General features: G+C 38.9%; 2 protein-coding genes across 5 annotated transcripts; one reads left to right on the plus strand and one right to left on the minus strand.

Moving 5' to 3' along the window:
* Positions 1-16,137: 16,137 nt before the first annotated feature.
* Positions 16,138-100,039, minus strand: JPH1 (junctophilin 1). Of its 4 annotated transcripts, none has more exons than XM_082283466.1 (6): positions 99,496-100,039; positions 92,349-93,105; positions 44,505-44,623; positions 26,922-27,583; positions 18,896-18,991; positions 16,138-17,039 (listed from the first exon to the last, which is right to left on the minus strand). In XM_082283466.1, exons 1-5 carry the CDS (start codon positions 99,872-99,874, stop codon positions 18,911-18,913), a joined length of 1,998 nt encoding a protein of 665 aa, XP_082139592.1. In that variant the 5' UTR covers positions 99,875-100,039; the 3' UTR covers positions 16,138-17,039; positions 18,896-18,910. The 4 variants fall into 4 exon arrangements, with proteins under 4 accessions (XP_082139592.1, XP_082139593.1, XP_082139591.1 ...); XM_082283467.1 differs by having other exon boundaries at positions 16,138-18,340; XM_082283465.1 differs by having other exon boundaries at positions 16,138-18,645.
* A 20,205-nt stretch (positions 100,040-120,244) lies between these two features.
* GDAP1 (ganglioside induced differentiation associated protein 1) lies at positions 120,245-129,383 on the plus strand. Its single transcript, XM_082278792.1, has 5 exons — positions 120,245-120,431; positions 121,702-121,875; positions 124,209-124,303; positions 124,752-124,866; positions 128,978-129,383. Exons 1-5 carry the CDS (start codon positions 120,326-120,328, stop codon positions 129,358-129,360), a joined length of 873 nt encoding a protein of 290 aa, XP_082134918.1. The 5' UTR covers positions 120,245-120,325; the 3' UTR covers positions 129,361-129,383.
* Positions 129,384-144,179: the final 14,796 nt, after the last annotated feature.

Genomic DNA, 144,179 nt, shown 5'->3' on the forward strand with positions numbered 1-144,179 from the left:
GAAACAGTGTTGATAACACAGGGATGTTTTTGTTATTGCTGAGCAGGGCTTACACAGAGCCAAGGCCTTTTCTGCTCCTCACCCCATCCCACCAGCAAGGAGACTGGGGGTGCACAAGGAGCTGGGAGAGGGCACAGCCAGGACAGCTGACCCCTGACCAAAAGGATGTCCACACCATAGGGCATCATGTTCAGCATATAGAGATGGGGAAAGAAAGAAGGGAAGAGAGATATTGGGAATGATGGTGTTTGTCTTCCCAAGTCACCATTATGTGTGATGGAGCTCTGCTTTCCTGGAGGTGGTTGAACACCTGCCTGCCTGTGGGAAGATGTAAATTAATTCCTTGTTTTGCTTTGCTTGTGTGTGAGGCTTTTGCTTTACCTACTAAACTGTCTTTATCTCAACCCACAAGATTTTTGCTACTTTTACCCTTCTGATCCTCTCCCTCATCCTGCTGGTAGGGGTGTGAAGAAGTGGCAGTGTGAGGCTTAGTTGCTGGCTGGAGTTAAACAACAATGGTAGCAACGTGCTCCATTTTGTGGGAAGAGCATGATTTGGGGGCACAAAAAGACTCCCCACTGGGCATGCAGCACTGCCCAATTATGAGATGGATTTATTCAGATTTCTGCCTCTGTTTGTCTATCCCTTACACTTACCACTTAAATACACCCACTTCCAGAAAGTAATGCATCAACAGATTGAAAGCTCACAGCATCCTACGTAACAATTCTTGTCAGAAAGTACCAAATATCACATTAAGTCAAACCTGCTGCAAGAATAACACTACTGTTACGTGCAGAAAAATTTTGGCTAACATGTGTATTCTCCATTTTTGGGAGCAGCGTCATGAGATCTATATTGATGACAACTGCCAGACTTCAGCGTGGAGTGATTGAGATTTTTTATCTTCAGCATCTGTTCCCCTTTCTTCCTAAGCAGTACTTTCATTCAAAGTAAGACATGGAGATCTGAGATATTTTATTAAGTAGCTTGATTTTTGCATTACATAGGAGGAATATAGAAAGAAAATGTTCAGAAGTTGAACACCTTAGAGGAAAGTAAAATTCTCAAATCACAAGCCCAGAATAAAACTTGATCAATGGTTTGCAAGATTTCTTTATCAGATGCTCTGTCACAAGGTACAGAAGAGATAGTACAAGTGACCTTTCAACAAGAACCTCCTGCTTACTGGACCTGCTGAAAAACATCATCATAAGACAAGCCTTTTTAACCCATCCTTAGCACAGGCCTGCTTATGAGGATGTATTTAAACCATCTTTCATCTTGGACTGGTCATTTACTCTGCTTGAGTGCTCATTCCAGTGAATTTAAAGCAATCTCATCTAAAATGTGTGAACATTAATGAGTTTAGACATTACAAACACTTTTTTTTTTTCCATGTAGATTTTCTGCACAGCCTGCCAACTGAAGTAGGGGAATTTGCATCCCTGGGGAGGTTTGGGACCAGGCTGAGCAGATGCCCTGGAAGTAGCGTAGGTGCTGCTAGAGCAGTGGGGTTGTAGCTGCAAGAAATGGGGATGAGCCTCTTGAGCTTACCAGAGAGATCCTTTGCAAACTGGTTTTCTGTGAGGCACCCTGATGGCATCACTTTGATGAGCTTAGAGATAGTAGCTTTCAGCTGAACCTGTCCTGGGTTCCCAGCACTAATCTCCGTGTTTGTAAGTGGGAGCTGAGGGTAAAGGCACCTGTGCTGGCTGGAAGTCTAATTATGTTCCATCCTGGAGTGATTTGCAGGAGAGTTCAAACTACAAAACTCATAATTCTTTGTGACAATACCATCTGCCATGGGTGAGCCATATAATCAGGGAGAGTTCACTTAGGACCCAGTAATTTCTATAGCTAAAATTAAAATATTCTGTTTTATTCATATAGCAGTTCTTTTATTTACTTCACGGCAATACATATGGCTTCTAAAAGAATTAAATGTGTAGAGAGATTGTAGTTTTTGAGATGATACTGAGGAACTTTCTAAATTATGTTCAGATTGATTAGCTGACACTCATTTAGGAGGAGATCAAATAGATAGTAACTTAAATGTAAATATATGCTTGATGAAATGGTCAAAATTATAAGGGTTTTTAGATTCCTCTGGTCTTAGGATGTCAATGACTGTCCATACAAGAGGAATGATTTTTTAAGTCTTGAAGGGACTGAAAATGTATGTAGCTGTTGCAAAGAGGTTCCTTGCAATTATTGTTTTCATGGGAAACAATTTGCTAAATATTATATTTAAAATGGCCTGATATTCTTTCTCTCTTCTGCTAGCAGCATGAGCTATTCAGCTTCCTGCTGAATACATATGTGACATGGATTTTGCCTATCTCATTTTAAATCGTGTCAGAACCATTTAACTCAGAGACACACCAGAAAAGAGCCTGCACTTTAACAATTGTGTAGCCATTGGCAGGACTACTCAAACCTATTCAGGTATATTTAAAAATCCAGAATGTAGAATATATAATTTGGTCTTAGAATGATAAACTTGGGCCTTTTTTTTTTTGCATGATAAACTTTGTCCAAGTACTTACAGTGTTGTTATAGACTCTAAAGTTTTTATGGTTAATTTGCAGATCTCTTAGGATTTGCTTTTCATAGCTAAATGCAGACTTCCTATGAGGAGAAGAGACCGTGTCCAATCACATCATCCAGATCAGCTGATGATCCAATTTCTCATCTCAGTAATGGGAATGCCACTTCTCTGAAGTCCTTAATAGCCTTGAGATGAAAAACTGGCTTAACAGAGCTGCCTGTGGTTTGTTCATTTTCCTGAACAGTGCTACATTGTGCCTGACCCTCAGGATGCCTTGAAGTTAACAGAGAGTATCAATGAAGTAATGATAATTGAAATAGTGGTTTAAATTCACTAATTATTCCCAGTACTAGATAGCTATTTTGCTGAATATTTGCAAACCAGAATGCAAACAGACAGTGCCAATTATTTTTTTCCTTCCTACTATAGCTGTCTTGATGCTGATGTAACTCTGTACAATGATGATTCTGAACAAGCAGAACGAACAGTCTGAACTTACAAGCAGTGAACTTAGAGCTCTGGTATGGATATTGTGTCATCCTGTAGGGTCTCAGCCGGAAGATACTCTTCATGTTCCTTCTATGCCTGCAGAAATATTGAATTCAAATCAAACAAGTCCTCAAATGGGACCAGAGCCTGTTTCTGCATGTTCACTGTACAGCACCCTCACAGGGAACTGGGGAGCTGCAGGCAGGGGATCCACCAGGGACACATGTCTGGCCCCAGCTGGGAGCTCCTGTAGGGTGTTTGGTATATGCTAAGTATACTTTTTTCAGACAGATAAATCTAACGGCAAAAATACCCTCCTGACTCCATTATTTCTAAGAAGGGAAGTTGCGCTTCCAGATCCCTCAATGGGACCCCAGAGTGCAGTGATTTCAGGACACCAAAGAGCTTGGACACTAATTTCAATCTGCAATCTTTCCGGTAGAAGAGCTTCTTGGGTTTGGGAACAATGGTGCCCGTTTGCTTAGCTCACCAGATTTACACCCTCCCCTCTCCCTGTCTCAGGGCTCCATCTGTTTCCCTGATTTCCTGCTTGCGTGCTCTTCTAGGCTGGGCCTTAGCCCTGCCCCAGCCATCCCACTGGGGAGAGCTCCTTCAGATGTGTTTCCTCCAGCTCAGCCTTGCTTTGCAGTAGGAGAGGTTTTGGGCTGTTTCCTGACAGCTTCCCATCCTTCTAGATCTTGAGGCATTTTTACAAGTAGGGTGGACTGGCAGTCTGGTAACAAAAATATGAATCCGTTGTTTCTCAGCTGGAAAGGGATAAAGCAAAATTCTACTGGAGAGAAAAAAATCTGCATCTCCAAATAGATGCTAAGTGATGACAACAAAGAAACACACATTATTTATTTGTGAGCTCTACAAGTGAAGTATATGCTGTACAAAATACAAGTATTGAGTCAGCCCCATCTTGTCCCATCCCAGAGAACTTGCCTCTACTACTGCTCTGCACATATGGCTGCTTAGCAGGGCCTCCAGTAGCAACAAAATCGTCAGTGAGGTCTCCCCTTTGTCAAATATAACACACCAGCACTCTGTACTCAAAAATCCATTGTGTGTGTGCCAGCTTAGCAAGCACCCAGGTTTTTGTTGCTAGTTCTTAATACTTTTTTTTAATTGTGGTGCTGGCTGTGAGAATGTAGCCTGTCATATGTCACGGGAACTGCACCCTTTTATAAGTTATGCATGTTCTAGCAATCACTAGTTGGCATATGCATTTGTCCCATTCAAATAAATAAAAGTAACTACACTCCAAAAACATCAAAGGGAGTTAGAGTACAAACCAATGTGGATTTCTCTCTTTCAGTATTCATCCTTCTCTTTTAAAATTTTATTTTAGGGCACAAAGTGAAAAAATTTACTGTTGGTTAGCTGGTTGGTAACAGCTGGTGATACTTTATTTCAGTTGTCCTATCATTATTAACCCAGCGGATAGTCACCATAATAGCATTCATCAATAAATTCATTAAATGTTCTCATCTTATATGCTTCAACTGGAATTTCATTGTAATTTAGCACAAATGAAATGTTCATTTGAGACAAAGTACTGTTAATACCCAAGTTAAACAAAACAATTCTCTTTATGCCTAAGCTCTGGGATATTATTTGCACTGTTGCTTTAAAGTTGCATGTCCTGAACTAAATATTCCAAAATGCTGCAGAACTTCAAAGGGTTCATACTACTCAAGTAATCCAACAAGTATTAACAGTCTCTCCTCCCTAAAAAGAGAATAATTACATAACTAATTAATTTGCCATAGTAAGTAATCCGCTGACATTTACAGTTAGCACTCCTATTGGAGATTGAAGTAAATATTAAGTTGCACGTAAAACTATAAATAGTATGAATTCTGATGCCAGGCAGTTTCAAAATACTATGGAAAATACACGAGCACTGGCTACATGAAATAAACTTGAAGGTCTCAGCAACATGACCACAGAAGAGCATAGCTATCTGCAAGTGTAACCACGGAGCAGACCTGCCCAGAGCCCTCTAGCCATGCTGGCAGGGAGCACTGGTCAGGATGTCCTATGAGTGACTAAAGTGGAGGGTCTAAAGTTTGGTTTTGAAAGCTTTAGCTTGTCTTAGCTGGAGGGAGTCTCAGCATAAAGTGTCCATTTAAAGGCTGAACCACACTTGTGTGGGTGATGGGGTCTCCCCCTCGACTGCCATGGATGGCATGGACAGCCCCTTGCAGGATGGAGGCAGAGTAGCTGTGGTGTGAGACCTTCTGGGCAGGGGTTTCATGCAGTTTTGGTTGCTGTCACAGCTGCTGCTCTCAGCTGGCCTGAGGCTGCTGGCCAAAGCTGCCCATTGTGCCCCCTTCCCTCCATAGAGGTTATGGAACCCTTTGGTTCCATGGCTTGGATGGGCTTGTTCTGTTACTGTGCAGTGAGTGCTGGAAGCAGGAGCCTCTTGGCTCAGCTTCAGGGCAGGTGGCAGGGCTCACAAAGTGATTTAAAGTGCCAAGGATGGAAGCTGCAAGCAGAGAGTGGGATATGCTGTGCCAACTCCAGCGCTTTGAGGTGCTGGAGCAGTATTGCACCTTGACTACCAATTACTGCAGGTCTGGCACACGCCACATAAAAGTTGGCAGCTCTCTCCTTGCAGTGAAGTGCAGGTCCCTTTGCAAATGCTGTCTCAAATTTGTTAGCAGAAGGGCTTCAGTTTCTACGTCAAGGATGAGCACCCCAAAGTTTACCACAGCATATGGGCTCCTCAGTACAAGAAAGATAAGGAGCAATTGGAGAGGATCCAGCAGAGACCAAAGGGGGCTGGAGCATCTCTTTTATGAGGAGAGGCTGCAGGAGCTGGGTCTGCTTAGTCTGCAGAAGAGAAGACTGAGAGGGGATCTCATCAATATAAATACCTCAAAGGCAAGTGTCAACAGGATGGTGCCAGAGTGTTGTCAGTGGTGCCCAGTGACAGGACGAGTAGTAAACTAAAACACAAGAAGTTCCATCTCAACATGAGGATGAACTTCTTTACATTGGGGGTGGCAGAGCACTGGAACAAGCTGCCCAGGGACGTTGTGGAGCCTCCCTCTCTGGAGACATTCGAAACCCACCTGGATGAGTTCCTGTGTCACCTGCTCCAGGTGACCCTGCCTTGGCAGGGGGCTTGGACTAGACGATCCCCAGAGGTCCCTTCCAACCCTAAAATTCTGTGATATGCCCAGAGCCTTGGATTCTGCAAAGCTTTACTTGAATTTCACCAAATGTTAAGAAGCAGATATATTGAGGATTTATCTTACAAAGGTGCTAAAAACCATTTAATAAAAGATAGATTAATTTTGTTTCCTTGTTTCATCTTAATTGAGAAGTTGAAGATTGTCCTGCATGTGTCCCTTCCTCCTGAAAAGACAGTGTTCCTGATTTTGGATGAATGTTTATTTACTCACTTGTTGCAATAACTCTATAACTAAGCAGATGTTAATTACATCATTAATGCAATTAAATTATTGTAATAAATGATCACCTATCTTTTTATTAGATTCCAAGTAATTATTTATGTGCTTGTGATATTCTGTTCACATGGTGTAAGAGCTTAAATTTCCTATTCTTCCTGGTAAAAACAGTAAATTCGTCAGTGGGAGAAGGTAAATCACCTAATGTGTTGGTCTGCCTGAACTTTTCCAGTGGGTGGTATTGATTTTGAAGTCATACAATACTGACAAGAATCATGTTTGTGAAGCCAAAGAGAAATAACATGCAGCATCTCTCTGTCCTTAAGCAAACAGTACATTACAGTAAATATCAGAGATTTACTGGTGAGCCAGAGGGAGAAGAAGGAAAGGCTAAGGTTAAGACTACCATTTGCAAATTTCAAATCATTAATTTGAAACCAGGATGACAATTTGGACCTCTGAAGTCTCCTGGGTAGAATGGTGTGAATGTTCAACATTGAACCCTTCTGCTGCCTCTGTCTGGAGCTGTGACAGTGCAACACATTTTGCACCCATGTCCTGACTGAAATTTCCTTATCAGTGTTAAAAAGGAAAATCCATGTGGAGTGGAAACTATTACATATTCATTAATAAAATGTTACAATTCGGATTGCTGATTCACCTTTGTCTTAAAGACCAAAGGGCCAAATTGTGTGAATCTCTGAAGAATATGGAGATTCTTAGAAGAATAAAGAAAGCTCAGGTGAGACAGACAGACCTTAGCACGTCAGGAGGAAACAGGCAGCTCATGTTTCTGGCCTGGCTTTTCTACTTGCATCATTTATCCAGAGTTGCCAGTCAAGATTCTTTCAAGATCAAGTAATTTTTCTTGCAAGAAAGCAAATCAGCTTGTAAGAGCTCCTCTCCAGCTATACAGTAACTTTGTTTATTGCCATTGAATTTTCTACAGTTTATAAAAGGTATGGGTTAATCACCATGACCACTGAATAAGTATATTAACTATCTACCTTATGTGACTTGAGTAATGCAACAAAGGTAGGTTAAAATGGTCTCTCTGCTGTAGATGTGCCACAAGCAGCACCTGTGGCTTCCAGGAACAAAGTGTCTCATTTAAGACACACAGATCACTAAGGATTCAAAGGTTGTTCTGAAGCAATGTGTGACAGACTGCTCTATCAGATCTGCTCCTATGCTTGAGTTCGATTACCTCTGCTATGGGAAGTATTAAAGTTAGTTGGAGTGGCATTTAAAAAGAAAAACAAAACACAAAAAGGAAAAATTAAGGGTGGCAGAGAGCAGGGCTTACCCTATTCCTAGTTAAAGCAGGTCTATAAACAACAGTGGTAGCTCAGTTCTGCAAAATTTGTTCATCTTTTTCATCAGTTCTGGAAATAACAGTTATTTTCACATTTTCTTACCTTGACTTTTCCCAGATTTTCCCACTGTCTCCATAGCATGCATTCCAGATCCATTTCAGGTCTCCACTGCTGTTACTATTTGGGAAAATATCCTATATGCAATCCTACTCTAGTTAAATGTGTTAATAAAATTAATACACTGCAAATATATCTGTAACTACCCCCTTGGAATATTTGGTGTGCTCTGAAACAGGCTCCTGTTTGGTCCCCTGATACAATGGGAAGGTCTAGAAGAATAGGAAATAAAACACTGCCTGCAAACTCATGTCATGCCAGCTATTTCATGCCAAATGTTGTTCTCAAGCACCTGGCAAGCACAATTCATTCATTTTCCAAATGTCAGTGGCCAGCCAGCTCCTCAGAACGTTCCCTCCCAACACAGGGACACTCGATAGGCACAGTCGGGCAGTTTTGGCTGCCAGCCTTATTCCCGAGTCACGTGCGCAAACTGTAAGGACGGAAGCACCTCTTGTTTCTGTTTCTGTCTTGCAAGTGGCAACTTTTTCTGCTCTCCTTCCAATTTATTTTACTCTGCCATCAGTATTTTTGCAGTATTTCAACAGGGCTTTGACAAAGGCATATCTGGAATACTGAAAATACCCCCTAGGTGCCCAGATGCAACAGGTGGTTCCTGCTGTGACATTCAAACCATTAATGGCACGCTGCAAGCACCGAGCTCTGGGGGGCTGTGGGAGCCAGGCACGTGTGCAGGTGTCCTGTAGGCACCATCATTCACCACTGCCCTCTCCAGGATACAGGGAGTGCTCCAGACCCAGTGCTAGTGGGGCAAGTGGAGGTGTCAGGAGGCCTCCGGCTGAGCCCAGGGCGCTCCACCACCTCCAGCTTTCCAGCCATAGGTCACATTGCCAGTTCTCTGCCCTGAAGCTCGCAGCTACAGCTGGCTGGCAGCTGGAATTCTATCCGAAGAGTGAACTGAAAGAAGCCTTGTGCCCACACAGAGGGTGTCCTCAGTAGGGTGTTTGTGTGCAGCCCGTCTCGCCGGCCTCTGAGACACAGGCTTGGCCCCTGTGTACATAATACCCCTGTACACAAATGGGCTTTGAGGTTCTCTGACTCATAAATGTAACCAAAAAGCACTTTTCATTTCCATCCAAAATAAATTCAAATTATGCTTCTTCTTATGCCTGAAAATACATTTTCTTCAGTGTTTTCAATTTCTCTCATTTAGTGTGAAGAATGTGAGATGTGTGAACACAGGGTTTTGAAATGTCAGCCAATTAGCTACTAGTCATAAGGTGAATTGAAAATATTTTTCTTTCTGCTTTTTTTCTTCACAAGATGACATCTCACCTATCTGAACACTTAGCAGTCCCTATTTCTGGCAGCCAAAGCCAGTGATTGACATTTTTTATGTCAATCACTAAAGACCACTAAATTTATGCAACCAAAAAACCTACCCTAATGCTTAAAATAATTAAAAAAGAAGAAGTTTTTAGAAGTGGCCAGAAGCACTAATGATAGACTTTACAGCTGGCTATGTGCTCCATGCATCACATATTTTTATCTATCTGGCAGCAATGGACTATAGAAGTGCTCAGTCTCCTGGGTAGAGGATGAAGTTCACATGTCCACACTGAGTCTCTGAAATGTCTCTGCTACCTTCAGGCTGCTTGACAGAGAGAAATGACCAATTACTGGCAGAAAACAGTGAAACAGCTGTTTCTTGTTGCATGAGAAGGATGGACACCAGAAAACAAGTGCATGCACGTGCGTGTGTGTGCGCGAAAACCCCAGTGAACTCCAACCCCCTACCACCTGATACCACCTCCCAGGAAAGAAGTGGGTCTTGGATGAAGCCCTAAATCCTCAGAGGTGTGCAGGTGCCCACACAGCCTTTTAAAGACCTGGCATAAACTAATTAGCACTCAGGTATATCAGAGGAGATTGAGTGAAGTCTGGCTTACTGGAAGGGGTCTGTGGCTAAAAGTTGTCCTTGATCCTGCATTTGTTCACTTATAGGGAAAAGCCCATCTCTCCCCTCAGCGTGGCCAGGCAGGAGACAGGTCAAAAGCTGTGTGGCCAGAAGGCAACACTGGTGCTTTGGAGAACTGTTGCTTGTCTGGAAGGAGGGCTGCATTACTGATCGTGCCTTTCACTGGTTATGTTCTCACCCTGTTCCTGGTGACACTTGCACTATGGAACAGCACTCTGGATGCAATTAAACCCCAATGCAACAGATAGCTTTGTCAAGGAGGAAGGGATGGCAGCACCTGATTACCAGCACATATGGCCATTGGTGTCAATGGAGCATTATCGTTTACTCTCTGGCTGAGTCATCTCCCCTTGAGGAAGTTGCATGAAAATAACATTTAACAAGGGTGATAAAGACTGTTGAGATAAAAGAGAGTGAAGAATCTGTGAGCAGTACTTCTGTAGCAAGCAGATGACTGAATGTATTTCCAAATGTTATGTAATTTCTTGTGTGACTCACAACACCACAGTCTATAGAGCATATGCAACATTTGGTACAGCAGCGAATCACTGTAAATACCAACAACATTTCTGTGCTCTGAGGAGATGCTCAGGGACATAAACCTGCAAATCTTTAGGGTTCTTTTCAAATGGGGAGCCAATACGATTAAGCAGTGGTTAAATTTTTTGTTTGGTTGGTTTATCACATCTTTAGGAACAGCAGGAAACTCCCATCGTATGAAGTATTTTTCTTGGAGAAATTTTACACAAGTTGTTAATAAAATGTATTGGTACCATGTCTGCATAACTGACTCTTTTCAGTGGAACTCAAGCCAGCCTGCTGTAACAGCAAGCTGTTGTTTTCTGCAGGTTTTGGACACAGATGTTTCCCTGAACATTTAATTATTAAAAGGAGGCCTCCTGATAACTTCAATTATTCCCATGATTTAAAAATTGTATCAAAGTATACTGAGTATCTTCAACTGAGAAAATGATGGACACCTGCGGTGTTGCTGAACACCTGGTGCTTCCTTGGTCTTGCTTTGTCTTTGTCTCCTAAGCCATCTTTGCTGTGCTTCAGTGTGCTGTTCTTGCAGGACTGCCTAGGGCTTCCCAGCCCACTTCCTGCCTGTACTCCTTCCTGCATTGCGACCCTGCATTTGTGGGTTTTGTCCATTTATTCCCTTTGCTCTTGTGTGCCCTTTTTCAACCCCCTGACACTCTTCTTCACTCTCTATGGCTCATGTTTTCTTGTTCTTCTCATCTGCCTTATCCAAACATCCTCCTGCACTACACCCTCATTCAAGTTTCTTTTACAGGTAAAGAAGAACTCATTCTCTTGTCTCCCAGATCTTTCCCATCCCACCTAATTTTCACATTCCATAATAATTATCATAGAATCACAGAAAATAGGCCATTAAGGGACATTCAGCAATCTTGCACTGTAATCTTGTTCAGAGTAAACATATTAAATCCTCTCATTCCTGTGGTAATCTAATTCAAAGATATTATTCTTACAATTAGAGAATTTTTCTTTATGCCCAACCTGGATCTCAATTTTCATGCAATTTAAGTCCATCTGTTTTTTTCTTAATCCCCGTGGGCTTGGAACGCAGCTTTCTAGAGCAGCTGTTTGAGTACTGAGGATGGTTACTTCTCAGTCTTCTACCCCATTCATATTCCTATCTAACAAATGCCACTTTCTTCTGTACTCCTTAATATTTTTTCCCTATAAACAATCTCTTCCCCTCCCTTTTAACACATATAGGTTCCTTACGGCTTCTGCTTTCCCCTTCCTCCCTCTTCCCCATGCTTTCCTCTTTCTTCTGTTTTAGATTCCAACATGTCTGTACCTCCTTGTTCCTAAAGATTCATTTCCAATCCTTCTGACAATGCCTGTTCTGCTGAGTATCTCTGGTGCATGTGGAGGCCTGTTGCAGCCTATGCCAGGAATGTGTTGTCTTGGTATGGCAGGAATGCATGGAAGCCATCCACTGTGATGTAAATGTCTTTCAATTACCTTCTCTTTGCAGAATGTCTTTTTTAGTCCTAGCCCCTGTGAAACGCTGCTGGTGCTCTTCTGTCTTCACTGTTTCCATGGTAGCCGATCCCATCCCTTAGTGACTTTCTCATCAGTGGCCTAAACAAAATCTAGAACTGAGCTGTCGTAATGAAATGGAAGGCAGTTTACAGTATTTTTGAAGACTTGGTGGTATTACATGATAAAAGTACTTTGCAGCTAAAATTGAGTAAGTAATTAAGCACCATTACCTTGAATGATGATAGTTTCTGAGGTATTCTGTGGAACATGTCCCGAATATAGTAAAATTGCAATGTTAAATAAAGTTAATGACACTGTTCCAGAAGTACAGAATGTAACGGTTTAATTAACCCAGAGTTACAGCAGCCTGGTTTTAAGTAACTCCCTCTCCCCCCAGCCTCTTCCTTAACAGCACTCCTGGTTCAAGTATTTTACTTGTATGCCTTTGGAATCAGATCCAGATTTGGATTCTGACTGAAATCCCAAAATCAGAGCCCGTAGCTCCAATGACTTATTCAAAACCCAAATCTAAATGCTTCCAACCTTTGGCGTATTTATAGGCCAGATTTAACATTTTCATAGACCAGTTTTCAGTGTAGTATCTGATTTCCCCCCTCCCCTCCCACGTCTCTGAATAATAACCACTGGGTGTTCAGAAGTTAGAAAATTTTTAAATTTAGATCATTAAGTATAGATGAAGAAATGTAAATACAGGCAGCCATTCTCAAAACTCCTGGTCAAGATCTGTCTTTTGTGGTCTAATACAGTCTCTGTCAAGCTGCTATTCAGTGAACCAGTCTGTAAAGTTGAGAAAGACACGTCTCTCTCTCAAATTCAGGTACTGTCATGGATTAACATACCTATTGTTGTGAAAGACAACACCTGAAATTCTACTCTTTGACTATATTCTGTATTTTCTTCCAGGCTGGAAAAAACAGCATAAAAAAAGAGCAGAGTTCAAACTCCATGGCTTAAAGCCTATGATTCACCTCTCCATCATTTATTGCTCTTTACTTAACTAGTATTGAAGGCACTCATGAACATAAAATCTAGTCCTTGTCTAAATGTATGTGCCCCAGCTTCCACAGAGCTGCCTGATAAATCAGTACAAGACATGGAGGAAGACATACGAAAGCTCACGCAGAACAGCAGCCCCAAACTTCCAACACAGGATGTATTTTATTCAGTCCAAGAATCAGCATGTATCTGTATCAGGTCGAGAAATTATCATACTGCACCGTCCCAGTAAATCACAACCCTCAACAAGACTCCTTGCTCTTCTGATTTGAGAATCAGCTTCAGCTGCATGGCCAGTCTTTTTCACAGTCTTAATGTGGGCATTTGTAGAGCAGTTCCTAACCCAGTTGATACCAGATTTTGTTCTCAATAATGTCACCACTACCTTGGTTTCTATGAATTCCAAAGAACCATCAGAAATCTCTGTGTATGGCATCACTTTCAGTATTTTTCTTTTCAGTTCCCACACACTGTATTTAAATCACTGTCCTGACACTGGAGACAATGACAGTAGATTTGAAATTATAATACAGTTGCATAAACCAGCATCGACAGTGCACAGAGAATGGACCCAATGAAAACTGTGATATGACACGTGCAATTTGCTGTGGGGCAAACTGCAGGAGAGATGGGCTCCACAGCCACACAGAGTTAATACACTGAACAAGCGCCCCACAGAAAACACAACTTCCTGGAGTGAGTGGCTGAAGTCTTAGAGAAATGTCCAGATTCAGGGCAAAACTGATTATGTTGAATTTGTCAAAACTGGGAGGTGGGTGGGCAGCGAAGGACAGAAGATAATTAGAAAACCAGTGATGGCACAGCAGAAGTACCACCAAACCCATTTTCACTGGTGGTAAGGGAAATCCTGTTTTTTTCATTAATGAGAAGAATTCAAAATGTACTTGAAGAAATGACATAAAATATACTGCCAGTTTGCACCTAAAATCTCCTAGATAACCAGTCCTAATGGATTGTGAAAAGCATTAGCAGAAGCAAGCACATACTGACATGATGAAATTTAGATTACTGGGTTAAAAAAAGCTCTCTGTTCCCTGTTCTCCCCCCTACCCCCTCTTTGTAGCAAACAAAAGGAAGAAACATGAGAGATTGTTATCAAATTCTGCTACCAGCTTTATTTTTGTTATTGGTTTTAGGGGGGTGAAGGATTTGTTCTGCTGTTACAGTCATGGTCACAACATAAACTTTTCAGATAGATGAAGTGGCTTTTTTCCTTCTAGTTTATAGCCATTGACATTTTTTCTGAAAGATGTTGAGTATGGAAATTACATTTATCTCCTACAATGGTAGGAGGTGTAACGTCTCTTAGTTTGTAGTTTCTGTGTCCAGTAGAAAAAAGGCAGAGACAGATACTGTAGATGGCTCAGCTACAGCACGTTGGCATGCACAGCTTCTTGCTCAGATTTAGCCTAATTTCTATTTTCTGCTGTTTCTGTGAATATTAAATGAGAGAATGAGAAGACTACTTCATTTGAAACTTATTTAATCTCCCTTCTCTTAATTTGCTTTGTTTACTGAATTACATTTCCATATCAGAATGGCCAGTAGAACCCTCTCCCCTGACTAAATGGTTCAATTGAGCTATGAGTAAAACCATTTAGATACAATTCGTAACCATGTTTTATTAATTACAACTAAGGATGTTAGTGAGGCTCAGTATGTGCTGAGTTCTCCAGGCTTTTATCCTTGCATCTATGTTATTGTCAGAATCTTTTCATACTGTGTATTTTAACAGAGCACTTAATAAATATGTAATCACAGAATGTCATTAAAAGTTATGTAAATAACTATTTCAAGGTTTTTAATTTAACTCTCATAAAGAGGTGTTTTACTTCTTTTAAAGTCAGCACTAGGCTGTATTAATGATTTTTTAAACATATGTCTGTATCTGAAGGGCAAGCTGTAGCCATATGTCACAGAATTTCTACTTTCAAAGTGAACCCCTCCTTTCCGGAAGCAAATGCCAACAACTCCTCACTCTTCATGTTCCTTATTGCTTTTCTGATGGAAAGGCAAACTAAGATATATACTTAGATATATATATACTAGGTAAAGCAAGGCCTTAAAAGCTATGACAGATGATTCTTTTTTTCTTCAGCTGATGGCACCTCACCCTTGTTCACTTGCTGTCTTTCTGTGTACACTGTACATACAGTTTAACCAGATAAATGGAGCTGTCCAAGAAACCAAGCCTCACATGAGTGTGGTGAGAGAGCTCACTGTTTACCTGTGGGCAAACACACAGCTGTGCCAGGAGAAACTACTTTGCCTGAGAAGCTTTCCTTGCTGGAACTGGGGTAAAATTTTTCGTGCTGGAGCAAATCTCAAAGCATTAAGTTGCACTGTGTGTGCATGGGGTTCTGTTCCTTTAGGCACAGCAGAGGCACGGCCACGTAACACCATTTCTAATACAAACCACTGGTAAAAACATCTTGGATGGGAAATGACTTGAAAATTATGGGAACTTTTTTCTTCTATTTCCATGCAAATCTTCTGCTTGCTGCTGATCAGATTTTTACATGCCTGAGTACATTATCACATTCATATGCCTTAAGAAATACTTCATGGACACTACACTCCTTACTGAACGTATAGACTGTGGATCACAAATGTCAGAGAAGACTTATCTCACTGAAGTTGACTTTAAAATTTTCTGGCATTGAAGTTTTTTCTGTTTATTTTTCTTGAGAATGCATTTTTCTCTCCTTAAAGAGTCAAAGATTTTCTTTAGGAAGAAGGTATTGTGCAGAAAATAAAAATTCCTGAAGTTAAGCTTCACGCTGGTAGAATTATTTTAAAGAACAAGACAGTAATGACTGCTTCCTAAAAATATATTTCCATTAAATAATAACTACTAATAAAAATTGCTCTACTTTTCAACTAAACATTAGGATTTCAGTACAGCTGGCTACAAGTATGAACTGGAATAATGGAAAATAGTATTTTCAGCTGATTGAGTAGTTAAGCAAATGTAGTGGCTTTAAGACAGTTGTAATGGCAAATTTTCTCTGTGTAAATACTGGCTCACAAATGTAATGTTAGTTTTGAACCTATGAAGACCCTGAGGAGCAGTGAAGCCTAAAAAAATTAATTCCCTTACAAGAAGAGCTGTTAACTGACCAGTCACTCACCAATTAAAACAAAATTGATCAGACCATCTTGCAGTGGTGAATACAATTTGAGATATTAGATTGATAAAGTTACAAAATCCTGTATTGGAAGATAAAAGAAGACACAAAAGGAAGCTTGAATTTTTTTTAAAATTATTTATTTTTAATTGTTTCCCAGAATCACTTTTGTTGAAAACAGTAACTCACAATTATTTCAAAGGGACTAGAATTTCACCCATTTTCCTGCTTCACACCTTTTTATTTGATTAGTTGTTAGAAAAGTTGCTTCCAGAGAGTGAACAAAGTAATTCATAAACAGGAAAAAGTAGTCTGAAACTCTATTAATAACCAACTTATTTTTATTAGAGCAAATACAGTTGTGAAAACTGTACATTGTACATTTTGGGTCAAGAATTATAAATAGAGAAACTCATAGATAAAGAGTTCATTCTTTGACAGCAAGAAACTTTAAATAGACAAAATGACATTTTTAAGTACATTGGCAGGCTTCATTGTGCTGTCCAAAATGTAGTGTACAGTATAACAACCAATTATAAATAGCCTTTCATGTAAAATACAGCTGTGCACGTTTTAGAAAAATACCAACAATTTGTTTGAGCTTTGTTTTTAAAAAAGCTTATAAATCATACATATTTATAAATGGTACTAACATGCTTACTTAAATTTATAAACATTTTTCATAAGCTTTGTTACCCATTATTTCCAGAGCATAAAGTATTTTAAATAAACATTTAATAGGAATTAAATATGTCAGTTACAAAATTACCTCTCCATGTAAGGAGACAGGGGGTGACTGAACGGCGGGATGGAACATTTCATCCATTAATTCAAGGCTTACACAGTAACTTTTAAAATTTTGTTCTTAATTAAAAATCACTTTCCTAAATTTAAAACACAATTTAAACTTTGTAGGTTTTTTTTTTTTTTAAATAAATATACAAGTTTTATTTTCATTTGCTCTCTTTCTGCTTTCTTCTTTATCCACACTGGTCAATACACAGGATTCTCAACATATTTCTGTAAAAAACACCACGGTGTTACTTGCCCTGCTCGGAGCTGCTTCGCTGCACAATATTTAGTCCATACCTACGGTGCTTTACTATGCTGCATCAAAAAATAGCTAATATATTTTGTAAGAATGTTGCCCATTAAACCATGCAAAAACTTAGAAAGTTTACAAACAGGTTCAAAAACTATACTGTATGAAAAGTTTTCTAACAGAGATAAAATAAACCGTAATACAAGCCCTTTGCTTTTCGCAGCTTTAAATTAAAATGTTTGCTTGCCAAATGATCACACCACATACCTTCAATAAATAAGCATGCATTTGATTAATATAGGGTACAATAATTACAGTATAATGGCACAAAAAAAGAAACGTGATCACATCGTTTGAACAAAGGGCTATGAAACTACTTAAGACAAACTTTCCAAATGAAAAATTTTGAGGCTTTTTTAATGCTGAGGTAAAATTATAAATGGACTTTAAAGACACTGAAGGCAACAAGTTGATAAACAATCACTTAACATTTTAAAATGCTCTACCTGAATGTATTCAACAGAAATCTAGCATTTTAAAATTATGATTTATGAGCATTAGCTAGCTTAACTGTCCTTGGCATTAATGTGCACCCAGACAAGACTTTATTTTAACTGCTGTCAAAATACCTCAGTGTTGAAACATACTAATTCAAATCACCAATCACCACAGCACCAGAATTAAGAAAAAAATAAAAAAAAGTCAACATGCAAACCCTGTATCTCACCTTTCTTGGCTTATTTTGATATTCTATCTCCTGTTTAGAATGTGCTTATACCAATGTAAGATTCTTATTTTTTTATTATGAAAAATTTTCCTTGGTATTGGCATAAGTATTTGAGCATTTTAAGGAAGATACCAGTACCTTTAAGTTTTGCAGTAATGGTATATCATTTACTGAATCTTAATGCAAAATGACTCTTCAGGTTTAAGAAAATGAATTTAAGAATTTTATCCTTGGACTAGGAAAATATATTTGATTTTCTGCTTCTGCTGCTAGGCAGAACTGGTAGCTTTCTCCAGCTTGGACTAAACACTACTTATGGCTATACATCAAATTTCATAAACAACAAATGAACAGAATCATGCACAGGCAAATGAAATTCGATCTCCCAGAACACTGCAGGAGATGTTAAAAGCAGCAGGTAATGGAATAAGACTGGTGACTGATGTTGCTAACTATTTCTTCTAATGAGATAGGAGTGAACGCTGGAATCACTTCCACAGCAACAGAATCCTCTGACCACATTCCTCTGGCAGTCGTTTTCCCATCTCCCCACTAAAAACATCAGACGGTAAAATAGTAAGGCAGCTGTTAACTTCCATCAACAAAAAGTGCAGCTCCGTACATTTCCAGTTTAGTCACACTCTGCTGGAACAGATGGAGAAGCCAACGCACTTCACTGGCGGGGCTGCTTCAGCAGATTATTTTGTTTGTTTTCCAACATGGCTGCTTGCTTCAGCTTTCAGAGGACCCCAAAGCCACGAGCCACCAGCAGAGAAACTGATCTGGGCCCCTGGCTGAATTTTCCAAGTTTCATCTCTCTTGCGTCCCATCCTAATTCCAAGCCTCCTTCCCTGTGTCTGAGTATGACAGGTGCCATTTAAAAGGCTGATGACACAACTGCAGAGAACTGTGGGCTAACACCACTAGTTGTCATGACTTCACTGAAGGGTCAAAACAGTTACAATATTAAATAACTATGTTGAATCACATTCAGGCATAGCTAAAGTTAAAGTGGGGAACATTAAAAGTATGTGAAGAAATTAAATCTTTATCATTTAAGGTGGGATGGATATGGTGATTTTAATACGAAAACAAGACCTTTCTTACCTTTCCTAATTCCAGTCAAGTTAGAAAATGGACAAAAAGAATGGCTAAACCAATATTCAACAGCATTACCAGGGCGATCATGACTGAGTTAGGGCCCTGAAAATAAAATAAAGATAACAGAATTAATGCAACCTCCAACATATGCACAGCAACAAACAAGACCCAACTTCACAATTTCTATAGGTTTTGACCTTGTGCTGAAGGAAACAGACCCTGCTGCTGAAACACAGCCACTATCCTTGATATTCAGGTGAGATAAGTAACATCTGTGTGAAAATGAGCTGGATGAATACAGGAGAGAGTATATTATTCACTGTTCTTAATCACACTGAGATAAAGCCACCTGACAAATATGACTGCATAAACAAATGAAAACAAACCCATCAACACAAAAACAATGTCAGCCTAAAATAAAGCAAAACAAAGAATGTGAACTACTTTAGGGAAGCCAGAGTGCTGCTCTACATTCTTACAGTGGGTTCCTTCTCCAGTTCCAGCCCATTTCAAAACAAACATAACAAAGATGCTTAAGAATACACTTTTTTGATAACCCAAGTGGAAAAGAAAATTTACTTACCATTGCACTAACAAACCTGTTTCCATTACAGATTAAAATCCATTTTACAGCTGCAAAATTAAACTTGTTTTGATTTACTTGACACTTATCTTACAGACCTCTGTACTGAAGAAATGAAAAGCCAAAAATCTCCTTCCATTCCCAGCTAGAGCTAAAATTGGTCAGAAAATTTACATCATTACAAATTTAGTCTTTCTGTAAAGCCAGAGAAGAGTTTTTAATTCTTTTTAGCAATTTTGGATATATTTTTTTAAAAATGGATACTTTCTAATTATCAACTTGAAAAAATGTCCCAACAGATGAAAATTCTCAGTTCTGTTCTGCTCTTAATATACTTGATTTATTACAACATAATTTTACAAAGATTTGTATACTCTTTTATTTCAGGGTTGCACTGTAAGCAGAAACAGAGAAACTTTTCATTCAGACAATACTTTCCTAAATCAAAGATCACGAAACCCACCAGAAAATGTGTGCAGAAAACTATCTTCTGAGCTACACAAGAATCACTGGTTTGCATAAGATGGTATATATTTCATCAGAAATGATATATTGTTTTCCACATGAGGCATGCCTTGCAGAAGTTCATTATGCTTCATGACAACATAATGCTAACATTAGCTATAATTTCTGGAATGCAAAGGTGTAAGAACTTGCTATTAGTAATCTGCTGCAACAGTGTAACTGGGAAGCCATGGAATAGTACTTGTGTCATTATTATATCACATGCTTTCCTGAAACAGTCTCGTTAAACACCTTCTACCAGAACACACCTTTACAAAGGAGATCAGACGGCAAGCCAGAACAAAACACATTATGTCAGGTACTGCTTAAATCCCTGGTGAGTCTAAATCCCATCAGTGCCTCTATCCATAGCAGCCATCAAGCTCACTTAGCACCAACTCAGAGGTGTCTGTTCACATGCTGAGAACTAGGTGTTCAAGTTCAAACAATGATTGAGATTATCAGAATGCCAATTAAATGCTGCCACAGGGGTAATGGTATTGGCAGTAGCACCCACATTTTGCTTAATGGCAGAATGTCTAAAATATTCACTAGGAAATTGAAGACCAGGTTTAATGGCACCTTGGTCAAAGTGATTTTGAATAACAAGCTCCCACTTACCAGCGGTACATTTCAACCATCAGGTCACAGAACAGAAGTGGAACCATATTGCTTCCTCCTTAGTGGAAGTGACTCACCATGTGCCAAAGCATACCAGACACTCGGGGGCAGAGAACAGGCATAAAAGGAAAGCACAGCTCCAGATATGGTTACCACAGCATTGTGAGCAGCCTTGCTCTCTACAGGAAGTGTGATTTGATTACACTATTAATTTCCACTAAGATGTGGGTTTCTTTCTGGTGTTAGGCACTGGAACAGGTTGCACAGAGAAGCTGTGGATGCCCCATTGCTGGAAGTGTTGGATGGGGTTTTGAGCAACTCGGGTCTAGTGGAAGGTGTCTCTGCCCATGGCATGGGGATTGGAACTAGATGGTCTTTAAATGTGCCTTCAACTCCAAACATTCTATGGTTCCATAATCCTATGATTCTAATAGGGACTGCCCATGTGATTCAAATCAGGGTAATGGTTCCTTTACAGGCTGAAATCCCACCTGAAGATTTTGCAGTTATACTGCCCCAGGAATTGCAAGGAACTGTAAAAATCATTGCCAAGTACCATTAAAATTCTTTGGGATTTGGCCATCTAGTACTTTGCATATCTGAAAATAACATGTATGAAAATCACATTCATTTTTTCAACTAAAAAAAAAAAAGGAACCTATGGTGTCTTCACAGGAGCCAAGAACTTGTTCATTACCTGAAATACATCATGGAACAGCATCCTGGTAGCTGCAAGACAGATTTTTGCTGATTGCAGCTCTAACGGCAGCTTGGTATCATTAGTGCACAGTCTCATGGAATTAAGCTTGTTGGAGGGGAAGGGGACCTCTCTTTTGATGCATCTGTCAGTCAGGTTAGGTATAACAATCTCACCACAGCAACATTAGATAAATTAGGCTGAAAACCCCAGGGGCTACGCTCTGAAGCAAGTCTCATTTACAAAGACAGAAGCAAGTGACACCTTAAGAACTGGGCTGTTGATTTTACATCAAGATCATAGAAAAATATGTTATTTCTTTATGATAATGAGTCTGTGCTTTATAAAAAGAAGTAAAGCTCATATTCTTCGATCTGCTATTTGTATTGTGTTTCACATTCTGACAACTACACCTTTCAGCCCAAAGCAGGATTTCCTGATAAACTAAAAAATGATCAAACAACATTTATGAACACACAGTTATTATGCAATGAACTACTGCCTGTTTTGTAGACACCTACTAAATGAGCATTTAATGCTTTAAGGCAAATACCACAAGTAAGACTTTAGTGTCCTGCAAGGGCTTAAAATAGCAAAAGCCAAAATTAGTTTGAACAGTCCAAGAGTGATTAGAACAGGTGCACTAAAGAAGCTGTAGTAGAAAACCTTCAGTCCTGCTTAAATTTACCCTTTCAGCTTCTTGTAAGTTAGAAATTTATATAGTTGAAAATACAACCATATGATTAGCTTCCATTTGGGGAAGAAAGAAAGTTATTTTCCTAAAATGTACTGCCAGGAAGTAAAAAGACTAGGCTTGTAATTCCATTGCATTAGGAATGTCCATTAAATTTAGCATAAAGTTCTTGCTCAGAGGTTTTATTTAGGAACAGGCAAATACTGTTCTATTTTTCTAACATCATGGTATTTACAGCCCTTACTAAATGAATGTTAAGTGAACAAAGAGATGAGAATTGAACAAAAAGATGGGAGTAGAATCCCTGGGTAACATTCAGGTAAAAGCCAGGCTAAACACTGTGTGTTTAAAAATCTTTACCTGCCAAATGAAAAAAATTACAGTTTAGTAAAACACTTGTGCCTGAGCTTGTACTTGTTCTAGGGCAGCACATGGACACATATTAAGCAAAAAAAAAGGGTATTCATAAATGTACACTACTATAGTGTTTTGTGAAATTCAATCCTATTTTTCACTCAAATCCAAGAGAACCTCCAATCAGCTCATACTCAAGGTGGGACAGCAGCCTGCAAGCTGAGACTGGGGCTAGAGGCTGCTAATGACCAGTTAGAAACAACAGTACTGGTTTGTGGTCAAGTGTCTCTGAACACTTCACACTGTGGGAAATGTAAGGCAATGTAAAGGAGCGTGATTCTTGGTGAAAGAGGGGTGATTTATCTCTCATAAATGACAGGTAATGCCTGCAAACAGCTATTTTTGAGCAGCTGATGAACTCACAACTTTGTCATTGTGCTTTACATATGATTTAACCTTGAAAAAACTGTGACTCTTTCTTACGAGTTCTGGAATGATTTCAAACTTTGTTTTTTTGAACAACAGGGAATAAGTACGCAGAGAAACACACTTACATGTGTGGCATAAGAACTATGTGCTGATATTTTTCAAGTAAAATGCCAGAAATGGGGATATCTAGAGAATCAAGACTCTTTCTGTATCTTTTTGCACTCAAAAGACATTCTTAAGGATGTAACACATTCACAGAAAGTACAAAATATGAATTTGATTACTAAAACAGCTACTACAAGCTTTGCAAATAAAGCTGTTTAAAGTTCTTAATCCAAATTAAAGTTGGTGTTTCATTCAGGTATGAGAAATGGCTTTGATTTAGACACATGGAAGGAAGAATTAAAAATCTTCCCTTCGGGATCTGTGTTCTTAATGCTTTATCACTGAAAACCTGGAAAAAGTATAGCACAACTTTATACAGCACTGTTAGATAATCTAATGAAAAGTGCTCAATAAATGTTAATAGATTCATTTTTTGCATTCCAAAACCATGTTTTATCATTCTCTTTTCATGAAAATGAGAGTTCTTTTCTCTTTATATTCCTTAACAAATATATTTTAGAACTTTTATGGAGGATCTAAGGCGGACTTACTTTCAAGGCATAACAAAATCATTTGTCAGAATGACTAAAAAGCAATGGCAGTTTCTTACTAAAATAAAATAATTCCCCAATGCAACTCTAGAATTCTGAAGTCTCTCAACATTCAGAAGCACCTGGGATAAGGAGAAGTACATTAATTAGGAAAAGGGAGAATGGATTTAAACTAAAAGAGAGTAAGTTTAGATTGAATATTAGGAAGAAATTCTTTACTGTGATGGTGGTGAGGCACTCTGGTTGCCCAGAGAAGCTGTGAATGCCTCATCCCTGAAAATGTTCAAGACTATGCTGGATGGCTCTGAGCAACCTGGTCTAGTGGAAGGTGTCCCTGCCCATGGCAGGAGAGTTGAAACTAGATGATCTTTTAAGGTCCCTTCCAACCCAAACCATTCTATCATTCTATTAATCTGCTGCTCCCCACTAACTGCACTCTTATCTTAGTCACTCCAACACACTGTTGAGCTCAGTCCTCGAGCACTGCAGAACAGGCTACTGTTTTTCTGAAGCTGAAAGGTGATACTAAAAGTTAAAAGTCTCCAGGCAAAGTTAATAGTCATTCTGTACTGTTTCTCCCTCAGACTGCTAGGCCAATAAGCTTCTCTTTTTTGCTTTAATTAGTTTAGCATTTTTACTCTCAGCATTTCGAAGAAATAAGCATGTAGGAAATTTAGTCTATAAGGGCAAATTTATAGACACATAGAAGACATCTTTGAAAAACACCCACATACATTACATCCCTCTTAAGGTACTGTTATAGTAAAATGAATTCCTAAAATCTACCTTCCTTCCATATTGGAATGCTGGTAATAAGAATAATGCAATTAGGGTGCTCCAAATGAAGTAGATGGACCTGGAGTAGAGCTCCCAGATAACCTGCAATATCGGTGAACAAACAGTAGCTAATGCACAATATCTCATCACTTTTACACCTTTCGTGATAACAGGCTGTAGGTTCATGGTCCTTAGCCTGATTATTCTAGAAGGTCAATAAACTGCTGTTCAGGTACCCTACTTGTTAAGATGAAGCCTCCCTCAGCTCCAAAACATTATTTGGAATGAAGGAAAAATAAGGACTATTTCTAGTCACTTATTTTCACCAGAGATGAAAAACAATTCCAATTCAGCCTAAAATTTGTACATGCCCACTCAACATTTACAAGCCTGTCAGCTTTGTGCTACCCTACATAGGAGTCATATCTGTGAGATTTGAAAGGTTAAAGGGCTGATATCAGCTGTAATACAGATTTTCAGATTAAAAAACCTCTGTGAACATCTACTCTGATCCGCACTAAACAGAATAAAAGCTTCCTGCAGAACTAGAGAATATCATCTTGACAAAATGCTCATTATCCAACTTTTCAGTGATGGCTCCAAAACCCCAGCATCTGGAAACTGATGGCACATTTAATTAAGATCATTAAAATCAACTTGAAACAAGATTTTTATCTGAATCTTTCTAGCTGTTGGATCTTCTTACACATTTGCTTGTTAGCCTGGGAAACTGTTTTATAAAGCACACTTACAGAAAGTGATTTAATATGTCAGGGTTTTTTTACCTTGAATCTTTCATTGTAAGATATGCTTTAATCATTCTTGCAGCTCTTTGTGTGACTTCCCCTCAAGGTTTTTTTTTTTCATTTTAAATCCCTGATTTACGGACACTCTATTTTATCCTGGAAGTGGCTGCACCCGTGCCAAAAGCAGACAGAACAGACTCCCATGTACTCTTGCTTAATCTTTTCTGTTGATAAATCTAAGGATTATATTAACATCTCTGAACAACAGCAGCAGACTGGGAGCTCATGTTCAGTTGCCCCTCTTGCTCCTGATCCACCAACCTTTTCCAGTTATGATCCTGTGTGGCCAGGCTCTGTTAACTGTCTTTCACATACAATATTATATTTTGCTGTGCTGCCCATGGATAATTATACTTGCAGCCTTCTTAGCAGTTGATTTGTATCAGCTTGTATTTGCCTTCATTGTAGACCACTCTCCTGGTCTCTCTGTCTTCTATAAACTTCATGGGCAATATTCTTATGTTCTCTTGTATGTCATTAATAAGAATGTGAATAGAGTAACAGAATTAATGTAAGAATGACCTCACCAGAATAATATCAAATAACAAATGGTTTTCTAATTCTTGAGAACCATCAGTAAGTTTTAAAAAATTCTTGTAATGTGACATTTAGCCTTTGCATTACTCTGGTTTCCTTGTCAGAATACATCACCATGTAAAAGCAAATTAAGTGACCTTCTTGACTGAGGATGATTCTTCTGTCACACCTGAAGATGTCAAACTTGTTTGACAAGACCATTTACAATTCATGTTGGTTGGAAATTCCTCCCCCTCTTTATTTCTAAATTCTTTACTAATGAAGTCTGGTGTCAATTATTCAAGTGTTTTGCCTGCAATCTATACTAGGCTATCTGGATCTCTTTAAATAGGTCATTCTGTTTATCCCCTCAATAATAACAACACACTATTTGTTTTGTAAAGTACCACCAAAAATGACTCAAAGAACCAATGCTTATAAAAGAGAAATACTATGACAATTATCTCGACCTCTTCATTTACTAAAGATTAATTTTAGGATCTACAACTAATGCTTTCCTGAGTTTCTCTTGGCCCAAAAATCACAGAATTATCATCACAGATTCTGAATTTCATACCCTGGCTTTTTCTTCTATCATGGAATAGAAATCGTACTAGTCATCACTCCTTTTCTGCATAGCTATTGATAATTTTATTGTTTTTAAATAATAATGAAATTAAGATTCACACTGATCCGAAAGGGTAGTTTTAAAACTCCATTTCCTGATGAAAAGTAAAATTTTTCACATCACTGTAAAACTTAAGCATTTTTAGATGTATGCATTTTAAAACAGTATGCATTTTGGTTCAAATTGCCTGTTTGTAGAGGCCACAATCAACATGGAGAAGAAGCTGATAATGGGGAGGTTGTCTGGACTGGGTCAGACCACAGGCCAGCATCCTGTCTCCAACAGTAGTCAAAAGCAGACCTTTGGGGAAGAGCGTGTGTCTAACTCCAAGTACTGCCCAATTATCTACAGAAGTGCAACACTGTAGGACTTCTTTTTCTGAGTGGGAATATATACATATATATGTACATGTATAACTGCAGGTATGTATGTACACACATGCAAACCACACCTGTTTGTTTATACATACACACCCTAATACACACAGTAGCATGCTTTTGTGTTTATGGATAGGGTCTCATGGTCTCATGGTTCAGAAGTCTGTCAGGATCTGCCTGTCAGCTGTCCCCTCCCAGTTTACAAAAAAGATAATTTAAAGGACTGGAATATTTTTTCCTAACTCCAGTCTGGTGTAGTGGGTTCTAGCTAGCAGACTGCATCCAGATGAAGATTTGACAGAAGTGAGCTTTTCCTGTGCTTAGGTTGCAAAGCTCAGCACTTGGAGGCAAAAGGGCAGTGAAAGTGAAAAGGTTTCTTGCAGTACTTACCGAGCTGTTTCCTACTTCTTTCTCCATTGCTGAATGTGACTCATTATTAGCTGGGTTCTTTGGTGCAGCAAATTCTGGTTTCTTAATTTTTATTTCAGGTTTGTTTTCTTTGGCATCTGGCTTACCCCCAGATCTAGCAGGACTTGGCTTCTGAGAGGGTGGTACCCGTGCAAGTGTTGATGGTGAAGGGTTGGCATATTCATCTTCTTCCCTGAGCTCCTGTGGAAGCGCTGTTGGATTCGTTTTTACATAATAGCCATGGTAGTGACCATGCAGCTCCCCATTCTCTGTGCTGCTGGGATTGTGCTGGGCTGAAAACTTTGGCTGGTGTTTCCCAGCTAGCTCTTCCTTCACTGGTGCTTTTGAATATAAGGGCTTGTTAGTTGTGGGTGTTATATTCTCAGTGGCTAAAAGCTTTTGTTCTTGACTGAGTCTTGCCCCAGAAGTGGAGCTTTGCTTTTTCAGTTGTTTTGAAGGAGAAGTCTCAGAAGAAAGAGGAGGACTAATCCTTGGACTTGCTTCTGGGGTTCGGGGGGGTGTAGTACCTTTTCGATAAAAGTGAGGTGACTCTTTTGGGGTGGGTGGTTTCTCCTGACCTTTTTCTTCAGATTTTTCTTTTGCATCCATTCCTTCTTGAAATTTTTGTTTGATATAATCAGGACCTGAAAAATAGTGTGAGAAATATTAAGATCAAAACAAAATTCACAGTGAAACTATTACATTGGGATGTCAGACTGCACTGCCTTGCTGAAATGCAGGCAAGGGTGTATATTACCAAAAATTCATTGATATTCATAGTGATTTACTCCAAATTGCTCAGTCATTGGAGTTACTGTAGTTTTTTGGTAATTGTTGGGACTACTTATTAACTTGGCTCGGTTACTCTACATCTTCAGCTTTTCAAAGGGCCACAGGATGTAAACTGTTCCTGAGTGAAGTCTGAGTGACTGAAGACTGACTAAGCTTACCTCATCTATCATTCCTTTTCTGAGAGGAATATTTTGAGGTATGTTTTGCTTAATTACCCTAATTGATTTAACTTCTTATGATCAGAATACCTGTTTGATATGTAGGTAATTAACCATCAAAATGAAATGTCTCTTCTGTTCTTATAAGCTACAGGAAAAAGTGCTTGAATCGCTTTTTTTCCCTTTGGGTGAATGTCAGCTTGTCTGATATACACATTGAACAAGGTGATATGCACCTTGAACTCTCACATGCTGGCTTTGTCTTCCAGATCAAATAATTTCCATATGAAAACCCAGGTTAAGCACTCTAGTCAGTAATACAACTCCTACTTAGAAGGCAGAAATACAAATTCTCTTACAGTCGCCAGGAAAACACTCACAGAGCAGCAAGTATTTAGAACATCCTCTACCTAAATTGTACCTAAACACCCATGTGCACATTCACTACTAGGACTCACTTATCAGAGTGCATGTCTATACAGCTGTTAACATAAACACAAACTGGCCGACATGCTCTGCTCCAAGTTTTGGTTGTCAGATTTAATTGTTTAATGGTAAGACCCGAGCAAACACTGTTGAAGAAACAAAATTGCTGTAAATCTGTACGTATTGCAGGCAGGGTTTTCTGTTTTACTTCCTAGAGGTCACATTTCAGATTCCAGGATCAGTTTCCCAGAGAAGTCAGAAGCTGGAGAGCTCTGTGAACTCTGTGAACAAAGAACTGCAAACAAGCTTTCGGTATTTTCAAAAATGGCTTCTGAAAAATATATTGCAACTATTTCTCCACTTCTATCCTTGCTAGCACCACAACTTTCCTTTGATTTTTTTACTCTTCTCTAAGTGAGCCTTATCTGTGCTTTATGTCATAGAGAAATTCTGTGCCCAGGGAAGAATGTCTGCACACATTTTTCTGCTTCTGAGTTTAAAGGAGGCTGTAACTGTGCTAGGCAGATACAGTGTTTTTACAGATGCCAGAAGCATATGCATCACTACGCAGTGCAAAGATGAGAGGAAGGAAGAGCAGCATGAAGCTTTTGGAAGTTACTGAGTCATCTGGTAAGTAAGCACTGCTAAGAAGAAGAATTACTCGGCATGCAAGGTCTTTTGAGCAGGAAAATCACAACATTTTTGGCATCTCTGAAAACCAGGGGTGGAAACAGGGAGCTGTTAAGAAAGAAGGCTAGACACAGACAAGCCAGGATTTGTTCTCAAATGACATTTGAGGAGGAAGTTTTGAGGAGTTAAGCCTGCACAGAGGGAGAGAACTAGAGGCTTGATTCACAGCTTTTTATAATCTTCCTGGTAAAAGGGAAAGGCAGCACAACACAAATTAAGAGTTTCCATATATAAAGTTACAGGTATGATTGCCATTCAAAAAATTCTCCATCACGTCGGGGATTTCCTTCCATCTTTGCTGAGATACATAAGGTAATGCTGAGGGGTTTAACATGCATAAACTTTCACGCATAAACTTTCTTTTTCATATCCTTTCACATTAGATATAATTACAGATGTAAAGAGAAAAGGATAGCTAAAAGAGCTCTGACTAATCTTTAAGCCCAAGCACGGAGCTGTCAAATTGCAATGATTAATTATTATGGACAAATCCACATTCACATTAGCTTGCTCTTTACAACTGCTGTGGTTAAAACATCCAATTGGAATATTATCTCTTCAGTCTTAAAATGCTGCTTTAACTCTGAAAATTCACATACTGTGACAGCTCTGCACTGCCTTATATATTTAGAGATTTGACTTTTACTAATATCTGACAGCACTTGACAAACTGAAGACACTTTCAGAAGGAAAACATCAGAAAATTACATCAGAAATGACCTCAGCAATGTCATCCCTCTCCATCCTTTCCTACAATCAACTAAAAGCCTCCCAAATTTGGTCAGAGAAAATCCCGTCTTCTCAAGAGACCTCTAAACTCTGTTGGAATTTTTGAAAAAAGAAGGGAGCCCATGGTCTCAGCTGCCCATGTCTCCCCAAGAGACTGGGGGAGCGAAAAGTAAAAAACTTAAAGCAAAACAAAAATATAATCTGGAGCTTCCCAAAAAAGTTAAGTTTCAACAGGCTAACAATACCACATTTTTACTGGATATTTGGCAATATTGGAAGCTATGTGACACTGAGATCCACCAGAGAATGCTGCATCCAAGTAACATCTGAGGGTGTCTGACCAGACATTCAGTCACTGCCTTAACACAGCACAGCAGCCCTCCCTCCCACCCCCAGTACATCACATATGGATATTAGAGATACATCCCTTGCCTCAAATCTTGTCAGGCAAGTCTTTCCAACACTGAAATTCTTGGCTCTATGCTCAAGTTAGCTTTGGAGATTGTCCAAATACTTTTAAAACATCTGTTCGCTGTATCCAATACAATCGGATTATGCACTGACTCCAAGCAGCAAGCAGCAAGAACTCAACTCCCACTCCCTTCTGAGGACTAAGAGCTGCCAGGATTTACCTTGTCCCCCTTTGTTTAAGACACTATCTAACACTACAGACATATGTAATAGAGTCCTTCTTCAGAGCAATCTACAGCACAGGTTTAAAGAAACAAGGGCCAACGGAATTTGGAAAGAGAGTCACTAACATCTCTTCTTGTAAGATCTCTTAGCTGGCTGATCTTAATGAGGAAGACAATAGAACTTGAGGGTGGGAAGAAGGTAAAGGGGGATTATCTGACCAGGAAATAAACACAGAGCTCTGGTTTGCATCAGTTTGCAGTTCAATCAACCAGTAGATCTAGACAGGATACATCTGAGTGCCTATGGAGAATCTGGTCTGGAAAGCAGAACCAAGAAATGTTATCTAACCAAGTAAAGGTAAGATGAACCTGTGTGTTTCTTATGGTGACATGCTGGCTGTGCTACCATCGGTTCAAAATTGATGCACCTTTACTTGATAAAGGTCAGCCATGGGGTGGTTTTGGCTTGCACACCTGTTGCGATGCCAGCAACTGGATGGCACCATAAAAGTGTGAGTTAGGCAGTATTCAGAGGGAACAGCCTCTGGAAGCCAAAGGACTGTGTGGATGAGTGCAAGGTATGCACACAGAGTCTCATACAGTCCGATGGTTTGCTTGAACAGCATTTCACTGACGGCTGTGGGGTGAGGGAAGTTTTGATTTGGTTGAAGACACACACTCATGGTTGTTCTAAATCTACAACTTCTTGTGAAGTTCTTGTTTAATATGTCCTTCCTCCTGGAAGGGCTCCAGTTAGTGATGTGACAGCACAGCCAGCCCTGTAAATGAGAAGAGAAGGATGCCCTGGTTCTGCCACAGCATTTTTAAAGAGGTGACAGCCACATGCTTTCCCCCATGGCCTAGTGAGGCACACATATCGGTAGCACAGGGCTGTTGCAGGATTGTGGCTCAAGAAGCATCTGAAAATGTCATCTTGCAGGACACTGTAAATGCAGCCACTGTTTCCCAAGAAGACTAAGAAGAGACCTCACGCCTCATCAGATTAGAATGAAATGTGAAGCTTGAGAGGGATGGCAGAATATGTCTAGGATACTGAGGGACAAGGCATACATGCAATTTCATCAGTGATTTTATAAATATCTTACCATTCTTACAATTCAGGAAAAATAAGCATTTCATATTACAATTTTATTAGTCTGTTGAAAGCAAAAAAAAGATTGTAACACCACTAATGCAGGCTCCAGAAAATAATCTTTTAAGAATATAATATTTAAAGTACTGTTGATGCTGAGTGATGTGATTCAATTTCAAGGTGTATTAGAAGTACTTATTAGATAAACATATGCTAATTTCTGCTTTTTAAACTAAAGTACACTTTATGTGATGTAACCTATCTTTAGTACTACATAGAGAGTTAACAAATAGGGCTATAAAGAGTAATCCATAAGGAAAATAAGAAACAACATTATAATTCTGTCATTATGAGAAGATTTATGTTGTGCTTATAGATAAATTCCAAACGTGAAGCACATATTTCACTTCCTAATTTTGTTTACATGTATGAACTGTTAGTGGAAGCATGCTCCACTTTCACTGTACTGTTTAACAACTGTCTGTGGGGTAATGGAGACACAATCAAAGTTACTTGCTCAACCAGAACACTGCAGTCTATATGCAAACCTTCCAAGATTAGAGGCCTCTTTTTACTCAACTACTGAACACTTCTACAAAAACAGGAGAGAATTTCTGATTTGAAAAGTTCACAATCTATAAATAGAATACTAAAGGTCATACCAATAGCTCATTTTAGTGATGGGGAAGCTAACCCAAAAGGAAATTGTGACCCAAAGCACATGTTTCATCCAAATAACCTTTCTGAATTTAGTGCTCACCTGTCAATAAAGTACCAACATGCCTAAAGCTTTGGTAAATCTTTGGCAAAGCTAAACATGCAGAGAAAGCCTTTGTCAAAACTAGGAATGGAGTGTAAGTCTCCTGAATAATCAAAACCCCACACAGCACTTTGGCCACAAGTTTGTTGCCTACCATAAATGCCATCTTGCTGAAAAAGCCGAGAGCCGATCTAACAAATCAAAATTCAAAGAGGAAACAGTAAATGATGAGTAAGTTTCTTACTTCAGATTATACCCTAAGACAAATCCAGAGCATGATATGGTTGAAACAAAAGCTTAAGACTTTTGTATTTAAATGAACTGTACAAAAAAAGGAAAATGTATACTTTAGTGTTGGTAGAGCAGGTTGATATATGCTGTTCATGAAATAAGCCAGTGAAAACCATTTTGTTTATCTTCTGATGTTTTTCTAATGTGTCACTGTTAGCAACAATATGTATGCTCTCACAATAAGATTTCTTTGCTATTCTGATGAACTTAATAAAACTTTGGAAAGCCAAGCGATCGATCAGAAGGTAAATTAATATAGGATCTTTCTTCCTTATGTTAGGATTTTTCAGGACAGGACATCCAGTTTAGAAGAATTCCTCAGGATGGTTAACTGTAGGTGAAGGAAATATAAATAATCAATTATCAACCTCTTAAAATAAGTGATTCAGTGAGTCATTATGGAAGTGCAAATAAATATATTCAGTAAATTTTAGAAAGATATGGCTTATTATTATTTCTTCATTGTGGAGATGAGAAGGAATGGGGAAGAACTATAATTAATATCATTAGTACTTCCTCTGTTTTGTTCTTAATTTTCTGATGGTTCTACTGGTAACAGGGAACAAAAAATCCCTCTTAAGTGCTAGGCTGCTGGCTTGGAATTCAGCCCAACTGAATGGAGGGCTGTGCAATGCCACATGCAAAATGTGTTGATGAACTCGCTGGAGGCAGAGATATGGTTATGGTTTTAGTAATGTTTGGCACACTGAACTGGGACTGAACAGGACTGGAAATTAATGGCTAAGGATTATTTCTACAGAGAAATTGAAAGATAAAAGGCAAGGTACTTAAAGAGCCATAGGACTCTGAGAGAACACTTCTGCCTGACTTAGGTATGAGTAGAATAGAACAGGACATTTCAGTTGAAGGGGACTTAGAACAATCATCTCGTCCAAGTCACTGACTAATTTAGGTGTGAACAAAAGTTAAAGCCCGTTACTAAGGGCATTGTCCAAATGCCTCCAGAACACTGACAGGCCCGGGGCATCAACCACCTCTCTAGAAAAGCCTGTTCCAGTGTTTGACCACCCTCCTGGTAGAGAAAGACTTCCTAATGGTATTTTAAGAAGTTATCACCCCAGGTGTCTGCACTACCCTTCTGATGGATGCAGTGATCCAGCAATAGGGCGTGGAATAGTGCAGCTCCTTCATGGTTGGGTCAATGTGCAGCAAGGTAAGAAATATCTTATTCCTAGTGATGCATATGTAAGTTATTTAATAATTCCTTAATTCAGAAACACATATGTAGGCCTGTCTGCCCTGTTTCAGCTGCATCTGAAGTTGGATGTCAGCTGCAATAATGGCTTTCTTTAACTGTACTTGAGAACGCTTTACAGAAGAAAACCCCACATTATCTAAGGCTTAAAAATAAAGCATGTCACAAAAGAGAAAAAAGAATTGAAATGGAAGGGATTGTTGACACTGCTTTGTGAGATGTAGAAGAAACCCAAGTCTGGATGGCTGATTTAACTTTCAGCCTCTGATGGCAACTGCATTTTGGTGAGGTATGATCAGTATTTTAAATGTTATTAAGCAGCTTCCCTAGCTAGGAGCAAATAAAAACATTTCCTGGATAATTTTAAAAATTCTATTTGGTTGCCTTAAAATTCCTTTTTTCTTTTTTTTCCCAGACTTAGTACCACCAGCATGGAAGTACCATGGCTGCCTAGGAAAGAAAACTACAGTGTAAACAAGAGGGACAGGAGTGCATTTTTTTGCATAACCCAAAAACCACTCCAAAATATAATGTTTATTATTTAGAATCTTTTGTTAACTTTTAATTGCAAATCCTAATTTCCTATGTTCCCTCCTTGAAAAAACCTTCCCTCTGCTGAAGTTTTCTCCAGCTTGCACTTTCAGGGCTTCTCAATCTGTTAGCATTGCTGCTTCCTTAAGTAGTGTTCCTGGTAGTCTTCCTTCTCTTGCTGGACTGGAGGAAAGACTGAAGCTAGCATGTGCCAACAGCTACTCACTAAATCCACGAATGTCATGGAGATTGATGCCTACATGTGTATGGAACTGTTCTGACTTGATCTGGCAGCCTGCTGTCTTTGAAACCATGTACTACCAACATGACTGAAAAATATGACAGAGATAGAATATAATGTGGTATTTTACTATTGCCACAACCTGACAAAGCCACATCATCATTCAGCGATGCAAAAGTTAGAATACACCTATCTCCCTGAGGACTCCTAGTCCTCCTAGGACTGATTTTAAAAGGTAGCATCACTGGAAACAAGTGGGTTTCAAAGCAGCTTTAAATGCAACCTACCCTTCTTGCTAAGTAAAGACCTACAGAATCTTGCTAAGTAAAGACCTACAGAAAGTATTCACTGGTAGAAATTGCTTATTAAGTGTCTTGTTCAGAATGCATATCAAGGTTGCTACTGTCTTTATACCTGCTCAGGAAACAGTTTTGTGCAGTATCCTAAACAACTTCTGCATAGTTTTGCTAGAATATGTATCTACCATCTTTAAAATATCTGCCAATGCTTTATTTTCCTGACTTTGACATCAATGAAAGTGACTCAGCCTTCTCAAAACCCCCATCAAATGCTTCCTGGCAGAGACTAGACCGAGATCAAAAGGCTTGAGTTACTTATTTACTAGCCCCATATGCAGAGACACACACACACTTTGGCCAAATCCAAGGCTAGTTTTTATGCCTCTGTGTTTATTCTGCTGTGATATTTACACAGCACAACACAGGTCTTGGTGTGACCTGTGTGACTACTTTAGTGCTAGTGTCTCTGCATTTTGCACAGGTATTTGCAGAAAAGCGTATGACACCATGTTATCTCACAATGCTTTTTGAAAATATCAGAACATCTCCTCAAGCACACTCGAGTTGCCAGCAACAGCAATAGCAACAGAAAAGGAAATGGACTTCAGCCAAACAATTCACATCACAGGCAACGTCACAAACTTGGGAGTCTAGCAGCAGGATGATGAAACAGATATTAATGCAATTTCTACCAGCAAGAAAGCCAGACTGCCTCCTCTCTCCCTGTCAGTTCCTCCAAATCTGGAATTCATTTGAGTTATCCTACCATTAACACACCTGCATGCAGAACCTAAACAGTATTTTTATAATTTGCATTTCTGTATTATCCAATAACTAAAGAATCATTAAGGATAAAAGAATTCCTAAAAATAACATTTTCTTCCTCTAAAGGTCTATAAATACATCATTATAGAGCAGACATATACACACTGAAAGATCTGAAGTCAGGAAATACTACACCAATGAATCCCAAAAACTGCCTGGAGTCAGCACTAAGAACAATGAATTTATTCTGACTATAAATCCAACCTCTGCCCCATTTCTGTTACTGCTTTAGCAGGTGACTGAAGTAGCTGTGGTATTTCCAAAACAGGGCAACATTTCCTAACTGTATCTGCATAGTAGTATATAAGACTTTATACTTCTGGATTCAACACCACCATAAAAATCTAACAAATTTATCCTACATGGTAGAGGGCACTCTGAGCGCTGCATAACTACCTCTAACACCTCACTGGGACATCTGCTTATACACATAGAAATTGCTTGTGACCAGCAATCTTTATTATGGCTTGCCTTACTTACCCTACCTTTCTGTTGATGAATACTGACAGAACTTCAAAAAAATATCTGTCAAGATTACACGGTGATGCATATGACTCCTGTATCTAGGACAAGCTTCATTTTTCCAGGGTAGATAATATACACACATTGTATTTAATGTGAATGACCCCAGCTAAATAAAACATGCATTATAATCTACTTGAACACTTCTAAGCCTTCAGGCTGCTTAACAGGCGATAACTGAGAAGGTAAATTTTTAGCTTTTTCACAGAAAACCTAGAGACTACTGTACTTCATCCAAACTGCACTGGGGCAGCTGTTAACTGCGAAAGTAGTGTTCTTTAAGCTCCTAAAGCATGGGTAGAAGTGAAAGGCTGTAATCCAAGTCTCATTGCAACTGCATATTCTCTGAGAAGATGAATTTTAAATATACAGAGAGACTTTTAATGTGGCCTAATAGCTGTCTTTACTCAGTAGAATTCACACTTTTTTACATTTTTCCCAGTGTGTCCACATCTTTCTGACATGATTATCCCCAAAGTTCTGCACAGTATTTCAGACTCAGTGTCACTGGGATCATGCAGAGTAGGAACCATTCTCCATGACGTCCTTCTGTATATACAGCCTGGAAGGCTATGAGCTACTTCTCTTATCACATTTCAAGTGCATGGCTATCATCCTGCTCCATGGGAGTTTGGCACCTGACCTCAACAGGAGCAGGTTCATGTCTGCTCTCCAACTAGCCAAGTCTGTCTTAAGAACTGTTTTTTAGTAAATTCAATAACCAAGTGAAATTTTTCTCCAAGTCCTTCTAACTTTTGCCTCTGTTAAAATCCATATTTTGTAAAGAAACAGTGCCTGCTTTTCTCAGAACACCCTTCTGTTCTTCCACTACAGAAAAAAGAAGAGCCTAGGATATGCACTCAGGGCTTGGGTTGAAGATGTCAGCAGTTCTTATGCCTATGGAACATGTTCCAATAAGGCTCAATACTGGGAAGACAGAAAATGCATGTGTGTCACCAAACAACCAACACTACTTTTGAATATACAGGCATAGATATAGATAGGCAAAATAACATGGAAATAACTAGACAGTTTCAGACTCCACTGATTCTACAGATCTAGAGATGCATTACCACCTTTACTTAAAACTCCAGATATTTCTAAGGTATTAATGATTATATGATAATGTCAGATTATTTTTTTTAGAAGTCTCCTTTATCCCCCTGTATTTATAGAAAAAACAGTTGAAATTAGGAACTTTGAAAGATGCAAAATCAGGAATAAAATAAAGAGACTCGAAATTTACTGCTTTTGAAATATATGGCTTTATGAATTTTCTTGGAGGGTTGAGGGTTAATCGAGGATTTTTCAAAAACAGTACTCATTAAGCTGCACCACACTTTCAGCAAAATTAATTTCTTGTATCTAGCATTGAAATTAATTATAAAGTGTAAGAACCTGAAGTGACTGCTGCACTGCAAATGGCAGAACTGGAAAAATACAACAATCAATTTAATTCTGGAAAAACTAGGGTATGTGAGCTGCTTGGTCTTTCATCCATATATCTGGCCTCTTTCCAATATGCTCTTGATCTTTTGTATGTTAAGAGAAACCCCACTCATCATGCCACTTACCATTCTGACCTCCCACAGTGTCATTTCTGCCCTTTCACATCAGTGCTCTAAGTTATCATTTCTAAAGTCTAAATTTGCAATATCCATTTACTGGTCCTCTTCTCCAAATCTATCCAATACTCTTCAGTTTGGCAACTGCCTCTGACAAAATACTTTCTGCTCTTCATCTGATACGTTTTGAGGAGCTTCTGCAATTTTCTTAGTCACATTTCAGTATCAGTACTCCACTCTCACCCTCTGACACAGATGATCATTCTCCTCTTTTGGAACAATTCTCCTCTGTTAACACCTATGATTTATCCCTTTAATTCACCTGTATTTTATTTCCATTTTTAAATTATACTTTCAAGGAAAATAACCTCTGATTATTCTGTTCTTGGTCTCTCTACCTTTCTTTTACAATCTTCATCCTGTTTAATTTCACCATACAAAAACTATCAATTCCATGCCAGCTGTGTTTCAGTTCCAGGTTTTACTCCTGTTCAGACGATGATCTGAATGAAGAACTACTACTGAACTAATAGGCAGAAATCTTAATCTTCTCCAAATTCTCAGCATGGTCTTCTACATCATACTCTACATTACTTAGGTCTATAACATGAATTGCATTTTTCTTTTTTGGATATCTCCCTAGAGTCTCTCTACTTTTAAGTAAGTCTTAAATTTTGCAGCCTTTCTTGGAATAAAAGGCCATGTATATTAGCCATCTATTTATGTGGCCTTGACAAACACAGAATGCAACTGCAAAGATTATTTTTCTCTAATGGTCCACATCACATGTTAAAAGTGTAACAGGAGAAACCTAACCTTTTAAACATGATTTAAACCTCCACTAGTATAATAAAATCCTTTCAAAATGATCACCATACTCCACTGAAAATTAGCTCTGTAAGGCAAGTTCTCAGTTCTTTGTTAACTGAATTTCAACATGGAACAAATATTTATGACACAGTTATAAATAGGATTTATAATGGAAATTTTGACACTGTGATAATACTCCCATGTGATAGACCCTACTTCATCTTGTCCTTGGCTGGACACCATGACAGACCAATATAGAAATTCATTGGAACAGGCCAACAGTGTCCTGGAAGGCATGATTCTTTTTCGGAGCAAATGAATGATTTTTAACAGGAGAAAGGAAGCACTGACCTCCTTCTCTCAGACTATACCTGTAATTAACACTCCCATAGTGCCAGATTAGATACGTACACCTAGGCTAGAATTTGAGAAGTTACTTCAAGATAGCAACACAACTGAGACAGCACTGAAGTTAGTCCAGGCTTCTAACTAGTTTCATAGTAAGATCCTGCAGCCTTTACTAAGCAACCATGAATTTCATCTGGATGCAAATTAACTAGCTCACTACTTAATGCAAGTCTGTGAAAATTACAGTGATTGTAACAGCTTTATCACTCTGCAGGAAACTGGTTATCTGTTATTAGTTTTAAAAGTTAATTTGCTCAAAACTAATTAGGCATATTTTTTCCTAAGCATATCATTTGATTATGTGACTCAAAAGTATCTTGGAGAGATTGAGAAAGCATCCTGAAGAATCAAGGCTACGCCCTTGCACACTCTCTTTGCTTTGCTTTCTCCCAAGCATGCTCTCCTGTCCCAGATGCATTACAGGAACACTGTGGAGTGGGTTGAGTCAGCAGGTGTGTTGGGCAGGGTGGCAGGATGGATGCAGACTCCCAGCAAGCTGGATGGTCCTCACACTGGGCAAGAGGAAAGATGTGGAAGGGGGGGGGAATCTGTACCTAGGGCTTGGCGAGACAGGTCATAAATCTGGAAGTCAAGTTGTGAAGACTGGTATAACAAGAGCTCTAAAAAGAAAGGGGGGAACAAGAATAAAGCTTGAAACTGACACCTTTTCTTCTAATGCACCTTATTTCTTTGATTATTGGATATAACAAAAGTGCATTTGGGTAAGTCTGTAGGCTCTTGCTTCTCCAGAGTTCTGTAGAAAGAGGACAGAAGCAATAAACTGTAGAGAAAAAAATGGCATAGCAAGAAACCCAGTAACAGATCTGTGAGGCTGATGAAGTCCTATGTAGAATAAATTCAGAAAATGAACAGGCTCTTGTATCACTAAGAATAACGAGCGAGCTTCTGTATGCTTTAAGGCACAAACTGATGGCATGGTTGGTAACTCTAATCAGGCAAAATGCTCATTGTAATTGGCCTTTTATATAAAACTATCTGGTCTGGCCCACATGCATTTAGCCAGGACATTGCAGTTAATTAGCATCAGCCAGAAATCTCTCTTTCCTGTCCATATGGAGTTTGCATTTTGAGAACTCGAGGAGGTGGTGATGGCAGAGAGGAGAAAGATGGGAAGGATTTTTTTTTTTCTTAAGCTACAGACATCTACCACTGGTCAAAAGAGAATGTAAACCACAGTTGCTCTTTAATGCATTAGAGGCCATTACAAATTGCCTTGTAATAGACTTAAAATGCTTATTTATGAAACTAGTAATGTTCAGCATGTTAATACTGATACTTTAACAAATGTTATAATAAAAAATACTAGTAAAACCTGCCAAATTCTTATCACTAGAAAGTCTTTGCTCATATATTTCACCTAAAAAATTCTGCCCATCTCTAAATTTAGACAACTTTAATTTATAAACTGCTCCTTGATTTCTCTCACGCCTTGTTTAGGAGGTCAAGCCTGGATGAATGGTATTGGTGACCCATGTATGTTCATCTGGCAGCTGGCTGGCCTGACAAATAATCTGCCAGAAAACAAATCAGATCTGAATTTCCAGACCTTAACTGCTCTGTGGTAAAGCGCCCAGACTGCTCTTACCCTGCAGCAAAATAGTTTTACCGTTCTTTTATTTAATCAAATGTTATTCATTCAAACTGAATGAAAGAGCAGTATCCATTTGCTGCAGGATATATATGCACACAGACAATCATGGCTTAGCTGTCCAGTCTGTGCAAGTCCATACTTCGGTTTACCTCCGGACAGTGTGTTTACAAGGCCACATTCTAAAGATGGTCTGTGGAATTTAGAATGAATGTGTCAGTCAAAGCATCCACTAATCTTGTGCAAGACTAGAACAATATTCCCCCTTTTTACTGAGTGTCAAAAACCTTTCTTTTCTGTTACACCTTTGATACAGTATTCCCATCAGTCATTTGTTCTTCTCTAGGTTTTTACAAGAGACACAAAACAACACTTATTTTTTTCTCTAAGCAAAAACAAATCTCAAACTGTCCCTGGATGACTCCCTTGAATGAGGCTATGACTCAGGTTTCATTTGTTTCCTGTCCTGGTATGCTCTCTTTTGACACATCCACAAGTTTAGTGATGCCTGGAGGAAACAAACAGGTCAGAGATGGGATTTCTCAAAATTTGTTCTATTTGTTGATAAAAAGACCTGTAAAGTATGGCGGCTGTAAAGAGTACAACATTTGTTAAATCTACAAAATGTACAGCCTTGTGGGTAGGACCCTGCAAAGATACATATCCTCATAATTATTAATCACTAGCCAAGTATCTGCTACAGCAAAAATAGAGGCAGAGTCTTGCCTGCAAATAGCATGAACAAACTCAGGGAAAACAGCTCCCTGCAACCTTTCAGGTCCTTATACCATGGCTCTGGCCTGTTCAGTCATACTTGGCTTTCCTTATATGCAAATACTAAGGCAATCAATCAATGGGAGACCTCAATCTTAAGACTTCTACAGTACCTCATTATTATTCTTACCTGCTGGATGCTACTTTGCTTCCTAATGTTTTGTTCTCCTTTTAGCCTCCTTTTAAACTACATTACAAAGGAAGAACCTCTTGGCAGCTTCTGATGATTGCCTTAATGAACATAAATGTGAAACATAAGAGAAAGTATTTGGGAAGTATGAACTGCCACGGTACAATGAACGACGAATATTCACTGCAATTATAATTTGTGTGTAATACTAGGCTACATGGCCCAGAAATCTGATTTTTAAGAATCTGAAATTTAAGAGCTTTATCCAGAGGTTTTCAAATATTGAAATGGTTTTAGGCTACAGGTAATTCAGAGATCACTCCTTAAGACAGAAAAGAATGCTTCTCTTATTTACAGAGAGGTATTTGTATTTCACTTCTTTTTGTCTCTGTTGTTGATATGCTACATACATTTACTGCTGACAGCATGCTTGTCTACCATACTAAGCAGTTAAAGAAACAAGAGAAAAATTACACTTTCTCATCATAACCTATTTTCAAGACAATTTAGTACAATGGAAAGCTTTCACCTAACTATAGTTTCAGAGAATGAGACAACACTTATCGATACCTTTTAGCAGTACTTACAGATACTGTAAAAATAAAAAGCTCAAGCAACAGAAGAAAACCAAGAAGTTGCTATTAGCAAAGAATAAGTTACCTTGTTTTCATTCTAATACATGAAAAATGTTATTTGAAAAGAAGATGTTTACTGCTGTTTGTGTGAGTGAATGTAAATACTCAGAAATATTTATCTATTTCACTACCATAAATGACAAAAGCTAACAGTAATACTGTCCAGTTACTCTTGGCATCACTCTTGGGAAATGCTTAAACAAACAAGTATGTGTACAAGTGAGTGGGTTAACTGGTACCACACAGAAAAATTGTATCTGAAAAAGGCATCACGTACACTGAGCCTGGAAAACACCTCAGACATGATAGCACTTGAAATCATCACAATGATGTGTGAACCTGGTGGTTTGCAGGAGTTTATTTGGGATAACTGAAATTTAGTTAACATCTTGGGATTTAAAAGTTGTTTACTCAATGGGAATAGATTTTTTTTTCCAAATGTGTACAAATATGGTGTATTTGGCTATCTTGAGAACAATTAGAGAATTCAAAATTTAGACTCCAGAAAAGGTACTTATTTTTGCTAAGAGCTAGCTAACTGAGAGACGTTTCTACACAGAGAACAGAGTAAGTAAACTTGAGAAATGCTTTGCTATGTCATTCCACATGTATCCAGCTACACCTGGGGAAGGGATACAAAATCTCATCTTCTGTAAATGGAATAAAAGTTTCAAACGGGAGGAAAATAAGTTCCCACACTTTGTCTCCCATATCTCAGCTGATTTGTCAGCAATGCTACTTCAATTCCTGTGGCAGGGAGTAAAAAGACATCTGAGAAATTATTGATCTGGGTGATATCTTGGTGTCAAATTTCACAGTCAGATGTTGGCATTTTCACTTGAGTACTCAAGTAATTTCTTTATTTGAAGGGTTTGGCAGCTTTAAAATATTTTCTTTCCAAATGCTTCAATTCTTTGCATGGCTAAGGTTATGACTTCTTAACTTATGAATGGCAAGATAACCTGCTGCTGTAAATTGGGATTTGTTCAGCTGGTGGAGGATGAAATAATGAAAGAAGAAAAAGACTTGAGTACGACAGCAGTAAGTATGGGCCAAATATATAAATCCACAGGAGAGGTAGTAGTGAGGTAATTCTCAACAGTGAAAAGTACATATTTATCCTGTTTTAAAGCTAGTAAAGTCTTACTACCAGAAATAGTTGAGTTTTGCCTACAGTTCTGGACTGCCATGTTCAAGAAAGCTGAATTTACATCAGGACGTGTACAAAGAAAGTCTGCAAGACTGATGAAGGGAATGAAAATTCCAATCAGGTCAACAACCCTTGACTTAGGCACTAAATGAATACAAAAAGAGCTCCCCAATCCCCACAATCCCAAAACACATTCTCTACAACCAAACACTTAAGAATAAAGAAAAAAACAAGTATTCTATGAGATAAGTGACAGTAAAGATTTAGTAAAAAGTTACACATAGTGGCCACTTGAACTAAAAAATGAAGTAAATAGGTGCAATTTTAGAAAATATTGCAGAATGTTGTTCTTTGCTTTTGTAGGTCATCATAGCCTGCATTCACTATATGGGTACATTTAAGAATAAATAAGTTTGTGTCTGAAACAAGGATAAGCAGAAAACAACTGTAAGTGAAAATGAATCTCAGAGCTATAATCTGTATTAGCATACAAGTACAGGCAAATCCTTGAAAAGTAGTAACAAGATATGACTCAACTCAATTTGACAGGTGAAAGAAAGGGCAGACACGAAAAGACATTAAATTGGCAAATGGAGTTCCATTTTATCTATCCAATTTTAAGCTAAAGAGCAGTACACAGAAATATTAGCCTCATGGAAAGACAGAAGAAAAACAAAGTAAAACCAACTTTGCTTCTTCCTACAGCAATTTTCTAAACCCTGTGACAGATGAAAATGGGCTGCAATGCTGACATAAGTGAGACAGACTTAATTCTATGCTATCATGAATATGGAACTAATGTTCTACAGAGCACCCCAACCATAACAGAGATGATTCCTTTATAGGTTATGTATGCTTAATGGCAAAGCATTCTGCAAAATCCAGACCTTAGCTAACCAAGACTGTCAGGAATTTTACTGGACAGTGAAAAAGCTATAGATCTTCCCACTAATAAACACATTACAGAATTCATCCAAATTTCTGTTGATTTATGACGGCTGAAGTCTGTCTCTGACACTGTCCTGAATAAACTATTAATCTGAGGCAAAGTTATATGCTTTTCATCACTCAGCTGTTTTCATACAAAGAAACAGTCACCGAATTATTAAAAATTGAAAATAAAATCTTGAGCAATGTACACTCTTCATGACATACACGTGACTTATTTCTGTATAAATGATAACACTCAAGATGGAATCAACACTTAATAACTTAACACAGAATCTTTTCACTGCAATAAAACAAATAGTCACACAAAACCCCAATCTACAATTACCTGGTTGGTAGAAATTTGGTGAAAGTTCTCTGGCAACTGCTCTTGCAATATCACATTCCTGGCGAGCAGCCTGAGCAGCCTGATCCGCAGCATCAGCTTTAGCTCTTGCATGTGCGGTTCTGTACAAAGTAGAAAACAGTTTATATGCAGAGGAGTCTTTTATCAGTTGCACCAAGCATCTGAGAACACAGGACCTCAGCTACCATACACTATCCTGTACAGTGCACTCTTAGGACAACCTGTTGTGAGCAACTGCAAATCAGCAAAGTATTTCAGGATCAAATCACTATTCCTCTCAGCTCTTCAGTCCTGTTCATCCTTGGATCACAATTACTTGCAGGAACGCAATACACAGCCTCAGCTTATCATTAAAATTTCTAAATAGAAGGAAAGAATAGTATCTTGGGAATGGGATTTAGGATTTATTTACATGTTACCAGAATGTGAACAGAAGTGTACAGAAGGTCAGACTGGGCCACCACACTGATTCCTAAACAGGGTTCTGGGATTCCAGGACACATGGTATTCAAAGGGACTGAGGAATGCTACTACCTTTACCACATTTCAAAGTTAATGCTGGGTCAATGCTGAGTGCCATGTAAAAATTTTTGAAGGTCAAAATTCAAGTATATTGGCCCAAAAAATAGGAAATGTCTTCCACAATCAGATCACGTTGGTAAGGAATAGCCTGGAAAACGTGTTTAACACTTCAATAGGCATTTGTAGAAACAGGGACTTAACTGTACTAAATTCTTGTAACTCACTGAATTTCAAATCCAAAAACAATCTGAAAAGGCAACTTTTCTGAAGTCAAGACAACAGTATGGAATACTTTGGTAAAGTAATGTGCACTCTGCTTCCACTTTTTTCCTCTTGCTATTTCTCAAAAAGCCTCAAGAACAGCTTGTGCAAAGGCCTCTGCTTCCAGACTGCAAACTGATAGCTGTGTTGCTGCAGGTTTGCATCACTGTTTGTCCCATCTTCCCTCACCACTTCATTTTCCAAACAGTTATCTGTTTAAAAATTCCTGATGGCCATGATCTCTCTGTGCCTCTACAGCATTAGCACATAGCCTAGAGCTATGAAATGGCTTGTTAGAAAGGAGGGGAAGCTAAACATGGCAAACCAGCAGAATATTTTGAGACTCTAAAGAGATTAATAACATTTCTAAACCAAATAAATTAAATTTCATGATCTCATCACTTTTCTTGTAACATTCTAGTAGAAAACTGACACAGAAGTAAGAAAAGAATTAGTTAACAGGACAACAATAACACCAAACTTTATCCCATGTGCCTGGTAATAGTAATGAATAGCAATTAAATAAATGAAAACTTCTAACAACTTCACTGTAAAAATTCCGTTTTGTTTTCAAGAAATAAAGAAGGGTTCTATGTGTTTTAGACAAAGGAAGAATTAAATGTTAGCATTAACCAGAATGAGCATCAGGAGATTAACAGTATGGCAGACTTTGCATTTCTGTAAGGATGTTTAATCCCGTAGGGTACTAGTATAAACACAGACATAAAAAAACCACATAGACAGTTTCATCGGTGGTGCCTGGAGAAGATATATTTAAGTTACATCCTCCCTAAAATGTGTGTGGGGATAAATGTTGAATGTTCTTTCAAAGCTTAGCTTGTCATAATTTACTGGATAAATATTAGCTTCTGCTGCCTTCTTGCAGGTGTCCCTAGGTCTGTGAGAAAAAAGACAATGAGGAAATGAATTGTAACACCTTTGATTTGTACTCAGGATGGGGGAAAGAAACTGTTAATAAAAACAAATACACCGTATAATCCCATATGTGTTCTGTGCAGTTCATGAATGGGTGTATGGTACGTGCTTGCTTAGAAACAGTAATCAAACCCGTTCTTTCTCTATAATCATTATTTTCAATTAGATGAGCTATTCTTAGCTCCTGCATAATTATGTCTATGCAGCATAAACTTAATGAAGCAATCCCAGCACTGGGACATTGTTTTGCGAGACAATAATGTAGTCTGCTCATAGATAAACTAGACACTGGTCATCTTTTTGTGGTGAAAGAACAACCAGACTACTCTCATATAAAAATAGTCTAACACTATCGCTACTGCTACAACAGACATTTTAAAAGGTAATATACTAAATGACCAGCACCAGGAAAACATACTGCCAGGATAATGCATTTATTTATTGATGCCTATGAATTTTCTATATTATTATATCCAAGAAGCAAAACAGACATTCTGTAGAAACGTACAGTATCAATTAGTTAAGGAATTAAATGGTGACATGAGTAAGAAGCTGGTGTAACTCTGTCACATGAAGCGGGGCAGAGCAGGTCGCAACAGGAAGAAACCAAAGGAACAGAAGGTAAATGAGCACAGCTTTCCTTGGCTGCCTTATCTCACACCTCTTTTTTTCAACTCACACTTCCTGCTATTCTGCCCCTTTTGTACTCTCAGTGAGGAGTTCCAGCAGACCAGAACAGGAGGGAGCACTGCCAAGGCATGTCCTAGCAGTGACACACAGGAGCAGAGCCTCAGTGCTGAGAGACGATGCAGCAAGAGGAACTCACCAGCACAGGAGGGCAAGGCACAGGGACATGTTTATGCTCCTCTGCAGGCCTTCGACAGCCAGACAGAAGTGTGAGCACATGCCTCACTTTCTTGATACTTTCTTGACAGCCTCTTCAGCATTGATTAGCAGTGACAAAAGTGACAAGAATGGGATAAAGTGGCAGAGCTGATCCTTCTGCACAGAGGAGCAGCTCTGTGCCCTGCCTGGGAACGCAGGCTCTTCTCTATGTGCAATTACTTGCTATTTATCACCTTGGCATTTGGATGCTTTACTGGCTAACTTCAGCAACATGTACTTTATCACCTCCATTTGCAACTGTGTACTTTGATAATTTTTTAACTTCTTGCACACTTTTAAGCATCAGACTCAAATAATTTTTCTGTTGCTATTTATTTTCCTGTTTGGTTTTTTATTCTGATTTCCACATTTGATCTGCCTGTATGTTTTCCAAATGACTTGCTTCCAATTACTGCCAGTTTTATTTTGCCTTGAACTGACCCCCCACACTATCAGACTATTAGTATCAGAAACTATGAAGAAATACGTTAGTTTTGAATGATAATGTTTGTAAAGGAGAAGTATCAAAGCAGAAATAGAATCCATTTGCTCCATTTATGCTTCTTCACACAGTTTTGGAAAGCTTTCTTTACCTTTCATTTCTGGGGTACTACTTGGAGACCACTGTATGGTCTCCAAGTTTTGTTTGCTATCAGCAGTTATTCACAGAAATTGAAGTCTATGATATATCACATCAAAATGACCCACATCTGAATGACCACCATCTACTTGAGAGCTGTTTTGTTTCTCCAGGGAACTCTATGTCCTTTGCTATGACAAGAGATCTTTACGAGAACTCTTGAAAGAAAAACTTAGAAAAAAAAAGCCTCCTTTCCTCTTCCCAGCCAAGAAAAAGACTGCGGTAGGTTTTTTCCAGGAAGGATTGATCTCAAGTTTCAGCAGCAAAATAGAAATTATGCAGGAGAGAAGGCAGCAATCCACAGACTGCAAAACAGTACAATAAGATAAGTAACCTGCTTTGCAATGCTGCATTCAGGTTCTAATCCATAGCAAAGGACCTTTAATGATTTTTTCATTTTAGGTGAATAGGAGTTTCTTTGTAGAAATTAATTCTCAGCAACTAATACCTAATACACACTAGTAACTTTTGAATTGCTGTGTGGTTTTATGTGTATTTCTCCTGGAAAGTATCAACACTACCATTAATATTCCACATGATGTCTCAAACACATGCTTGAAAGGTTTCAAATGAATATAAAAATTGAAGTAATTACCAAAATCAATTCATATTTAGAGGGACAATCTACTCCTCCACTAATGAATGCACAGAGGTGGTAAATTCAATGAAGACAGGGGCTTCAGATTAAGTTGTATCTGTGGCAGGAATCAAACTGTACTTACATTAAAAAGGAATCTGTAGCTATAGCTCATGGAGAGTCTTGGTACCACATAGCAGCATGTGGAATCCCTATAGATACTGTGCAGATACCAGTCTCTGTTGTCAGTGAGTGAGGGCTGAGGGACCAGTGCCTGACTGAAAGCCTGGTACTGTGAGAAACTGCATATCAGGGTCTGATTTTTAAAGCAGCCTAAGCTTTCTAGACTGTGGGACAGCTGGTATCACTACTGATAGCTTTCTTTTCTGTGTTTTACTGGGTAGGTAAACAGGAACACATCATATTAACTACACTCAAAAATTATAAGCACAGAGCCAGAGGTTTCTTACAAGCAGCTCCCCTTTTGGCAATACTATGGTCAGGTTTCTATCTATTTATGTATGAAAAATAACTTGAAGGAGGAGTGCTTAGCCTTGAAGAGCTTAAAACAATATTATCTCCCTTTCTGCAGCAACAATGCTTATATATAATGCCATGTGCCTGGAATGCATTATGTAATGTTTATCTAAATTTAAAACCCATTTAGAACTGTCCATTACCCTCCAGATTATTTTGTATTTCCATGGTATCCTTCAATGCACTTGTAATGCTGCCTCATTCAGAGTCAACTAAAAATGTTAGCAGCATATGTTTACTTTGTTTCATTTTTCAAACTTTATTAAACACAGTGAATCCAGCATAAAGCTTTCTAGGAGCTTGCTTTCTATTTCCTAAAATTATAGACATAATTTTGCTTTCCATTTGCCAAATATATGACACAGAATTATGCTCCTATCCCATTATCCTAAACTATTAATATTTACAATGTTAAATTAACAGATTTCTATATTGTAAGAACAAAAATACTGGTAGTGGCCAAACCTACATGAAGTTCTCAGGAGATATTTTTTATTAATGACAGCTATCAGGTTTATCGTGTAACATTACATATTGTGGGTTACTACCCACTACCATTCTTCTTGAAACTGAAATTCTCTATAAACAATCCTACCTTCCTAAACTTTAAAATGCAGTGATTGTTCTAGAAAACAGAGAATGCTATGTTTTTTTCCAGGTATAAAAATTTCCAACATTTTCACATTTGTTTCTATCTGTCAGAAAAAAGCTTTGCAATCTGCAAAACCAAGTTCTGGTAAAATGAGCTGAAGAGAAAGAGAAAAACTTTAATCAAAGTTCTTTGGTAGACAAATATTTTCCTTGCTCCCATTTTATTTCCATATTCTTATGATAATTATATATCAGTAATGAATGCTCAATATATATAGAACATCTATGCATTTTTTAACACTGCAAGTGAGAGACTGGTATTTATCAAGTGTGCTACCCATCCTTCTCAGCTTCTCTCAGTGATAATACTGAGTGAAAAACAATATTCTGCTATGGTAGAATCAAAAATACATACATGCATGACTGTGTAGAGTACCTAAGAACTCTAGGCTTCATAACTCCTAGCAACTCATTGCTGTAACAGCTTAGAAGTGAGGGTAGGTCACTGAATACCAGCAAGAAATGGGAGTCTCTAAGAGAAACAGAAAGAGGAAAAAGACTGACTTATAGGTAATGCAATCCAAGAGCTTCATGTCAGTAAGAAACTTAAAGTGATCCTAAACTACAGACTGAATTAACAAAATGAGACATATGCCTTCAACTAAACTTTACTTTATCAATCTCCTTTGTGCTTTACTAAATTTTAATCTCAACCAGCCACTCCTTCTTTATGAACTGACTTCACTCAGTAATTGGGACTAGCTTGGTACTACCAGTGAAGGCTGAAGCAGTAAAGCATGAGCACATCTATCATGCAAACACTGCTGGCACATCAATCTGTATCATTTTGCCTAATGGATTTTGCTTCTGAAAACTCCTTCCCAGCCTAAATTAATTTCTCATGTTTTTCAGTCCTTACTCATATTAGAAGAACTTGAAAAATACTAACTTTTAGTTAATGACTCCTGAAAAACTGAGGAAATTCCTTACACTTGGTAAACAGCCAACTTGATTTCAGTACTTGAAAAAATAACCTGGAGCTAATGACTGGTAAGCCCGATGTCAGTTGTAGGCATAAATAATACTATAAATAAATTTGGTCTACTTCCACAGAGATTTGCAGGCTAACAGTGTATTGTGCCAGACATCATACTTTAACAAAGTATTTTGCCAAACACTTCATACACAAGTGAATATTATGGGTCCTGTACCTTATCTTGTTTGCCTTGATTTAACATACTTAGACTATTTTTTTAAGGCTTCTGATTTTGTACCCTATGGAAATATATTTAAACAACAGCATAAATTACATGGAATTAATAAAGTACATCAAAATGGACTGAAAGTAAACTCTGACACATTTCAAAGCTTAATGCAGAAGACACCAAAGAAAACAGCTGACAGGAGCGTTTTACCTTAAGAGTTAGTTTTTTGTTCCAGAGTTGTTTAATATTTCACTTTTAGAATGTCTCAATGCAAACTAAAACATACTGTGGTAGAGCTGGCAAGTCACACAACTTCTGAATTCTGAAAAACCCCAAGGACAATTTCCTGTAACCTAAAGTTACTGTCATCTACAGTTTACTGCAACATGAAGTTCAATCATAGCAACTCCAAATCCCACTGTGTTTAAGTGTACCAGAACAGAACACTGGGAAACAAAAATCCAGCCAGTATTGGAGATGGTCATGGAAAGTAGCACAAAGGCAGATGACATCCTGCTGGCTAGTCCCACACACTGCTGCAAAAGGAAGGGTTAACGTGCAATTAATACATGTAGAGACAGAAATCAAGTATGAACTAAGGAATCTGTTTTTGCTCTACTACATAATCCAGCATCCATAAAAACACTAAGGGAACAATATCCAGCACATCCATGTCCCAAGAACGAAAAAGAAATGTCAGGACCACAGAATAACTGAAGATCTAAAGACAAGCTTTTTGATTTACACTTCTTAAACCGTCTGTCTACTCATTTTTGAAAAAAAACACTGAGAAGCCACTTATCGAGGTGTATGCACAGGTATCTGACAGAGGAATATGGGGAAGACATAATGGGAAAGAGAAGTGTTTCAGATAAAGATGTAACTGGTTCAACGACTAGAAGATGAACTTGGGCATAGTCAACCTTGAAATGTTATGGGTGTATTTTACAGCAAAAAAGATGGACATTTCTAAGCCTTTGCAATGATATTAGGCACTGTAATAAAAGTGCTCTTTAATCCATTTTCTGAGTAAAGAACTACATAGTCTTTTGTTTACAGGAAGTGAGATTAGTTGATTTTGGGACTGTTTACATTTAGACAGCTGACATTAAGGGCTCTCATCATCTCACTGAAGACACCCATCTTACTCCATTAAAACGAGTTTTCAGTTTGGAACTCTGAAGTGTACAAATGTCAGACTCCTGATGAACATGCCCTGCTGTGCTCACAAATACGGCAAACACCAATCTCTGTGCTTGTTGGGGAATCAGCTGCCTTCTTATGCCAAGATTTAGAACCTGGTTGCATTCTCCTTTAGGATCCATGTCAATAAACCCAAGAACAGCTCAGCAACTCAGGAGTGCCAAGGTACTAATTTCTGTAACACCAGTCCCATACACACAGCAGTTCAGAAAGATTTTAGGTGAATGAAGGACATCATCCTCAACAGAGTATATTTCTGAAAATCCACTTTCAGCAATTGACATAAATTATTTCAATCTCCCTAGTCTGTCTTTCAGGCCCTCACTCTTGCTTACTTATTTGAAAAAAGACTCACATTCAGAGGTCTGAATTTACAAAGTTGTTTTGAATTGCTGTTAGCATCACTAGAGAGGCTGCTTTACGTGGTACTCTGCTTAACTTTAGGTGTCCCACTAGCCTAGCATTATTTATATGCACATCAGATACTCTGCCTCTGTATAAAGGAGCTGGCTTATCATGTGATGGTACTCAGTTTTAACTACCACTCTGTCAGTAGTTTGAATGAATTTTGCTTTCATATTGATTTACTTGACTACAGCACTGGCACAGAAATCATTGAAGCATTTAGGCTAGAAAAGACATTTAAGATCATCAACTCCAACCATTGACCAGGTACCTACTTCCACATCTGCCACTAAACCACATCCCTGAGTGCCACATCTACAAGGCTTTTAAATACCACCAGGGATGGTGACCCAACCACATCCCTGAGCAGCCTCTTCCAAAGGTTGGTAGCCTTTAGGTGAAGGAATTTTTCCTGATATCCAGTCTAAGTGCCCCCTGTCACAGTCTGAGGTTGTTTCCTCTTGTCCTACTGCTTGTTACCTTGTGAGAAAAGATCAACACCCACCTCGCTATCTGTTAAAGATGGCACAGTCTTCAATTTCTGCAAGATCATCACCATCACTTCAAGCAGAATGCAAGCTTTCCTGTGGGAAGATTTACACTGCACAAAATACACTTTTGTATACTACACTCATAGGTGGTTTTGCCCCATTTTTGTCAATGGTGATTCACTGACAGTTTTTCTGTCACATAAATCTTGATGTGTATTTATCTCTCCTACTTTATAGGACAAATCGTACTCTATTCTATTTTATTACCAACTCTCCTTGGTGAGCAGTATTTTCTTCCAGTTCCCTGACCCCACAGTATTAATTCCTGCAGACAGGAAGGGGCTTTTTTTTTGAAAGGGATAAGGGAATAGCTGCAAACAATTTGTTGTTTCCAATCACTAAAGCCAATTATACTGTTTGGCTGAAAAGAGCTTCTGAATCTAGCTGGAAGCATGAAAAAAGATACACACTTGAGCTTCAGCTGCTCCTGATGACATAGTTAAGTGAAGAAAAACAAAAAGGAGATAAATATGTTTCTCCTCCCTTCATTATAACGTACAAGCTTCATAAAAAGAAGAACTTCATCTAGTAATGATTCTGCACAGCGAAGGCATTCCTGCTCAAGGAAATGGGAATACATGGACCACTGTGATCATTTGCTTAGATAATTTGTAAGGTATGTTTAGTGCATTGCACTTCCCCCCACCACATATTTTTTTTAAAAAACTGCTCTCCATCTGGGACAAATAAAATAAAATGGTGGGTATGATGACTGTTATCATCAATGCCAATATTTGGAAGCTATTCTACACTCTCAAGTATAAGAAAGCAGCAACATTTCATCCCAGGGATACAGCTAGATGAAAAATAAGAAAACCTTACAAGAAGAGATTAGGAATTTTTTTTGGTATTTGAATGAACTGTCTTTTCCATTCAAAACATTACCTTTTTCAGTGTTCTACTGATTTTTACCACTTTAAATTACTTTAAAAAATAAAATAAATCAGAAAATATGATCTCAAATATAATTATTTAAATTTTTTTTTTTGTTAGAATAGTTCTAGTTAGAAAACTTTTGGAAGCTCTATTAATCAGTAAACTTATTCAGAAAAACTATGTCAAATGTCATCCAAGATAATGTCTGTATTTCTTAATCTCTCCTTTATACGGTTGGTGTGCTTTTTTAACATTTTTTAAAATTTCAAGGAAAAAGAAGTCCACAGTGTTAAAAGATATTTTAGCAAAGAATACCAGAGCTTTTGGAGAGTAGTATGTGTAATATAAGACCAGCATCTGATCTCTCTTAACATCAAAATACATGTAACTCACAACATATTTGTTGCATGAAAATTACATTCCTGGAAACCAGAGGGAAAATGTGAAAAATTAGTTAAAATTCTGTGGGTTTTACTGGCTTCAAAAAATGCAAGATAAACTCCCCAATCATAAGTACTTCTAGGAGCATACTTCATGCTTTTTCTAAGTGACTTTGGCAGTCTGTAACTTAGTATATTGCAGTTTTAGTACCTGAATCCAAAGCCTTCATTACTGTGCTTGATGGAGGAAAACATGCTAAGAAAGAAGTCCCTACTACACACTTAGTGTCTTGGTGCTTATTTGGCTTTCTCTATTATAAAAGCTGTAGCACACACATTTATTGCTTGTATTTTCTCAAAATAAAATAATATTATGAAATTAAAATCTTCATAATAAATGAGAACAGAAAGGATACACTGACCATAGAATAAAGCTTAATCATAGTAGAGCTTTGTGCATTGCAGAAAATTGTCTAGAAAATAATACAAAATGAAAATACTGGCTAGAACTTAGTGCCAACAAAATAAATTTTTTGTGAGATATAATAGTGGCATTTATGCACTTATTACTAAAAAAAAAAAAAAAGTGGTGTAATTAAACTATTTAAATGACAAACATATTGCCATGAATTCAAACACTCTGTGGCAATATTACGGTGTTTTTTAACAGTCCTTTTAAAACCTTTGGGCATTAAAATCTAGTTCAATACTTTCAGCATTTTAAAGGCATTAACTATGTGTGTTTAAATTTACTTTTTGTGTCTTTAGCAATCTTAGAGCCAAAACTAAACTGGGCTTATCTTTCTTTGCATGGTTCATTTCTGTTCCCTGATTAGGTGTCAGGTGTCTACAAAAAAAGTATTGATAGAAAAATGTCAAGCAAACCACACTGGAGTAAGTTCTTCCTCTTTTGGTTGTTTAAAGATAACTGTTACAAAATTCACAGAAATACCTGAATAACAGAAAACACTGACATATTACAATTGAGCAGCTTAATTAAAAAGGGCCTAAGCTCTCCACGAAAGACAAGTACTCAAGTGTAGGGATGGTTTAAGTAATTTACCTTTTCTCCACGCTGACTGATATGAATCAGGCTGTTCATATTATATATTAAACATCAAGAAACCAAACAGGTTAAACAAGCAGAGGAAAGACTTTGATGATCCTTCCATCTGTAAACATGTAATTGCTCTTAACTAAAGAGCACTGCAGATTGAAAATAACACCAGATCATTTCAGACATAGGGCAGCTGACAGCTATTTTACAGGTTTTGCTATCTCCAGCACGAAGGAAAGGCAAAACCTGAGTTTATGACAAATGCAGTTAACAGCTTTAAAATAATCTTCTCTCATATACATACTCCCCTCCAATGAACATCTATGCATATGTTTACCCTCTATAGCTATCTATAATGCTGCCAATAACACACACTTGGAATAAACAACCACCATGTCCTATCAGCTACCAGAAAAACTGAAAACCCAGGAATGTTGCTCTGTTCTGGTTTACACAGGGCTGATGACCTTGCCTAGATGCCCAGAAAGGCTTTTGTGGCATCCAGAGACTGCTGAGAGTTTACAGCAGCTTATTTGTTCCTGCTTAGAGCAGTCCTTGACTGCTTTGTTCAGCTGAAGTCATGCAGATCTGCACAGTAAAGTTGAGGATTGTTGTATTACATATTTAGCAGTAACCATTCATGAGAGCAACAACTTACTGCAGACTCATGAAAGTCTACTGTTTTAGACCCTCTGAACAGAGCTGGTCATGGTCTATTTGCTCCTTTTTTTTTCTTCTTACCACAGGCCTTGTCTGGAAGCCCTAATATTCTCTTCCAGTCTCCTCTAAAAAGCAAGCACTTTCTTTTCTGAGTCACTAATAGCAGAATTTTAGTGTAAACACTATGGCATGCCATTAAAAAGAAAGCAAATCCCAAAATAATCAGTCCTATATCTCCTTGCCCTCTCTTCACACAAACACAGATTTATCAGACTTTCCAAGAATCTAAAGGTTGATGGCTTTTAGTGACACTCATGACTGGAACAGCTGGTTAGACAAGAATCTTCTATTAGGCAATACCATGTGCTCCCTCTCCCACCAAAAAGCTATTCCTACTGAGGCCCAATCTTGAGATCTGGTGCTTGACATCAGGATGGGCAAGCAATTCCTGAGCCTCAAAAATGAGTCCCCTAGTAAAGTTACCTTTCTGAACTGCAGGTATTTGAGCTTTTAAGTGTACCAGAGAAGGGCCACATGTTGTTCCCTCTTGCACAGCAGCACTACCACAGCTTGCCAAAAGCACTGGATCTGCTCTACCTGCACTGAATAATGGTGCTGCATGCACACGGCAGTGTTTTCCAGAAGTGCTGGGTATGACTAAATACACACCCATCTAAGTCCTGCACTCATCATGTCTTCAATGAATAACACTACAAGTGTAAGTGCTGCTACCACAGCAATTCATGTTGCTGACAGCCAGTGGTAACTGCAAGGGTCTGAACACCAGGGAATGACAGGAAAATATTTGCACCTGCTATTTTTCTTGAGGACATTAAAGGAGCCTTACCATGTCAAGGGCATGCATCTTGGCAGGGAAAGCGCTGATAAATCCTGGGAAACCAGTGTCCTGGAATAACCCCGTGGGCTGGATGAATTATCCTAGGACCACAGAATCATAGAGTGGTTTGTGTTGGAAGGGACCTTAAAAATCATCCACCTTCAACCCCCCTGCCATGGCCAGGGGCACCTTCCACCAGACCAGGTTGCTGAAAGCCCCATCCAGCCTGGCCTTGGACACTTCCAGGGATGGGGCCTCCATAACTTCTCTGTACTACCTGTTCCATCATCTGACCACCCTCACAGTAAAGAATTTCTTTCTAATACCTAATCTATATCTACCCTAAAAATACCCTACATAAATCTCTTGAAACCCTCTGTCTTATCACTATACTCACTGACATAAGAGTTCCTCCCCACCTTTCCTGTATGCCCCTTTTGGGTACTGGAAAGCCCCTCCAAGATTTTCCTGGGGCCTTTTTTTTCCCTGGGCTAAATCACCCAAACAGCAACTTATTTTGTCAGGTTGTATAACAAGATGGTCCTTCCTACAATCTGTAATGATTCGCCTTCACCTGAATATGTGTCTTATTTTATGAATCCCATGGGGAAATAGGAAGGTCATCAACTGGGAAGGCTTCAGTCATGCCTCAGTTCTTCTGCTGAAGTCTGCATTGCTGGGGGCTTAAGGGAGGAATGGAGGACATACTTGAAGAGCCACTGGAAGGGAAGGGAAAATGAACACATGCTTTCTTGGAGAAGTTGGTAATTCAAGATCATCAGTGCAAGGTAATTCAAAGAGTAACCAGTTTTATGTATTAGCAAAATAATAACAATAATAAAAATCTCCCCCTCAACAAAGGACAGAATTCCAGCTAGATATATGGATGCAGTGCACGTCTACTGAACATGGATATGACCTCATATTATGCTTACCTGACACTATGTAACAAAATGCTAGGGTCTGTTCCATACAGCAGTCTTGCTGCTCTGGCATGAGCATGCTCCAGCAGCAAGTGGATGAACATGGAATATGATTTCTCATTGGAAAGGCAAAGTCATTTGGTAACAAGTAAAGACTTACTCCGCAATCCTATTAAATAAATAAAATTTTCACTCTCCGTGAGACAAATGAGCAGTTAAAGTCCTGCTGAAATTAACCAAACTTTTGTTACAAACTCCAGTGCTTAGAAGACTTGCTGAAATACTGCAATGCGTTAGTTTGCAAGAAATTATGTGAGAATCCTTCAGCAGAGGTTGAAATTTGCTTTTGGCAGTTTCTTCTTCTACCTCTTGTGCAAGTGAGTCTAGCTACAAAATCTTGCAAACTACTTCTGCTTGAATGGTTGACCTGTCTAGTAGCAAAGCCCTGTTTTGAGTATTCAAATACTGAGAAAATAAGATACAAAATGACCTCTTTTTGGTCAGTATGGGAGATAGATTTCTACCTGACAATCAAGCTTGGCATTCCACAGAATGGGCAGACATAGAAAGAAAGCTTTTAGGAATTCTCAGGTCTAGAATCTTCATGTACTTTGATCAGAGTTTATATGTGCAGAAACTCAGCCTCTCTAAGTTTGTTAGAAAAGCCCTCACTGCAGAGAGAAACTATATCCTTTACTCATGTTTAATAGGTTTGAATAACAATTCAAATGGCAGTGCTGTTCAATTCCATAATATCTGGACAGAAACATACAGGTCACACCATATATCACTGCACTGTATTTCTCTCTTATCACCTAGCTGACTGGGCAAAACCAGAAGTGAGTTCCTTATTTTAAACACATCATATGTTTTATAGAGAGTGAGAGCATCATGGAAAAATTCCGGATGCAGCATCCTTGATTGACATTTTCAGGTATATCATGCACTATATCTCTGTAAAAATGCAAAAAACAATGCATTAGTCTTACACGTTTAACGTGCTATGATAAAATCATTACCAGCCTACAAGTGAGATAGCATAGGGAGAACTTTAGATTTTTCTGGGAGAAGAAAGAAATTGCCTTTCTTATCTACCTTGAGAAAACACATAGTTTCCAGTGCCAAGAAAGCAGGACCCTCATCTATAGCTCTTACATGAAACAAGGTCAATTTTGTTTGAAAAAGACTTCACAGAGAAAAAAAAGTCTTTGGAGAAGGAAAAGAAATAAAACTGTCTCTGGCATGGCAAATTGAGACTGAACGGATTAGTCAAAGAAAAACAGCATTTTAAGACCCAGCCATCAGAGATCCTAACAATTAGTCTTGAGCGAACAGGGCAAGATAGAGTCTGAGAGATTGTATTTTCTAGTGTTGGTTAAAAAGAGTTACCTGCTTTCTTGTCAAATCTATCAAACAAGAAGTAGTGCCAAAGAAAAGGGAGGCTGACTCCCACAGCAGCAACCCAGAAACATTTGTCATAGGATTCTGTTTGCAATGCTGGGACAATTGTTTTGGCAATTACAGAGTCTATGTTAGGGAGCGTGTGTGTGGGTCCCCCACTGCCCAGGGTAAGAGATCCCAGTCCTTTTACTGAGTCTACACTACCAAACCTCCACGCTGAAGAATTCTGACCTCTAAAAAGGTTCCACTTCCTCCAGAGCACCTGAAGCTACAGTTATATGATAAATGGTCAGGATATCCAATGTGTCCATTTCATCCAGCAAAGCTACTTGGCTAATGCTCGACCCTTTTGTTTCACCAAAATTGAGCTCTTTGCTGTCACGTGAACAACGTGTTATCCCACTCTACATGAAATGATGATTTCTTGCCTCCAAGACTTAGTCAGCCAAAGAGCTGTAGCAAAGCTGAAGTCCAGTTTTCATACAGAAAACTGTATAATTTAGGGTCCTTGTCCTTAGATGGGCTTCTGCTTGTCAGAATGCCTCTAACGCCGCTTAGGAGGCTCAACTGAAGTCACTATAAAAATATTCAAGCTCTTTCTTATTGCCTCGCTCTACAAATCTCATCTCTTTGGCTGGTGCCTATTACACTGTTTTCACTGAATCTAGCAGTCACCCATTAATGTGGAAGATGACCCTGCATGAGTAAGACTTCCCTGATGTCAAACATCCATGTATGCCTCAGTCTTCTGAATCTCTGCACTCATTAATGATGCGCCATGAGACCCAATTCTTCCATACACACATTCCTCAATGGTAAAGCCTCAGGGGATGACAGGGTAAGACTATTGTCTCTCATTGGTGCAGACCAATTCTCAAAAGACAGTGCCTGAAAAAAGTGACACAGCAGTTGACACCTGAATTGCTCACTTTCAGTCAATCCTAAGAAATACTCACAAGACACTCTCATAAGATGCCAAATAAGCTGGGGCTGGGTAGAAAACTTAGCACAGGGGAACAGCTCCCTGTTGAGGGGGGAGGGCAGAGACCAGAGAACCAAACCTCCTCCAGGAACATCGTACAGATATAAAGTGCGCTTGGTACTACAATTTTTATTTGGGCTAGCTGCTACCTCAGATTCAGTGATGGACCAGATTAAGTGGACCTATCTCCCTGTAACTGGGATCAGTGAGACCCATGCTGCAGTAACTACGGCTACTGATGTCCATGTTGGGAGTACCAGTGGTGCTGTCACTCTGAAATTTTTATACCTCAGCAGGGTGTAAGAGCATCAGTACACTGTTAACTGTTTATTATTCTGTGACATTTTGCTCTGGCAGTCGGGTATTAGTCCTCTCAGTGGTGTACTTAATGGACAGTAATTGCTTCCAATAGAAATGCTGGAGCTTGCTTAAGGCTTGATGAGGCCATGAGCTGCTGCAGAAGACAGTTTGTCATCAACCTCACATACTGTGAATTAAAGCAGATAAGGGCAGACATATGAAACATCTGAATATGCAGTCTCCCTAGCAAAAGAATTGACAATTTTTTATTTTGTGGAGGAAATATATTCGTTGAAAGGTGGATTAAATTTAAAGTTTAGGATTATCTAGCTGGGGGCATCTGAATCAGGCAATAACAGATCAGGGCAGTCAGAACTCTGTATATTCTGGAAGGTTTTGGGAATGTTTGAGTTAGTAACAAGTATTTTCAATAGTCACCACATTCTCTCACAGCGAGAGGGAAATAAGGCCCCTTCTATGCTATCCTTCCACTTGGAAGCTTTATACATCTTGTACTTTGCTATCCTGCGTGGAAGTGTAAAAGGGCTAAGCTGGGTGTAAGTCCAGAAAATATGCTGCTATTAAAAACAAACTAAACAGCTCCCACTGTCTAACCTGACTGAGGTGTACATGTGCCTACAATGACATACACCTGAAGAAGAAATGCCATCTGGTGAGACTGGAGCATGATGTACTGCAGTGCTGCTGCTGTGTGAATGAGATTTTTGCCAGAGCATGTCAGAGCTGAATTTAGCTCTGTTGGAGATGGGATAATTAAGCAAAGAAGAGTCCACCTCCAGCTAATTACTTTTCCTCCTACAATATTACTGAATTAAAGAGTATGAATTACATCTAACACAAGCTTTAAAAGCTTTGACAAAGTGAACTTTGGAATTCAGAAACTTAAATACCCATACTTATTTAATTCTTTTAAAAAGAGTTATTTGGTATCCATCTGTCCTTCTGAATTAAACTAAAGAAAAAAGCTATGTTATTTGAATCAATTAACATGGCACAATGCCTAATAATCAGTACTAATGCTATCCTTCTCTTCTCTTCAGTGGTCTTTTTTTCTACACCTGAAAATTATTTCAGAATAAGGTTTGTTTTCATTGTAAAATATAACAGTTAGTTAGAGTAAATCCATGAAGCCAACTACCTTCTCTGCATCAAACACTTTCAAAACACTCTAGGAAAAGGCACTGTTATTCTGAAAGTGCATGAGAGAACTGTACATAGTTAATCCAGAATATTTTATACATAGGAAATTTTACGCAGCTAAAAAATAATTTAACTAAAGAAAAAAATCTCTGCACTGGTGTTGTAAAGCAATTTCTTCTCTGGTGTTGTCTGTTGATTTACTTACTTCAAGTCAGATTTTTTTTTTAAATTATAACACTTATTTTCTTTCCCTTATTACAATACTTTTTGTATGGAGCAAATCATGTTTCTCTCTCAGAATTTGCTGTGATGAAAGGCTGTGGAACACAGAAGCAGTACCAGTCATCTCAGATAAAAAATATTTATGAAAGATCTGACGATTTTTCCCTCTGTCATCCTTCAGACGACATTTTTTCGGAGCGCTTAAAAGGAACAAAGCATATGTTGTTTAAGCAAGCTCCCTGAACAATGGTATTGCCTCTCAACAGTGTCAGGATTGTGTCAGAGATCAGAAATGTTAAAAGGCAAGAAGACAAACAGGTTAGTAAGGAAATAAAACATGCTCAGCAACAATTAAACTGTGAAAGCAGCTAACTGCTACACATGGGGACAAACAGCAGAAATGAAAGTATTTGAGAGAGAAACTGAGTTAAGGTGAAGAAAACAAAAATTGCAAATCAGAAAAATGTAGCCTCAGATAAATTTTACCAATAAATCTAAAAAATAAATAATAGCGCTTAGAAAATTCCTTGGTACCCATATGATCTTTGATATGGGTCATTTTTGTCTTTATCCTTGCGAATTATGGAGGCAAGGAAAGCATTAAGTAGAGTCTCTGAGTTCTGGAGTTGAACTACATCCACTCAGACAGAACACTGCATCCTTGACACACACAGTAGAAGACAAAATTCAATTCTTGACAAGGGTCTAGAGGGAAAGAAGTTTTTGTATGTGTTTGGGTTTTTTTGGGTGGTAGTGATTGTTTTTTATTTTGGGTTGGTGTTTGCCTTTTTTTTTTTTAAACACCAAAACTTCTGGCTTAAACTGTTTTTGAAGCTATACATTTCAACCTATAGAAACAGACTTCTCTATCAAGCATCAACAGCTTCTTTGTCTATCTCTCCTTATATGAGTGGCAATGAGAGAACACTGTCTCCTTGCCAGCACATTCATCCTTAAGATGATCAAAATGGTAACTGTTTTAAATTTGTACTTTTTAAAAACAGATATTAAATTAATATATGGAACTTTTTTACTATTATAGCTGTATTTTCTAATCTACTTCAATACCACCAAGAAGTAGATTAGAAATAATATTCTTTACATGTCTATAGCCACAAAGTCTATTTACCACTATATCCATGAGAATCTGAATTTGAATTAATGAATAGCAAAATAAACAGAATATTGGCTATAGAAAACAAATAGAATTTACCAAGATTAAACAGGGCAACCTTTCACAATTCAATTAGAATAAAGAATAGTTCATTATGGCCTTTAATGTGGCAAATGTGAGTTTGTTTTGATTTTCAATTATATTTGTCTTTTACTGAACTAATCTTATACAATAAAAATGTGTACATGGTTTTAGAAATAATATCAACTGAAGCATTAAAACACCCCCTGCTACTGCTATAAAGGGAAATCATATAGAAAGAAATACTAGGTCCCATGTGCACAGCCCTACTGTTCAGAGGATTCTCTTCTCTGGCTGGCATTTTGCCTGAATACATTTTTTCCAGGTCATCAAATTCCAGATTACATTCATACTACAAAGGAACACACTAGATCCCTTTAAGGGACTCTGTAGGAAAAAAAAAATCAGGTAAAACAAGGCTACAGTTGCATGAATGCTTAAATCTAAGGAAAAGCACAGCTGAAAGGAACCATCTTCTCTTCCCCCAGTCTCAGGCAGTCATTCCACGGATCAGTCCATGTCTCATGTCTGCAGCTGATTCCTAGTACTGGTTCCTGGTACTGCAGGCAAAAACACACTTGAAACCACAGGCTTCAAGAAAGAAATATGGAAGTGAGACGCTTTAGCAAATAATAGGGCTCAGTATAAAGAATACTCAGCTATTTTTTTGGCTCTGGGGGCTACCGAGTCTTGGGTCATACAGCTCCTGTTCAGAGAATTATTTCTGGTTTTGTAGGAAATGTTACCCAGGAAAATGCAACAACAAAATACGGAGCAGCTGCTTCTCTTTCATCAGTTTTTGCTCCAAATGCTGGATTTGTTTGTATCTCTCTGCCAACAAAACAAAAGGATCAGTACATGACAACTAAGTCTTTCTGTGGTCTATCTGTGTGATTACAAAATATGTGCAAGGACTTAGTACCTCATAGGGTATATTCTTTTGCAGATGCTCAGTTTGTACTATTACACAGATTTGGTGAGGAGAAGTTAAGGAATGAGGTAGCTCACGAAACACAAGGATGAGCAGATTCACAAACTAAAATACCATACTACTTTATTAAGACAGGCAAACCAAAACAATGACTACAAGAACCCTGTAATGGCTGTTTTGGCTCAGGCAACTGTACAATATGCTTTCTCAGTAACTTACTTCTTATCCTCTGCAGCTGGAAGGAAATATGGCACTCCTCACTTCCATGGCATACTTTCTCTTGGGCTACTTAGTGAACTGTGTTTTGGCCAAAAGGATCAATACTTTGGGAGTCATGCAGTAAATACTTCCAAAAGATCTAAGCAATTCAGAAATTCAAGACATCATCCTCTAAAATTACAGTGTGCACAGATATCCTTCTTACTTGACATATCAATCCAGTTCCCAGTCTGCCTCCACAGGTAGCGCATTTATGTTTATACTACAACTCTCACCATATCCTTTTTAAGAGACTGATCTACTGAGAGATGATCTTCGACACTATTTAGCAAAATATCCCCCATTGCAAATATAGGTCAGGAACATCTAATAGAAGTTTGCCTATGGCAGCACAGTATTTTGAGACATGAAAACACTCTTTCCTATAGAGAACCCAAAAAGACCACTAACAGAGAAACCAAGATTCTAGCTGCATTTTCATCTAAGATAATTAATAATTCTTTTACATGAAATTACATACTCAAATACTTCTCTGTTGCTCAGGTCCTCTTGTGGACCTTAAACCCAGTAATAAATGTAACATTTCATTTGAGACAAGTTATGATCTTCCTCTTTTACTGATTGTGACACACAACTTAAAACAGGCATGAGCGATGCAGATGAAAAGTAGAGGAAAAACTTTGCATAAAAAACCCCCAAAAACCCAAACATAAAAAAACCCCCAAAAAACTGGAACATGAGTAAAATCAGGAACACAAGAGGTGTTCATATGCTGTCCAGCAATGCAGGACACGACATGTTTACATTTTTAAAGACCTGACATCCTAGAAGAAAAGGAAAGACTGACTGTAATGAACAATACATAAGTTTAAACAGTCTTTTAGAAGCATTAACTTAAGTTCAAAGAGGTTATTCTAAAATCCTTGTCATTCTATACACCAGTGTCCTACTTATGGCTCCAAAGCTTGCCATAACACCTGGCCCATTTTCTGAAAAACCTGATGGTGGTGGTAAGAGAAGGCACATGTAGCTTCAAGGCAGTATTGTGATGGCCCACATGCTCATTCTGCCCTTTCTCTCGACACAAATCTGTTGTATATATGCATAGGATCCCATGCAGACCATAATAATCCATTTTTACCTTTGGTGACTCTACAACAGGTCACCTGGCTTACTCTCACCACAGTGCAGGTGTCCCCTCTGCATTTAAGCCATAGGTACCAATTCTCACTGCAATAAAATACAACTGCTCTGTGAAATTTTACTAAAACTATCCTGTTTCCATCACCTTAGATAACAAACAACATATTGCTTAACTGAGACATTATTCAGAGATTTACCAAGTTTTCCACGTATTTACTACAAAAGCTTACAGACTTTGAAATAATGAAAGGAAAATAATCAACTATGCGCACCAAAAATAAGCTTCCTTTAATAAATCTACTTTAAAGTTCTTGGCAGCTACATGAAGATTGTTTTAATGAGTGCACAGATTTACGTACAACAAAATTAGAACTATCTTGCTTACATTCACTGCATCTTGATGCTGACATTAAATCCCAAGACAATAGCTATGAAGCAAAATAATATTAACGGATAGATATAAAAAAATAAAGATCATGCATTGCTTGAAGCTATTCACTTGATGTGGAAAACCAGGTTATAGCTGATGAGACGGAAAGAATGATCACCATAGCAACAATTTACCACTTAACAATGAAGGGGGAAGGGTGCATCATTTCTTCCTACTTGCACATGTAAACAGGATTGGTTCAAAATTCTCAAGTTCAGTGACTTATTCCATTCTTTCAGTAAAGAATGCACTGAAAAATTGTATTAAATAGTACTACATTGAACTATGCAATACAATGTCTAATACTAGTACATAGTACTAGCATTGCATTCAGCATCATATGTCAGTCCTATTGGCAAAGATAAGAAATTCAGTACCAGTAAAAAATATAATGATGATTTTAATTAAAAATTTCCTTATTAGCATAAGCTGTCATGGAAAAGCTTTTTTCACTAAGGAATAAAACATCCCAGTGAAGTAGTGAATCAAAAATATAAATTGCTTGGTTTTAGCAATGTAATTTATGTTTTAGAAGAAAACCTGAATCATATTACCAACTTATTTTAAAATAGATCTTTTGGTTAAAAAAAATACAGACTACATATGTACCAGCATAACATTATCTATTACTGCTCTGGGTAATTTAAAAAATATGATTTAAATGTGCTTTCCTGCCATTTTTTGGAATTATATCATGTGATAGAGAAAGAACGTGTATTGGTGAAATACACTTGAACTGTTTTTCCTGCGTCTGCTCCACCACTCCTCTCCATGCACACAAGAATACTTCAACACCTGTAACTTGCATCACCTTGAAGTTTACCTCAGTCATCTTCAGTATTGTTTATACTGTTCAGATATATTAAGATGAAAAGAGTACAGCAAGCAATGAACTGTTCAGCTGTCATTGAAGCAAACTGAATGACACTGCAGTCTTCATTAGCTGTGTTGGGTACTCAGCTTTTGAGGCAGGCACTAAGCTCATTCACCCACTCATTATTTTAACTTTTACCCCATGTCTGCAGCATGCACACTTTATCCTCAAAGTGCCTCGGTAAAACACGGATGTTTAAACTGCTCACATTTTACACTGCACAGGGATCAGGAGCACAGCATTATAAAGCTCAACAATGCTGTGTTTAGATATGAGGAGTAAAAATCCTAATGCCTAGAAATAATACTTATATCCTCTCACAGTGAATGGAGGAGAATCTGGTGTACAGATTAGGTACTGGGCAGCACTTTAAACACTACAAAGCTTCACTTGCCTAAAGAAAATTCTCAGAGACATTTTCAAAATACATTCTCTCATCTGTATTTATGCAGCTCTGTGATAATGAGTTTCAGGCCATAAAAATTTTCAAGAATTTAAGCTCTAAATTCATGCATTTAAATCCAGATGAGTGGCTTATGGTCAGTATTCAGAAAACACTGCCAAAGGCAGAGTCTGTAGTCCCACACATCCTTTGTGTCTCTGCTGATAATTAGGACACCAACTCAGGAAGTGTGAAATATGAATTGTGGGTGCCTGCTTCCAGTTTGAATCTGTACTACCTACATACTAGAGGGTGTGTGCAGAACAGTAAAGCTTTTGACAGAAAAAGCTTTACCTAGAAATGATCCAAAAGTGGAAAAACAAGTCTTTAAACTTTACATACGATACACAGGATGTAGAAGTCTAAATTCAGTTACAAGAGAATGCAAATCTATGCAGAGTCAGTTAACTACTCTGAAGACAGCTCAGAGGAGTCAGGAATGATGCAGCCAAGAACAGCAAAAATGGTAAAGGATTTCTTAAAGCAATCTCCCTACAAGAAGGAGGTGCCAGACTAGTCCTGATGATCAAAGTGCCTTAAGAGAAAGCAGAAAAAAAATGCTAGCTAGCAGTTCTATGTCAGAAACATAAAGGAGATATTAATGTACAAAAGGTTTAATCACTTTCAAAAGCTAAAGAAAACACTACAAAAAACACTACATAAAAGAACCAACATAAAGCACTCATGAGTGTCAGTAGCGTGGCTGCATAAAAGCACCCCTGGGAAAAAGGGATCAATGGTGCTCATGCTGTCACACAAAAATTGCATGCAAATAAGTCATTATCTGCCACAGCACTCAAATATCCAGAACCATAGATACAGATATGGCTGCAGCATAATAGCTGAGATCTTCCAGAATAAACACAGCCACATTACTTATGTCTGAAGCCCATTCTTACTTCTGGGCAGATAGCACAGGCACAGTTGAGGCATGGCATGGCACTTGGCCAAAGGACACGGCAGGGCCTCCACTATGTGTGCAGATGCAAGCTCCTTCCTGCTTGGCAACAACCTGCTGCCCACCACTTGATACTCAGGAAATCAGAGAATGGAAAAGCAGAGAAAAACACCTTTCCTGCTCTCCTATTGCTGCTAAGTAACTCTGTCTGCCATGGACTAATGGTGTCTAAATGCCTCACCGTGGCAGGGCAGGGACCATATCATCAAGGCACCTGGCAGTAGTGGCTCCTCACTCCACTACTCTGCTGGACAGACAGAGACAGTCACTGCAAAATGTACGTATCATCCAGTCTGATGTTTCCCATCCACATTATTTCCACCCAGTAAATCCCTACCCACTCTCAGCTGCGGTTGAGAACCCTTGGAAGTCAGGAGTGGGCTGCTATTTGCAAGACAATCCATTCAGCCTACTCCTGAGCCCTCTTGTTCAAGGACACTGCAGAGGCAGCTGCAGACAAGCTGAATGGTCACCCCCACTCCCAAGTATATTCTTAACAACTTCTAGCTTTTGCATCGCCAAGACTTCGGCACATGATCTTACAGTGACAAAGGTAAAAAACTTGAAAGTGAAATACAACACTGAAAGAGAAATTCCTTTGCCAGATCTTCTTTCCCTCACCCCTTCTCACCCCGCATTTTCAAGAAAGGACAAGATGCAAAAGAGGTGAAAGATTTAGAGGAACAGGTGCACATTGCAGTACCCATCTTACCAGGGTCTACAAATAAGCTAACAGAAATAGTGACAGAAACATAGAATGACACTGCAATGAATCCTTAAAAATTAAAAAATTCTGGAAAACATAAGCAAGCATTTCCCCAGTTACCCTGGTTATTTAAAACCTCTGCAACTGAGAGAGCTTGCAAAATAGCCAGGCAACACACACCAAGACTGGAAGGGACTACAAAAGACAGGTAAGGAAGTAAGGCTCCATAAAGGAAAGGCCATTCTCAAACATGAAATATTATAGAAAAAGCACTGGATTAAACCACGGTAAAGAAATAATTATAAACAAACTGTTGCATTTGTGTGAAATGCCAGAGCAGAGAAGCAAAAACCCCTACCATAATTCGTTATATGGTTAGTCAAAACCCAGCAGCAACTAACACAGCCACAAGTCACTTGGTCTGCTCAGCCTGGCAAAGAGGAGACTGAGGGGAGACCTCATGAGAGGAAGAGGAGGGGCAGACACTGATCTCTTCTCTCTGGTGACCAGTGACAGCACCCAAGGGAATGGCCTACAGTTGTGTCAGGGGAGTGTTAGGTTGGATATTAGGAAAAGGTTCTTCCCCCAGAGGGTGGTTGGGCACTGAACAGGCTCCCAGGGAAGTGGTCAGAGCACCAAGCCTGACAGAGTTCAAGAAGTGTTTGGACAATGCTCCCAGGCACATGGTGTGACTCTTGGGGCTGTCCTGTGTAGGGCCAGGAGTTGGACTTGATCTTTGTGGGCCCCTTCCAACCCAGTGTGTTCAGTGCTTCTGTGAAGCCTAACTATGAGATGGTGCTGTGGCTGTTTAAGTGCTAAAACAATTTCCCAGAGACACAGGGAAAGAATTAGAGACAAGGAGCAGATTATGATTATCAGTATCTATAATTAAGGTTTATTTGTTGGGAAAGGAGGCAAAGAGCTAATGTATGGTATTAGGATACAAGGAGGCAACTAAGGTGGTATTTGTGAGAGAGGCAGGAAGCAACCAAGCTTCCTAGTTACCCAGGATGTGTCAAGTGCAGTTGCTGACATTGCATAGCCTCTGAAAGATCTGTTAATAAATATTTGCTTAGCATATTGTAACTTGAGCATAGGAGAGAAAAAGTACCCCTCCATATTAGCACACTACAGACAACCCTTACAAACCTCACATACTTTTCACAGCAAAGGAGAAAGTTGCTCTTTCTCTTAGGAGGAAGAGGTTCTTCACAGGAATTACCTCTCCCACATACATTTCGAAGAACTACCCAAGTTTCTTAATAATCTTTCTTTAAAGTCCTTACGGAAAATTTTGGAATGTCCCCCCCCCAGTATAAACTGTACCAAGGAAGACAAATAATTGTAGATGTTTAAGATTTTTATCACAAAAGCAATGGGATTTCTTCTGGTAATTTCAGCTTTAGCAGAAACAGACAAAGTATTTCAAATTAAGCCGGGTTTTAAGAGAAAATAATAACAAGTCACCATACATTTGGAGTAATTTCATCTTTAGAAAATGTACACATTTACACAGAGAAAACAGACCTCAGCCTCTTTATTACACAGACCATACACTCAGGACCTGTCCCTCTCCTTTACTATAGCTTGCAATATACGCAGTAGGACACGTCAAGTCCCAGATCTAGCCAGACAAAGTAGCATTAGGGCACCTGTGAGAAATCCTTTGGTGCCCCTAACCAAAATTTCTGCTTACAACCTGAAAACTGCATCCATCAAAAGCTTAGAAGTTTCATTAGAGATAATAATGGTCCACAAAGACCATCAGAGGGCTGGAGCACGTCTCCTACAAAGACAGGCTGAGAGACCTGTGGCTGTTCAACCTGAAGAAGAGAAGGCTTTGAAGAGACCTCATTGTGGCCTTCCAGCACCTTTAACGAGGCTTATAAAAAGGAGGAAAGTGGACTTTATATACTGGCAGATAGTGATAGGACAAGGGGGAATGGCTTTAAACTGAGAGAGGGCAGGTTTAGATTAGATACCAAGAAGAAATTCTTTACTCAGAGGGTGGTGAAGCACTGGAACAGGCTGCCCAGAGAAGCTGTGGACGCCCCATCCCTGAAAGTGTTCAAGGCCAGGCCGAAGGGAGCTCTGATCAACCTGGTCTAGTGGAAGGTCTCCTTGCCCATGGCAGGTGGGTTGGAACTACATGACCTTTAAGGTCCATTCCAACCCAAACCATTCTATGATTCTAATACGGTGCACTGAGCAGCTGGTAAAATGTGTTGAAAGAGATTTATTTCCCATCAAACTTTATTTGTTCTATCCAAAAACATAAAGGAATGTGAATTAATGTTTCAAAAGTATAAATCAATTTTTAAAAATAGATTTCAGATTGAAAGCCTTCAAAACACTCATTTTAAGAAGATGAAGTCACATCTGTGTATCACAGACTCTGTGCTTCTAGAGTTGCAGAATGAGCAGTAAACACTGCAATGTAATGACAGAAATTCTGAATGGATTATGTATTACACATGTGGGACTTCACTTCATTAACATATAATGTGATCCAAAAGATAAATCATAGTTAATGAACAGTAAAGTTAGAATCTCCAAAGAAAAGCTAAAATTTATAACTCACTGGAAGCTACACAGTTATACAATAACCATATAAAAGTACAGAAAAAACTTTAATGAGATGTTGAAAATATAGTATCATTATAGCAAAGTTAAGTGCTTCATCTCAGCTTAAAAATGTCTTTCCACAGTTAAAAACTGTAATTTTATGGGCATCATTCTCTGCCGCTAACTTTCGAATTCCAGTCTTCCCAGCAGAAGGCTGAAAGTTGGGTCACCTTTTGGTTTGTTTTTTTTTTTAAGATTAAATAATTCATGGATATTTTCCATTATATGCATTTGGCTTTTTAGTAAAAATATTTAGATTTAATCCTGAAGTAATTATTATGAAGAAAATATGATACTGTGGGTGGCTCTAGTTGACCATCTCTGATGACTGAACTCCCTTCTCAGGGGCACTTATATTTTGAGTTACTGTTCAGCATAAAACTAAATACATCTCTAAAAAACACTAAATTTAAGCTCCTCATGAGTTCTTAATGTATGCCAAACCCCACCTACCAAGAAATGCACTGGAAGTTGACACAGGCTAAGAATTTGTAACCAGCCCATAGCCCAAGCTGATGCATTTCTTAACTTCCGTGTAGACATTAACTAAATTTCTACAAAGGCTGATCACGTTGTCTCATTCAGCAATTAAAAAGACTGCTATTGAATGAGTTATTCCTTAAAGTCCAAGTACTATTTATCAGTGTTTAGTTTCCATGATAATGTATAATTAATAATACATAATACAGTAATATAGTTTGCCAAACACTTGCTGTTATATAGAAGCATATTCAGGTGCTACAAGGCCCGTATTGTAGAGCGCTGGACTGCTTCAAGCTATTTTTAACTGATGAACACTTTGTTAAATTTGTGTGCTATGAAAACAGGATAAAATATTTATGAAGAGTAGAGTATGTTTAAAAGAACCAGAAAACATGAAATTGTAAGTCTGCATAATTAGTATGATTACAACAATTAAAGCATTTTCAAAATGCATTTTCAGAAATTAAAAAGATGGAAGTCATTAACAGAATTTCTCAAAATAAAGCAGCCCTGAATGACTAAAGAATTTTAATAGCTTTATTATGCTTTTCTGCATAGTCACGTAACTTAAATTCATGGCTATACAGCTTCTCTGTTTCTCTGGACACATCATGCTCTCCATGCAGATCACACAGGCACATGACAGACACATACCAGAAAACTAATGGAGTACTTTGGGCATAGCAGGAAAGTGTCAAAAACGCAGCCTGAAAGTGTCCTTATTTGCACTGTAGAAGTGCTCTTATTTTGGAGGGGAGCTATTACACACATGGCAAGCAGTCCATTACACTGTGCATGTCCTGTGAACCCTCCCAACGTGCTCTAATGGCAAACATCCCAATGAACTGCTTATTCTCTCAGGACCATTATCAGAGATGGACTCAGAGCACAGAATGACATCTCTGTTACATATATTGCATACAACAATGCTATTGATGTGTGAATTCACATTAGGGCATTTAAGCCAGCTTACTGAACTGAAGAAGATGGATCTCAACTAAAATTGTAGGTTTGGTTTTTTAAAACACTGCACTGGGTAAGAAAAGGCACTTTGAAAACCAACTCTCAAAAAAGCAAGGCGTGCTTGCTGCACCAATAGGATTTACATGCACAACTCCCGATTAGGAAATGGTGTATTGCATTTTTGTGACACCAACTGGTACACAAGAAACTAACACTTCAGAGACTACAAGAGGTAAGCATTCTTCCCATGGCAGAGTTAAAAGTCCCTTCTTTGTTCTGACAGGAAAGTAAATTTTGAAGGAAAGAAACCTGATTCCTCATTCCAAGCTTAGAGAAGAGATAACAGGAAGAACAAACCAAAACAAAAAGCCTCACTGTCCTTTTCAGATTTATCTGTTCTGCTTTCCCAGGACTGTTACCAGAAAACTCTTCCCTAAACTGTTATGGAAATTCTAGTCTTTCTCTGATCAATTTGCATATTTAAGTGTTGAACACTTAAACAAAATGTGAGGTTCCCACAAAACCAACCTGGAACCTTCTGAATGCTCTCAGAATGATGCCATGCATTCTCCACTCCTCAGTAAGCTTCCTGTACAGAGGACAAGTGGAGGGTGAATACTGACAATGCTGTGGTGAAAAGAGGAAAACAGTAATGGAGGGATATGGAAGAACAAATAAGCAAGATACTGAGTTATCAAAGTAGAGTACTGGGTGGTAGAAAGTACATACTTTGTATGGTAAAAAGGTAGAATCTGGATCTGATTTTATATGGAGAAGTTTATAAAGCCTATTTTGCATTTACAGTAAGATCAGAATAACTGTAATTCATCAAGAATACTTTTAGCTGAGTGTGCAAAAACCAATTTGGGGTACACATCTGATAGGCAGGTGTAAAAGGATTAGTGTGAAGAGACTCAAGCCAGCACCACAAATAAAGATGATAGTACATCATCCATCCATCCATCCATCCCTTCCCACCTCTTTGCTTGACTTGGGAAGACAGCACAGAACGACAGTCAGAAGGAACAAGAAATTAAAAGTGTGCTATAGAGAAATGAAGAGGATTTTTCACTATAGTCTTAAACTCCTGCTTGATCACCTTTGTAACAGAAACTTTTGCCAGAAATTCAACAGCCTTAGCCCCGCAGTTTAATGACTTGAATTTGCAAGAAAAGGAGGAATACTCAAATCACTGACCTGTCCTCATGGTAAGGAATAAGAATTTCATGTCTGATATTTTTCAGAAATTCCTTAGAAAAAGGCCACACATGCACACACATTTACATGCACTCCCAGTATCAAAACACATGGGCAGGTCACCAGTTTGACTGTTTTGGGACATTCTGTAGCAGGCCAGGTGCCAACAAATCTTAAAATATATTTACTGGCCTAGTAACTTTATGGATAAAATTGTCAGATCCCGAACTCTTGCACAACACGGGGACAAAATCTGACAACCAAAACTCAGCACAACAGGAAAAATGATACTGAGACAGTGTTAAGGGTATTTTACTCTGGATTTTTTTTAAAAGCCCCTACAAACATTCAAGGTACAATACTATTTCCAGAAAGATCACTGGGAGCTTAGACACTCATCTGAGCAGTATCAGACCCTCAGAATGAGGAAGGCACCATCAGTCAGGACTTGCTTTCATGAAGTTATGGATACTTTATACAAGCATTTTTTAGCGCACAGTAGTACCATAATGGCACAAAAATGCATTAAGTTTCCTATTTTTTATTTATATTATCAAACAGTATTCACAATATTCCACACTATCTGGTGGTAGAAGAAGCAAAAGGCACAGCATACTTCTCTAAAGTTTGAAAGCTGACAACTCCACATCCATTTTTATACAGATAAAAAAATATTTAGCTTTCTAAGGGTTTCAGCTCACTTGTATTACTTCCAGCATATACTAACTGAAAAGAAAAGGTGGAGGGCTAAGTTTTGAACGCTATCAGCAACCGAGCAGATGATAAATGTACATCTGTGTGCAATGTAGGGAGACGATGATAGCACAGAAAAGATGGGCTACGGTATCAGCTGTTAGTGGACTATATTCCTGTCAAACCCTGATAAGCTCTACTCATGCACTGCCTTATTTAGTCAGGCTTCTCTGCTGACACACCAATGCACAGTAACAAGTGCATATGATGATTCCAGTACAGACTTCAGCTCCTTCTTTTACTCAGAGCATAACAAATATTAAATGGCTTAGTGTCATTTTTTAAGGCATACTGGAAAAGTCTTATTTTCTCATTTAAGAATACAATGCCAGTAATAAAACTGCATTCTTAATAGTACTTAATGTGGAACATGATGTAGACTGAAATAGAATGGTCAGAAAAAATTGAAGACTTTTTCATAATAAAGACAGCTACTCTCTATTTTGAAGACTAAGGAATTTACTGGAACATATGTGATGTTCCATAAGCCTGTTGTTTGGGAATTACTATTTTAAGAATGAGCATAGGATAACAGTTTAGGTCTCCAGAAGTAGTTCAACCAGAAGATAAAAATTTTTATAAACTTTTTATTTACATATATACCTGTAGACTATTACTGTGATAATCAGGACAACTCTTTTCCCAAGTAACTCTAGCTACGTTTATTCTAAATGACATGACACATATGAGGAGAGAACATTTTTATTAATATTAAAAGCCAACATCTGTTACTTTCAGAACCATTTCAGTGGCCTCACACTCACAGAACTAGTAGATTAGTCCTGTTTCACTGAAACTATTTAATAATAGGCTGCTGTACTACAGTGTCCTTTCAGGAAATCATAATTGCTTTAACTAATAGTACTACTGTCCATTAACTCATCTATTACAAATATATTTACAGCATAACTGCTTCTATAGAGGTAAATTAGCAGAGCACATACTGTTAAAGTGTGTATCCCTGAAGTTTTGTCATCATGTTTCACTCACTTGCTAAGTTGTAAAATCAAGTAATCTGTGATGGGTCTTTTAAGTCATTAGCATGAATTAACAAGATTCTGCTGCGTATTATTTCACTGCTATTTCCAAAAGGTCAGCTCTTGAATACAGGAGATCCACTCAATGTCACATATTTTACTTCCTTTGGAACAAGGACAATATATTCTACTAAAACTCACGCTGCATTGTACAATGCCATTAATCATGTTAGCTAAAGCACTCAGTTAATATCCTACGTTTTTAGTGGAGGCAATATGCCCTTCAATGCTGCAGATGAACACCAGTCCTCATCAGATTTTACCCTTAGAACAGATCATCTAGACTAAGCTGTAATTTTCTTGGTACACATGGAGAGTTGGTGCACAGCTTGACATATAACAAAAACCTGTGCTTATACACTTACCACATCCCTCTGGCTCTTTCATATAGACCTAAAGGAGTACTTGTTCCCAGGTCAGGTATTTCTAATGTGGTACCCCACTGTAACTCATCTGCTGAAAGGTCACACTAAAGTTTAATGTCATGCTTGGAAAGCAAACCCACATAACCAAGTTCTGTCGTGCACCAAATCCATTGGATCAACATCCTGCCTGTGGCCTGGGAGCATATGCAGCTCCTATCACTAGGCCAATTCACCAAACCCAGGGCTGCCTTTTGACTGGACAAATACATGGGGAGGAACAGCACAGGTGGACTGCCACCTAAATTACTCTGGAAGTAATAACAGCCCACTCCTGATCATTATCTTTCCCAGAGCTGCTGCCTCTACCACAAGGCTGTCTGGCTGCCTCTACAGAATTTCACAGCACATTCCACACCCGCTTCCAAAGATCCTTTGGGAGAAAGCACAGCCGGGAGCCAGCTGTCAGAATGGTTTCAGCACCCTATTCTCCTTGGAAGCCTTGGATGTACTGCACATGCAATAAGCCACCTAGCTTTCCCTGCCACTAGGTAAATGATACATGCATCTAGCCAGGGAAGTCTGGCACCACTATCTAGATGACCTTCCAGAAATGGGGCTAACAAAGCTGAGGAAAACAAACCATGATTAAAACTCTATTAAAACCCACTCACATAAAATGCTTTTACATGGTTAGCTAGTACACTGAGGATCTTTGCAGCACAGAAGAAGCAGTACTGCAAAAAGAAGAAAGAAGCAGTAACCTCTATAATCAGCTATTTCCACTGCAAACCATGTAGTCTGTTAGCAGTATTTCTTACATGTAAGTAAATGCAGAGACCAGATTCACTAGTAGAGCAATAAAGCACAAAGCTGTATTCCCAGTTACTTTTCAAAGCAAACCCTCACTCTGATTTCCAGAAATATGGATTTCCTCAGCAAGTGAGCTGACATGTCTTTCTAGAATAAATTCTGTCTGAGCTGTACCATACTGAGCTGTACCATACTCAGATCTCAGGTTTTGAGGACAGTATGCAGAACAGCATAGCATTCAGCATGAGTAACAGCAGACTGAATGTGTGTGACAATACAGATTCATTACAGAAGCTTCATTGTTTGCAAAGGGAAAAGACTAAATCTCAGAAGGTACTATTAGTTTCTTCGGAATTCATAAAAGCACTGAATTTTAGTTTTTCTGGAAGTTAGGAGAAGTGGACAGCATACTGAGAACCTAAAAGTTTCCTCCAGTGGTAACTGAACTGTCTCTGTATTTGATTATCCCTTCTTGTTCCAGCTGGGAACTTCTAGTATCTTGACTTTGGCCTTTCAACTGCCCGTGACTCCCACAAAACATGCAGCTCACAAAGAGCACTGTTCCATCAGTGATATCCTGCTATCACTGGAACCAGTGGGAGTTCTGCTGTTGATGTCAGCATGGCAAACATTTCATATTTCACCAGCAGACTATGTAAAGGATAAATTAAAAGCGATGATCAGCTCACACTTTTATCCTCCAAAGCAATGGGAGTAAGTAAAGTCCGAAGCAAATAAGCCATTTGTCTGTTCTTTGATTAGAAAGGGATGTTTTCTCTGCTCCTAAAGAAAGTAACATCACAGGAAGTATTTTAATAGCAAGTTGAATGTTTTCAAAAGTCTTGACCAATTTTCTCCCTTTATCCACTGAGCAGCAAGCCACATGCACCCTTCCAGCTTCTCTTCATTTCAGAATTTGCCAAGTAACAGCAATGAAGACTTGCTGATCAGAACATGAAATGTCTGCTCATTCCTTCAGGATAACAGGCGCAATAAAAACCAGCAAAACAAACACTGTACATTACTACTATAATATCACTAGAATTTTATTTCATAACTGCCCTCTAGGTTAATTAAGTACACTTTAAATTATCCTTCAGGGTTATGAAACGGTAGGCGATTTCAAATTATAATATCAAAGTATTTGCATATTTTCATATTAAAATCCCACAACATTATCGTGCTTCTGGTTGTTTTAGATCAATTTAATAAGAAAACAATTTTCTCATCTTAATGTTACTAATACACTCCTATGTATGCAAGGATCCCTCCTACTGAAACCCTCCTGCTTCCACTCAGAAATACCATAATCTGAATCATGCCAATCCTTTCTTGTTCCTGCTACTGAAGAATGTAGGGCTTTTGCTGTAATATGCTCACTCTTGAAGCCCCTGCTTTATTCATAAGATTCAACATAATGATCTTATCTAAGTTTGGGTGTTTTTGTTATAAAATCTGTGCCTATTTTCCTTGGCATAAATATTAAACCATATTTCAGCAGCAGAAAGACAGACGAGACCAACACAATGCCTCCATACCATTCTCTCCAGTGGCTAAAAACAATTGTAAACATTGCAACATCCATGGGCTGTGGCTAATTATTTCCTTTTGAGAAGAAACTAGAGACTTGAAGACTAGAAATCTGTAATTTCTTTCCTGGTAAGTCGTAGGGAAAAGTGGGAGGAAAAAAAAAACACAACAAACTTGTTTACTCTTACCAGCACAGTGCTCATAAAGACAGTATTATTGAACTTAAACAGAACAACAGCGTTCCAAAACCCCCCCACAGCAAATCATCTTTTCACTGCTCCTCTTATTATTAGTGAATACATTTTGCTAATAATTGCATGATCACAACTAGACTAAGTTCCACCATTTCAGTAATTTAAAACATGTATGATGAAAAGGCCCAAGAGTCTAAGCAACTCAAAAGATGAGATGAAACATATGGAGAGAAATATTCCAGACAGAATGGAGTAAAAGCCAATAGAAGAGCAATAGTGAGTTATCCCATAAGAAACAACTGGTACCATCTTCAGGTCTCCACTCATACTCTTCAAGAAAAATGACTCCAGGTATGAACTCTGAGAAGGATCTGAAAAAGCCATGTATTTCTCCAACTCACTTGTAAAGAACATCAAAAACACAGATCACGGAGCTTGAACCCGTTGTGTACATACTCTTCCAGAAGCAGTACATGAACAGCACCAGCTTTAAGATGATGCCGTACACTGTGATAACTGCAGCTTTTGGCACTGAACAAAGGCCCAGTAATGTGCCTCTGTCCATAGGCATTGTTTCTGAGCAACACCGAACAAGTTAATGGGATATATCAGAGCATTTCAACAAAAGGTGCCCAATTACCTTTCAGGATGTTCTCATGCCCTTTAGCCAGCTGATTATATGTAGTCTTTTCCCTTAGATGCAAAGTGATTGCTCTGATGGCATCATTTCCTTTCTTCATGCATTCAAGTTTTTTCTTTTCAATTAAAGCTACACAATAGAAAAACAAACAGCAGGAAAGGATGTAACTGCAGACTAAGGTGACACTTGGTTGACCTTAGGCTACAAGAGGACTTGTCACATTCACAAGGAACAAAACCTTTCAGCTCTCTTGCAAGGAACCTGACCACAGGCAACAGCTCCACTGCAACACAGTATCATCTTTTTGACACAGAGAAAGAAAATACTGCCATCAAACAAAGTTATCTCACCACAAACATTTATGATGAGAATTTCAGTCAGTTATCTACATGTTTAAATTGAGCCTCTTTTTTCTTCATTCACTGCTGCTCACTAATGAAGTGAGTTACAGCATCAACTTACTACTAGTCCTATTTGTGCTGTCAAATACTGCAATAGCATACTAAAAGATAAATCACTTTAGATCTTCACAGTAAATTTAGAGAAAAATATTGGAAATATTAAAAAAAAAAATTAATGTAAGGGAAGATTAATAATTTCAGTCTCGTTCTCTCCTTACAAAGGTCTCTGGGATGAATTAACTCTGGAAAACCCTTCATTATGCCTGATACAGCAAGTGCAGAAAAAGGTGACATTCAGTTTTAAAGCGGGTCATGGTGATCAAATCTGCTCTTGCATACATAAAGAACTTTCTAGAAAAAGTACTCATCCTATTTCAGAGTACCACGGCCCTCAGTAGGGCATCTGATCTAAATTACTATTCATTTAAAAATACCCCTCTGCCAAAACAAGCAACAGACCCAAAGCAAGTATCAGACATACCACCCCAGAGTGATCAAAAAATAGAAGAAATATATGGTATAAAAGTAGCATCACTATCAAATTTTGAAGTGAGCATAGTTATCAGAAGCTTTCAGTATACCCTACTTGTAACCTTCTGAATAAAGAATGTTATCTAAAAAAAGATATATTTGATACTCTGAAAGAAGATCAGATGTTAATCAAAAACTTTTTTCACTTGATGTAGATTGTAAAATGTAGATTTCTAAACTGTACAACTGTACCACAGCATGAGACCAGCAGACAAGAGAAATCGGATGGTTATATAATTTGGTGGTTAAGCAAGATATTTTTAGTGCTTTGCTAATCCATCTAATGCATTTCTTTCCAAGAGAAGAAAATGCATTACACTGATAGCAATAACAGGGTCAAAACATGAGGATATTGACAAGGAATTTAAATTTTCTAGAAAATCAAAAATTATCTCAAATTATTCTTAACAGCATCCATTCCTAAGGAAGGCTTATCAGGGACTGGGGACACTTACACATAAGCAATTGAAGAGAAGAACCAAAACAAAGCAGGAAAACTTTCACAGAAACACTTCAAACAGGAATCTCATAATGCAAAACAAGCTGGTGACACCTCAAGAGAATCAAACAAATAGAAATTTAATTGTGTAGGCAGTTTCTGAGTGGCACATAGTTTATGCTACCAGGGAAGCCTGAAGCAACTTCTGCTTTTTCTGAAAGACTATTTTTTTCAAAAATGAGAGTAGAGACCATAAAGGGATTCTAACAGAATTTTGTAATAGCTCTAAAATTCAAGATTTTAATTTGTTCTCTCAGCTCCTTTTTACTATATTGTTGCTACATTAATGTTAAATGCTTATTATATTAAGTAATAAATTCTTGAAGTCATATATAAAACCTTCCACAGAAAAATCTCACTATGAAAACAAAGAAAATGTGGGTTTACAATGCATGTTATTTGGGATAATAGAATAGAACTTTGCTATTCATTTCCCCTTGCATTCTATTTCATATTAATCTTGAGAGGAACAAAGCATATTTAAACTGAATGTATGGGAATAGGACCACCAAAGGACAACAAAAGTGTTTTTATATATAGTAAATATTCTTTTAAAAAGATGAGTTAAACCACTCCTTAGTGTAATCTGAAACAAACTACACTGGATTTAATGTTAAAAGGTCTCAATCTACCTTAAGGTTTCATTTATGAAAAGATGGAAGCGTCAAAGTTGTGTACAAAATGTTTCCTCAGCTGACTTGCACCTCGGCAGGCTTGATTTCTGACTCCCTTGAAACTTTTACTTGCAAAATGAGACAAGTCAGTGTCAAAGAACAGAGAAAAGGATTCAAAGGCGTGAATTAGCTTTACTAATGAAAAGACAATAAATGGTTTCAGAGTCAGACAGATGATAGGAAATGGTTTTAAGAGTGAGCATATAAAAGCAGAAAATCCAAGAGGAAACTGTCACCCTAATTCTGCAAAGTGAATTTCTATACAAAACCAGAACTATTTTCTTGAATGGATTAAGCAATGCTAGGTTATACATCTGCTCAAAAAACACATTTTCAGGTACCAGCAAATCGCAGGCAAATTATTTATCTTTTTCAAAGAAAAGTATCTTTTAAAGTATAACATTAGATACACTAAAAGCAGAACAGCATTTCTTAAATTTTCAGGGACCTTGACCAAGCAGGCAGGGTTTCTGAAGATAGCTTAAGCTGAGTTTTCTCAGCATGACCTATGAAGACACAGTCAGTATGTTCTTTGAACCATCAACCAAAAACGCCTTCATTATTACAAACAGCTGATTAAATATGTTGTGAAATAGCAAATAAATGGGAGAACTTTTGCTATGAGGAAATGATCTCACACATTTCACAGACCCAAGTCTTGCGCAACCCCTACTCAAATACCAGGGCACAATTTAACATTTCTGAGGACTTTTAACAATGGTTCAAAATTTAATAGTATTTTATACTGAAAGGATTCCAATCTGGCTTCATCCTTGCTGGAAACAGCAAAAATCTAGGTGTGCAAACAAGTGTGTGAGACCTCTGATGGTATACCTTCCGGAAAGAGACACCAGCTTTTTTATACTGCTCATTCACCATGAAGGTCTGCAGCCAAAATTCATCATGTTATGCAGCATGTCATGTCTCAGCAGTTAACTCAGAACTTAACTGCTATACAGACTCATGACCACTTCTATAATGGTCTAATCATAAGTGTAAGGAGCAGGTGAATTCAAATCAAGTATCTATTGCATCACAAAGATGGAACTAATGAGTGAACCGTTAAAACCCATCCAAAGAGTATTCCGATCAACTAAAATTCGAAGAAAACATCAAATTTAGCACAAACTCCTTGATGAATTTATTCAGAACCATAATTTTGACTAATTGCTCTCTGAATTCATTGTTTACCAACCCAGGAAAGCTCAAAGCTAAATTCTATGTACTTTAATCCTTCTGCTGAAAAAGGTTCATCCTCAGAGCTCCATCAACAATTTTTCAATCAGAAATGCGTCGTATCTGTGCATGTCACAGACAGATACAGACTTGGAGGTGAAAATGCTCAGCGTCTTTTCTTGATAACAAGTAGTTGTATGAAGTTCAATTATGAGCGATTTAACTAGATCTTTTGCAGGCAGCCTAAATTTTGAGTGTACAAAATATACACTAATTTTTATCTGTCCCACTGCTGTCTTAAAATAAATTTCTGGAACAGGTATAAACTCTGCATTAGGAAATAAAACTACACTCTTTACCGATATGGCACAGACTATCAAACACTGCTTGGGATTGTAACACATCATAATGATTTTTTTCCTCATAATTCATTATCCACTGAGAATAAAGAATATTTATTAATAAAAATAATAAATAAAAATATTATTAATAATATTAATAATAAATATTAACAATAAATAATAATAATAAAGAGTATTTATACCTGTATGCTGAACCATTAAGAAATCGTGAATGCTGGGCAATGTTAGACCTCCCAAAATGAATTAAATTTTGCACAAGGAATCTAGCCACCACTGGAAGAGAGAGAAAGCCTCTTCACCAGAAACCACTGACTAATACTTCAACAGATCTGTACAAATTAAACATTCCTGAATATCAGAAAATGTCACCAACTTATCTGTTCTGTTGATTTTTATGGAAATTATAAATGCCATTCCCACCTTTGTTGCTAATCTGCAATTTCCAAAATTGAACTCTTCGCTGAAGCAGAAAATGACGTTGTGAATGGTAATACATTTAGAAATATTTAAAACATGAAAAATCATTGGAATTTTAGCAAAACTGAAAATAAGCCCTTGGTCAAGATGCGTTAAGGTAAAGGCAGGACTCCTGACATATGGAAAAGACACCCATATGCTTAAGGTGGTTCACGACTGCATCTTCACAAAGCATTCTGACAACATGCACCTGTTGGGTTATACTCTTAACTTTTGGTTATAGAACCACAGAGTTGTTTAGGTGTCAAAAGACCTGTAAGACCATTAGCTCCAGCAGTTAATCCACCACTGCCAAGTCCACCACTAAACCAAGACCCTAAGTACCACATCTACATGTCTTTTAAGCACCTTCAGGGATGGTTCCCTTATTTTTCCTGAAATACATTTTGTATCTTAGTGCTTGGCATTATATTGTTCGTTTTTAGGATACTCCTAAGATGCTTATACAACTGACATCACAAATTCCTGCAAGTGAAGGAGCTTAGAAAGTGAACTTGGGCTGAACACACACAGAGCCAGATCCTACGAATTCACTTCAATTTAGTGATCACCAAAATTTCTTGGTCTTCTTTCTTTTCCCTATGGAAGTCAAGTTTTTAACCAGCAACAGGTATGAAATCCTAGCTCCAGATAAGAACAAACCAGGGCTGTGATGCATGCCTCCATCTGCCAACAGACCACTTCAACAGTGAGTTTCCTTGGAGTCTTGCTTGTTTCCACATCTGGATTGTAAACTGTTCTGCAAAACTAAGAGTGACATGATCCAATGCCCTTATTTATGAAGTAGTCTAAAAATTCAGAGAAGAAATATCTTTGAAATGATTCACCCCAAAGCCAGAAAGGAAAGCCAAAGCAGCAGCAAAATGACCTCTCCTTATGTATGCCAGCAACATCTGAAGCAAGCGTGAAGTGGAGGTGCTGCATTACAGCAGTAAGGTAGCTAAACAAGCCTTACCCACCAGATTCAGAGTGGTAAGAGAAAAGAGATGTAGCTACCTTTCTTCTTAAACCTCCTAGAACAAGATAGCTGAGAACTCACATTTAACAGATTTCAATTCAGTCAGATACTAGGAGGAGATTTCTGGCTTTTAAATGCAAAACAGTAGTACCATCATTTTCATCAATCCCTACTTTTAACGTAGTAGGACCAAAGTATAGCATTCCTCACTGAAAACTCTGGAAATAAAGATTAAAAAAGAAGAGGAAAAAAAGAGAGCAGAAATGCTTAATAGAATAAAAAATTAATGCAGAAACAGAATGTAACAGGACAGACTAAAAGACTGGTTCTCCCAACTGCGGTTTACCACTGGATACCCACAGGGCTCATGGCTGAGAACCCATGCCATTCACAAATGCAGAGGAAAAGCTGTGAACAGCTAAGTGACTGAATTTGTGAATGTCAGTGTCAGAGAAGTCTGAGGGACAACTGCAATGAAGGGCTGCACAAAACTCACTGGTCACTCTTATTGGCGAATGAAGTTCAATTTAAGAGTAAGAGTGATTTGCAAAGCAGAACAACCCTAACTTTATTTATAAGTGGCTTTAGGGTGACCTTGGGAATGAGCTCTTGGGAGACTACCTCCACTCAGCAGATCTGGGAATACTAAATCTTGAGAAGACTCCAGGAATAATCAAAAGGTTGTTTCAGATGTTGAACACTTACATGGGCTTGAGGGAGGCAAACTTGTGTGGACAAATTTATTCCTGGACACTAGGCACAAAGAGACTGTGCCACTGCCTCTGCAAAAAATGAGAGCAAAGAACTTCAAAAGAACGAAAAAGCAGAAAACAAAGCACAGAGTACTGAAAGAGGAAGATCACAGTAAGATAGGCAAAAGAATGCGAGTCAGTGTACGCAACTATGTACTGACATCTGTTAAATACATAAAGCAGAAAAATGCATTAATCACCAGAAACATGAAGAGAAGTCATAATATGTATCACTGATCCATTAGTATCCAAACAAAGAGCACTACTCATTGAACTACCTCAGTTTTGAGAAAATGAATCAATTATTATTTGGGAAACATAGAATTAGATCAATGTAGGGGGCATAAATTAATCACTTTAATGAGTATTTTTCTGCTGTAGTTTTTCAGAGAGAAGCATCCTACTCTGTAGAATACTGATCGACAATGTTACAGTTGGATGATGGCAAGTTTTCCTATCTCTGAAGAAATAAACTGGGAATGTTCTATATGAGTTGATTTAGTCTTTGAGCAAAACATCAAGAAAATTATTCAAGCTCCAACTAGTATTACTGGACATATGTATCTAGTTGTACTGGATACAGCAGAAATACAAAGTATCTTTTTGGTTTGGGAATATTTTTATAGCAATCAATAACAAACCTAATTACTTTACAGTTTGTACATGACTAACCAGTACAAACGATCCAGATTTTTTTTAGTGGGTATTTATTTCCATCACACAAACTCTCCTGTAAGTCAGTAGAGATGGATGCTATTTGCAGCTTAGCTTTTGAAAAATTGTTGTAATACAGATCAAAACTGACATGCTGTGTAAAAACTAAGGGGAGAATCTGCATAACAGAGCACCTTCTGTGGCTACAAAAAAAATATTAGCCTCTTTGTATACCCCAGTATAATTTAAAAAAAGCCTTAATGTTGTCACATACATCTGCTGGGCTACCACTGCAAAAATCCTCTCTGCTCCAGAATTAAGTGTTATGGAAATTGGGAAAAAAAATCCTTATCATCTGAATAAAGAAACATTTCAAGAATGTTTGCACAGTAGAAAAAGGCTTTTAAAAAAGGTTATTTTAGAAGCAGTGGTGCAGCATTGTTTCATTTATGTTCTGAAAGCACTGGATATTTTCAGTATTGTACTAGCAATCTCCTGATTTTAAACAATTTAGAAAAGCAACTCTCATGTAACAATTCTGTGTCTAATACAAACACAGAAGGTAAGACTAGATACACACCAGAACCACTTTAAAAAAAACCAAAATCCCTATTCAAGCTTATGTCTGTAGATACGTATATTTGGATATAGGTAATAAAAAATTTAATACTTGAGGTTTTTTAAAACTTCAAGCTGAGGGATGGTACAAGACTAATTTTGCATATTTTCAGCCAGATAATCTTGGTGCATTAAATATTAAGAAAGTAAAAAAAAAATCTGTGATGTTTATATTATTTGTATATTTCAAACAGATGTATTATTCATTCCCCAGCAAATAACTGAGGAACAGTCCAAGATTATACTCTTTTACCAACAAGTTGTTTGTGAAATCTGAGTAAAAATGTGCCCCACTGAAGTTAGTGGTATAACTCCGACAGGATTCAAAGAACATATGGTTTTCTTTAATGAATGAAGAATTAACTTTAAAATTACTATCTATAGTAGCTCAAGACCTATTTTAAGTTTCACCACAGCATTTCATTTGTTATCTTCAAACAAACTATGTAGCAAAATGATTAAAAGTGATTTCGTTTTGAACTTCAGGCAGCTTTTTGTACTGAAGCAAGCAGTCTTACCTTTGGTATTTGTTGGATCCTATTCCTAAACACAATGTTCATATTTCAGCTATAATAAGTAAAGCATCTCCAAGGCGTGTGAGGCACCAGTCTTGCAAGTGTCCAGTTTAGTTTCTTGAGTAAAGTAAGAGTGCTAGAGTCAGCTAAATCCATCATGGAAAGCTGTGTGTGACACACATAATTCAGTGCTGTTTGGAATGATTGGCAGCTGCCTTCTAGCATGGACACAAACTGTACTGTCACATGCATATAATTTCAGCTCTCCCTAGAAATCACAGTTTGTTCAGGTCAAGCTGAGCACACTGGTCACACAAGGAAATGAAGTCAACAAAGGGGCTGGCTAATAAACCATTTAAGAATCCTCCTTGAGACTTGCATGCTTCATATAACCCCATCATGCAGCACAGCATACTGAAGCTTACTCTGAAACAAGGTTAAGAAAAATAAAAGCAGTGGGTTCTGCTGTACTGTGGACATGGCTGCACTGGGGTGGACAAGTGAGCTGGAGGTGCTGCCCAGCGACCTGAAGCCAACACTAGGCACCCAAGCCCAGGCTGGGCAGCAGCAGGCCACGACTCAGGGTAAACTGGAGTTCTCTGAATCATCCTCAGCGCTGAACATTACACAAGCCAGCTACTGGGTCCAGACCATGACGACTGCCAGGAATAGCAGGGACCCAAGAAAGCCCAGGTTGTGAAGGTGAGTTCAGTCCCAAACAAAATTGTTATTCTGGGTCTCCACTACCAAGTCAATCCTGGTGCACCTTCCTCCTGCATCCACTTCTAACAACTCAAGACTCCTTCCCAGCCGCTTGTGGGAATGAAGCAGCCTGCTTGTGAGACAGGAACACAGCCAGAGTTTCAGTAGTTTCTATTAAAAAATAAAAGCTGAAATTTAGCTGTAGCATCTGTGGACTTGGACATAAACATGTTAAAAATAAAACTGAGCTGTCCAAAAAAGCTGCTCTGAAAAAGAAATTGCTGCAGAAGATGCCAGTTAATCCCCCTTCAGTGCTCCACTTAAAAGGTCTTCCCGACTAGAGGCTTGGTAGTCACTGCTGTCTGAGCACAGACAGCTAATTAACAAGGAGGAACTGCTCCATATTATTAGTAGCAAGATATTGATTTTACTGTTATCTTGTTCTCAGATCCAGTCTTTTGCCAGCTTCTTTTCATCTGTTGGGCACTGCCATTTTCCCAGACTGCAAGGTCTCCAGACAGCATAATTTGTTTGTGCAGTACCTAACACAAAGGAACCATTATGCTTCACCAAATCTCAGGTGCTCATGTAATGAGAGCCCATTACAATACTGCTTTTAAGGTGGTCTCAAGTTCTCATGGCATATTATGACAATACATACACTTCACTTAAAATTCACTCAAAACTTCAAAGTAATTAGAAGTATTTAGCTTCTGTGAAAAAGAGAATAAAATAGAAGTTTAAATTCTTTAACCTGCTTGTTTTATGACCTGAAAGATCAATGAAATGTAAGGAAAATATCAACACGGAAGTATTTTTTCTTTTGACTTCTTTCTCCCTTTTCCTTCATACACTATCTTCTGGTTCATATTTCTTACCCTTACTGTACTTTTATCATGTCCCTCTGTGTCCTGCAAAGTTTGCCTTTCTTCAGAGACTCAACACTTAAAGAAGAAGATCTTTTAAGGGGAGAATTAGCTAGAAAATATCTGAAGGAAGGAAAAAAGAAAAAAAAAAGAAAAAAAAGGCCTGGCTCTGACCGCTCAATTCTGAACCCATAAAACTGACTTTTCTGAAAGAATATGGAACATGAAGGGTTGTTAGTAAACAAACATCATTCCTTCTGCTTCCAGTGCTTCATGTTTATTTATAGGACTGATGTATTTTAAAAGCAACCAGTGACACTGACTATTGCAAAGTAAGTTTATGTTCAAACTCTGAAAATGAAGTCCAGAAACATTACAGTTTTATACCATCATAAGTATTGATGAAGGCAAAGTTAATATAATACAGTAGAATGAGAACTTAAGTTATTTTCATACTAGGAAAGAGTGCTCTAATGTAATTCCAGTTTATATTGAACTGCAGAGGGTTATCTCCTTCGAATGAGATGTATGAGAGTGATGAAAAGGGAAGTTCAAAATCCCTACAGTGAAAATTATGTGATATCCTCAAAGTGAGTTTCCACTTGACTCTTGGTCGAGTCAACATTTGGGGCTTTTTAGTATCTTCCAACAGGGTCTTCCAAACGTACATCTTCCAGCATTTAAAGCACTTCACATGTGTAGAAAAGAATCAAACATTTCTGGAAAGCAGCTTCTCCTTTTAGACAGGAGGATCCCATATAAGACACATAAACCTGACTGCTTTTAGCATGAGTTAAAGATGAATTTGAATTAGTTGCTCCCTATAATAATGATATTTTTAAAAAGGCACCTTATAAAGTTTTGAAAAGGGAAAGTACTGAACATACTTTTGAAGTTTCTCAAATTCTGGCATTTTTATATTTATGCTGAAATACTTTTCCTTAAATACATGTTAGTAAAACTCTAATACACAGTCAAATCTATTAAGCAGCACTGTAATTTTAAAAGCGTTTTAATTCATTGCTAATTTATAAACTGTTTTGAATACACATCTGTGTAGCAGAAACTAGTAATTATTTCTCTGATACAGCAGCTTTTTATACATCACACAATGTTGCAATCTGCTATCTTTTGAGAAATGCTGCTATCATTTCCAAAACACCACAGTACAAATGCCTCAAAAACCCATAAGATAAGTCAGGAGAGGCAACGTAAATACAGAACTGCCATTTTAGACAACAGAAGATGACACAGATTACTAAAGAGGACTTTTAGACACAAAAAGACATCAGGAATATAAAGCAAAACAGTGGCTGGTCTCATTGAAGACTGTGTGGACATCTGTCACAGGTCAAGCTACCAGCCAAACCTGTCATGACCAGCAGGGAGATATGAAGAGAGTATGATCTGTTTCCATCTGGCTGAACAAACATTTTAGGAACAAACAATGCAGGAAGAACAGCATGTAACTCCAAGCTGCATTGAAAAGGAAGGTATCTGGATGAGAGTAAGGATTTCTATATCTTTGGTTTGATAGCTTTTGGGTAGAAAAGGTCTACCTAGTGAGTTCTTCAACCAGTGGAATGGAAATCTACAGGAAGCAAACAGTGCTGGTGACATCTGTCCAGTCTGAAACACAGAAGGCCACTGTGCAGTGAGGTTATGCCATATGGGCAGAATCACCTTTGTATTACACATTAGAGAAATTATAGAAGGCACTTCTAGACTTTTTTGTGCAGTAGTAATCGTTGGGAAATAGACAAGACCACCATCCTCATATTCATGTAAGATGACACTGCAAGAATGCTACTGTCTAAAGAATTATCATATTATTGATATATCAGTTTGCTAAAAAATACGGTCACAAACCAATACTGGTCATCAAGTTTCAGTGAGACAGAAGTACTTTCATCATGAAACCGTACCAATCCGGTCAACCTAGATTTTAACAACTATTTGAAACGGAAATTTTTTACTCAATGCTGCTCTAGAATCTATTCCAGATGATCTGGCTCTCAGATACTGACCCTGCCAGTACGACAGTTCCTTAGTTCACACAGTGACATGGTCTTGCTCCCACTGGTTGATACTCAAAGCAACTCTGAAAACCTGAGAGACAGGAAGACTCCTGTCATTCTTACTACAGGAGTAACACACACTCACAAGTAAAGTTAATATTATCTTCATGCCTGACGTTGCCTGACTTGGTATCAGGTCTCTTGGCCTTTGAATCAATGCCAGTACAGTTGGTGCAGTGGCTACTAAAAAGAGAGAAAACCTGAATCTGCAATCTTGCTGTCTATACTCGCAGTCATAGGAGTGTTTCGGAGAGATTTTTAGCCAAGAAACCAAAGGGAGAGATCGCCCCTGGTCACAGCTGCACTACAACTGATTCCTTCTGCTGCACTTTCAAAAATGTATTTTCATGAAATAAACATTGTTTTGATGAATTGTTCCAAAAGAAGCAATTTGAACTCTGTCCTCCACCTAAAAATCAAAGGGAAGGAAAAGCAAACAAAACACTTCAGAGACACTTCTTGAAGAGGAAGCGCATACACTGTGCCTTGGAATGTAATGGTCTCAGACTACAGCTTTTTAATAGCTTTATGTAGACTCCAAATGGTGACTCCCCCTTTCCATACATCCCACTGCCCCATTTTTTTCAGAACTAGGGCTTATTATGTACTGACAGAACATGAATGGGATCCAGTACTTTCTTAAAGTTAGGTATTACTGATCTGTGTTACTAATATGGTATGCTGTCATATAATGCCTTACATATATTTATAGAAGTAACCAAGTATATACTACCCTTCAGTTACTTATGTGACCAGTTCTCAGAAAGGTCCTTTACCAGTGCGCTACATTCTTCATGTTAGTGTCTCAACTACTTTCTGTTATGAGCATTTATATATTTAAGCTCTCCCACTTATGCAGTTTTTGGTATTTTCTGTATTTCTTATCACTGTCAGGAAAAGGGTAGTCACTGAGGACACGCTAGTGACCACACTAAATTAGGAATCAGTTGTTCAGCTCTAAGAGTAATGTGACATCCTCTTTCTAAAATAGCATGAAGATTTTCTTTCACACACATTTCTGGACTCTTTTTTTTATTCAAAGCATATTTTAAGAGAAGCCTGCCTGAGGAAACAAACTAAAGCCATCAAAAGAGAAACCACCACAGAAACTTATTGGAAGGCAATTAAAATTAAATAGCTTTTAAAGAGCACTCAAACTTAACAATAAAACCTATTAAAATTGTCTATACTGATTTAATTTGCAACAATTCCATTTCAAACAACTTTGCTTGGTTGCTGGTTAGGAGTTCAAAGTGAAAATGACATTTTTCTCCACTACCAATACCCATACGCTTCTCCCATCTCAAACATGTGGCAAAGGCACAGGAAGAAGAAGACCACCTCCACCTGACGTGGTGGTCATATGATCAAAAGAATTGAGGAAAAGCATGCCAAAATGGAAGAGTCCTCACAGAGAACTCTTTTGTCAGATACTGCCCTGGCAACCAAATCAACAGTCTCTAAGCACAACATCCTTGACCATTATTCTTATGCTGTTCATACCACAGTTTCTCAGATAAACAGATGCATCTTAAGATGCCCACTGTCGAATGGGCAACTTCAGTGAGTTTCAGATGCTACCAATAAATCAGCAATACAATAAGCATAACTGGAGCATGCTTACAGAAAAATATTCAAACTTTACCTCATATATGCAAAAATATTCAAACTTTACCCCCAAATCATTCACTTATTTCCTCAGCAGTTTTATTTTCCAAACAGGTTTAAAGGCATAATGCGGCACCTTTCCAGACAAAGCAGAAATGTATCAAGAATGGAAATTTACTTTCACAGTATATTATGGAACATACACAAACTCTTCACTTAAATGAGTTTAAGTTCTAAGTTTTACATGTGTAATGCCACTAAAGACAATGGAGCTACACATGTGAAACTAAAAGCTGAGCAAGTGCTCACTAACGCAGAGGTTTACAACCCTACATTTGATAACTTACCTTGAGGTTGCAATTTCCACTTTGGTTCTTGCCATGGCAGCTGCTCGCTGTGCACCCTCTATTGCTCTATCCACCTTTTCTCTAGTTTTTGTGTTTCGTATTGGTATAAGTTGCTTTCTTATTCCACGGACCAAAATGTTATTTTTATACTTTCCCTCTTCTTTGGTGCCATCTGGAAACATGGTACATCCATACCCATGCCTCCTGTTATTCAGCCACTCTCCTTCGTATTTCATACCATTTGAACGCTCACTGATACCAAAACCACTGCGCTTGTCATTCTTCCATTCACCCATATAGGCTTCTGTAGTGGTAGCATCAACGTGGTCTTCCAGAGGGCTATAATCACAGTCACCGTCTCCAAAACTAATTGTAGAGTTGGCATCACTAGAACTAATTCTGCTCATAGCAGCATCACTCCTGACAGAGCTCCGTTTGCTAGATATCGATGACCTAGACTCCGATTTTCTAAGTTTTATACTACCAAGAAGGGATCCTCTTCTGAATAAGCCTCCTTTTTTCTTAATGCCCATGGCTTCTGGATCACTGTGAAAATTGAGCACAAATCCTCCTCTTGTTCCAGCTGGACTGTCTGAAGTGACGTCATGCAGAACAGTGCCATTGCTCTGCTCACTTCGAAGTGACGCCAGAGATGTTCGGAGAGGTGAACGGATCACAGTGGCCATGCCATAGGGTACACTCTGACGTACACCATATCCATGTCTCATCCCTCCTGTCCACTGCCCCTGGTAGGTACCTTTTAAAGTAATAAGAAGTTAAATTTAGGAAGCTGTAGAAGACCTAGCCCTCTCCATCCAATATGCTACATGCAACTTTACATTGTCAGTTCTGGTTTTGGAAAGAAGAGATGCACATGACACAGACAGATAAACTACTTTTGTTACTTGTTTTTCTTATAATTTTTTTTTCCGCTTAGCAAATCCTTCACTTTCACAGCTCTGACTTACTTTGGTAACTACGACACGGTAGCTATAATCATAGGCATTTTTTTAATGGATCTGTCCAGGGGGAAAAAAAATTGAGAGAAATTTCTAAAGCAGGAGTCCCTCAACATTTTTTAAGGTGGACTGATGGGAAGGTGGCCAGCAGAAACAGAGACACATTATACGTAGTCAGCTGAGGAGGAAGACAGGGCTGGAGAGAAGGGAGAGAGCAGAACACTTACAGCTCTTGTGCCCAGCTGCTCACATAAAGAGCAAGCAGGAGAAGTATCCGCCCTGTTATTGTGGGTTTAAGGTGACTATAGACCTCTCCTTGTCAGGAGCTATTTGACAAAGCAGTAGATCGTCTTCAGACAGGCCTTTGGATCCACTGTCATAAACTTCTACTGTAAAATTATATCTTTTAAAATGTTTGTGTGGATTTGAATGAAAGAACAAAACCTTAGGATTCCTTTCTCTTTATGAACTCTTCATACCAACACTTTCTGGTATCCCTGGTACATAAACATGCACTGCAATTCTGCTGTAACAGAGGGATCAAAAGCATGAATTCTTTAGCCCTTTCTTGCCTTTCATTTGTTTCACAGTATGTAAGAAAGGCAAGGCAGTAACACAATATTGCACAACATTCTAGCCAACATTTAACCATAACTACTCTTGTAAAAATATTAAAGAGCAATGTAAGGAGGAACACAGTATACAATATGAAAAGTCATGGACGTCCATGCAAAGCTGTATTGGAGCCAAACCCCACCTTTATCAGATTACTACAGCAGACAATTATTTTCTTGTATTCTTGAAAGGCGTTTTTATTTTGACACTTGCCAGTGTCTAGTCTCTGAAGGCCATTTCTACCAGAGGCTACAAAGGAAGGTGACAGGAATGCTGTAACCAGCAAATAGAAGATAACTTGCTTTCTGATATATTTTGCTCTAATTCCCATTAAACGGCTTTAAACTCCTCAAAATGAAGTCTTTCACCCACCTAGTGCTGGTTCTTTTTTTTTTTTTTTTTTAAAAGCTGCTTTGAATCTGAATATTTTTACAGAGGGATGAATAAGCAATCTTTAAAATATTTTTAAAAATTTTGATCTACTTCAATTGGAACACCTATTAACTATTCAGGGAACTAAATATCAAATGTTAAATTCAGGGATTGATAAAATTTTTGTGAAAATATTTTTTAAGTATCTGCAGTTGTAGATGTAGAGCCAAGATTAATTTGCTTTGAGATTCAATCTCTTTCATGTACACATATTGTTTTGGTTATATATGTATCCACCATCTATCAAGTGCTGCTTTGCTCTTTACCTCTTCTGCTATGTTATATTTCAATGTTAACACACAATTAAATTTGCTAAGTCTGTTTTCTTTATTATATAATACTAGATAGGTTCCAAAATATAACTGGTGTGTGTTGTAGAAAATTCTACCAAGTGGAAGGTTTTTGTTTTAACAGATGGCTGCTGACACAAATAAACAACTTTCTTAGTTTCTTTCTCATTCTCTGTATCCTGGATACCTACTGCTGTACTGGTTGTAAGGGTGCTGAATCTAGGAACATGATTATTTTAAAAAACTCAGCATATGGGGAAGAACAAATAGAAACATGAGCACAAAGCACTGGTATGACTGTAAAGCACTGGTATGTTCTGTAAATACTGCAAATATACAGCCACATTCTAAGATTTTTTTGTTGTTGTTTTAAACAGAAGATTCCCGGAAATACATTAATATTTTATGAGCATTAATTACTTCATTTTGTCCCTAACTATTTCTGGGATCTGTAATGATATGCTGGAACTAAGAATCTGTCTACATATACTTACTGCTACACATTATAACCCCTCTAATGTTTTGCACCAGTTAATTTAATTTTGAAATAGTAAATCTAAGTCTAATTTTGATTATACCACAATATTACATTAGAGCAGCATCTCATAATTATGGCTCTCCATGCTGCTATTACTATGTCAGACTTGAAGCACAATCAACTCATTTCAGTATGGAATTTTATAGAAGTAAAAAAGGTCAGCCGTTTTTCTTACTAATATTTTAATTAATAAACATGTGTTTAATGGAAAGCTCAAAAATACTTAATTAATTTAGGACTTGTATTTTCACTATTATAGAAAGATGGGTAGTGGTTGCTGCTGCCCATAAGGGCATTAAAACAAGAACAATTGCTGTGCTGCTATCCACTAGTCCAATTTTCCTTTCTATTGCAGAAATAAAATCAATGCCAGCTTCTTCTGAAGAGAAAACAGTCAAAAAGGAAATGGAAGATTCATACTCATTTCGTCCTTAAAAAGTATGAGATATTTAGGTTGAATTTTATGCAGTGTAGCAGGTAACTATTATATCTTCTGCCATTACAAATCCTTTAATGGAAAGGCTTCCTATACTAATGCTAAAAAGCCAACTCATTTTCCTTGGTTTTTCAACTCATACTTTAAAGGGTAAGTATTTTAATGGCATATGGAAGACAGTGTCCAGACTGTAGATACGAGAACCTTGTGCAGTAATTTGACTGACTATATCAGATTTTAACGGCATCACCTTATTCAATAAAAGAAATTTTAGAAATCTTTAAACAAGCAAAACAAGGTATGTGAATACTGCAATATAATTAAATAAAACAATGTATGATGCAAGACACGATGAAAAAGCTTCTCCCATATACAAAGACAAAAATATATGCAATATATGCAATATTTACCGATCTCTCTAGATAAATATGAATACTACATCAACAAGAACACCATATTGTTTCACCTTATACCATAGTTGACTGTTCAAAGCAGTTCCTCTAAGGGTTAATTGTTAAAATTTTAATTACCATTGTAATTACCAATCTAATTTAAAATTGTATTTGACCATAAAACAGTAACATTGTTTAGCATTAACTTTCCAAAAGCTAGGCTTACTATCCTTTGTAACTGAAGAAACATTCGGTCACAACTACTGACCATCCATCTAACTTTTAATTGGTTCTCTTGAAAAGGTATTCATATTTCGAGCCTGAGAACTATTAGGAAGTATTTTTTTTCCTTTTCTTTTTGTTGGCAAGTAGCTGTAAGATATAATTTCATAATCTGTTTCCTTAGTTACAGTATGCCATCCCTTCTAAAACACCCTTGGTACATCTTACAGCTGTAAATGTAATTGCCCACTTGCAGCTAAAATTTAAAACTACACTGTGAAAAAAATGGAGAGGCCAAGGAGCCATTTAACTACTCCACTTGCTCTTACCCTTTACTTAGATACTCTGTGGTTTGAAAAATTTGTTGTTGCATCAAGATTTTTGCATGGTTTTCTGACTCAAATATTAAGTAAGCACGGACCTAGAAAGAAGACCTCTCAGAAATCAACGAACATATGTGACCTTAGCTTAGGGTGCTTTTGCCACTGATCTCCCTCTGTGGAATGACAACACGCAATTGCTTTTTGCTGTTGTTGAAAGGACCATAAATAACCAATTCAAACATACTGAAGTTTCAAATTAGGCCACAGTCCCTCCTTCAGTAGGTTTTACATCTTCACAGATCAACAAAACCTAGGGAATTTAAAGGACGCAAAAAAATCCAGATTGCTGCAGGGGACAGACTGAGGGGCCACTTGAAGGCCCACTGTAATCACGTGCAATGAATGAAGCATCATGGTGTATAATTCACAGTGTTTTCCTCAGAGATTTGACTGAGTGACAATTTTAAGCATCTAAACACAGCATGACATATATTACTCATGTCATGAAAAGTGTTGTGTGCAAAAACACTGAGGAACACTGTCAATGCTTATTTTCCTTTTCCCTCCTTCAATGATATCTTGTAATACCACCAATACACTTTAAAGGAACATACTGGGGCTATATTTAAAAAACACAAAGAAACTAGCAGTAAAGAGGCCTGGATCATAGTGAGTTTGAAAACAAACTGGAAATTGGCATAGTCTGAAGAATTATTTCTCTATGCTGGTATTCTCGGGTAATCATAAAAAGAGCTTCCCTGCAACTGTTTTAAATTATGTTAAAGAGACATGTGTAAATCTGGTTTCCTTATAAACCCATTTCAGATGTTCTTCTGGTGTGCAAATACATCTATTGTCCCCAGAGCACGAAAATGAAAACACATCTGCAAACATCTATGACGTACTGCTCTGCTTCATTCATGAGTACTTTCATTAAAATCAATGGGACTTCACACTCTCTGTTTGTATGAACTGCAACATGCAAAAGACTGGAGTCATGACAACAGATTTCAGCTAACAGTATGAACTGGGTCCTTCGTGTGTTGTTCCAACTCCAAATATTGAGAGAATTTACCTCCAATAACCAGTACTGTATTAAGATTTTTTAAAAATCCACAAGAAGCCTAAAGAAAAAAGGATAAAAACAACTTTGAGAAAATAATTTCTAGAAGATTTATTAGAATGGCAATTTATTCTTCCAGAAGGGGGGGGGGGGGGGGGGGGGGGGAAAGAAGTACTGCTTGTAATATATTAGCCAAACAAATAAAATAAAAATCGAAGAGTGCATTGTGTGAAGAAAGTGAAACTGAAATAATGATCACTTTCATACCTTGATTTCAGTGCTCATTTCCCCTCCTCTTTTTTTTTTTTTTAAATCCACAAACACATAGCTGTCTTTGAATATCAGAACTTTCCACACCAGGAAACAATTTCTGGACAGCTACAAATATCTATAAACCAGGGGACAGAAAGGTACAAAACCCACCGTGTATTTCATTTTCTGAAGGAATTGCATCTTACCAAACTTGCTACATTTTGTATTTTGGAAAAGAAAAAATAGGAGCTCAACTGCAAATATTTCATCTTCCGCATAATACAAAAACACCCATTCTCCTGAAAGTTTGACTAGAGATCTTCTGAAAAAATTCTTTGAAGAAACCAGCAAACAAACATATCAATAGAGAGGTAATACATGGGTTAGTCCTTTAGTCACATCACGTGAACAGTACCTCTGATTTTGGTAAATTCTATTTCTTGCATGTTAACTAAACACGCTGTTGAACACTGAAGCAAGCAGCATGTCTGTAAAAAAACCCAACAGCTCTCTAGTCCTTAAACTGAGACCCGTTTTTCGCCCTCTTACAATAGAACAAACCTTTTTTCTTGTTCCTAGCTGAAGACCAACTCTGCAGAAGTTGCAGGTGGCACTTCCACTGAGGCAAATGACATTACAGCAGCTGAATTAAAGAGTATCAGGCTTATTTATCGCGCAGAGCATGAAATGACAGAGGTGCAAGAACTGTAAGTGAGCACTCAAGTAAGCTCCAGTCCTCTCTGACCTCACTGAACCCTGACTTCTTGACCGCTCCCGACTTCAGCAGGAGGGCGGATGCCGCGGTCCCTCCGCACGCCCACCGCGAGCTCAGCCCTGGGACATTGGCTTTGTCGTGGGGAAGGGTGTGAGAGGCAGGTCTGTGTGACTGCACTGCACACCTCGTGCTTTGAGCAGGATGCTTAAAACTATCCCGTATCTTGATAATAACAGCAGTTATATGAGGGTGGACCCAAGTTTCATTGATTTTACGCAAGCTGCGCACCCACTCCATTAGCTCCAGCCTCCTGTTTACAAGCCCAGCGCACCGAGCGCACCAAGCCATCCCTGCCTGCACATCAGCGCGACACAAGGGCTCTATCAGAACAAGTTCTTGCCGTTTCCGCACGAACGCGGTGCGCAGGGGGCGAGGCGCCGGGACTCGCTCCCCGAGCCAGGCGCGGCCGCCCGGCCATCGTTGCCTCAGGCAGGGAGCCCAGCAGCCGCCTCGGCGGGGAGAAAGGAAAGCCCTCTGCAAGCGGCCGTAATGCGGATTTCTACCAGCTGGCCGGGAGAAAGCGCCGAGCCCGGACAGCTCAGCGCGCTCGGAGCGCAGCCGGGGCCAGGCGGCTCCTCACAGAGTGGGGCGGGGCGGGCGTCAGGCACCTGTGGCGCTCCCCGGCCGCCAACGGGGTCTCGGGGGCGCCGAGCGAGCGGCGCCGGGAAGGGTGCACCGCCGCGGCCAGGGCAAGGAGAAGAGACCCCGGTGCGAGGGCAGCGATAAGGGCGCGGGGGTGGAAGGAGGGGCCCTTCCCGCGGCGCGCCCACGCAGGCGCGCGCCCCCCCACCCCCACTCCCGCCCGCCCCCCGGCGCTGCCGCGCGCGGGGCGCCCCCCGCCGGCGCCCACCTCCGTCCCCGTAGGTCTCCACGCCGTATCCGTCCTGCAGCCCGTTGCTCCAGGTGCCCTCGTAGCGGGCCGGCGTGCTGAGGCTCTGCCGCACCCCGTAGCGCCCCTTGAAACCGTGGGACCACTCGCCGCGGTACATCCACCTGCCCTTCGTCTCCACGCCCAGCCCGTGGCGCTTGCCCTGCGCCCAGTAGCCCAGGTAGGTGTTGCCGCTGGGCCAGGTGTAGCCGCCTGCCACCTCGAAGCCGTGGGACCAGGAGCCGGCATACTCGCCCTGCCCCTTGGGCCCGGTGCAAATGCCGTGCCCGTGGGCTTTCCCGTCCTCCCAGCCGCCGCAGTAGGTGCCGCCATCGTCGAAGTCGAACCGGCCGCCCGTCATCCAGGGCAGCGGGGCGAGCGCGGCGCCGCCGTCGCCTCCCGCCCGCCTTCCGCTCCCTTCCCTGCTCTGCCTGCCTCGCCTTGCCGCCCGCCCGACAGCCCCGGCGCTCCCCGCGACTGCGAGCGCTCCGCCGGCCGGCCGCCCGCGCCCAGCCCAGCCGCAGCCCCGCGGCGGCGAGCGGCGCCCGCCCCCCGCTCCTCCCCGCCCGCCCCTCCGCTCCCGCCCGGGTCCGCCCCCGGTGTGGCCACGCCGCTGCCGCGGGGCAGGTGCGCGCCCCTGGGCGATGAGCCCGCGGCTGCCGCGCCTGGGCGGGCTTGTCCCCCGGGAGCGAGCGGGCGAAGGCGGCTGCTCCCGGGGCGGTCTCCGTGTGCCTTCTGCTCCCGGGAAAAGGTGCCCCCCGCTGGTCGGGGACGCGCGTGGCCCGGGGCGGGGCGAGCCGGGAGCGCGCAAGCCGGGCCGGGGCCCCCGCGATGCCCGGAGGGCGGTGGTGGCTCCGTGCTCTGCGCTGCCTCGGCGCTGCTCGCCCCTCGGGTTCCCGAACAGGTTGCTGCTACACCTGCTAGCACCTGCAACAAGTAGGCAAAGAGAGAGGGCTTCCGAGTGCTACTTGTGATTCTTAGTTTTGGTTTTGTATTTTTATTTTATTCTTTACTTGCCCTGAGCTTCGAGACGAGGTTTAAGCTGAAATTGTACATGAAGAGCACATCCGAGTTGTGTTTTTGTCCGTTTTCCAAATCATGTGGAGCCCACCATGTTCCACGGGTGGAGAAGTACGGGGCAAAAAGAACTTGAGTGATATCGAGGCCTTTCAGGGATAGCACTGCTGGGAACTTCATTAGGAGCCTCTCATTATGCCATGAGCTCCGTGGTCATCAGGTGACCGAAGAGCTCTAAATCCTGCCAAGTACTTCTTTGCCAGATATTTGATAAGCAGATAAAAATTTATAAGGGCAAATGACAGGAGAAACACGGAAGCGTAGAAACTGCAGAGAGAATAGCAGGGAAGAGATTGAAAGCTGCTGTCATGGCATCTTAGGTTTTTGTTCTTTTACAGTTACAGACCAGGACTGGAAAAAATATCAAAGAAAATGTTCCTCTTCAATGGGGATTTTGTTAGAAGCATAAATCATATTCGTTAATTATGGGTAGTGGTACTATCTGGACACAGATGATTGGAAAAGTGAGGAAATAATGGCTATGTTAGTAGTGATGAATAAAAGCAGAAATATAATTGCAAATGAAAGATTTGAACACAAAACATTAGGAATTGAAACAGTTAAGCTTCAGAAATCTGCCAAATTCAGCCCAAATGTGAGCAGTTTTGACATAAACCTAAATGAAATTGAAGTATTGCAGATACTAAACATACCCATAGAACTTGAATAAATTTTCAAACTTTGTGCTCCACAGCACACTCTTCTGTGTGCATTTTTATGCCACAATTACACCGTTTAGTGCCAAAGTATTTCTACTCTTTCTAGGGGAGAGTTGGGCACCATAACTGATACTGTTGTCTCCTCTCATCATTAGAAGTGTGTGCTTCAACACCTTCTTTCGGTGCCAGTAAGGATTTCTAGTTTTGCTTGAACATGTGGAGGTAGAAGACTCTGCACACACATTTGAACACATACATACAAAGAGAAAAAGACACAGTCAAAGACTTGTGCCTTTTCATGAGGAGATGGAGAAGCTTTCAGTGCCCCTTTGAGCCCAGAAAATTTTGTTCCATAGTTTTGGAGTGTAGAAAACCAGAAAAAAAATGTTTCTGTAGCACAGACATGCAGTCTTTCAAGTATCATTGGACAAGGCTACAAAGTGTGCTGAAGTTAAGGACTGAGACCTTCACTGCAATGTGATATTTTTGGAAAGCTGTTATTGAGAATGGAGGGGAAGTCTGAAAATGTTGGAGTGGGTGGGATTGCTGAAGAAGATGCAGTGCAGTATTCTCTGAGTATTGGTCAAACTTGGTTTTTATGCCCTACATGTCTTGCGTTTCTTCCTCAAGAAAAAGATTGGAAACAATAGTGATGACAACACATGTGCTTTGAGGAGTTTACTATTTTCATTCTATTCATTTTTTCACTAGTTTACTATTTCACTTTATTAATTTTTCACTACTTTCCTATTTCACTCTATTAAATTTTTTTCCTGTTTTCTTTATTCTGACAGAAGATAAAGCCCTGTGATATTTGAACAGAATTACGGAAGATTGAAACACTTTATATGGTTGTGGGGAACGACCTGTTGGAAGTCAGCATGCATAATAGCTGATACTGGTATACAGTTAACTAGTCATTGAGGTTGCCTGTTCATAACTGCATATTATTATATGACCAGACTTTTTTGAACCACACAAGTTGTCGTGGTTGAACTGGAGCTGCTGAGCATTGGGTGTGTCTGTTGTGGGGCTATTGTTGCTTTACACGGTGTTTCTTGGTTCTGTGTGCACAATTGAGGCGTCAAGCCAGTATTGCCTTGGACAACACTTCTGTGCCCTGTGCACTGCCGGGACACAACCAGCACAGAGTGGAGCAGAGGTGGGCTGTGAAGACAGGTTAGCAATTCCAGACAGTGCTGCTGCGACTAGGCAGTGGAAGAGGTGTGTCTCACGAGGGAATGTGAGATTTGCCCAGCTCCTCTGTGGATCTGAGCTGTTCCTTTGAAGAACCAGCTGTGTCCCTCTGCCTGATGGCCTAGACAACAATCACAGTTGTGCAAGTCCTTTGCCAAGCTGGGTATCACTTTTGGCTCAGTATTGGTGAATAACTGGATTTGCTGTTGTAAAGACCTGGGTAATTGCACCCCTGATGTGTTACTGTACTGTTATGTAGTGATGAATTGTTTATCCCTAAAGCTGTTGATGTAATGTCTCTTATGGTATCCCAAACCTACAGCTATATTGGGGCTGCCTTAAGTTCTTACATCTGTACAGTAGAAGATGTTGCACCATTGCATAAATTTTAAATAGGCACCTATTAGTCCTTTGTTTTACCTCCTTGATTTAAATTTTCCAGGTTTTAATACTTGATTAACTGAACCAACAAGATCAGGTGGGCCAGAGATGAACAGTGAAAATTTCAGGAAGGAATTGTATTCTTTTTCTTTTGTTATCACATGTGTGTTAGTAGGTCCTTTTTTAGTAACCTGCAAATGATGCTAAAATCAGTGGTAATTTTGCATGTGGTTGATATTTCCAGGTGTACTCATTTAAATGAGGTAATCAATTTAAATGAACTTGATGCTTGATGACAAGATGAATTCATCACTGCCAGCCTTCTCTTATTATAGTTTCAGCAGGGGATAAATTTTAATAGATATGAGAATAGAAGTGCTTTGCAGAGAACTCTCAGCATCACTTAGCCAGGTCTCGATGATGTAAGAAGCCACAGGTATCTCATTGCTGATGAGGTTGTAGATTCATTATTTGTTTTTTTGGTTTGGTTTTCTTATTTTGCTGACAGATTTTGCATTGACAAGTCTCAGCTGTAGTTCATGCCACCTCATATTTGCTTCTGGCCATGGTGTAAGTAATGCCCATATTCAACCTTTAGCATGTATGTGTTAAATACCTTAGATCCACAGATTTGTTTCCTTTCCTTCTTCCCAGAATTAACTTAAAAATTATTCTACAACTCCATAGATGCAGGAAGTAAGCAGTTACAGATAGATGAATGAGTTTCTCTTTTGTCCAAAGTAAACAGAATTACTTCCACTACTTTTTTAATCTACATTACAAGGGTTCTTTTCTGAAGTCTTTCATGCATGTAACACTCAGAAAATACAAGGGCCAGGTGCAGTTTATTTATTATTTACAAAAAAGTCATCACAGTACTATGTCTGATGACACTATATGTATGCAAAACATGAGTGCCTGATGACACAGTATGTATACAAAAACCGTGCTGCAGGGTTATATTGAAAAAGGTCCTTGCTATAGGGATGGCAGATGCAGCAGGTGAAGATACACTAACTCCAGAGATTTAATATTGACTGGGTACAAAACCGCTGAGTTTAAACTATTAGTCTATAGATATCTGATGCATGAATAAAAATTAGGCACATTTATTCTTACTTTTAAAAGCCTGATTCAGCAGGGAATTACTTTAAGTACTTTAGTAATCCCATTTACTTCAGTGGGACTACACATGAGCTTTAAATTAAACATCTGCAAGATACCTGTGCTCAAATAAAGCAAAGCTCCGAAGACTGTTCTCAAGTGTTTTGCAGAATGGAGGCAGGACGTTTCACTGATGAGCTCCACGCCTCACACGTTGTATTGGAAGAGTTCACACACAGGACTGCTGTGTGGGAGGCAGAAATACAGAAGTAAAGGTAGTACAAAAGCCACAGTGTAGGAATTTCAAAGGCAAATAGGTCTTTTCTGGCTCCATAGGAATAGCCACAACTTTTATGCCGATTTTTGTGTCTGGAGTCTACATTAAAATTTTTAAACATAATTCTGTGTAACTCTAACACAAATAATTTTGTCTGACTTCTAGAACAGGAACATACCACTTTTTCCTTATACACTGTAAATCCACATAAGTTAGTGTAAATACTGAAACAGTAATTCTAGAGGATTTTTTTTTCTTTTCAAAAAATCTGCTATAATATTTGAGCAACATTGTGTTATGAATCTGCTCTCCTGGGTGCATCAGTAAGTGTCAGTTCTACCTCACACTTGAAGCTGGGACCTAGCCAGTAAGACAGTATATTTAATTCCAGAGATATTATGCTTGCTCAGTGAATACAGTTATTATTTTCTTTGCAAAAGTGCTGATAAAGCTTACAAAATCAAAAATACAGATCCTCTTCTAACTTGAAAACAAGATGAGTATGTTCTGTACCCAGACTTCTATTTTCAGCATTGTTCCAAGCAACTGAATTAGATTTTAAATAAAAATGCAGTTTATTTGTTTTTTAAGAAAATGCAGCATTTTTGTTGAACACCTTTGTCTCTAGAGTGATTTTAACTGTAACAGAACTCTATACAAATAAGGTACAGTGTGTTGGAATGATTTTTTTTAATCTATAAAGATATTACAATATTTTATAATAGTGCAAAAATATGATATATTGTTTCTGGATCTTGTCAACATTTGGAGTTGTGTTGTTGGTTGGCTTGGGGTTTTTTATATATGTCTACAGAACAAAAATGAGTGGGTCACTATACCTTAATCAATTTAGAAAGAAAAGAAACTAACTCCAAATGTGTTTGATTTTGCAACACTTGATTTGAACAAACGTGTAATATCAGTGATTACCCTAAATCAGCATTCAAATTATATAGGTGGAAAAGATCTAGAAAATCAGATTTATCCCAAATAAATTTTTCCTGAATGGTGATAGGAATTCTGAACTGCTGTAGTTCAAGTCTTGCTTACTTGGGGAAGACAGGAAAGGTTTATGGATTTCCTCTTTGTAGCACATTCCCACTTCTGAAGGTGGCTTGTCTAGTCTTACTTGAGCCTTTTTCTTTAGCCTAAGGAGGCTCTGTGATTCATTATTTTCTTGTAGATCTCATGATTGTCACAGCTGTGGTTGTCTGAACTTCATCTAATTATGTTATGTAGTTGCTAAAGAGTGATTTCAAATACAAACCATGCTATTTGGCCAATATTGTGTCATATTAAAGTAGCATCATTCTGTGTGACTCCCAAATGACATTATTCTTTTTACACTGGTGCCAGGAGTCAGCAGTATGGTGATTCTGTTCTCCTCCACACAACAAGATGATGTGTAAAAGCTGATCTTCAGTTTGTGATTTGCTGTTGTCCTAATCCTTTCCCATAAAATATTGTTTAACTAGTTGTACTAGTTTGAAAACAAACTAGTGGGAGGCACCAAGTCAGAATAACAATTTAATGGAAATTAAAGAAAAGGAAAAAGAAAAAGTAAAAGAAAACACTGGTTCAAACTGGCAGAGTCAAGGTACAACCTGAGTCCCTGTTAGGCAGGGTGGTGGTAGCAGTCTGGTAGAATGGTGGCTGCAGTCCTCTGAAGCGGTGATCCTGTAGTAAAAGAGTCTGCTCTTCCTCAGAAGGTCCAATGGTGGCTGTGTAGCTCCTGTCCTCTGGAAATCCAGTGGGAAGGGTTGTCTCTGGTGTTCAGAGTCCCAGATTATATCCACGATGGGATGCTTGGTTCCTCCCTCTGGGTGGAGCATCTCACAATGCGATAATGAGTCATGAGGCCAAGTGTTGATTAGGCTCATTAACAGATGATAGTCCAGAGGGAGTTATCTCTGAGTCATGCACAGGACAATGATGGGCCATTAACAGAAAGATGGTCTGGGGGGAGGAGGCAAGGAAACACTGCCCCACCTGATTTCAACAGCTCATGAGGATGTTAATAGAATACACTGCAACCCAGGACACTAGTTGCTTCCCACTTTGTACTAGCGAAGTTGAGTTTCACTTAGCAGGCTTTCACTAGCACACTCTTTTTTCCCCCTTTAAGATTATGCTCCCAAATTAAGTTAATTTTGAGTTTTAATCCCACATTGCAGTTCCTCGCAGGTTTTTAACAGTTTGCACATTTGCACGTGCAATAACTGAACTCTTCTAAGATTACAAAGTTATTCATGAAGGTATTGAGTATTAAAACATTTGATACAGATTTAGCATTTCATACATCCTTCAGGCTTGGGACTTAATAATTAATAACCATTACTTAGTAACTATAAACAATGTGTAGTCTCTTACAGCTTTACTTAGATCACGTTTAACAAACATCAGCAGCTTTGCTGAAGTTAAAATACACATCTCTTTTAGGGAAGGCTGAAACAGAAAAGCTTTTAGCACTTTGGTTTATCTCAGTGGTGCGGCTTAAAGCTTTTCCTCCCTTCCCTTTGCCGTCCTCCTCCTTCTCTAGGGCTTCTCAGTTTCCCTTTCTGTTCCTAGCTAAGACTCATTCTATGATTTGGCCTTTCTGATTTTGCCCCTACATACTTGCACTCTTCCCTAAAATTCATCCTTTAGTAATCTGACCTACTTTTTACTTGCGTATGCTTCCTTCTAGTGTTTCAGGATCCTCGAAGAGCTCTCCATTTAGTCAAGTTTATCTCATGATACTAATTTTCTCTTTACATTGAGGCAGTTTGTGTTTATGCCCTTCACATTATTTTCAAATTATATTCACATTTTATTTACAGATTGCTCTCTTTGGAGTTTATAATCAAAATAAAACCTACTAGAGAGCAAATCTTAAGTTTGTGGTTTTTACAGGGCAGTCTTGGCAGACACTGGCTTGAGATATTCTCATGCCCCCAGTCCTCTGTGCTGCCAGCACAACTGTTTCTTCAGTGAGCTGTGATTTGGATCAGGAAACCAATCCATCTTAAAAATAATCCAGCAAAAAGATTTCTTTTTATTTTGCTCTTAAAGCTGAATCCTTTGCTCTTTTTGCAGAACATCTATACAAACAATTGCCCTGATGCAATTGAAAGCATACAGAAAAGCTGGCAGCTTTACTGTTCACCTTGTTCGTTTGTAAATCCATTCTCTTTTTCTAGGAATTACAAGTAACATTTTCCCCATAATCTTTCACCCAAGTTGCCCTCAGTCTTGCACTTGCAGTCAGTTTACCCCCTGTTGATTAAAAAAGAAGAAGTATTCCAGATTTGATGTAGTCACTTATCTGCTCAATAAAAAAACTTTTCCCTGCACAACGGCCTTCCAGTACCTGAGGGAAGTCTACAAGAAACATGGAGACTATTTAAAAGAGTATGTAGTGACAGGACAAGGGAGAATGGCTTCAAACTGAAAGAGTAGGTTTAGATTAGATATTAGGAAGAAATTCTTTACTGTGAGTGTGGTGAGGCACTGGAACAGGTTGCCCAGAGAAGCTGTGGACTCCCCATGCCTAAGAAATGTTCGAGGCCAGGTTGGAAGTGGCTCTGAGCCACCTGCTCTTGTGGAAGGTGTCCCTGCCCATGGCAGGGAGGTTGGAACTGAATGATCTTTTAAGGATCTTTCCAAACCAAGCCATTCTGTGGTTCTGTACTGTAATGATCCTGTAGTACCTTCCCAACATGTCCCTTGGTTGTTGAAGTTCCCCACGTTCACCCTGTTCCATGCTTGGAAGAACTAGCAGCAGCACCCAAATCTTGAGTCCTACAGATTTTCCAGGTGCCTGAGGAGGACCAAAACCTGACTGAAGCTTTTCTAATTGTTTGGAGGATTCATATTAACTCCCACATAAGGTAAGAACTGGGATTGTTTAATATTTATTTGTTAGTGATATGCAAAGCATCTCTCTTCTGCCTGGATGTGTACCTTGTGGCTTTGATTTTTTTTAAGTTGTAAGAATGACATTCTTTTGAGATCTTAATTCTTCTGGAATTTTCATGTAAATTAGCTAGTGAATTAAATAGTTTTCATACATGCTGCTTCAATGCTGTAGGAAAAAAAGTTCAACAGCCTTCCTGCTCACCATGGTGCTATTTTTCTGAATACCTCTATTGAGAACCACTTATATCTTCCCAGAAATCTAGGCCTTTTGCCATGCTTTAGGCCACTTATTAATTGAAAATCCTCCTTTATTAGTTAGCATTTTCATCACCATTGATTACAATCCTTCACAGAGCTCTGGTAAAGAGAGTTCCTTCATCAGACAGACAGCTCTGCAGTGTTTCTGTCTCATGTGACTCAAGTGAAGGAGACCAGAGCTCTGCAGGTCACACCAGGGGACCTTTGCAATGGTGAGTGCCCCTCAAAGAAGGCACCCATCCCAACTTCCGTAGGGACCACACCTCTCCAGCTGCCCCCTGGAGCTTGCAGTTCCTTATAATCTGCCTTGATTTTATCAGGCCAATTTTATCAGACATAGGGATGAGGTTGTATGTCTGTCTGCATTCATACCTAATTTTATCTTAACATGGGGTCTGTCTTGTGAGTTTCATCAGGTTTTTTTTTTATAAAAATGTAAATGTATTTTTTTTTAATTGAATGGTGATAAATTAATGTTAAAATAGCAATTAGATATTATTTTTCTAATTTTAAAAGACTTTTTGATGGCCTTGGCTGTTGTCACGCTCCGGTTTTGCTGTACTGGATCAGAACAAATATTGCATTTCACCAATGAATTAGTGTTGGTGTTTGTCACACCCCAGATAATTAGTTCTTCTGAGGGAATCCATTTGTGAAATTAGTTGAAAATCATTGTCATTCTAAATATGAAAGCGTTTGGGGTTTGTTGGTGTTTGGGGTTTTTTTTCAGTTTATGATGGAGAAAACAAGGTAAATGCTACCAGGATACAAAAGCTGAGGGTTTTGCTGTTTGATACTGAATGTAATACGGATATTTTATGCACAGTATAGTAACTTTTGAGATATGTTTCCATTAACAAACTCTGCAATAGAGGAATTGAGCTTTAGAGGACATTACCACAGGGCTAAGCAGGCTGCACTGCAAAGACCATTAATAGAAAGCCACTCCCTCAATCTGCTTAAACTTTGGTGAGGATAATGCGGCTTATTCTAACTGATTTTTGATAAAACAGTAAAAGATAAACAGATGCATGTTATGCATGAGTTCAGAAGTGCACCATATTGATAAGTTTCTTCTGCTTCTCCAGGAATATTTGTCCTGAGGAAGAAAATTGTTCTCACCACAGCTAACATGCAAGTCAAACACCTTAATGTATTTTGATACTTAAGTTTTTATGAAAGAATATAGCAAGGGTTAGTGCATCATAATCAGCCTAACCAATGAATTAAACCTCACAGCTGGTATGATATTTCATTTTTTCTTCATTTGCTTCTCTTCTGCTGGCTTTTTGCATGATCATAACATAATGTCATGATGTTTTTATATGGTGAAGAAACCTGTTCACTGTGTGGATTACAGTATCAGCCCCCTCTGCATCTTGAAAACTGGCTTTTTTAGCAAATGCTCTTACTGTAATATCACATTGCTGCAAAATAGTTTTCTATTTGTCCACTGAAATTTCACTTAGAGATTCAATTCTGCACTCTGGAACAACCAATCACCAATGCAGAATTTTGAATGTCTCTCTCTGTGTTGTGCAGGTGCAGTACAGTTTTTATGCTCTTGTTTTGGTGAATTCACATGAATTTTGTGTTTGCACACAAAATTGTGAATAAGTTAGGTATATCTGTGTTATGTGTTTCTGGCAAGATATACATTGGACAAATTAGTATTTGCAGTATTTTTTTCCTAAAAACAACCTGTATGATTTGGAGAGTTTTAAGCCTTACTTTTGTTTAAAAGTAATCGTTTCTTCTTTTTTTTTTCTCTAGTTGTGGAATCATAGTGCTTTTTATCAAAGTATCATCCTTTAGTAACTGCAGTTGTCATAGTAAATAAAATCCTTTTATGTAGAAGTTTTTGATCTTGTACAAAATGATCTTTCTCCCTTTATGAGAAAGTATCCATTATTTGAGTTTTTCTAAACTACCTATACTTTGTATTAAGTGTGTAATGGTGGAATTTAATCTAAGATTTCTGCAGAAGGTAAAAATATCTCTTCTCTGAGAGTGTCTGCTCTAATCATGGAATGTATGTCTTCCTAATAATACAGTATATTTGAAAAACAATTATATGCTATTCTCTTATGTCTGAATGCATAATAAATGTAATAGACTTACAGAATAATTTATGTTTAGTTAGGCATGTATTCATCACTAAATCTTTCACTTGTAGGTATGCCTAAAATCACCTGTGCTATTAAGTCCATTGTGGCGATCACCTTAGTTTCTGTTTTAGGTTGTTGATTTTAAAATTTGTCATTAACCTCGATGGTATTTGGTTATGTTAGGTACAAAATATTTGGATATGTTAGGTACAAAGGTTTATTTCAGCTGATTTGAAAAGTGAAATTGATTTGGAAATTCCCTTATTTCAAGTGATAACATAGCAAAAAATTTGTTAATTCACCCACAGTTACCTATCTGCTATTTTTGCTTATAAGAAGTTCTTCCATGAAAAAAAAAATTAATAGAGCTGGAGGACTGTTTCTGTGATACAACATGCGAAGACTGGGGGTTGCAGTTTTGTTTTCATATGTAAAGGGATATAGTTTTGGTTTTATGTAAGTTTGAGACTGCAGTTTTTGTCTAACAAAACTTTAAATCCGATTTTATTATTACCAGCTGGTTGCATATTTGCAAAATTGAGCCAAATGAAGTATTTTAAAAATGTCAGCCAATTCTGAAAATTTATGATGTCAGGATGTTCTACCTTAAATTTCAGTATCCAGAAAGGGAATGAATCCAGTACTATGCAACTCTGTGATTGTCCAGTTTTAGTGCTGAAAATTTCATTGTATAGGCTTAAGAGAAGAAAAAGAAATTTGGGTCTTTTCTGTGCCATTTGGTATCAGTGGCATATTTCTAGATTAAAAAAAAAAATATTGGCAAAATGATAACACTTGAAGTGTGAAAAATGTGCATGTCACTTCAATCTGGGAATTTTGTTAGGTTTTTCATTTGTTTGGGTTTTTTCTTTTTTTTCCCTTTCTCTTACAAAGTCTAGCACAGATCTTGCTCTAGGTTGGGTTTAATCAATGACTGGAAGTGCCTGGCTCATTCTGCAGGCTATTGAGTGAGGTTCAGTTTGTAAACTATTTGCCTGATTTTGGAAGAGGTGATCATATGTGCACAATTGGTTTAACAAATACAGTATTTTCCCCCTACTTTCACAGTTTTTGGGAGACACAGCTGCTGTTCACATTTGGAAGTGTTGTGCAGAGCTGGAGCTAGTGTTGCCACTGTCCTGAGTTAAGAGTTCATTTATGGGGACAAATAAGCTTGTGCCCCCATAATAATTTGAATTATTTTATGAGGTAATACTTTTCTTTTTCTTCTTATGGTTTTATTTCTTTTAACGGGACCTAAAATCTTATCTACCTAGAGTACAAAACGTATAACATGATTATTGAAATAAGACTATGTGTGTGCATGAAGTTGTTAAAATGGAAGTCTTCAATATGCAAGTACGCTTGCTCCCAGTAAATTTTGTTTTATTTCATCCTGTCATGCTGGGAGTGAGTGTTGAAAGACGAACGGGCAAGTGTTGCTCAGCCAGAGGGGAGAGGCACGTCATCCAGCCCCCAGAATAGCATCGGCAGTAAATACGGTCATGCTGTTCTTCCCCGAGATAGACCCAGATCACATTCGTAGCACCCACCGGTTCTGCTGCTTACCAGACGCTCAGGGCCTTTGATGAAACATTTACAAATGCAGCTGCAGTTCAGAGGGATCTTCTGCCAGCACCGAAGTAGCTGACATCAAGAAAACGGGAGGAAACGGGATCGCAAGCCATGGAGTTCAAACAAAACGCAGTTTAGGGGGAATACAAATTTATTCACAGTATTAAAACACTGCTCCAAGGTATGAACCCTGTACTTGTTAGACTCCTTTTTCATGTTAGCTTATGTTTTCCAGTGACTTAGAGCTGCTAAAGCATGAAGCTTTTGTGGAGGAGGAAAGGGGAACTGAAAAATAGCTCTTTGTTCAACTGTCCTGGGTCAGACACAATGTCAAAACTGGAATTAAAAGATATTGTAAAGTGAAATCAGAGAGAAGCTGAAATTAATATTTTTTTCCAGTTTCAGTTATTTCTCACTTTGTGCAATATATTCAAATGAAGTAAGATAGCCCTGAAGGTCTGTGGCAGTGGCCTATCTAGCATGTTAGAGGGGAAATTTTAATTATTCAAGGACAAGAAAAAAACCCTGTTAATTTCTTCATCTTGAAAAGATAGATTATTCTCCTGGGCCAAAACAATGTTCTCACTTCCTTGTCCCAAAGCTCTGTTCATACTGACTCAAGTTAATATAACTTCTATGCATTTATGTTTGTATTTTGCTCTGAGGACTGTAACATACAGGTCAAATTCTGCCTTTCTGTTCTGCCCGATGGACTTGACAGGACACTACAGGAATTAAGCCAAGGCACTGCATCTTCCACGCCCCCCCCCCCCCCCCCCCCCCCCACCAGTTTGCACGTCTCTGTAAAATTTGAAAAGCTTGTTTCAGCTTCTGCAGCTTCTCTCCTCTGGCTTTGCCCCTGCGCTGGTGCATTAGCTCGGGTGTTAGTGGAAAGGGTTTGTTATTTCAGACACATACCATCGCCTGCTGCCCTCACTTCTCCCATGCACTTGCACAGGGCAAAGAGACAACTTCATACTTTCATTTATATCAGTTACACATAGAGGATTTAAATTCATCCCTTTCTCTGTATAGTGCTTTTTTTTTCCCCTGCTCTCTCCAGATAACTCGGTAAATGCTAAATAGCAAGTATTACTGCCTTCTGCTGGCACAAATATCCTACCTCTGTTTTTCTTAAGAAAATCTCAATGGGATTTCTCTAGATGTGACAGAGGAAGTGTGTTTTCAGAGCAGTAGCTCTGGTATTTGTTCTCTATTTGTGAGTGACGTTATGCAGTTGAGAAAAAGTCATGCCAGCATGTTAGAGTCAGTGCCAAAAGAACATAGACAGTGATTCAGTGCCCAGATCTATTGCTGCCCAAAACTGTATCTTGTCCTATTTTTACTTTCACAAATGAGGGTCTTGCTTATGAGAGGAGTTAGGTGAATGTTATGTTTGCATGCTATTTAATAGTGAATTTAAACAGCTGTTTTATAGTCTGCTGTTCTTATATTTCATGCAATAAGGATTAATTAGTTTTCAGAATTCAGTAAATACACACTAAATTGATGTATCATAATTGACCACTACGATTTCCCTTTTGTTTCTACTGTAATTTGAAAAGACAATCCAATACTGATCCATAAATTATGTGATTTAGATTGGGGGGAAAAAAATTTTAGCAAGAGAAAATATTCTACCCACACTCATGGCTCCCACCCCTCCATGAGTGTTTGTGTGCTGGGTTATCCAGACAGCAATCATGATTTTCTTGTGGTGGTGTGGAGCCCATGGTGGCCCAGGACAGAACAGCCTCCATCCCTGCTGCTGTGCTGGTGCAGGGTGCTCTGGGATAGATGATGACCTAAACTCTTCAAAACACTTTTTTTTTTACTTCTGTCTAACACAGATATCTAATTATCTCATGAAGTGAGATTTCAAGGAGGCTAATTGAAATATTTTGTCTGTTACTGTTTTAGTCCAGTTTGCACAAATGTAATGAGCAAACAGCAAAAATTAGGGCTGAAGAAAAAAGAATTTACTTATTTAAATGAGAGCTGTATTTCTATCTTGTCTCAATGATGAATGTTGTTAAAAGAAATTCCTCTTCCTTAGTGGCCTCTATTTTTTTACTTGTCAATGTCAAGGGTGTGGAAGTACATGGTTATGCTTTAAAGCATCTTAAAGCTATTTTTCTGAACAGTTTGCTGGAAAATGATTAAATGTTTAAACTTATTTAAAAATTAACTTAGTGAAGTGTTCACATTTCCAATAGAAAGTGTAAAAATATTTTTAGAAATTTTTGAAAATTATTAAACTTTGCGTTTGTTTCAGGGACGGAAAGAATCCAATTTCTATAATTTTTCAGGAAATATTTTTAAAGCTGTTTTCCAGTCAAAGAAAATACTGCACAAGACTTCAAAGGACATTTTACAAAATTGTATTTAACTCCTTAGATTTTATTAAAGCTTTCTCTGTTTGGGTGTCACCCCAGTTACTGGATATTTTTTTTTTTGCAGTGTGATTGCAATAGAATTTGAACTGGCCTAAGACCTGCTACAGGACCCATTGAAGTCAGTACAAATCACCCCTCTAATGTTGGTGGACTTTGTTTCAGCATCTGTCCAATCTATTTTACAAGGTCAAAGTTGTGCACTCTGGTTTTGGCCACAGGCAATAGCTGAAAGGTACTATTTCTAACATTCATTGTTTGTGTTGTGGTAATATGTGAATTTTAATGGGCAGCCAAAGGCCAGTGTGCCAGACAGTGCTGTGCAAACAAAATGTCATCACTGTTAGATTAAACCAGTATGAAAATCAACACCTGGATGCTATGCACAGAGGTACAGAGCACAGGAGAACTTTTAAAAGAGTTTTCACTTATGTGGGTTACTCGTCTAAGTTAATGGGAGGGAAGATGAAGCATGTGAAGTGATGATACAGAATTGTTACTAAAAGCTTGGTAATGGTCCAAGTTTGTGAGCCAGCATATTACACGTGCACAGAGACAACAAACATGGGCAAGTATAAAAAAAGTTTAAAATCTTTTGAATTTGCCTGATATGATAGATTTTATGGTAAAGATGCTATTTATATAAAAGCTTGAGGAGTGATAGACTCGATAAAGCTTTAATGTTAATACCTAGATTTTAAGGTTTACAGCTAAGAAACTGCACTTTTTCCACCTTATGTAAATATATTAAATATCTTTCTGTGTGTGATATAAAAGCCTGATATTTCAGGAAAATTCATTCCAATCATCAAAATTGTTGAGTTTTATATCTCGTTAGAACAACTAATATTTTTGTTATATCGCAGTTACTAATAACTATTTTGAAATAGGCTTACTATAAATCTTCTAAAAATTTTATATAAGAATTAAGTATTAAGTAGTGTTTCTGAAGTATTTACATATGAAACTCCTGCATGGAACAGGAATACTATAGTATTTAGGGAAAATTTGGCAGAATTTTGTGGTGAAATCCCTGAAGAAAACCTAGTATGATATGTTAAGTAACTTTGAACGTGACTAAATAAATTCTATTTTAAGTTGATTTTGTTGGACATAAAATGGTAATGACTAATTATATTTCCTGAGTACACGAACCAGCTATCTAGAATTGCCAGTTTTATATGCAGTTAAATTAGATAGTCTCAGCTGTGGCTATCAAGACATAACATTGCTCTCACTCTTTCTAAATAGTTGCATATCTAATTTTTCAGTGATGCTAAAGTAAGTTCTTGTGTCAATATTAAGTCTCAACTGTGTACCTGAGTTCAATGCTATGTTCTTTTGACTCATATCATCGCCAGTAAAGCAGCATCTGCCAGAGGAATTTAGTCAATAACCATTGATGACAGAAGGTCCAGAACAGAACCCGTCTTACTTTCCCAATGAGTACTAACTCCTGCAACACTGTCAATCAGGCCAGTTCTGCACTTGAACTGAACCAATGCATCTGTTAGTGATGCATATACAAAATCCAGCTAATTTTCAGCTATAATGGCTCTGGCTGCTTAAGAAAAAAAAAAAAAAAGTTTTTTTTGCCCCTGTAGTCTAATAAATTTGGGTTTGGGTTTCAATATGGACAATTAATTGATCTGATAAGAAAAAAATAGGGTTTTTTTTAACTTGCATCGATCTTTAATGACACATCTGACCTAGGTGTTTCTTGTTAATATCATGGAGTGAAAGGTGAAGTAAAGAAGTGTCTTGGGGTGACTTTATGATGTGTATCCCATATCTCTGCCCTATGTCCAGAAATTAATTTCTGTGCCTTTCTATGCCTTTAAACTGAGCCTGAGAGTGGGGAGGAAAAACTGAGCAAAACTTTTTCAAAGCAGTTTGCAGCTTGTTCAAGGTCACACAGAGATAGAGACTTTATTTTCAGCTGTGGCAGGAGAGCGAGAGGCAAGGGAAGCACCCGGCTTGCTTTTCTTTCCAGCCAGCTTTTGGCAGTTTTTTTCCCAGCTCCTTTTCCTCTGGAGAGTTGAACTTTTGTTTTCCTGGGACTTTGTTTTTTAACTTTTCTCTCTGCTGGACTGTTTCAACATCAGAATACATCGGGAGGACTTTCCACCGAGGTCTTGGCCCTGGAGGTGGGCCCTCAGTGTCCTAGCTCCAAGGAGGGGGAGAGAGATCTACAGAAGGACTCTGAAATTTCCCCCAGGTTTCTCTCAGCAGAGCAGGAGGTTTTATCATTTAGCATTATTACCCTTTTCCTGTGTGTTTGTTAAATAAATAGTTTTTATGTCTTTCACTTTCCCTTGAGGAAAATTTATTTTTTCCCGAACCTGGCGGGGGAGGGGTGGTCGTAGCCTGCCTTCTCTCAGAGGATATATCTCTAAATTTGGCCAAACTGGAACAAGAAGAAAATTGATTACCAGAATACTGATTTCCAGATCTTTGACCCATTTTATATAACTGTTTATCAAATTGATTTTTATTTTTTAGCATTAGATGTGAATGTTGTTTTCTTTCCATGATGTGAAAATATGTGCATTAAAAAAACTTGCAAGGGGCATGCTTATATACATATATTTTTGTAAACATATGTAGGCTAAAAAAGGCCTGAGAGGCCATGTAGAGAAACAGGGCAAGAACATCAGTGTGGTAGGAAAATGATTTATCACACAGAGCTAGGGGTCTGCTTGAAGCCACAAGATGCCAAGATGCCAGTAAACTTTGCATTTGTGCTGCTTGTTTATTCACGGCACTTACACATTAAACGTGCCTTTAAGGAGACTTTTATTTAAGTTGTGTAAAGCCTTGTGTAAATGCATGTGGAACAAGGTTTTCCAGGACGTGGTGAGCTTTTTCACAATCTGGCCCTTTTGCTTGCTTTTCTGAAGATATGAGAAGGTAGAGGGGCAAACACAGGTGGATGGATACGTGCTCATCCGGAAGACAAAGGAATCGTCCCTGTTTCTTCATCTCTGGAAGAAGGTTCCATGCACCGTATTTTGGAAAAGGGAGGCCTCGTGTGGTCCGGCGTGGTAACAGCCCTGTCGGGCTGGGGGGATCCCGGCCGCAGGCGCTCCCTCCTTTGGCTGAACCAGGACTGTAACCAGGGACACCGGGGTGGGATTTATCATAGACTCATAGAATGGCCTAGGTTGGAAGGGACCTTAAAGGCACCTTAAAGATCATCCACTTTCATAACTCCTGCCATGGACACACTAGACCACGTTGCTCAGAGCCACTTCCAACCTGGCCTCGAACATTTCTTAGGGCGAGGAGTCCACAGCTTCTCTGGGCAACCTGTTCCAGTGCCTCACCACCCTCACAATAAAGAATTTCTACCTAATATCTAATCTAAACCTACCCTCTTTCAGTTTGAAGCCATTCCCCCTTGTCCTGTCACTGCATGTTCTTGTAAAAAGTCCCTCTTAGTCTTTCATGTAGGCTCCCTTCAGGTACTGGAAGGCCACAATTTGGTAACCTGTTCTTTTTTCCAGGGTGAACAATCCCAATTCTCCTAGCCTTTCCTTATAGGAGAGGTGCTCCATCGCCCTAATCATCTTGTCCTCTGGACCTGCTCCAACAGATCAGTGTTCTTCCTGTATTTCATAGCAATATGGATGTCTAGGTTAGGAATAAGAAACACCTGTATATGACTGCTGCTGCTTATCTGAACAAGTCTGAAGAAGGAAATACTGTTCTTACTGGTCTTTCTTTCTTTGTTATAAGATAGATACATTTCCTTGCCTTTCTAGACATCTAAACCAGGTAACAAAATATAACTCAAACACAGAAGTCCATGTGTGATATTAAATTAATGAGCTGAACCAAGAGAAACGGAGTAGTGGTCTATGTGGTAATTGACAAAATGACAGCATTTTGATTTAAAGGCAAAATTAAGGAAAGAAAGCAAAACAGAAACCTGAAAGAGTGCCTAGTTCATGTAAATTTAAAAACCAGTTCCCAGTTCTTTGCCTTGAGTTACTGTAAGATCTAGCTGTGAGGAACAGCTGTACAGCAGCCTAGGCAGGGACGTGTGAGAATCTCCATGTATCGGTGAGTCACAGGTTAAAGCCCCAGTGCATGAGAGGATATTCCAGCATTCTTACCTTACACATGTATCTTGAAGAGAGGTAAAATCCAGTGTAACGTATTTATCTCATGCCATCGACTGCATTGTTATTGTCAGTTCTAAGCACATTCTCCAACTTTTTGAAGAATAAAAATTAAATTAAATTCCCCCAAATGTGGAATTTACCATCAGTAACACTGACTGCTATCAGCTGGGATTTGTGAGAAGCCTCTCATCATGCATAAAGAAATTATTCTGGCTTGTGACTCTACCGGGGAGTAGTCTCTGAGGAAGGCATGGGGCTGCCCTTGTGCCCACTCCCATGACCAGTACAGGGCTGGAAGCTGGCTTTTTGTTTCTTTCCTTTTTATTTATAAGATTTGTCCATTACCTTGTCTCAGTGACTTAAATCCATTCCCTTGCTTAACATTAGTCAAAATTACCCTTAAATATTATTGGGATAAAGCTCTCAACATACTAGGTTCAGGTCTTTAAGATACTAATAGTGGGGTTTATCTGTTATACAGAAATGGCACATGGGTCTGAATTATCAGGCTTACCTGAAGCAGTCGCCCTTATTGGGAACTGAGCAGTCAGAATGAAAAGAACAATATTCTGGACTCTGTAATCTCTATGTGTTTTTTCACTTTGCTAAAATCTGCCTGCTGCTGCTGATAGAGTCTAATGTACTATCAGCAATTGCACCTTCTAAACCATCTCCAGTGTAAGATACAGAGGAGGCATTTCCTGATGATGTAAGCCACTGATTGTTATCAAATGCTTTTCAGAAAGGACCTTGCTTCACACAGGGAGAATGAAAAAAGCCCTGCAAAACTGTTCAATTTTCTAATTTTGTCTAGAATAAAAAAGTAAAGAAACATTCTCTCTTGAGATTTAAAGAACTCATCTGGAGGCAAAAGAAGTTACTCGAAAGCTTTGTTCCTTCTTGCTATGACTCATTTTGCACTAGAGGATCTATGCCCCCAGGGTCCAATTCAGGATGACTTATGGTAGTTTTTTTTTTTCTTCTGTCCCAAGCGCATGTTGCCGTTGTCCCTGAAATTCATACGGGAAGCACTGGTTCAAAAAAAAAAAAAAAAAATAAAAATAAACAAATATAAAAGGGAAAATCCTGCCATGTGACCTTCCCTACTTGCGCATCCATCTTCCTGCGCTTCCTTAGGGGATGCTGCAGACGGCTTTGCAGGCGGTTTCCCCTTCAGAAGGGCTGTCCTCCGAGCAGTGAGGGTGGAGGGCAGACGGGGGTGTCCGCCCCATACCCCGGGCATTCCCTTCGGTTAATTTCCAAGCGCGGATCGGCGCGGGACGGGCACGGCCGCTGCTCCTGGCCCGCGCTGCCTCCTGCCCCGCCCGGCGCCGCGGGCCGAGCCGGGCCGAGCCGGGCCGAGCCGAGCATGGCGCCGCTGGTGCTGTACCACTGGACGCAGTCCTTCTCCTCGCAGAAGGTGAGGGGTGGGCGGGGACGCGGGGCGGCGGCCTGCGGGCCTCGGATCGCCGCCTCCCGCCGTGCCCACAGCCCCAGCGCGCCCGCGGCGGGATCGGGCTGAGGGATGGAGGGATGGGGGATGGAGGGATGGGGGATGGAGGGATGGGGGGTGGAGGGGAGCGGCCGCGGGTGCGCCGAGGCGGGGCGGGAGAGCGGCCGGGCCCGGCCGTGCGGGGATGCTGCCCGGGTGACCCGGGCCGTGCCGTTCCAGGTGCGGTTGGCAATAGCCGAGAAGGCGCTGAAGTGCGAGGAGCACGATGTGAACCTGCCGCTGAGCGAGCACAACGAGCCGTGGTTCATGCGCTTGAGTTCCTCTGGAGAAGTACCCGTCCTGATCCATGGAGAAAACATAATTTGTGAGGCAACGCAGATTATTGATTACCTTGAAGCGACGTTCCTAGATGGTAATCCCACAGGCATTTCAAATGTGGTTCTTCCCCTCACCCTTTAGCTGCAGCAATGCTGGGAGCAGCTCTGTTGCTTCAGGACTCTTCATTTGGGGCAGAAGATGTTTATGGCCTCACAAGTAAATGGGGTCTCCTAATAATTAGCAGTGTGGGTTGAAAACATGTTCCTGTAAACTGAACTGAAGGCTTTCCAGCACCTTCATGAGTAAGCCTTTATAAGTAAAACCTACCACTCTCCTTCTTAGCCCTTCATGAAGGATGGAGAGGCCAGGAATGGCAGCAGCACTGAGTTGCACTAGCCCTGGTGTGACACTGCCATAAAAAATAGCATACTGAACAGAGCTGCACAACTGCCTTTCTCGAGCAGGTCCATATTCTCTGTGAGATAAGAAGAAACATGCTTAATTCCAGTATAATCTTCAGTGGAACAAGGGAAGTAGAATGAGCAAATTATTTTTGGAGCTAAAATGGAGTGAAGAGGTAAAAGAGCAGGAAGGGAAACCTTTAAAGTGATTGTGTGCAGGCTTTTGAAGTTCTTTGTGCCTGTTCTGATGAAAACCAAACCAAAAAACCCCAAAACAACAACACTCCCCTCCAACAAACCCAAAACAAACAAAAACACGCTGTCTCAGTTTTTGAAGGAAATGCAAAGCTGTATTTTGTAGAGGTGTGAAGATGGCAGCATTTTGTATTTCAGGGTTTTAGTGCTGCGATTTCTAAGGCATGAAGAAAACATCAGTGTATAGTGAACATAATTTGTGCTGCCTTTTAATCAAAAAAGGAGTCAGGGCCCAGGTAGGTTGAGGGTAGGGTACAGCTCAGTGATGCGTAGGAATACTTCCAGTCATGCTTTGAGCAGGATTCCTGTACTATAATTTTTACATCATTGCAGCAGTAGTAATGTTTCAGCCATAACAATATCCTGGAATTTTGGCTGTGCCCAACTGTGAGAGCATTATAGGGCTGTATGTCATGGTCACCGATTCCTAGATGTACGTAACAGAGCTGAGTCTGGTTTTCTGATTTGAAAGCCCCTTAAATATGTGTTTATGTGGTTTGCTGCATAGGAATTGGAATTATTAAAACATTTTAAAATGAACTATACATTTCTCTGAGCTGCAATAACACTGTTGAGTTATGCTGGGGAACAAGTGAAGCTTTCTTAACTGTGGCTTTGTCACCTGTCCCAGCTGGACATAACTGATTCAACTTTGGTCAATTAGATGATTCTTCTTTTCCTAACTTTGTTTTTAACTTCATTTTGCAGAGGGAGTACCAAGATTAATGCCAGAAGAGGGGAGCATGTATTATCCAAGGGTGCAGCACTATAGAGAGCTTTTAGACTCCTTGCCTATGGATGCCTACACACATGGCTGCATCCTGCACCCCGAGTTAACGGTGGACTCCATGATTCCAGCCTATGCTACCAGCAGAATCCGTAGTATGTACTGGTGTAGCTCTGAATGTCTATAACTTAGTAGGTTGCTGCATTACATTCATCTCCTTTCTTAAGTCCACCTTAAACACAAAATATTGAGCACAGTTGATGAATTTTAGTTGCAGTCCTTGATGATTTGTTCATATACTTTTTATTGATTGTGTATTCTGTTTTGATTTGAAAATGGGAAAGAGGAAGTGTTATTTTTGAGGTATCTGTGGAGATAATTTTTGTATCATGGCAAACTTTTAATTAATGCCTTTATGTTTCCTTCTACGTATCACAAAAGAACTAAGTAGTTCTAGGACAAGGATCAACTCCTGACAGCACGGCTGGATAATGATTTCCTGTTTACAGTTACATTCTGAGATCTCTGATTTTTTTGTCAATGTCAATGGTTTATACACTGTTGATTTTTTTTTGTCTGATGTTTTAGAATGCTTGGTAGAACAAAGTCAAATACTGCAGAGTCTCTGAAATATAATACAACTATACTAGTAGTAAGTCCATGATATCATAAAAGGGGATATTTATTAGTTTGAGAAATCCTATTTCCAACAAAATGTCTTATCCTCCTCAAAATTTTTGGCAAGTCAGTTCTCTTACTGGCCATTTTGTTATGGTGTCAGAAGTGAAGGCAGGCAGTTAATTTTCCATGTAGTTGCATGAGTGATGTTAGAATCATAGGATCATAAAGTCATAGAATCATAGAATGGCCTAGGTTGGAAGGGACCTTAAAGACCATCCAGTTCCAATGTCTCTGCTGTAGGCAGGGACATCTTCCACTAGACCAGGCTGTTTCCATCCAGCCTGGCCTTGGACACTTCCAGGGATAGGGAGTCCACAACTTCTCTGGGCAATCTGTTCCAGTGCCTTACCACCCTCACAGGAAAGAATTTCTTCTTCATATCTAATCTAAATCTTCCTCCTTCAGCTTGAAGCCACTTGCCCTTGTCCAAGAACATGAATTATTCTCTTACATCAGTGCATTGTCTGGTTTGGTGGTTTTGGTTTTTTTCCCACATGTGAGTGCTAACTGCTTATTGAACAATTGTGCTTTACTCATAGGCACTGTGGATAGTTTTTCTTTTTCATATGTTAATAATCAGTGCTTTTGTTACAGTTCACTTTACAACACTGTCTTCTGCTTTCTTGGTGTATGTATTCTTCCCCTCTAGCTTCTAGCTGGTATAAATTGTTCTCAGTTTGCACATGTTCACACTGGTAGAGCTAACATGTAGAGCTCATCTTAGTTTTCTTATCTTTTTATGCTTAAAGCGTAGCCTACATTTTTTGATTTGAAGCATTTTTTTGGAAAGCCTGTGGATGTTTCTTAACAATTCCTTTGCATGTTCAAACATCTCCTGGATGGTTTAGTTTTCAGCTTGAAACTGGGTTTTTTTCAGACTGCTAGATATAATAAGGCATGAGCCAGTTGTATTTATGCATACCAAATCCAAGTAAGTAATTAATTGCATATGTAAGATTTTAGTTGTATGAATACATCCTTCAATTTCTTCATACACTATATTAAAGGATGGCTTTCACAGTCATGTTGAAATGAATACATAAAACAGTGAGTTCATTATTCTCTAGAAAGAATTTTATCAGTTTAATTTTTAAGACTTAATTGTAGCTAAACTTTATTATCAAGTACAAGTGAGAGGTGATTCATGCTCTATAATTATTTTGTTCTTGGTTTATTATTAGAAATACTTATTTTTAGAAGAAGATTTATTAATCACTATCTTTTTGTATTCTAGGTCTGTAAGTGTGGTATTTTCAAGCAAAGCCCCATTTTAAGGAAAAGGCTATACCCATGTAATAGAAATCACTAGAATTAACTTAAACTTTTCACATAATTCCTTCTTTAAGTCATGTAATGAATATTTTTCTAGCACATCCACATAGTTCTTAATGAACATTTCCAAAAGGATCACAGACTCTGGCTTCACATTTTAGCTAAATGGAAACACCTTGGTTCCATATTCAGTGGCATTTAGGCTTTTGCTGTAAAATTATGCATGTGACCTATGGTGACCTTCAAAAAATCTCAATGTGGGCCTACCAGCACTTTAATACTGCAAACTGATGAGCTGAAGATGTGGTGGGTCAATTTAAAAAGCAGTTAAGTTTTCCAAAATGTGATGTATTTAAATCCTAACTTGGTACAGATGGTGTATTGAAGTAGTACTTCCCATTTCTTTGGTATGGTAATTTTATGCAGGCAATTGATCAGTTCCTGTGGATTGCATTATGAGTATGTTTGGATATTTAATATTTGTCATTCCTTTTTTTGTTTGCCTTGGTTTTTGGTTTTGGTTTTTTTTCATCAGGCCAAATAAGTAACACAGAATCGGAATTGAAGAAACTTGCGGAAGAAAACCCGGACCTCCAAGATGCCTATATAGCAAAACAGAAGCGCCTTAAGGTAGGAAACCCCTTGGTATGGGCCCCTTTATTAAGGGCTTGTTAGTGTTAGATGTTTTGGTCGCAATATAAACATTTGTTTCACCTGTCATTACCAGTAATGTCATGCAGTGGTTTAACCCTTCAAGGCATGTCCTCAGATCAGCTACACACTTCAAGTGTGTGCTGAAGTACTGGACTGGTCCACGGACTTCTAAGGTGCGTACATATCGGTGCTGGTGTTGGGCTGTCGAGCACCCTGCAGCGGGAGGCAAACCTTAATATCTGGCATCTCTAAAGTTTTTCTTCTGTTTTCTGAATTGTCACCAGTATCCATGTAGTATCTAGCTGACTATGTGGAGAAAATACCATTTTATGAATAAACACTGTAGTATCCTAAGTATAAGCTTCTCTGATAAAAGTAGAAACTCTGTACGATGATTAAAACACTAACCTGTATGTCTATTTAGTCTAAGCTGCTGGATCATGATAATATAAAATACCTAAAGAAAATACTGGATGAACTGGAAAAAGTTTTGGATCAGGTTGAGACTGAATTGCAGCGGCGAAATGAGGAAACACCAGGTGAGGAATTATTCTTGCTAAATCCTGTTAATATTTCTGTTTGAGGATACTGAGTAAACTTGTTGACAGCACCATTATAAAACAATTTTTAATGTGTCAGATTTGATACTTCTAGTATATATTGATCTATACATCACAGAAGGGATCAATACTGTTTTAAGTACTCACTTTACTGTTCCTGTCAGTGAGTTCTCACTATCTCATGAGAGTGCTTGATCACATTTTCAGCAAAATGAGTATAATCAGCTGCACAATTTTTTAATATTTTATCAACAAAATCAGAAAAAAATTAACTACAGAATGTTGATGTTACAGGTATAGGCCTCAGTTCACTATAATGATCACAACCTTAATGTTTAACACAGTTTTATTATAATTTTGTGCAAACACTATGCTGATATTCGTGGTATATGCAGGATAAGCAATCTGGATAATCATTAGGCAACCCCCTTCCCTCACCCTCTTGGAAAGCAGTCCTGTTTACCTGCCTCCACCCAAATGAAAGTCAAATTTTTCACAGAATCACAGAATCATCAAGGTTGAAAGAGACTTTTAAGATCATCTAGTTTGACTGTCAACCCAGCACCATCCTAATCACCCCTAAACCATATCCCACTGTCCACTGCCCTGGGCAACTTATTCCAGGGCCTCACCACTCTTTCAGTGAAAAACATTTCTAGTATCTAATCTGAACCTCTTCTGGCACAACTTAAAGCCATTTCCTCTCATCCTGTTAGAAAGGACTGGCCCAAATACTGAGCCCTGGGGAACCCCACTAGTGACCAGCCACCAAATGGAATGTAACTCCATTCACCACCTCTCCCTGGGCCTGGACATCCAGCCAGTTTTTCACTCAATGAAGAGTGTACCTGTCCAATCCATTTCTCCAGGAGAATGCTCTGGGAGACAGGTCAAAGGCTTTCAGATGTCTAGATAGACAATATCCACAGCCTTTCCCTCATCCATTAAGTAGGTCACTGGTCATGGAAGGGGGTCAGGTTGGCCAAACAAGACCTGCCTTTTGTAAACTCATGCTAGCTGGGCCTGTTTCCCTGGTTGTCCTGCACATGCCATGTAGTGACACTCAGGATGGTCTGCTCCATGACCTTTCCCAGTCAGGGAAAGGATGGATGAGGAGGTCAGGATGACAGGTCTGTAGTTTCCTGGATCCTCCTTCTGACCCTTCTTGTAGATGGGTATTACATTTGCTGATTTCCAGGAAACAGGGACTTCTCTGGTTAACCAGGACTGCTGGTAAATGATTGAAATGACTGGCAAACTTTTGACAGCTCCCTTCTTACTCTTGGGCACATCCCATCTTGACCCATAGACTTGTGGGTGTCTAACTGGCATAACAAGTCATTAACCATTTCCTCCCGGGTTATAGGGTCTTCACTCAGCTCCTCATGACCACCTTCCAGCTCTGGGAGCTGGATATCCTGAGGACCTTGGGTCTTGGTATTAAAGATAGAGGCAAAGAAGGCATTTAGTACTTCAGCCTTTACCTCATCCCCTGACACTATGTTTCCCCTTGCATCCAGCAAAGGATGGAGACTCCTTAGCCCTCCTTTGGCTGCCAATATATTTACAGAAACTGTTTTTGTTGTCTTTAACTGCAGTGCCCAAATTAAGTTCCAGTTTGGCTTTCTTTCTAATTTTCTCCTGCATAACCTCATGACATCCTTGTAGTTACCCCCCTCCTTCTGGAGGTGAGACACAGTCTTTTTTACTCTGAGTTCCAGCCTAAGTTCCCTGTTTAACCAGGCCGGTCTTTTTCCCTGACAGTATATGGCGACCTTTAAGAATTCCTCCTTAAAGCTTGCCCATCCTTCCTGTACTACTTTGCCCTTCAGAACTGACTCCCACGGCACTCTGCCAGTCAGTCTCCTAAGCAGTCCACAGTCTGCCTGGCAAAGGTCCAAGGTGGCAGTTCTGCTGGTGCCTCTCCTTACTTCATCCAAGTAAGGATCCACTTTCAACTGAAAACTCCATCATTTCATGGTTGCTGTGCCCAAGACAGCCACTGAGCACCACATCACCCACGAGTCCTTTTCCAGTTGAGAGATGTTCTCTTCCACACACTCCAGGAGCCTCCTAGACTGCCTCCTCTCCACTGTGTTGTATTTTCAGCAGGCATCTGGCGGGCTGAAGTCCCCCACAGGTACAAGGGCTGGAAACTGAGAGACTTCTGCCCGCCTCTTGTAGAATGCATCATCTGCCTCTTCATGGTGGCTAGCAGGTCTGTAACACAGTCCTCTGTGGACATCTGCAATGGTGACCTTCCCCCTGATCTATACCCACAGACACTTAACCTTGTCAGCATCCTAAATTCTGTTAAAATGGGATTAGCCTTCTGCTTATTCACAGCGTGGTTCAAGTCCCAGTGGTGCTAATAGAAGTCCTTCCCCTGACTTCTCTGGGAACTGCATGAAGCATCAGTCAATATCAACTGCATCTGCTCAAATCAATAACTTTTTACATTTAGCTCTATAAATAGCTGTTGTAATAAGTACCGGTTACTATCGTAACTGTAGGTTTGAACCAGCAGTTGAAAATCTAGATTAAATTTTCTACTGACTCAACAGTGAAAGAATCAAAGAAAATATTTTATCTCATACAGGATGGAAGGATTTTGTTCAGCAAACTACGTCTGCCATCATTTCCAGCAACCCCTTTCCTTTCTCTGCTAAGTAGCCTTTCCAAGGAGTCAACTGATACAGTATTGATGAGCTTATGAAAACTGCTGGGATCACAGGATTTTGTGAAACATAGGGCTATTGCCTTTTGGGATTTTGTCTGAGATATTCCTGTGATCTGTACTGCTCCAGGTCCTGGTCCAACTCAGAGCTCCTGCTTCTCTTGCAACTGCTTGAATCCCTCAGCTACTGCTGCTGCCACTGCAGGCATCTTTCTTTCACACAGGATAGATTCTTTCTTCTTTTCCATCATCTTATTTAATGCACTGGATGAGTTCCCAGGTATCCTTTCAGCAGCCTGGGATATGCTCCTTTTCTACAGAGGCCTTTCTTTCACACCTGCGTAAACGGTCAAAATAGACTGGTACCAGCTTTGTGCCAAGCTGTAGCTTTTCTCTGGTGGCAAATGGATTGGGAAGGAAATTGCAAAATTTCTCCATTTCCAGAGAGGTGCTGCTAAGTGTTCATGCCAGTGTTTTTGCATGCCTGCTGTGTGGGACAAGCTGCAAAAGTTACAAATGAGAAGGGAGCAGCATAGTTCTCCCTATTCAAGATCTAGGCTAGAGCAGAGTACTTATGCTGGCAGCTGTGATAGCTGTGCTGGCTATCAAGTTTCATATCCTGGATTTCAAAAGCTCTTGGTATAGTCAGTACACATCAGCCCTTTCAGGTCGTGGTGGTTCTGATCACTGACAACAAAGTGTGATGCTGCCTGGCAGTGCCTGCTCTGAGCCATCCCAGGAAGATTCACCTCTTTCCTTTGACTGGAGAGGGTACCTGGGGTCTCCACCTGTGCTCCTGACTAGTGGTGAGCTATGTGAATATTTGTCATTTCTCAAACATCTCAGTGTAAAACCCCCATGGTTTGGGGTCTAAGAGACACAAAAGAGTGACAAGTAGACAAAGTCCGTCGTCTCACTGAGCTGATACATTTGGTGCAAGTCAGTCATCTGATCCATTCCTTTTTGACTTGAAAGCCTCCAACAAGTTAGCTGGAGCTAGTTCTTGAGTGAATGCCATAGAGCTGAGTGACACAGGCAAGAAGACAAATCTTCAGACAAGTGGTAGCTTTTCAGTAAAAGCTAAACTGCCTTCTTCCTTTCCAATTCTATTTAATTCAATCCATCTTTGAGAAATGTAGTAGTTGAGGAAAGTAAGTGTTTACTGTGGGTTTTAATTTATGAACCTGGAATGTGGATCTTTTTTCCTTAACAAATATAGGCCAGGCTGCTGAGCCTAAGGCTTTTCAATATTGTGGTAAGAGTGGACGGGGATTAGTAAAATGTTGATTGATTAAAGTAATATTTTAGCTGAAGTGTTTTTGCTGTTTATTAGATGGTACTTTGAAATAGCACTAAACCAAATGTGCTTATATTCCATTAATTCCTAATCCTTTACGTTTTATCTCTGCTTAGAAGATGGAAATCAGCCTTGGCTCTGTGGTGATTTCTTCAGTCTGGCAGATGTATCACTTGCTGTCACGTTACATCGCCTGAAGTTTCTGGGATTAGCAAGAAGAAACTGGGGAAATGGAAAGCGGCCCAACTTGGAAGCTTATTATGAGCGTGTCGTGAAGAGAAAAGCATTTTACAAAGTTTTGGGACACGTCAACAATATATTAATCTCGGCTGTCCTGCCAACAGCATTCCGTGTGGCCAAGAAAAGGGCTCCCAGGGTTCTTGGCACCACCCTGCTGGTCAGCATGCTGGCGGGAGTGGGTTATCTGGCTTTCCTGTGTCTTCGGAAAAGATTTGCCAACATGGTGCTATCGATTAGAACCAGGCAAAATTATTTTTAGACCCTGTCTGTCCCTGGTGGTGATTGGAGGACATCTCTACTCCCCAGGAAAATATCCTCAATAAAATATAAATGTAGAAGAACAATTATGTCTGTGAATTAGAACATTGTCACACAGTAATTATCTCCTGCTGCTGTATAATTGGGTTGGCAATGCTGACTTGTTTTTCAAAAATATATGTTGGGGGGAGGCAAAGGAAAGAAGAGACTTTTCAGCCAAGGGCCTATAACTGTGACAGTGCTTTGTTAAAGTGGTTTGTGTCTCCTTTACCCAGCAGCTGACCTAATTAAAAGCTTTTATTTAATAGATATGCAGCAATGTGACAGCTTTTCACTGTAGATGAAATGCATTACTTTGCAGAAACCAGCATTGTTAAAATACTGAAAATAGCTCTTACTTTAAATGCTCAGAGTAAGATTTAAGTGTAACATTGTGCCTGTTGTATACAGGAGCAAGTTTCTCTATACTGATTAATGTCTGTTGATTTGCAGTTGGACCTTTAGGAATGTGTTAAAAAGTAATCTTGTGAAGCCACTTTTGTCACTGTATGTTCATGCAGCAGTACAGGAAAAGACCTGAGACAGGTAAGAACAGCAGTGATTTGTGCACCACACAAGTGAAATTCTCCAGAGGCATCACTGGACAGCAGATACTAGAATTTTGCTGAAATACAAATGGGAGTGAAAAACCTGACACTTGTCTTTCAAAAGCCTTTTGGGCTCAGCTGCAAACTCTGGCAGAATCAAATCAAACTATCTTAGTGCACATTTGCTGCTTTCATTGGGGTGGCTTGATACAGTTAGCTCCATATGAGTCTCCCATGTACCCTTTCTTGTTTCACTTTGAGCACTGGCTATTTTTTGCACACTTCTTGGCAACATTAGCAATTGCATGTGCCTCTATAAAATACTTGCTCACAACGTGCCACAGCCAACTAGAAAACATATGCACAGCAATGCATTTTTATATAATTATATTACATAATTATAAGTAATTAAAAATAATTCACTATCTATCAGTCTGGTTAGATTGAAGGTAAAGCTCTAATTTAGCAATCTCTTTACTTATGGATAGGGATCGTGCTGATGGTAAGTGAAAAATACAGTACAGTTTGCAGACAGATGATTTGTACTGCTGAATTTTTGCAAAATTGCAGTCTTGTAGCATGGAGGAAAGGTGTAGCAAAACATTTTGATTACTTCCTACTACTCAACAGATGCTGTGAGTTTTATTAGTTTAGAACTGAACTCCTGTTTCAACAAGAAATGTACATTTACCTGAAAGTAGACATTGAAACATTTTGGAGGAAAAAAAGCGTTTGGAAAGGGCTGAAAATTCTCATGACTGTTTGGTAAGACTTTTGTATGCCTGATGAATGTTTGAAAGCCTCCGTTTTGTTTACAAGTTGTACAGAGCTGCAGCAAACAAAGCATAGCTTTAAGTGTTTGCCTATCAAGAATCAGTGCTAATGGGCCTAAGTACATTTTAGGTTCGGTGCTGGTGGCTGTGGTCTCTGCACAATTGCGTTTAGGTGTCAAGAAAATCATCTCACGTTTGCTGGACAGAACTGAGGCAGTTTCTGTCTGGGCAGCCTCACCATCTAACACATATCAATATGGATAAAATTATTGAATACTCGTGCTTATTATTTAATACTGTACTAGTTGTCTAGCAAAAGTAGACCTAAATCTCATTACTCCTTTTCAGTAATAAGAAGCATCTTACCTAGGAAAAAATGCGCTTTTTTATTTGTTAAAAAGACACTTTTATATAATTACATTTCATGACCCAGTTGTTCTCAAGAACTTGTTGAATTAAATGTGCTCTATTTAGAAAAGCTTTATTATCTCTAGAGTGAGTTTAATCCAACAATACTATTAATGTACTGGCAGCTTTAACTGAGTTTGTTGTTTGTGTATCGCAGTTCATCTGCATTTACTTATAGCTATCAAATTCCACTAAGTTAATAAACACAGAGTAAGACCTGTAACTTAATGCTTCCCTAGCATGTATTTCTGTCAGACCATCTGTAAAATGTAATTAGATCAAGTCACAGCAAAATTGTATGTATACAGCTTAGCTTTCTTTAGAGTGAAGTGACCACCAGATGTCAGTGGTCCTCCAGGACGCTGCTCTGGCGTGCCTCTGAGGCAGGAAAACACTACTTTTCACAGAGAAAAAGCTTGTGATCTCAGCATAAGAGGGTTGTGAGCAGCCTCATCAGACGAGCAGTTTGTCCAGAGCTCTGGAAACAGCTGCATGGGTCAACCAGAGGTTTTTTCTCTGACACCTGCCACTTATGCTTGTGTAGTTTTTACACTGGGTAAGTGAGAAGCCAAAGTTGATATAATACTTCACATGAAAATGAACATTACTGAACAGCAGTTAAACTTGTCATCTGCAAGAATGAATGTGGATAAAACTTCTACTGTTGAAAAGTTTGGATCCCTGGTTTGATTCATGTCTGTTAGTTCAACTGTTCAATATCCTACTTGTTTTCACCACCCTGAAGTACTGTGTACATTGATTTCTGTACAGGTGGCAGCAAAAGGCTTATCCATGATTAAATTCCTCAAAATAGGATGAGATTTAGAAGCACATATGCTGCATTTAGCTCTTTGTGCAAGATATCTTTTGTGCTTGTAAGGTTTCTTTTCAGCCTGGCTTATTTTCTTTCTGGTAGCTCTGTACTATTTTGATTTGGTACAGAAGCAATCTTCTAGTTTTCATTTACTATTTGCTCTCATATAATGCATCAGATATATCTTTATGTGGGACCTGCACAATAACCATCAATTCTAAAACCACTTTCTAGTCTTGTTTATGTCTTCTGTGTCAATAAAACAAAGCACATTTGAAGATTACACAGTATTGCTGTAAGGAGTCTGATGATATTCAAGGAGAGAAGCCCTTGAACACCTTTTAAACCAGTCTAAAAGGTGTTCAGCAGTTTGCCTTGCATATATATGGAAACAGCAGTAACAATGATGTTTTCTTTCGTTGTCAGTCTGAGCTGTATATGTATGAGGTTCAACAAAAGCTATTTGATAGAGTAAAAAAAAAAATAAGGCAAGCAAGTTTTTTGCACTTTCAATTAATCCATATAAAAAAAAAAAACCAACCCAAAAAAACCCCTCCACTTCTGAGTGTGTCCCTGATTCATTGTTGAGCTGCAGCAGATGGGGCTTCTTTCTGTAAGGTGCATGACGAGCACATAGTCTGTGTCCACACTGACATTGTCCTTGGTGAGACTAAATGGTGTGCCCCATTAAATGTATGTTAGTCTGGCCATAAACTGTCCCCCCCTTTTTTTTCCCTTGAACTGTAAGAGTCTGTATTGGGCCTCCTTCCTTGTTAAGCAGAAGAATAAATAACAGCACTTGAGGCTTGCATGCATTGCCTCTCACTGTCTTGAAAATCAGGAACGCCTCTAGGATCAGGTGGACAGCTGGTAGGGCTTGAGTTTCAGGAGATTATGACACCTGTAGTCTGTGCACCAACTTTGAAGTAGCCTCGATGTTTTAGCATTAATCAGAAGTATACACAGAGCTCTTGCAGTGGAAAGCTTATGTCTAAACAGACAAGAGGCAAGAGTGAATGCAAAGGTAAGTACAGCAAGTATAAATTCCTTGTCCAGGTTCACAAAGCCATACCTCCACTTTTGCATGTCACATTTTTAAAGGCATTTTTTACTTAAGTCTGAGTTTTAAGGGAGCAAGGAGCTAGTAAGCTTTAGAGAGCAGATTGGCATGCCCTAATGCACGAGGATTAGAGAGAGCAGCAGATGGAAAGTAGGTGAAAAGTGGTGCGTCTAGCTAGCTGGAGCACACTGTGCTCTGCAATAAGGTGTATGACAGATTATTGTTTGCCAAGGCCTCCTTATTATCTCTCTGTTTAGCCAATGTTAGACAAAGAGGTGTAAGGTTGTGCTTAGGCAATTTATAAGATGTGCTGAGGATATCAAAAGCATGTAGAAAAATCCCAAAGTATGCTGGGTTTTGTTCCCTTTTTTCTCTGTAAAGAAATTTTTAGTTTTGGTGCAGTCCCAAGTCATAAAGTCAGGCACTCAAAACTCAGGAAATTCCAGAAGCCAGAGTTCTTACGATACTGTTAACTCACTCATACAATACTTCAATAGCCTTTTTATTTCTGTTTTTCTTTCTAAGTTACAATCATGGTGCTTTATTTAATGTGAAGTTAAAAATGTTGCACCATAAAATAGTTAGGCTGTGGATAAGCTTAGTGTTGTGGGAAGAATCTGTTGGAATCTGCAGATCTGAAGGCCTAACTATTTCTGTGCTTTAAATCAGCATCAGTATTTACTACAGTTTTAAATACTCATCAATAATTATATAAATGTGTATTGTGTAAACTAACCCATAATAGCATGGACCAGTATTAATCTACTTTACATGTGGTAATATATATTGATATTCTATATACATATACACTATAGTATCCCTATTAATCCCTTTCATATTTCATTTGCTAAAAATGGCTAATTGACAATCATTTATTTTAGTGTATTACTCGCCTTTATAAAATAAATTTGCATTTATATAGGTAAAATTATGAAAATTTCATGTAATTGTAGAATTATAGAAAATTTTGGGTTGGAAGGGACTTTAAAGAGCATCTAGTTCCAAGTCCCCTGCTGTGCACAGAAGTCTTCCCCTTTCCTTATTTACTCTGTTAGCATTATAGACTATTTGATAACATTGGTTACATTATGACTGTAGGGACTTGAGAATATACATTAATGTATTTGGTGCTTCATGTTAATTGATCATCCAGATCAGAATCTGCATGCTACTGCATTTGGACTGAATAGAAAGCTTTTTTCAGAAAGGTTACCTAACTTCAAGCATTGGAGCAGATGATGCCTGTGTTTCCACAAGCAGCAGAAAACGGAACAGATGTGAGGGAACCACTGGTTCTGTCACCTGCTCACTGAGGCATTCACCTTACAGAAAGTGGAGTCCTTCTCCCCCACTTTGTATTGAAATAGGTAAAACTCAGAGGTAGAGACAAAAACTCCTCTGTCGTGGATGCAGGCCCTATGCAGTAGGTTGCAGAGCCAGGCTCCCTCTTTCCCAGCACAAAACACATCTGTCTTTACAGAAATCAGAGGCCATTCCTTTGACAAAAGGGAGTTTGGACGTGTAGAGGGCTGAGACTGCCAGTCACTCAGCAGCTTGATGGAGAGCAGGGCCTGCCACACAGCTTCCTCTGCCAGCTGTGTTTAAAAGCCAGCAGTTAGCAAATGCCGAGCTCTTGGTAAGGATGTCTTTAGGTACATAACACAGGTTTGGGGAAAGGGAATGAATTCCAGGCTCTGGAGCCCAAATGAAACAAAAGAAAAACTGTCCAGAGAAGTTCCATCACTATAACTTGTGGTCCAGCTCTGTGTGGCTTTTCTGCAGGTGGAGAGAGGCTTTTGGATTGCTGCTTCTGAGGACATATTGTTGTATCTCACTTCAACTATTTAACTGAAATCAATGTAAAGAAGAAGAAATATCTGTCTCTGTTGAATACATGCTGAAGCCAGCCTCCCAATACAGATATTTATGTTGGATCACTGTTCAGAAAGGTACTGTGAAAGCATATGTTTTGAACTATGTAATTCACCTCAAACACCTTTACACAAGCCTAGACACTGAAGTAGAAAAATTCAAATTAGAGGTCTGGATTGCACCCCAGAGTCAGAGGCAATAAAAACAGAAAGACCTATTGTTTAGATTTTTAGGTCTTCAGATAGAAATACTTCCAGAGACAAAGATCTCACAGGAAGTCTGTACCAGATGCTCTTTGTCCAAATCTTGTGCCTTAAGAATTTGTGCACCCTTCTGTTGTCCTGAATTAAAGACAGCTCTAAAATACAGAATCCACTAAAACTTAGAGAGGAAACAAAATTGGCCAGTGTTGCAGTAATGGGGGTATCAAGATTTCAGTTTCTAACAGAGAGCCAAATTCAAATCTGGTATGAGTCATTGCTACAAAAAATGTAGTGGTGCATCTACTTACATGGGATCTGAATTTGATTTTAAAGTCATTATGACATGAATCACATTTTACAACTTTGCCTTGACAAGTTTTGTTTTAATCAACCTATTTGTTACAGAGACAATGAGAGCTGTACAGTATCTTTCTGAAACAAAGGAAATATGCATAACTTAAGCTTTTAAAAGCTGTGTAAGCTTTTAATATGGGCATATATATATATATACTGAGTCAAAATTTTTGGAACATGGAGTTATTTTTGGAATAAAGAATTCTTTTAAAACAAGTCCAAGAATGTATGTTTAGGAATGATTCCAGAACAGCATAGCAAGTTTTTTATTCTTTGGATTTGAAAGAGAACCAAAAAGCTATAGCTGACTCAAATTTTTCTGTTGTTAACTGCCAATTTTAAGTGTGATACAAGGAAGCTCCAGCAAATAAAAAGATAACAGATTTATCTTTTTTGTATGTATATATATACATATATATATATATATGCGCATATATATATATATATATGTAAAATAACTGTGCTTAGCTAATTTTCTTAGGTAAATCATATTGGATAAGAGTTCTGCCTCTTGTGTGCTATAAGAAATCAACAGTGTATTTTTTGTGCAAAGTAAGAGATGGAAATATTCCCAAAATGGCTGGCAGAACAACATTGGCAACATTGGCTGAGACTGCAGTTCCACACCCGTAGCAGCCCACAGAAGTGGAAGTCCAGCAGCAACTGAAAAGAGGCTCATTGCAGTCCAACAGCCTTCTGTGACAAGTGGGAGGAGAAGCAAACCAAGCTTCAAACCCAGTGCAAGAAGTGGCTGTGCTTGAAGTCAGAAGTCCCTCAAGCTGGTTGCACAGATAGATACCGAATGTATTTATCAGGTTTCTAGCATGTGTTTTTATGTGTTTCTATGTTTTATGTGTTTCTAGCATCTGTCTAACTTGGAATGAGAGAATACCTTGGTGTTTACACATTATCAATGACCATAACAGTTGTCAGTCCAGGGGTAATATATTGGAGAAAACTTACATATGGAATTCTGGAATCAGGAAAAAGTTTGTATCTTGTGCTTAAATTTGTATAGAAAATGAATTGAGGATGTATTTGTGAAGAAAAGCATATTCATACCTTGCTCTCAGAAAGAATTGATTCTGAAATGTGGTCTTTAGCCTCACACTTCACACTGACATGCTTCAGCACCATGATGTTATGGGAGAGAACAGGGACAGGGAGACTCAGAAAGAGGACCTGAAATGCTAAGTTATATTAACAGGCTGATACCCTAAGGTTTGTGCTTTGTTTGGTTTTGTTAGTTTGTTGGCTTTTTAATAAAAAATAAACCCACATCTGATAAAGTGCTACACTGAGGCGTGTACATTGCTGTCGAGAGGGAAATGCAATCACAAGATGTTGTCTGTTGATGAAGGAGTAGAGACTTTGCTTTCTGTGCATGAGAATTATCTGAACATCTCTGCTGGGGATGAAATATGTGAGGAGACAAGCATTATTATTACACGGTTCGTTGACTCATTCAATAATGATTCTGTTTAACAAGAGATTCTGTAGTTCAGTCACAGCTGAAAACTAATTCAAGATAGCAGTAATTTCCCTGCTAGCCTCCATTAACAATTTATTAGGTATTACCAAATTTTATGTTTTTGCATGTATTATAATTAATCTCACCACACAGCCTTCCCTCAAAAGTAGTTTTGTTCTCCCACACTGCAGTCCTTCATCTCATGTTTGTTTGTACAGGACTAGTTCTAATCTGGGCTGTTTGCTGTATAACCTGCAGTTCCCCAGGCTCCTGTTGGCTGTGGGCACTTTGTGTAATGGTTCATCTTAGAATCATAGAATCATTTAGGTTGGAAAAGACCTTTAAAATATTAAGTCCAACTGTTAAACCAGCACTGGCAAGTCCACCACTAGACCATGTCCTTGAGTACCACATCTACGCATCTTTAAACACTCCCAGGGATGGCGACTCAACTGCTTCCCTGGACAGACTGTTCCAGCACTTGACCACTCTTTCCATGAAGAAGTTTTTCCCAGTAGCCAATCTGAACCTCCCCTTGTGCAACTTGAGGCCATTTTCTCTTGTTACTTGGGAGAAGAGACTGACCCCCACCTTGCTCTGCTACAACCTGCTTTCAGGTAGTTGTAGGTCCTCCCTGAGACTCCTTTTCTCTAGGCTAAACAACCGCAGCTGCTCCTCATAAGACTTGTGCTCCAGACCCTCTACCAGCTTTATCCCTCCTCTGGGCATGCTACAGCACCTCAATGCCTTTCTTGTAGTGAGGGACCCCAAACTGCACACAGTATTTAAGGTGTGGCCTCACCAGTGACATGTACTGGGGAATGATCACTGCCCTGGTCCTGCTGGCATCACTATTTTTGATACAGACAGAGATGCCATTAGCCTTCTTAGCCACCTTGTTTGCTGAGCTCAAGAAAGGAAGGAATTTATCAAGGTTTATTTGCTCTGAAACATGGTTCTTGGTAATAGTAGCTGCTTGGCAATTAGCTGTAATTGATATGACAGATATTTTTGGTATTGACTAGCTTTCCATGAGGAAAACATATGCATATTTTGAACTTATTTCAACACTTTGGGCTCCAGTTCCACCACTTATAAATATAACTGCAAGCTTTGTGTGGTAATCTGCAAAAGAAAGTGACAGTTTTTCAGACATTAAATGACAGAGATATGTTTTATATCATGAATACTTCATCTGTAGTGCAATGATCTGTTTGAGACTGCCTGTTATAATTCATCAGTTTACTTCTCAAAACCTGAGAGCACTTACAGCTCCCGCCTGACTCAGTAAGACTGTGGGCAGTTAGGACCTCTGGATCAGGTCCACAGTTGATGTCCACATTATTATATATAATGTGGTCCATGTAGACAGGTAAGGTTTAGAATCAGGTCCTTTTCAAATGTAAAAGTCCTTAAACTAATTGCTTATATGGGCATATCTGACACAGCATAGTGTAGCAGGGATCGGTAGATTGGTGATTTGCCCAAAAGCAGGTGTATCCCTTTACACAAATTTGTGGAAAATTTTATTTCTTTTTTAGTTGAACTAACATTTTCTGTGGTTTATCTTTTGACTCTTATATTCAGACAATCTAAACATAAGATTAAACCTTTGCCAGGTAATTCACTGGGTAGCAATTGTAAATTTTTTTATCCATGGATCTTACTCAACTCATTCAAATGGTCTGATTAGAAAGTATTTTAAAATACTTAGCAATAGTATTTCAATCATTCTGCCATTGTTCCAGAACATCACCTGGTGGAAAGCTCTACAGAAGTGCAAATGCTTACTTCTCTAGTTTGTACTTTAAAACTTTTCACTTGCAAAGAAGTATTGAACACAGGATAAATAAAGCACCAAAAAAGCACCCCAAGCACCAGAAGAGTTAGTTAGCTGTTTGGGAACATGAATTGACTCCTTCCTCAAGCTGGAGAAAAGGCCAGTAAGTTCCTTCATAAATTATTTGGTTGTTTTTTTTTTTTTTTTTTTGTGCTACATGGGAGACAGCTAAATTTCAGATGAGTGCAAGTGGTGGAATTTTCCTTTCTAGCCCAGACATGCCAAATGTTTATGGAGTTTACTTGCCTGCACTTGAATTCTGGCTGATGAAATGTAGACACTGTGCTTCATCGGAAAGGGCTCAGTACAAGTACGTGGCTTATGGTCAGCGGTGTTTGGGTAAGACATTTGCATAATTTTCTCAAGTGGCAGTGACTCCACACTGTTTGCCCAAGTAGCTTTAAGAAAACACTAGATGATTTTCCAAATGGTAGTACCTCTGTTTGAATATGAACCTTAATGGCCATATTTGTAACAGGGAGTTTTTATATGTGATAAACTATTTTTCCTTTAATCTCTGGACTCTGAATGACATGGTGTATACAGAGGAAGAGAAGGTATGGTTCCTGAAAAACTTTTTTCCAGACCTTTAACAGAAGCAGCACAACAGAGAATGATGAATGAATAGCCTCTGCTTCATAATTTCAGTTAAAACTATCTTCTGATAACCTTTGACATAACTAGCAAGAGCAAGAGATATTTTATTCCATGAATTGGGCTTAAATCCTTAAGCTGTCAGTTAATACTGGTTGCAATTTGGCCTTATTTGAATTCTTCCTTGTATTTTGAAGATATTAGCTTTTAATCTGCCTGAAGTGATCTTGATACATTTTTTGTTTCTTCCTCATTGCAATAGTCGACATCCTTAACACAGACTGTTTAAGACATTGTCAGGTCTTTTGAACTTCTCCTTTTCCTACATTCATATCCAGGGAAAATACAGTATAGACTATGAAAGTACTAAAATTTGCTTCATTAAATTCCCATCTTCATGTCTTTGTGAAACGTCTGTCTTGCACTCTCCCTTTCACAAGCCTTTGTAAAAGTCCACTTCAAGGCTGTACCCAAGTCCTTGTTTAGTTGTGGAGATGAAAGATAGAAGGGTGTGAAAACACAGCCTCCTAGTTCATACTCAGAAAAGTCCTGGATCTTTTCACAGGTTAGTTTGAAAACTGCTACCATGGAAGAAACCCATTTCATTTATCACATAAAACCATATCTCCTCTTCCTTCAAGAAAACTCTTCTGTTTGTTAAAATTTTCTGCCAGTTTGTGTCTTAAAATAAGTTTGGCTTTTTGCCCCCCCATCACTTATTGCAAAAATAGAGCATAACCTTGGATTTCTGATGGTTAAAATTTGAAACTAAGCTTACTTCCAAATATCCAATAGCTCATTCATACCCAATTATCTCTGGGTACCACCAATGTTGTTAGAGTTTAAGCAGGTTTTCCTTCTTCCTGGTATATATTCCCATTATGTATCTATGTGCAATAATCGCCCTATAAAAATAGCAGAACAAAATAGTAGAGTAAAACTATTAAACTGATATATTTTACAGAAGGAGAAAAGAAAATTTCCACAGGATGCCCTACCCCAATAAATATTTTCCCCAAAGGTGAGATTGTAAGCAAATATCAGTACTTGGAACCCTTCCTTTCAAAGTGTGTTTACTAACTAAAACTCTGTTACACAGGAGGACACAAGTGAGAGCAGTATTCAGTGCAAAGCCAGCATTTTCAGTGACATGGTAATAAAGTTAAAATACTTGTAAAAAAAAAGAAACCAACAGAAAACAAAACAAAATCAACCCACAAAACCCTTAAAAACAGTTTTTAGAAAAACAGTTCAACACAAATGAATTCTCCTAGCAATGATAAATAAATAGTGATTTCATGACACTGTTTATTTACTGTCATTGGGATTTTATCTGGGATCAAAATATGTAAACAAACACACAACTCCAACAGTTTTGGAATTAAATACAGGACTGGTATTAAACTTATAATTCCTCTTGAGTATAACCCAGCCAGAAGCTTAAATTAAGGTTAAATCACAAGCCATCTGTACTGCTATGAACACCCTTGCTGTATGTAGAAACCCAGTCACAAAAGAGTACTCCTTGTTCAATTCTGATTTTTGTTAGAAAAGCACATTTACTCATCCCACTTATTTTGTGTTGTTCTAATTATCCCCACAATGTGATCATTCACAAAAGGCATTCTTGACCATGAAGAAAACTGTGATGAATTATTAAAATAAAAATTGTCATTTCAGAGTCTACTTTCAAAAATTTTCCTCTTGCCCAGAAGATGACATCATGTGTCACTGACATTGGCGGCTTTGGAGTATTGTACATCAGCCACAACAAAATAGTTTCAGTCCAAGTTTAGCAATAAATTCTACTACCATGCAATTAATTATTAGGTTTCCAGATTATCAAAAACCATTCATACTTGTTCTAAGCAACCCCTCCTGAGGGTATGGGGCATCCCCTGGGACCACTGAATAAGCCTGGACTGCTCAGGAGTCTTGAAGCACAGGCTATGGACAGTCCCTCTAAAAATACAGCAGGAGCTTGCTAATCATGGGAGAACCACGTCCCTTTGCTTGATCCCACCATTAAGAAAGTGTCATTTTTCTTTTGCTCTTCAATGTGGCCATTTGAGAGATGCTTTGCTGGCCATGAGTGGCAGGGTGTGGGCAGCAGGAGGCTGTGGGGATCGTGAACTGTCCTGTGCCAGCCACAGATGGTTCTGGGACCGGCGTGAACACTCTAGTGTGTGCCAGAACTTTGAGCAATTGGAGGAGCCCCCAGGCCCCTCAGAAGGTGTATTTGGGAGTCAGAATGGAGTGCTGCTGTGGGGGAGTGTATGTATACCCTGAAGGGACTGTGGCAGCAGGCCACCAATGCTGGAGCAGGGACACCTGAGTGGCTGTCATCAGCCCGACAGAGCTCTACAGGAGGCCATAGCCGTGTTTCTCTCTCTTTCCACAGCCTTGCAGACACTGTGCCTGGTGACTCGTGTGTTTAATCCCTGCAGCCAGTGGCACAGCAGCTGCAGTGACACACCAGCTGGGAGTCACCTTGTCCCAGTCTCCACTGACCTGGTGTCATGCGTGCTGGCTGGGAAGTGGCTGGAGGACACCAACTTGAGTTTCTCACTTTGATGGAGAGCACTGTTTTGGCCAATGGATCAGAAATGTTGCCTTAAGAGCAAGCAAATCAAACCCCAACATGTCAATGGACAGGCCTGTGAGCTTTGCTTAGAATTGAATTTAGTGCAATGGGTTAAAAAGCACAGGTCAGACTCACAAGAAGAGACATGTCTGGCAAGGATCTTGTTGTCAGAAAACAGTTATCACTAAGTGTATGGATGAATAGCAAATTAGTGCTTCTCCAGTGCTTTTGCTGTGCCAAGCCGTTCCCTCTTGGCTGTACAAAGGAGAAATGCTTTTCCCTAAAAGGTATTTTCATAATGAGAAATCTGCACAGCATGGCTTCATCTATGAATAAGATTTAATAAAATAGAGAAGTAAAGCACATCTATTATCTGTACATCATTACAGAGTACGTATAAATACGTTTTTCAATATATGACTGTTTTGGAATATCTGCCATTGAATTAGATTTCACTTCAAGGATAGTATTTTCCACTATGGACACTGAAAATGTTTGTTTTTTCACAGCTTTAGGAAAAATACAATATATTTAACAGTAGAAAGTAAGAAAATAGTCTTTGGGTTGGGATTCCTTTGGATACTGTGCTTAGATGAGTGTGTAAATTTTATTTTCTTTTTAGTTTTTAGAATGGTAATCATACATGTAATCCTTCTCTTCAAAAGGAAAAATAATATTTAATTTTAGTGACATATAATTAAAACTCATAACCTGCTGTTAAAGCCCAGCTTATGCCTTTATTTCCATTATGCCCTATTTATTACTGTACATGGTGCCATTTTCAGTTTTTTACCACCTGTGGGTTTCTAACTCTTTCTTGTCAAGTTTTTCTGCTAATTGGCATGACTTGCCACTTTCCTGGTCCAGTCCTGTGTGCCTGGAAGACACCAGACACTGGGATATGGAGCTGTGTCCCTGAACCTGCCCAATCCAGTGCAGAGTTATTTCTGGTTGGGTTCTGCCTGGAGCATCCCCTTAGCTGAGGAAGGATGTGAAAGTTTAAAGAGCAAGTATTGAACAGCGTTGCAGGTGCAAACACTGTTTCCACTTACAATAAAATGAAAAAAAAAAGTGCCTTTTCATTGTGTTTCCTCATACACAACTCCACAATGCAAGAAAAATACAGTTAGAAACCTCACATCGTTACACGTGGAATTATCTCCAGAACTGCAGCTGTTTTATTGAACTTGACAGGTAGTGAAGAGGGATTTTGTTGGTAAAAACATATCCATAATAACATGTATTGTTCCTGCTATCAAGTATGGTTACAGCTGCTGCTTGAAAATTCATAAACACTGCAGTGTTTGAATGAAGAACTGTAGGGCAAGGAAATAACAAATCACTAGAAAATATTTTAAAATGTGATTGTGGCAGCTCAAAAAGAAGAATTTTTGGACTCGTATAAAAGGCAGACCAGACACTACTTTTTAAAAGATAAATTTATTATGAGGTCAGTGATTTAACAGGAGATAAAAAGAACTATAAAAGATGTAAGTAAAGGCAAAATGGAAAGACCATCCTACCTGCTCTCTTATTTAATATTTGGATTTACCAATTTATGTAATCTGATGGAAGATTTAACAAGATCTGTGAATGTTCCAGGTCACCATGCTTAAAATGGAATCACTAGAGGAATGTTTGCTCCACTAGAACATAATTTTGAAATCGAGATATCTTATATGAGCCATAATGGATAATTTTAATGTCACCTGTAGTATAGCTTGAAGCATCAATGTTCTTACCCCCTTCATCCCTTTCCTCCTGTGACACAAGTCACATTTGTGTCTCACATGTTTGACTAAACCATTCCCGTCTAACTAGGCATAAAGCTTCCCAGAAACAGACAGTCCCTTACTTCCTTTGCTACCCTATTTACAGTAGTTAATTGCACTTCTTCAAAAGGAAGACCTGAATCTCTGTATTTGAAGTGTGTTTTAGATTATAATCTTCCACATTTAAATAGGCTCAGCTGTGCTTGTGATCACTTCAAACCCACTCAGCTGAATAAGCATGAAACCACACAGATGCTTGTCCTTAAAAACAACGTCTTCCATGTCCAGGTCAAGCTCTGATATCCACAGAGATGGATGAGGAGCTGCAAAAATAGTTAATGAATACACTGTGTTGACATGACCGTTGGGATGACTGTTGGGCTGTTTGTTTAGTTAAACACTGGGCTGTAAGAAAAGCAAATGAAGAAAAAAATTGCCAGAGATAAGCCATATCTAAGTAAACATTTAAAGACAGTTACACAACCAAG

The sequence above is a fragment of the Coloeus monedula genome (assembly GCF_965178545.1).
Source record: "Coloeus monedula genome assembly, chromosome: 1".
Lineage (NCBI taxonomy): Eukaryota > Metazoa > Chordata > Aves > Passeriformes > Corvidae > Coloeus > Coloeus monedula.

Bases quoted from the DNA above. Each gene is read 5' to 3' on its own strand.
- JPH1 (XM_082283466.1), bottom strand. From the start codon at position 99,874: ATGACGGGCGGCCGGTTCGACTTCGACGATGGCGGCACCTACTGCGGC. The intron at 93,106-99,495 runs GTGGGCGCCGGC...TTACTTTAAAAG, and splicing joins GGAGACCTACGGGGACGGAG to GTACCTACCAGGGGCAGTGG. The intron at 18,992-26,921 runs GTAAGTACTGCA...TTTTATTTTCAG, and splicing joins AAGAAGTAGGAAACAGCTCG to GGCCCTAACTCAGTCATGAT.
- GDAP1 (XM_082278792.1), top strand. From the start codon at position 120,326: ATGCGCTTGAGTTCCTCTGGAGAAGTACCCGTCCTGATCCATGGAGAA. The intron at 120,432-121,701 runs GTAATCCCACAG...TTCATTTTGCAG, and splicing joins TGAAGCGACGTTCCTAGATG to AGGGAGTACCAAGATTAATG. The intron at 124,304-124,751 runs GTAGGAAACCCC...ATGTCTATTTAG, and splicing joins CAAAACAGAAGCGCCTTAAG to TCTAAGCTGCTGGATCATGA.